The 102,500-nt window shown below is 45.5% G+C and overlaps 4 protein-coding genes across 5 annotated transcripts in view; all 4 read left to right on the top strand.

Moving 5' to 3' along the window:
* The window catches only part of LOC124017371 (protein dopey-2-like), a gene marked incomplete at its 5' end in the record, with an annotated part of 27,339 nt that extends 12,626 nt beyond the window's left edge, over window positions 1-14,713 (top strand). The window contains 11 exon segments of the mRNA XM_046332632.1: window positions 4,648-4,714; window positions 4,962-5,118; window positions 10,934-11,016; window positions 11,106-11,365; window positions 11,490-11,551; window positions 11,805-11,933; window positions 12,253-12,389; window positions 12,842-12,897; window positions 13,014-13,154; window positions 13,260-13,392; window positions 13,503-14,713. Coding sequence (XP_046188588.1) covers window positions 4,648-4,714; window positions 4,962-5,118; window positions 10,934-11,016; window positions 11,106-11,365; window positions 11,490-11,551; window positions 11,805-11,933; window positions 12,253-12,389; window positions 12,842-12,897; window positions 13,014-13,154; window positions 13,260-13,392; window positions 13,503-13,760 — 1,483 coding nt within the window.
* A 7,493-nt stretch (window positions 14,714-22,206) lies between these two features.
* LOC124017369 (MORC family CW-type zinc finger protein 3-like) lies at window positions 22,207-49,826 on the top strand. The gene is made up of 19 exons (XM_046332631.1): window positions 22,207-22,271; window positions 23,487-23,559; window positions 31,287-31,419; window positions 31,801-32,033; window positions 32,223-32,379; window positions 32,706-32,847; window positions 33,385-33,513; window positions 33,881-34,000; window positions 34,128-34,225; window positions 34,437-34,544; window positions 34,638-34,766; window positions 34,980-35,054; window positions 44,884-44,926; window positions 45,162-45,275; window positions 45,397-45,553; window positions 45,643-45,727; window positions 45,900-47,031; window positions 47,281-47,504; window positions 49,031-49,826. The coding sequence occupies exons 1-19, from the start codon at window positions 22,233-22,235 to the stop codon at window positions 49,176-49,178; spliced, it is 3,339 nt and encodes a 1,112-aa protein (XP_046188587.1). The 5' UTR covers window positions 22,207-22,232; the 3' UTR covers window positions 49,179-49,826.
* A 3,055-nt stretch (window positions 49,827-52,881) lies between these two features.
* Window positions 52,882-64,403, top strand: LOC124017368 (chromatin assembly factor 1 subunit B-like). 2 transcript variants are annotated; one of them, XM_046332630.1, is made up of 15 exons: window positions 52,882-53,524; window positions 53,637-53,690; window positions 54,111-54,243; window positions 54,628-54,760; window positions 56,242-56,362; window positions 56,483-56,586; window positions 57,728-57,824; window positions 57,967-58,051; window positions 58,467-58,560; window positions 59,595-59,664; window positions 60,269-60,360; window positions 60,473-60,632; window positions 61,369-61,971; window positions 63,361-63,440; window positions 63,698-64,403. In XM_046332630.1, the coding sequence occupies exons 3-15, from the start codon at window positions 54,118-54,120 to the stop codon at window positions 63,817-63,819; spliced, it is 1,887 nt and encodes a 628-aa protein (XP_046188586.1). In that variant the 5' UTR covers window positions 52,882-53,524; window positions 53,637-53,690; window positions 54,111-54,117; the 3' UTR covers window positions 63,820-64,403. The 2 variants fall into 2 exon arrangements, with proteins under 2 accessions (XP_046188586.1, XP_046188585.1); XM_046332629.1 differs by lacking the exon at window positions 52,882-53,524 and having other exon boundaries at window positions 53,562-53,690.
* An 11,585-nt stretch (window positions 64,404-75,988) lies between these two features.
* Window positions 75,989-83,293, top strand: LOC124017367. The gene is made up of 4 exons (XM_046332628.1): window positions 75,989-77,642; window positions 78,299-78,372; window positions 80,678-80,912; window positions 81,333-83,293. Exons 1-4 carry the CDS (start codon window positions 77,228-77,230, stop codon window positions 83,156-83,158), a joined length of 2,550 nt encoding a protein of 849 aa, XP_046188584.1. The 5' UTR covers window positions 75,989-77,227; the 3' UTR covers window positions 83,159-83,293.
* The last annotated feature ends 19,207 nt before the right edge of the window (window positions 83,294-102,500 follow it).

The raw sequence follows: 102,500 nt of genomic DNA, 5'->3' as shown, positions 1-102,500 counted from the left end.
TATAGCCCACAAAGATCTCCCCCACGGCACGAACCCGAGGGGGGCGCCAACCCGGATAGGAAGATCATGTCAGTGACTCAACCCACTCAAGTGACGCACCCCTCCTAGGGACGGCATGGAAGAGCACCAGTAAGCCAGTTACTCAGCCCCCGTAATAGAGTTAGAGGCAGAGAATCCCAGTGGAGAGAGGGGAACTGTCCTTTCCATTCACCTTCACACTCCTGGCCCAGACTACACAGTCATAGGACCTACTGAAGAGATGAGTCTTCAATAAAGACTTAAAGGTCGAGACCGAGTCTGCGTCTCTCACATGGATGGGGAGACCATTCCATAAAAATGGAGCTCTATAGGAGAAAGCTCTGCCTCCAGCTGTTTGCTTAGAACATCTAGGGACAATAAGGAGGCTTGCATCTTGTGACCGTAGCGTACGTGTAGGCATGTATGGCAGGACCAAATCAGAAAGATAGATTGGCGCAAGCCCATGTAATGCTTTGTAGGTTAGCAGTAAAACCTTGAAATGATCAAATGTCTTGGTTCTAGTCAAGATTCTAGCAGCCGTGTTTTGCACTAACTGAAGTTTATTTCGTGCTTTATCCGGGTAGCCGATAAGTAGAGCATTGCAGTAGTCTAACCTAGAAGTGTCAAAAGCATGGATTAATTTTTCTGCCTCATTTTTGGACAATTATTTGTTGTTGATTTTTGCAATGTTACGTAGATGGAAATAGTCTTGATATGTTTGTCAAAAGAGAGATCAGGGTCTTTGTTTATTGGGACTTAGAACTAGCATCTCTGTTTTGTACGAGTTTAAAAGTAAAACATTTGCCGCCATCCACTTCCTTATGTCTGAAACACAGACTTCCAGGGAGGGCAATGTTGGGGCTTCACCATGTTTGATCGAAATGTACTGCTGTGTATCATCCACATAGCAGTGAAACTTAACATTATGTTTCCGAATGACATCACCAAGAAGTAAAATATATAGTGAAAACAATAGTGGTCCTAAAAACAGAACCTTGAGAAACACTGAAACTTACAGTTGATTTGTCAGAGGAAAAACCATCCACAGAGACAAACTGATATCTTTCTGACAGATAAGATCTAAGCCAGGCCAGAATTTGTCCATGTAGAACAATTTGGGTTTTACAATCTCTCCAAAATAATGTGGTGATCGATGGTATCAAAAGCAGCACTAAGGTCTAGGAGCACGAGGACAGATGGTCTGGTCTGACGCCCTTAGAAGGTAATTTACCACCTTCACGAGTGCGATCTCAGTGCTATGATGGGGTCTAAAACCAGACTGAAGTGTTTGTATACATTATTTGTCTTCTGGAAGGCAGTGAGTTGCTGGGCAACCGCTTTTTCTAAAATGTTTGAGCGGAATGGGAGATTCGATATCGTCCGATTTTAGTTTTTACAAATATTTTCTTGGTCAAGGTTTGGCTTTTTCAAGAGAGGCATTATTACTGCCAGTTTTAGTGAGTTTGGTACACATCTGTTGGATAGGGAACAGTTTATTATGTTCAACATAGGAGGGCCAAGCACAGGAAGCAGCTCTTTCAGTAGTTTAGTTGAAATGGGTTCCAGTATGAAGCTTGAAGGTTTAGAGGCCATGACTATTTTCATCAATGTGTCAAGAGATATAGTATTAAAAAACTTGAGTGTTTCCCTTGATCCTAGGTCCTGGCAGAGTTGTGCAGACTCAGAACAACTGAGCTTTGGAGAAATAGGCATTTTTAAAGAGGAGTCCGTAGTTTGCTTTCTTATGATCATGATCTTTTTGTCAAAGAAGTTCATAAATTTATCAATGCTGAAGTGAAAGCCATCCTCTCTTGGGGAATGCTGCTTTTTAGTTAGCTTTGCGACTGTATCTAAAATACATTTAGGATTGTTCTTATTCTCCTCAATTAAGATGGAAAAATAGGATGATAGTACCCTCACTGCTGCTCTGTCTTTCCAAGCTAAATCGGAAGACTTACAGTTTGGTGTAGAGCCATTTCCGTTACAATTTTCTGGAAGCTTGCTTCAGGGCTCGTGTATTTTCTTTATACCAGAGAGCTAGTTTCTTATGACAAATGTTTTTTGTTTTTAGGGGTGCGACTGCTTCTAGGGTAACGCAAGGTTAAATTAAGTTCCTCCGTTTGTTGTACGCCGACGTCCTTGGGTAGGTGGAGGGAGTCTGGAAGGGCATCTAGGAATCTTTGGGTTGTCCGAGAATTTATAGCAAGGTTTTTGATGATCCTTGGCTGGTGTCTGAGCAGATTATTTGTTGCGATTGCTAACGTAATAAAATGGTGGTCTGATAGTCCAGGATTATGAGGAAAGGCTCCGAAAACCTTTTGGAGTGGGTCTGTGGACTTGTCCATGTGATCCTATCCTATTAAAATCACCAAAAATTGGAATATTATCTTCCATGACTGCAAGGTCCGATAGGAATTCAGGGACCTCGGAAAGGAACGCTGTATACGGCCCAGGAGGCCTGTAAACAGTAGCTATAAACGTGATTGAGTAGGCTGCATAGATTTCATGACTAGAAGCTCAAAAGACTAGAAGCTCAAAAGACGAAAACGTAGTCTTTTATTTTATTTTTTTGTAAATTGAAATTTGGTATCGTAAATGTTAGCAACACATCCGCCTTTGCGGGATGCGCGGGGGATATGGTCACTAGTGTATCCAGGAGGAGAGGCCTCATTTAACACAGTAAATTCATCAGGCTTAAGCCATGTTTCAGTCAGGCCAACCACGTTAAGATTATGATTAGTTAATTGACTAAAACTGCCTTGGAAGTGAGGGATTTAATATTAAGTAGCCCTATTTTGAGATGTGAGGTATCACAATCTCCTTCAATAATGACAGGAATGGAGGAGGTCTTTATTCCAGTGAGATTGCTAAGGCGAACACCGTCATGTTTAGTTTTGCCCAACCTAGATCGAGGCACAGACACGGTCTCAATGGGGATAGTTGAGCTGACTACACTGACTGTGCTAGTGGCAGACTCCACTAAGCTGGCAAGATGGCTAACAGCTTGGTGCCTGGCCTGCACCCTATCTCATTGTGGAACTTACTTGATGCCGACATCTTTCTAGCTGATTTACAGGTTGAAGCTATGTTGCACTTGGTGACCTCTGACTGTTTCATCCTAACATTGTTGGTGCCGACATGAATAACAATATCCCTATACTCTCTACACTCACCAGTTTTAGCCGTAGACAGCACCATCTTTAGATTAGCCTTAACGTCGGTAGCCCTGCCCCCTGGTTAACAGTGTATGATCGCTGGATGATTCTTTTTAAATCTAATACTACGGGTAATGGAGTCGCCAATAACTAGGGTTTTCAATTTGTCAGAGCTAATGGTGGGAGGAGTAGAGACCAGAGAAGGCTCGGCCTCTGACTCCGACTCGTTGCTTAATGGGAGAACCTGTTGAACGTTTCTGTTAGCTGAATGAGCGACACCAGTTGAGCATTCCTACAGCATTTCCCTAAGAAGCCATGACAAAATTGTCCGGCTGCAGGGACTGTGCGAGAGGATTTATACTACTATCTGTACTTATTGGTGGCACAGCCTGCTGCCTGGCCTGCACCCTATCTCCTTTTGGAGTTAGAGCCTTGTGTAACGGCGTTCGTCTGTTGAAGGAGAGTCGGACCAAAATGCAGCGTGGTGGTTACTCATGTTCTTTAATGTAGAATAGCGATACATGAAATAACTTTATAAATATACAAAACAACAAACGGAACGTGAAAACCTATACAGCCTGTCTGGTGAATAACTAACACAGAGACAGGAACAATCATCCACAAAATACACAGTGAAACCCTGGCTACCTAAATATGGTTCCCAATCAGAGACAACGAGAATCACCTGACTCTGATTGAGAACCGCCTCAGGCAGCCAAACCTATGCTACACCCCTACTCAGCCGCAATCCCAATGCCTACAAAAACCCAATACGAAACACAACAAAATAAACCCATTTCACACCCTGGCCTGACCAAATATATAACGAAAACACAAAACACTATGACCAAGGCGTGACACCTTGCCTATGGGGGCAAATGACCCTTACCTAACTATTGCGTCTGAAGCTGGGCTTGCAGCACGGCTATCCTCACCATAAGGCGATTTGTTCTCCTGTATATTATGAGTACAGCGACTGCAATTAGAAGGCATAATGTTAATGTTACTACTTAGCTTCAGCTGGTGGAGGTCCTGTAGAACCATGTCCAGGGTGAAAAAGTTGAATGAAAAAAGTTGAGCGAGGGGAAAAAAGAAAAATATAAAATGTTAATTTAAAAAATACGTAAAGTTGGCAGGTAGCAAAGTTACACTAGCAACAAAACGCACAGCAGCACATAAACAAGTCCACAAGTTGTGACAGGAAATGACGTCAGCACTCGATTCACAAATAACTCCCCTTACAGTCATGCGTGCATACATCTGTGGTCATACTGATTTGTTACTGTAGACATTGTTCCCAGCGTAACACACTGTTGTTTGAAACAATGTAAATGTTATTTACAAACATAAGTAGTACATCCCACATCAATAGACATGCTTTGGTTTGCTACTGTATCAGAATCAACAAGATATTATTGCACTCTAGTCTACTTCTCCATAGCTGTACAGACATCTTTCTCCTCTCCTACTACAGGATCCTCAATGACTTTGTAAACCGACTCTCCAACCTGGACAATAAGAAGGACACTAGAGACATGCAGGTAAGACATGGAGCACAGTAGCACAGCCCTAGCTGTAGCCTAATGTACACCTTCCTCTTCCACACCATCCGCTAGGTCCGATTGAATGAAATGATGCAATATCGAACGTCCGCTCCTGTCTGCCCATGTCCCCCCATGTCCACACCGAAATGTGTGGACAGGACCGGACGTTTCATTAAAACGAAAGATTGAGAGGGTACAGTGTGAGATGCATGATAATGATGGTTACCATGGCGATGTCCTGTAGGAAGTGACCCAGAAGATCCTGGAGGCGGTGGGCGGGGTGGCGGGGTCATCTCTGGAACAGACCAGCTGGCTCAGCCGCAATCTGGAGGTCAAGAACCAGCCACAGGTGTGTCCTGAGACCGAGGAGCCATCCATCGAACTGAACCTGGACCTCTATGGTAACCAAACACACACACACACACACCTGGAGACATCCCTGGCTTCTATCAGGAACAGACTGAAGCCTAATTTCCCCCTTGTGCTTCCGCACCATATGCTAGGTTCCCTCTAAAAATGGAATATCGAACGTCCACTCCTGTCCGTATATGTTTGCACTTTTCCAGGACACTTTTCCAAGGAGCTGCGGGTGGAAGCGGATGTTCAATTGACGTTATTTTGAAGTGGAAGGTGTACATTAGGCTTTAAAATGGGTCAGATGTCACGACTTCCACCGGAGTTGTTCCCTCTCCTTGTTCGGGCGGCGTTCGGCGGTTGACGTCACCGGCTTTCTAGACGCCACCGATCCATGTTTCATTTTTCCTTTTGTTTTGTCTGTTTTACACACCTGGTTCCCATCTCATGATTATGTTCCTTATTTAACCCTCTGGTTTCCCTTTCTGTTTTGTGAGTGTATTCCGGTGTGTTCTTTGAGTCCTGTTTTGTCCTTGTTTGGAATGGGATTTTGTTACGTTTTGGATTGAGTAAATCAGTGATTGTTACTCTTATCTGTGTCCTGCGCCTGACTCCTTCGCTATCTTTTAGATGGACTCTGATAGAATCACGCACCACATACATGGAGTCAACAGGTGCAGCCAGCCCTCCGCTTCAAATGGAGGAGCGTGTTCAGCAGCACGTGACCATGCTGCAGAGTCTGGGTACAGCCATGGATCGCGTGCTGCAAACCATGGACCGATGGGAGAGGGGGGAGTTTTCCCGTGAACCCTGTGTCGTCTCCTCAGGTTCCACCACTACCTACCATGATGTCCACCTCTCCGTCATCAGAATCCGGTGGGATTCAGCTCTCGCTTCCGAGAGCGTATGATGGACAGCTGCTGGGTGTCAGGGGTTCCTACTCCAGCTGGAGCTCTACCTGGCATCTGTCCGGCCAGCTCCTTCGGGACGTGAGAGAGTGAGCGCCCTCATCTCCTGTCTGACCGGTAAAGCCCTGGAATGGGCCAACGCCATCTGGGGCAGGGAAGGTCAGACGTTGGATGATTATGAGGAGTTCGCCCACCGTTTCCGGGCAGTATTCGATCATCCCCCGGAGGGAAGAGTGGCGGGCGAACGCCTATTTCATCTACATCAGAGGATGAGGAGCGCTCAACATTTTGCGCTGGACTTTAGAACTCTGGCGGCCGGCGCGGGATGGAATGAGCGGGCCCTGATCGATCACTACAGGTGTAGCTTACAAGAGGACGTTCGTCGGGAGCTAGCCTGCAGGGACACCACCCTTAACCTTGACCAGCTGGTGGACCTATCCATCCGGCTGGATGACCTGTTGGCCTCCCGCGGACGTCCTGATCGGGGTCCGTCAGTTCCATCCCCCAGCGCTCCTGATCCATTGCCTATGAAGTTGGGAGGCACTGTAATGAGGGGGACCGGAGGGGGGGACCATTCCCTGCACCAACTGTGGCCGCAGAGGGCACACTGCTGGTCGGTGCTGGGGGGGTTCCCCAGGATGTAGAGGCAGCAGGCGGAGTGCTGGGGGATCATCCCAGGTGAGTAGGCACCCGACTCACCCAGAGCTCCCTGTTGCACACGTAGTTGTCGATAGAATTTCCCGAGTTTTCCCCGCGTTCCCAGCATAAGGCGCTAGTAGATTCAGGCGCAGGTGGGAACTTTATCGACCGTTCCTTTGCTATGAGATTAGGGATCCCTATTGTCTGTTGATGTTCCCTTCGCTATACATGCCTTAGACAGTCGTCCTTTGAGGTCGGGGCTAATTAGGGAGGTCACAGCTCCGCTCACAAGATAACGCAGGAGAGTCATAGGGAGAAAATTAGTCTCTTCCTAATCGACTCCCCTGCGTTCCCTGTTGTGTTGGGGATTCCCTGGTTGGCTTCGCATGATCCCACTATTTCGTGGCAAGAGGGCTCTCGAGGGATGGTCCCGTCAGTGCTCAGGTAGGTGTGTAGGGGTTTCCTTAGGTGCCACTACGGTGGAAGGTCCAAACCAGGTCTCCACCATGCACATTCCCCCCGAATATGCCGATTTGGCATTTGCCTTCTGTAAGAAGAAGGTGACTCAATTACCACCCCATCGACAGGGGGATTGTGCGATAGATCTCTTGGTAGAAGCTGCACTTCCCAGGAGTCAAATGTATCTTCTGTCACAGGAGGAGACGGCGGCTATGGAGACATATGTCAACGAATCTCTGGGACAGGAATAATACATTCGGCCTTCCATCTCAACTGTCTCAAGTTAATTTTTTGTGAAGAAGAAGGATGTAGGTTTACGTCCGTGTATTGATTATCGAAGTTTAAATAAGATCACGGTACAATACAGTTACCCACTACCGCTCATAGCCAGTATGACCGAGTCATTACACGGGGCGCACTACTTCACAAAATTGGACCTCAGGAGCGCTTATAACCTGGTGCGTATCCGGCCGAGAGATGAGTGGAAGACAGCATTTAGCACCACTTCTGGGCATTATGAGTACCTCGTCATGCCGTCTTCCAATCCTTTGTAGGTGAGATTTTCAGGGGCCTGCACGGGCAGGGTGTAGTGGTGTATATCGATGACATTCTAATATACTCCGCTACACACGCCGAGCATGTGTCCCTGGTACGCAGGGTGCTTGGTCAACTGTTGGAGCATGACCTGTACGTCAAGGCTGAGAAATGTCTGTTCTTCCAACAGTCCGTCTCCTTCCTAGGGTACCGCTTTTCCACGTCAGGGGTAGAGATGGAGAATGACCGCATTTCAGGTGTGCGTAATTGGCCGACTCCAACCACGGTAAAGGAGGTGCAGCGGTTCTTAGGGTTTGCCAACTATTACCGGAGGTTTATCCGGGTTTTGGTCATGTAGCGGCTTCCATTACCTCCTTGCTGAAGGGGGGACCGGTGCGACTGCAGTGGTCGGCTGAGGCGGACAGGGCTTTTAGTCACCTGAAGGCTCTGTTTACCTCGGCTCCCATGCTGGCTCATCCTGATCCCTCCTTAGCGTTCATAGTTGAGGTGGACGCGTCCGAGGCAGGGATAGGGGCTGTGCTGTCTCAGCCCTCTGGTACGCCATAAAGCTCCGCCCCTGTGCATTATTTTCGAAGAAGCTCAGCCCGGCGGAGCGAAACTATGATGTGGGGGACCGGGAGTTGTTGGCTGTTGTCAAGGCTCTGAAAGCGTGGAGACATTGGCTTGAGGGGCCCAGACACCCTTTTCTCATTTGGACTGACCACCGCAATCTGGAGTACATTCGAGCAGCGAGGAGACTGAACCCTCACCAGGCAAGGTGGGCCATGTTTTTCACCCGCTTTTCTTTCACCCTCTCCTACAGACCAGGTTCCCAGAATGTTAAGGCAGACGCACTGTCCCGGGTGTATGACACAGAGGAGTGGTCCGCAGATCCCGTTTCCCATTATTCCAGCTTCTTGCCTGGTGGCACCAGTGGTGTGGGAGGTGGACGCAGACATCGAACGGGCGTCACGTTCAGAGCCCAATCCTACCCAGTATCCGGTTGGGCGTAAGTATGTTTCGTCCGCCTTTGTTTGATCTGTTGGGCCCACACTTCACCCTCCTCTGGTCATCCTGGCATCGGTCGGACAGTGCACTGTCTTGCTGGGAAGTACTGGTGGCCCACGTTAGCCAAGGACCTGAGGGTTTATGTGTCCTCCTGTTCGGTGTGCGCACAGTGCAAAGCACCTAGACACCTGCCCACCTCCTCGGTGGATTTCCTGACGAATCTTCCACCCTCCCGGGGTAACACCACAATCCTTGTCATTGTGGATCGGTTTTCTAAGTCCTGCCGTCTCCTTCCTTTGCCCGGTCTCCCTACGGCTCTACAGACTGTGGAGGCCCTATTCACCTACCTATTCCGGCTCTACGGGGTGTCTGAGGATATAGTTTCTGATGGAGGTCCCCAATTCACGTCTAAAGTCTGGAGGGCGTTTATGGAGCGCCTGGGGGTCTCGGTCAGCCTTACCTCAGGTTTTCACCCCGAGAGCAACGGGCAGGTGGACAGAGTCAACCAGGAGGTGGGTAGGTTTCTGCGGTCCTATTGCCAGGACTGGCCGGGGGAGTGGGCGATGTTTCTCCTCTGGCTCTCGACCCGAAACCTGCTCCTTCACCTGCCCTGCCGGAAGCTGGGTCCGCGGTTTGTGGGGCCATTCAAAGTCCTGAGGAGACTGAACGAGGTTTGCTATCGGTTACAGCTCCCCCTGATTACCGTATTAACCCCTCGTTCCATGTGTCTCTTCTCAGGCCGGTGGTGGCTGGTCCGCCCCAGCAGTCTGAGGTGCGGGAGGTTCCTCCGCCCCCTCTGGACATCGAGGGGGCCCCGGCGTATACAGTGCGAGCCATCATGGACTCAAGGCGTCTGGCGAGAGGCCTTCAATACCTCGTGGAGGGGTACGGCCCGGAGGAGAGATGCTGGGTACCGGTGGGGGACATCCTGGACCAATCGTTACTCCAGGAATTTCACCGACTCCATCCAGATCGCCCTGCGTCTCGTCCCCCGGGTCGTCCCCGAGGCTGGTGTCGGGGACGTCAATGGGGGGAGGGGGGGGTGCTGTCACGACTTCCACCGAAGTTGTTCCCTCTCCTTGTTCGGGCGGCGTTCGGCGGTTGACGTCACCGGCTTTCTAGCCGCCACCGATCCATATTTCATTATTCATTTTGTTTTGTCTGTTTTACACACCTGGTTCCCATCTCATAATTATGTTCCTTATTTAACCCTTTGGTTTCCCTTTCTGTTTTGTGCGTGATTGTCTTTCGTGTATTCCGGTGTGTTCTTTGAGTCCTGTTTTGTCCTTGTTTGGAATGGGATTTTGTTACGTTTTGGATTGAGTAAAACAGTGATTGTTACTCTTATCTGTGTCCTGCGCCTGACTCCTTCGCTATCTTTTAGATAGACTCTGACATCAGAGCTGCTAACCTCCTTAACCACGTGTCGAACTCATTCCATGGAGGGCCTAGTGTCTGCGGCAGGGCTTCCCAAACTCTATCCTCAGGACCCCAAGGTGTGCACGTTTTGGTTTAAGTCCTAGCACTACCCAGCTGATTCAAATAATCATCAAGCTTTGATGGTTTGAATCAGTAGTCTAGTATTAGGGCAAAAAACAAAGCATGCACCCCTTGGGGTCACGAGGACTGAGTTTGGGAAGCTCTGGTCTGTGGGTTTTCACTCCTCACTTGTATTTAATTGATGAATTAAGGTCAGTAATTAGTAAATAACTCCCCACACCTGGTTATCTAGAACTTAATTGAAAGGAAATACCAAAAACCCGCAGACAGTAAACCCTCCATGGAATGAGTTTGACACCCCTAACCCTCAGGACATGCTCCTCGGTAACCATGGCAACCGAACCCCGGCACCGAATGCACGTTCTACATCATTAGAGAAACGCAAGAGGTCCCACCTCGACCAACAGTCTCCTCTCCTCTGCTCTCTTTAGGTCTACATTAGAGTGGACTGAGAGAGACCACAGACTTATACTGTAACCATGGAAACACAGCACTTCCTCACGACATTATGTCCCCCAGTGTAATGGTCCATTGAGGAAAGAGGACACTATTCTCACCAAAGTGCCTCTCCTCTGGTGTTACCCATGTCAACCGGTCCCCAGTAGTGGAACTAAGTGCCCTGCTGCGTCACTGGGAGCAGTGCACCCAGGATGTGGCCAGAAGGATGAGATGGAAAACCTTCCCGCTACCATGAGGAGGTTAAGCCTTGGGTTGGCCCTCAGGGCGGGCACTGGAGAAGAAAGTCATACATATTCATGATTAACAACTCCCTTCTGTTCCCATCTCCTTCTTTCCTTTCCTCTCTTTTCTCCAGACTCTGAAGCTCAGGCCAGCACTATGGTGTCTTCCTCAGCCCCCTCTGTGTACAGTGTACAAGCCCTTGCGCTATTGGCAGAGGTAGGTGTGTCCGTGTGTGGATCTGTGCACCCATTGCTCTCATGCCTATGTATGTGTTTCTATTTCTGACAGAACCTCCTCCTCTGCAGGTTCTAGCCCCTCTTCTGGACATGGTGTATCGCAGTGATGAGAAGGAGAAAGCCGTCCCTCTCATCTCTCGCCTCATGTACTACGTCTTCCCCTACCTGAAGAACCACAGTGCCTACAACATGCCCAGTTTCGGGGCAGGTGCCCAGCTCCTGAGCAATCTGAGTGGGTACGCCTACACCAAGAGGGCCTGGAAAAAAGAGGCCTTCGAACTCTACATGGATCCTCTGTTCTTCACCATGGATGTCTCCTGTGCCCCCCAGTAAGATTGTGTTTGTGCGTGTGCTTGTGTTTAAGTGTGTGCATGCCATGTAAATATTGACAAATCAATATTATCAAATAAATTGTTCAAATAAAATGACTGTGTTTGACCTCTGTTTCTTTAGCTGGAGGGCCATCATCGACCACCTGCTGACCCATGAGAAGACCATGTTCAAAGACCTCATGAGTAAGTAGAGTAGGTGTGTGTGTGCATTACATTTACATTTAAGTCATTTAGCAGACGCTCTTATCCAGAGCGACTTACAAATTGGTGCATTCACCTTATGACATCACTGTGTGTGTGTGTGTGTGTGTGTGTGTGTGTGTGTGTGTGTGTGTGTGTGTGTGTGTGTGTGTGTGTGTGTGTGTGTGTGTGTGTGTGTGTGTGTGTGTGTGTGTGTGTGTGTGTGTGTGTGTGTGTGTGTGTGTGTGTATTGCAGGCATGCAGAGCAGTTCTCTGAAGCTGTTCCCCAGTGCAGAGCAGAAGCCCATGTTACTGAAGCGTCAGGCCTTTGCCATGTTCAGTGGAGAGTTAGACCAGTACCACCTCTACCTGCCCCTCATCCAAGGTGGGTGTGCTTTCTGTGTATTCTTGTGTGTATTGACAAAGTGTGTAGACCAGTTTCTCATTCCTGGGCTCCCAAATGGGTGCATTTTTTTGTTTGTTTTTGCCTTAGCACTCACACACCTGATTGATGAGGATCTGATTAGTTGAATGAAGTGTGTGAGCGCCAGGATTTAGAAATACTGGTGTAGACCATCACATTTGATGGATAATGAGAGTGTGTGTGACATTAACATTTTATAAGGCCAATATTCATTATTAATATACAGTATAATGTAATGCGGGTATCCTATCCTCTCTCCTCCTCCTCACCTCTCCCTTAGAGCGGCTGACAGAGGCTCTGCGTATTGGTCAAACGCCCTCCGTTTCTGCCCAGATGTTTCTGACGTTCCGTGTTCTTTTGCTGCGGATCTCCCCCCAGCACCTCACCTCCCTCTGGCCAATTATGGTCACAGAACTGGTGAGGAACAACCCCCACCCTGATGACATCACTTCCTGTCACTGTTGATTTCCTGTAGGGCCGGAAGGAACCAGTATCAAGATACTCATTAGTATATCATGGCAAGGAAACAAATCACGAAGCGCATTTAACTCCTTTAGGAAAACAGCCCGAGTGTTTGAAACAAACATCATTATGTTGTCATTCATTCACATTTGCTTATCTTCAAAGCTATATCACACAATATTTTACATACAGCAGGTTTTTAAACAACCAAAGAGTTTTTTCTGCTTCGTGTTTTATTTTTTGCCATGGAAAATATTGTCACAGCCCTAATTTTCTCATTTCAATGCATGTATACACTGTAGTGATGTACATTGTTTTCAGCAGGGAGGTAGCATGTCAAAAGAAAGCCTTTGGTAGTGTTTGTCCAGTCCTGTCTTCTAATGGTGTCTTTGATCTTTGTTTGTCAGATTCACACATTTGTTCGTCTGGAGAAAGCCTTGTCGGAAGAAAAAGAGGTGTCAAAGTGAGTCCATGATCACTCTGTCTACTGTAGACGCATCAATACATCTGTCCATCTATCTATGTAGGAGACAATCCACCCTTTCTTTGTTCTCCCTCCTCTTTTCCTCTCTCTGTCAGGCTGACTAAAGTGATACGTGGGTCCATGGGGATTGGGCCATTGACATTCCCCCAGCCAGAGTTGGACATGTACCTGTCTGCCTGCAAGTTCCTGGACACCGCCCTGGCCTTCCCCCCAGAGAAGATGCCCCTCTTTCAGATGTGAGTGCCTCACCCTGCTTAATATCAGCTTAGCATCTGTATAGGCTGTGCTTAGCATGATTACAATTAAATGTTCTCTGCTCATGTCTGTGCGTGTGTGTCAAGGTATCGCTGGGCCTTTGTTCCAGAGGTGGATATGAGCCGCTACAGTGGCCCAGAGAATGGTCTCCTGGAGGGAGAGCAGGAGTGCAAACCCCATGTTGTCAAAGTACTAGAAGCTCTACACCAACGCTACGGGGTAAGAGAACGCAAACACCACTATAGAGCATGAAAACTCATGTTCTTATAGTCACCATGATAACATGACTCAATCGTGCGATCTGCTCATTCCATTCTGTTGAATTCCAGGCGCTGAGTGACGAGTCGTCTACGGAGCGTCTGGAGTTCCCCCTCCTCACCCATCGCTCTCTCTCCTCCATCACCCAGCTGGTTCCCTTCCTCCATACACTCTGCTGTTCCTTCCAGGGCACATCACCCAGCAGCCCTGCAGACTACCCTGTGGCAGACTACCCTGTGGCAGACTACCCCACAGCCAGCGCCCACCAAGTCCTGAAGCGACTGGAGCATATCACTGAGGGAGAGTTCCTGGACTCCATGGAGAGTTAGATCTCCACCAAGGTTCTAGAGCTTAGAACGCTGAGGAAATGACAACTGGAACTATAGCAATTCAATGTTGTAGAATGGCCACAACTGCTGAAAGCAATGTTTTATTATAGGTGTATGCCAGCTAAATGGCAATCTTTTGGGATGTTCTTTTGAATGATGAATTGTTTACTTTACTTGGTTGAATCTGAACACTCCATGTCTATATGGAATATTCTACATTTGAGATACCGGTACTCTAAAATAATCTAGAATTAACTGACACAAACTGGAGCGGAGTGGTAGTTATTGGGCTCTCTGAGTACAAGTCTGAATGTGCTGACTTAAAGTTAAAGTAATACTGACGCTAGCTACAGTAGCTTTTAGAGGTGATACTGGTTGTAAAATAAGTACCACTAACAAAGGGAGTGACAGCAGTACTGACTACTGATTCCATTCCATCGCTCTACAAAGCTTTCCATAAACCTCCTCCCTCCTATTAGCAAGTTGTGTCTGTCTGACTGCCAGACTGTAATGTATTCCAATGAGACAGGAGTAGGTTAGTATACCTGCTGGTCAGTGACTATGGGAACTTTAAGGCTCTTAGTACAGGATGTTTGGTTTTAAATGTTTCAAAAGCTCTGCATGTCATCAATCATGATGTTGCAGTTTTATTTGTGGGTAAATTATTGAATGTGATTTGTGTACATGGCAAAACCTCTAGATATCTAATATAATAAAATAACATGCGTGTAAATGTGGTATTTTATTCAAGGGAAGTCTTTGACTTATGTCTGTTTTTAAGTGTTTTGGGGGATGTTTGGACTTAACGCTCATCATCGATTTGTTCTTCACATTTGAATGCTTAACTAAATTATGTGAATGTCTGTCCTGAAAATTATAACTTTTTAATATCAGAATTAATATACTATGGTCTGTAAATAAAAACCAATATTAAAGATGATTCAATAAATGGAGCTCAAAATGTATATTGTGAATGTTTGCTTGATAATCTCAGAAACCTAACCCTAAGAGTCAATAACATAAGTTTGCAGGTGTTCTAGCTTTATCTGGGGAGGCAGGGATTTGTGTTCTGGGTAGATGCAAGTAGCCTGGCTGATGAGGCCCAAGTGACTTACTGCGCAGGAACAGCTTTAACAATGCTGGTCTGGAAAGGAGGCCGTTATTGCAATATTTGATCTGAAATTGTGCAATAGGTTTGGTTCTCTCAAATGTTAGTTTTTTTTGCCATCTTGGTTTGAGTAAGTTTACATGCACACTAATAATTATATATTAAAGTGATTATGGAAGTAGGCAGAGTATGGCAATACTCTTATCAGGGCCGGTTCAAGGCATAAGCGACATAAGCGTTCGCTTAGGGCCTCCAACACACCAAAAATATGTTTGTTTTGTAACTGTCAGGGTCTCAATTTACTATTGACTGTAAGAATAGTAGAATACACCTGGTGCAATTTCCAAATTTGGTTGAACTTCAGCAGTTTATTTCTTATGTCAGTCACTCAATTAGCCATGCCAGCTAACTATTTTTCGATTGGTATTTAGATAAGCCAGCTATCTATACTTGCATGTCGACTAGGCTTGCAGCCACGTGCCCAGGAGCCCTGGCCTTTTGTGGCCCCCCCATTGATTTGTTTTGATTAGTTGACTGATGTTGCTGGCAAGGTAACTGCTGTTTAACTTAACAGAAAGAAATTAAACTAGTGTTTATTCACAGTGCTGAGCTAGTATTGCAACTGACATGCAACGTTAGCTAATGTTTCATCCTGTCAGTTCAATCAAGGCTACGGTAGATATAACGTGATTTGACGTTATTTTATCTGTGGCCAAAGACCTTGAGCCTTCTTGGATGGGCACTTCTAATGTAACTCTATGGCAGCACCCAACGGGCTTGAATTTCTGAGCTCTTCCAGTAGATTTTGCAGTGATGTAGTGTCCCCATGAGTGACAGAACACTGAGCCAATCATGGCGGAACTAAAGAACGTTACCAACTCCTACCCTCTGTATTTTCCGCTGGCTGCCCCACCACCACAGAAAGCACTGAGCTAGGCTGAAACTTCAACATTTTGGAGCTGCCTTACTCAAGAAAGAAAAAAAAGAGACCATGTTTGTATGAGGCTTTATTAACTCAATGATTATTAGATTTTTTTTACAGTGTTTTCAAACTGATATTTGACACGTGTTAATGCCAACATAACACAAAACTGAAATTGTTTAATTTTTGCTAAGAAACTTCAGTGTTTTCTATCCAAATCTATGAGTAATATACATGCATATCTTATATTCTTGGCATGAGGAGCAGGAAGTTGTAATTGGGCACGCTATTTATCAAAAAGTGAAAATTCTGCCCCCTTGCCCCAAGAGGTTAACTCTATTATAATATTTTTTTACACTGTTTTCAAACTGATATTTGACACGTATTAATGCCAACATAACACAACACTGAAATTGTTTATTTTTTGCTAAAAAAGTGAGTCACCACTTAGAAGCAGCAAGAACAATGACAGCTACACTTGCTAAGTTTTGCATAAGTCTATTGGATATTGCCTACCTTGAAGGACGATTTGCAGGCAGAGACCTATAAATGGGTAATCAATACTTATTGAAAACGAAAAAGGGCGACGCTCGCTCACCTTAGTAGCCCAACCTATGTGTTGTGCCTTCAATTTCAATTATGATTTTTTTTGTATTTTTGTACTTCGACTCACTTTGGTTGAGCGCCCTTCACTTCTTTCCATTATCAAAATGTATTTACACATGCAGTAGTAAACTACAGTAAATTTCATATTCAAGTTAACTGCTATGGGATTCTCCGTCCGTGTAGGCAGCCTACTCTATTTCATTGAGACCACACATGCAAGGCGTACTTGAACTCTCATGTCCAACTAGGAGAGGTAGGATACTGAAGTTGAAGCAGCGATATGTGTTTTTACTACAATATGTAGGCTAACACATACAAAGCAGAAAGAGGACAGTTTCAAAATAATCTGATGGACAACAAAATATTTTCATCCCAAAGTCCTCTGTCTGACCGCCCGCCCCTGTCCACAGCATTGAAAATGCTGACCGTGCCACAATGATCTCTGTCTGACCGCCCGCCCTGACCGTGTCACAATGATCTCTGTCTGACCACCCGCCCCTGTCTACAGCATTGAAAATGCTGACCGTGCCACAATGATCTCTGTCTGACCGCCCTCCCTGACCGTGCCACAATGATCTCTGTCTGACCGCCCGCCCCTGTCTACAGCATTGAAAATGCTGACCGTGCCACAATGATCTCTGTCTGACCGCCCGCCTTGACCGTGTCACGATGATCTCTGTCTGACCGCCCGCCCCTGTCTACAGCATTGAAAATGCTGACCGTGTCACAATGATCTCTGTTGGGACCAGCAGCTCTCGCAGGGATCCCGCGGGGATGCAGCCTTCTAGTGCAGTCAGTAGGCCAACACAACACTATGCTCATCATGCCTTAGCAGGATCAGACGGTGACAGGGTTCCCAGCTGGATCAGACAGCTAGGGACGACCAGTCTACTGAGCTCAGGTAAATTTAGCAGTTTATTAACAATATCATTGAATGAGACAAAGTTATTGAATTGATGGGTAGACCTACAGTAGCTACAGTACAGCAGTTTAAGATTAAAGCTTCAGTCTGAGATCTGGGAATAATGGTCATTTCCAATATTGAACCATTTATTTTATTATTGGATAATATAATGTATAAGGCAATTCTTTGTCATGCTTTACTGTAGGAAGATCAGATGGTGACAGGGGTCTCAGCAGGGTTAGGCAGCCAGAGAAGTCTGTGATGGAGGTGAGGTGAAGTTTTGATACAGCACTTTATTCTCTCTGGGGAGCAAACACTGGTCAAGCCAGATGCTATTTTAAGACAGTCTGACAAACCTCCAAAGTTGATTTCCAAACTGTATCAAGGGTTGATAGAAACTTCCTGGTGACACAAAACATGTAAAAATGTGAGGAAGACCTGGTAGAAGCTATTGATGATGATGAATAGGTACAGATATGTTTGAATGCCCAGTCATGTTCATATCATCTCAGACATACATTGCTGTAGTTTAAGACCATCCATAGAACCTACTATATTCCAGTGAAACTGAATAACATGCACTCAAAAATAATTCCTCTGCTGGAGGTTTAAAACACAAAAGGGGACATACAGTTGAAGTCAGAAGTTTGCAAACACCTTAGCCAAATACATGTAAACTCAGTTTTTCACAATTCCTGACATTTAATCAGAGTATAAAATCACTGTCTTAGTTCAGTCCGGATCACCACTTTATTTTAAGAATGTGAAATATCAGAATAATAGTAGAGAGAATGATTTATTTCAGATTGTATTTATTTCATCATGTTCCCAGTGGGTCAGAAGTTTACATACACTCAATTAGTATTTGGCAGCATTGCCTTTAAATGGTTTAACTTGGGTCAAACGTTTTGTGTAGCCTTCCACAAGCTTCCCACAATAAGTTGGGTGAATTTTGGCCCATTCCTTCTGACCGAGTTGGTGTAACTGAGTCAGGTTTGTAGGCCTCCTTGCTCGCACACGCTTTTCAGTTCTGCCCACACATTTTCTATAGGATTGAGGTCAGGACTTTGTGGTGCCCACTCCAATACCTTGACATTGTTGTCCTTAAGCAATTTTGCCACAACTATGGAAGTATGCTTGGGGTCATTGTCCATTTGGAAGACCCATTTGCGACCAAGCTTTAACTTCCTGACTGATGTCTTGAGATGTTGATTCAATATATCCATAAATTTCCTCCGTTATGATGCCATCTATTTTGTGAAGTGCACCAGTCCCTCCTGCAGCAGAGCACCCCAACAACATGATGCTGCCACCCCCGTGCTTTACAGTTGGGATGGTGTTCTTCACCTTGAAAGCATCCCCCGTTCTCCTCCAAACATAATGATGGTAATTATGGCCAAACAGTTATATTATTGTTTCATCAGACCAGAGGACATTTCTCCAAAAAAGTACAATCTTTGTCCCCATGTGCAGTTGCAAACCGTAGTCTGACTTTTTTCATGGTGGTTTTGGAGTGTTGGATTCTTCCTTGCTGAGCGGCCTTTCAGGTTATGTCGATATAGGACTCATTTACTGTGGATATAGATACTTTTTACCTGTTTCCTCCAGCATCTTCACAAGGTCCTTTGCTGTTGTTCTGGGATTGATTTGCACTTTTTGCACCAAAGTACGTTCATCTCTAGGAGACAGAACGCGTCTCCTTCCTGAGCGGTATGATGGCTGCGTGGTCCCATGGTGTTTATACTTGCGTACTATTGTTTGTACAGATGAATGTGGTACCTTCGGGCATTTGGAAATTGCTCCCAAGGATGAAGCAGACTTGTGGGGGTCTACAATTTTCTTTCTGAGATCTTAGCTGATTTCATTTGATTTTCCCATGATGACAAGCGAAGAGACACTGAGTTTGAAGGTTGGCCTTGAAATACATCCACAAGTACACCTCCAATTGACTCAAATGATGTCAATTAGCCTATCAGAAGCTTCTAAAGCCATAACTTCATTTTCTGGAATTTTCCAAGCTGTTTAAAGGCACAGTCAACTTAGTGTATGTAAACTTCTGACCCACTGGAATTGTGATACAGTGAATTGTAAGTGAAATAATCTGTTTGTATTGTTGGAAAAATGACTTGTGTCATGCACAAAGTACATGTCCTAACCGACTTGCCAAACTATAGTTTGTTAACAAGAAATTTGTGGAGTGGTTGAAAACCTAGTTTTAATGACTCCAACCTAAGTGTATATAAACTTCCGACTTTAACTGTATTTGGATTTGTTATGGTCTTGTGAAGGCTGGCTGAATTCTGGCAAAGAGTGTGTTCTTTGTTCTCAATCCCTCTCTTTTTCTCTGGGTGTCCACAGATTCTCCCTTCTTCCTGTTTTTATTTGTTTGGAAATGTTGATACTGCAAACTGTTATCTGAAGAAACAGTGGAACCAAGCATTTAGAGCGTCTAAGAAATGCATTGCCATTATTTGGTAAGTTGTTTATACTCCCACAATGTCAAGTTATGCATTACTAGATTTTATTTATTACAATATTAAGGGTATACTGGACAACTTTCATAAGGTCTGGATGCTTTATATGGAATACAGTATGACAAAAGGAGTCTGTATTGAAGACAGGCCCTCGTCAGGGGAGATACCTATTTCGGCAATCCCTAGCTGTGGGAATACAACCATACTCATAGTTTGGATTTGAAAATCCAAATGGGCACCTTCATTTGATGTGAATTGGTGGACTAATTCATATAAATATTTGATAACTAATAAAGTAAGATACGTCTCTAACAAGATCCTTCACAGATGTTATCCTTGTAATGGTCGTATTTCTATATATGTAATTCATGTAGAAAAAGAATGTAGCTTTTGAAAATTGGAAAATTAGACTATAGAGCATTTATTTTGAGATTACTTGCATAGTGAAATATTTTGGACAGATATGAAAATATATATTAGTGATAAGATGAGTAAACCTGTAAGCATTTTCAAATGTCATATTATTTTTTATTTGACATACATGCACAGTGACTGCCAATACATTGTGAATTTGTTCATTTTATTGGGAGAATTTTTAATCCATAACATGAAGTTCATGGGCGCTTGGGATTGGCGCAGCATCACTACAGCCCCTGGTTCGATCCCGGGCTGTATCACAACTGGCCGTGATCGGGAGTCCCATAGAGCGGCACACAATTGGCTCAGCATCGTCTGTGTTAGGGGAGGGTTTGGCCAGGGGGGCTTTACTTGGCTCATTGAACTCTAGTGACTCCTTGTGGCGGGTCGGGCACCTGCAGGCTAACCTCGGTGCTGCTGGCTTCCAGGTTAAGCGGGCGGGTGTTTTCTTCAGGATCGGTGTGTCCCCCATGGGACAGTTGAGCTAACGTAGGCTAATGTGAATAGCATGAGGTTGTAAGTAAGAAGAACCTTTCCCAGGACATAGACATATCTGATTTAGTCAGAAAGCTTAAATTCTTGTTAATCTAACTGCACTGTCCAATGTACAGTAGCTATTACAGTGAAGGAATATCATATGCTATTGTTTGAGGAGAGTGCACAGTTATGAACTTGAAAGTTATTAATAAACCGATTTGGCACATTAGGGCAGTCTTTGAACAAAAATTCATTGGATCAGTCTAAGACTTTGCACATACACTGCTGCCATCTAGTGGTCAAAATCTAATTTGCGCCTGGGCTGGAATAATACTTTAGGGCCTCTCTCTTGCATTTCAAAGATGATGGTATTAAAAAAATATAAAAAAAGATGATTTTTTCTTTGTATTTTCTTTAACCAGATCTAATGTGTTATATTTTCCTACATTCATTTCACATTTCCACAGCCTTCAGTGTTTCCTTTCAAATGGTATCAAGAATATGCATATCGTTGCTTCAATGCCTGAGCTGCCGGCTGTTAGATTTGGGTATGTCATTTTAGGATGAAAATTGAGAAAAAGGGTCCTATGCTTAGCGTGAGCTGGCTGGTCATGTTTCGGAGGACACATGACTCTTCCTTCGCCTCCCGAGCCCGTTGGGGAGTTGCAGCGATGAGACAAGATCGAAATTAGGGAGAAAAAGAGGGTAAAAAATTATTATGGTAAGAAAATAATAATATAATATAATATATGCCATTTAGCAGACGCTTTTATCCAAAGCGACTTACAGTCATGTGTGCATACATTCTACGTATGGGTGGTCCCGGGGATCGAACCCACTACCCTGGCGTTACAAGCGCCATGCTCTACCAACTGAGCTACAAATATAAGTTTCAATATTTTTCTGATTGATTTACAATATTATATAACAAGCATTTCGCCACACCCGCAACAACATCTGCTAAACATGTGTATGTGACCAATACAATTTTATTTGATTTAAAATATATAAATACCAAATGATCAAATAAGTGTCTACATAATTTGTCCAAATGTAACTTGTCTTTAATATACTTTTACTGTATCTCTCTGGTTTTGTTTATTATTTACTTTTCTGTTACTTGTGATATTTGTATATAGTTTTGTACCATGTTCCTGTAATGCAATAAAACATAATAATACAAACAAATATTTGAAATCCAACAGTTGTAATGGAAGGGTGGGGCTTGGGGCTGTGTCGTGTGGGTCTTTGACTGAGAAAGACACAGTGGAGAGCCAACCAGTAATAGCACAGCCTACTTCATTATCGACGCATTGTGCCGACAACATCACAGAACAATTCCAGACTCTGAAGTCAGAAGGACTTTGAGAGATGGGTGTCAACCGTGCTAAGATGCCAGTATCTTTCTTTAAAATATATATAAATTGGTTCGTGATTAAACAGATACATTAAGTTATTCTTATCACACCAACAGCATGTTATGGGCGGGGTCATGTCCCGCTGGGCGGTGCCCTCGCTCTGGACTTGTGCATGTTGACCACGCCCCTTCTGCATTTCGGAGAAGATGGCGTCGCAAGTACAGAGAGGAGTGCCTCTAAGTGCGGTAAGCATATTATGATATTTTACAGTATCTGTAATCTGTTGGAATTTGTATCTAGACGGGAATTGCTGTGCAGTAAACTTAGAAGTATGGTGATAGTCTTGTTGGTTTGATCGCATAATGTAATGTGTGTTTTGGAGCAAGCTAACGTTAGCTAGCTAGCCAACATCCTTTGGGAATGTTGATTGCCGTTAGCGCGTGCGATATTGATAACCCCCAGTCCCCGTGCAAAATGGAACATCTTTTGACCAGCGGAGCTGGAGATTTCTGTCTTGTCGTTTGCTAGATAAATACAGAAGTATTTCTGAACTTGGGGAAAATAGATACTTTGTAGAGGCGTTTCTCCTCATCTAATGTCATGCGGTGTTGTTGTGGTGACGTGCAATATTTTTCAGTGTCACACACGGAGTAGCCCAATGGCGCTCATCCACTATTGTCAAAAACGAGTTGCGTCGAGAGATTCGGAAATCCGGGAGATTGAATTGTGTTCAAATCAAAGCGCCAGATTGCCTAACGGGCGTGTTTTCACGGCGTTGTAAAGCAGATGGCAACCACCACGAAACAGCGTATGCGAACGTGAGTAGATTACGTTGAAAACAACTGTCGGCCATCTTGGACGCTGTCTCCAGTTCATAGCTATAATATATACCCCAGTGATTCCACTCCTCGGTCACAGTATGGTTGCTGTTGATGCATCCAATTATCCTATGCCATTCAAATGGGGAAATTGTGTCTATTTTCATCCTTGCACAGGTCAGAAGTGCGAGATGTATAGCTTAACTTCACCACCATATAGCCAAGAATGACCATATTGACCTGGACATGCATCTTCTCTAATTTAAGACGATCCTTTATGACTATCCTCTCCATGTCCCCTGGGCTGTGCTTGGGGAAGCTTCTGAATCTACAGGCGTGTGTGTTTGACAGGAGGAGGGGGGGGGTGTATTAAGATGGAGAGAGGTTTGTGTGTGAAGAAGATGGAGAGAGGTTTGTGTGAGATGAGTAAAGGCAGTGAGTATTGGGTGTGCTTTTCACACTTTAAACTCACATGATGTGGGGATTGACACATGTAGGTTAGTCAGTCAGGACATCAATGGTTGTTAGTAATTTGAGAATGGAGTAGCCCTAACATAATGCTTCCTGAAGTAGGTGGTAGTATACAACATTTTATCAATTTAATGTCATCAACATAGGCTAACTCTACTCCTCCCTTAACAGCTCTGTCCCAAGTTCCTCCACACAAACTCCACCAGCCACACCTGGCCCTTCAGCGCGATCGCTGAATTAATAGGTGAGTCATCATCAGTCCTACTGTCCAGTCGCCAAGTTACCTGTGTCACCTGTCATATTTGTCCAATCGTTGTGTCCAACTGTGAGTCATTAAATCATTACTATCCAATCACTGATCATCATGGTGTTAAAATGGCTACTCTGTGGCAATGTTCTGCGCTCATTTTGTGACCTATTTTATCCTGCTGAGTGTCTCATTTTTGGATGGGATTCTTTTCCCATAACCACAGTGTTAATGGATGAGTCTTCTTTTTCCACTTGGGGTAGACCTATAAATCAAATTGTATTGGTCACATACACATTTAGCAGATGTTATTGCGGGTGTAGCGAATTGCTTGTGTTTCTAGCTCCAAAAGTTCAGTAACTAACAAGTCATATCTAACAATTTCACAACAATATACACAAATCTAAAATAAAGGAATGAAGAAAATATACAAATATTTGGACGAGCATTGTCGGAGCAGCATAGTAGACAGTAGAATAGAATTCAATAGAATACAGTATATACATATGAGATGAGTAATGCAAAATATGTAAACATTATTAAAGTGGCCAGTGAATCCAAGTCTACGTATATAGGGCAGCAGCCTCTAAGATGCTTGTGGTGGCTATTTAACAGTCCGATGGCCTTGAGGTAGAAGCTGTTTTTCAGTCTCTTTCCCAGCTTTGATGTACCTGTACTGACCTCTCCTTCTGGATAATAGTGGGGTGAACAGGCAGTGGCTCGGGTGGTTGTTGTCCTTGATTATCTTTTTGGCCTTCCTGTGACATCGGGTGCTGTAGGTGCCCTGGAGGGCAGGTTCACCACCCTCTGGAGAGCCCTGCGGTTGTGCGCGGTGCAGTTGCTGTACCAGGCGGTGATACAGCTCGATAGGATGCTCTCAATTGTGCATCTGTCGAAGTTGGTGCTAAGCCACATTTCTTCAGCATCCTGAGCTTGAAGAGGCGCTGTTGCACCTTTTATTACCACACTGTCTGTGTGGGTGGATCATTTCAGTTTGTCTGTGATGTGTACACCGAAGAACTTGAAGCTTTCCACCTTCTCCATTGCGGTCCTGTTGATGTGGATAGGGTGGTGCTCCCTCCTGCTGTTTCCTGAAGTCCACGATCAGCTTCTTTTGTTGACGTTGAGTGAGAGAGTATTTTGATGGCACCACACTCCCAGGGCCCTCACCCTTCTCCGCGTAGGCTGTCTCATCATTGTTGGTAATTAAGGCCTACTACTGTTGTCAACTGTCAACTGTGTTTGTTTTGTAATAATAACAATTACAACAAAACTGAATGAACACTTATTTTAACTTAATATAATACATCAATAAAAATACATTTAGCCTTAAATAAATAATGAAACATGTTCAATTTGGTTTAAATAATGCAAAAACAAAGTGTTGGAGAAGAAAGTAAAAGTGCAATATGTGCCATGTAAGAAAGCTAATGTTTAAGTTCCTTGCTCAGAACATGAGAACATATGAAAGCTGGTGGTTCCTTTAACCATGTCTTCAATATTCCCAGGTAAGAAGTTTTAGGTTGTAAGTTATTATAGGACTATTTCCCTCTATACCGTTTGTAATTCATTAACCTTCGACTATTGGATGTTCTTATAGGCACTTTAGTATTGCCAGTGTAATAGTATAGCTTCCATCCCTCTCTTCGCTCCTCCCTGGGCTCGAACCAGGAACACAACGACAACAGCCACCCTTAAAGCAGTGTTACCCATGCAGAGCAAGGGGAACAACCACTCCAAGTCTCAGAGCGAGTGACGTTTGAAACACTATTAGGGTGCACCCCGCTAGCCATTTCTCTTTGGTTACACCAGCCTCATCTCGGGAGTTGATAGGCTTGAAGTCATAAACAGCACAATGCTTGACGCACAACGAAGAGCTGCTGGCAAAACGCACAAAAGTGCTGTTTGAATGAATGCTTATGAGTCTGCTGCTGCCTACCACCGCTCAATCAGATGCTTGTATGTTCAGTCAGATTATATGCAATGCAGGACATGCTAGATAAACTAGTAATATCATCAACCATGTGTAGTTAACTAGTGTTTATGATTGATTGTTTTTTACACTATAAGTTTAATGCTAGCTAGCAAGTTACCCTGACTTACTGCATTTGCATAACAGGCAGTCTCCTTGTGGAGTGCAACAAGAGGCAGGTGGTTATAGCGTTGGACTAGTTAACTGGAAGGTTGCAAGATTGGATCCCCCGAGCTGACATGGTGAAAATCTGTCGTTCTGCACCTGAACGAGGCAGTTAACTCACCGTTCCTAGGCTGTCATTGAAAATAAGAATGTGTTCTTAACTGACTTGCCTAGTTAAATATACAAATTTCCGATTGTTATGAAAACTTGAAATCTCCCCTAATTAATCTGTCATTCCAATTAATCGTTCGACCTCTAGTCTAGGTTATAAGGTTAACGTGTCATGTTCAGTTACCACATTGTTCCTGTACCCAAAAAAGCAATGGTGGATATCTTAAAGCAAGTGGGGACAGCCGATTGGGATAGGGAGAGATTGAATATGTCTGATAACACTCTGGCCAGCTTGTCTGCGCATGCTCTGAGGACGCGGCTAGAGATGCTGTCTGGTACCGGCTGGGTGCAAGATGTCGGTATCCACGACATGGCTAGTTTTCCCTTTGTAGTCCGATGATTGTCTGTAGACCCTGCTACATACGTCTTGTGTCTGAGCCGTTGAATTGCGACTCCACTTTGTCTCTGTACTGACATTTGACATGTTTGTTTGCATTACAGAGGGAATAACTACACTGTTTGTATTCGGCCATATTCCCAGTCGCCTTGCCATTTTTAAATGCGGTGGTTTGCTCTTTCATTTTTGCGCAAATGCTGCCATCTATCCACAGTTTTGGGTTTGGGTAGGTTTTAATAGTTACTGTGGGCACAACATTTCCTATTCATTTCCTGTTAAACTCAGTCACCGTATCCATGTATTCGTCAATATTATTCTCCCAGGTTACCCAGAAACAGATTTAAAGTGATAGTCCTATAGACGGACCCACAGCAGTCCTGTCCTGTCCCTGGGGATGTCTGTTTTCCAGAGTAGGGTTGCAATGGGAGGGAATATTCTCAGTAACTTTTAAAATGTACCAGTAATTACCTGTGACTTTGGAAACAACACATTTTCATAACATGGAATGTATCTTTTTGATGTATGCTACATGAAACCTATGCTGTATGACTACACACTGAAGAGATCTCTGAACCGACAGTGAGTGGGAATATAACATAATTGATGTTCAGTGAGTATCACTCTCAATTCAAATCACACTACGGAATATGCCGTTTTCTTTCCCCTGCCTTGTCCTCCCCTCCTATACTCACTCTGCCTCTACCTTTCTACTACCGTTCTCCAGACTACTATAAAAAGTTATTGCTCTTGGCTGCTAAGGCACAAAAACTACTCAAGATGGACAGAGAATGCTAAAGCTCTCTGAACCCTACAATGAGTGGGAATATAACCTAATGGAAGCTCAGACTATCATTCTAAATCCGTGTAATCCCCTGTCTTGCCCCTTTCTACCTTTCTCCCTTCTCTACTCTTCAAGTTGGCAGCCATAGATGTTGCATATAAGAGCATTTTAGCCAATCTGAGAAATAATCCCTCTGCTAGGCTGCTCTGTCAGACAAACTACCCGAGAGCGTCAGACAGAGGGAATACCAACACTCCTTAATCCCTCTGCTAGGCTTCTCTGTCACACAAACTACCTGAGAGCGTCAGACAGAGGGAATACCAACACTCCTTAATCCCTCTGCTAGGCTTCTCTGTCACACAAACTACCTGAGAGCGTCAGACAGAGGGAATACCAACACTCCTTAATCCCTCTGCTAGGCTGCTCTGTCAGACAAACTACCCGAGAGCGTCAGACAGAGGGAATACCAACACTCCTTAATCCCTCTGCTAGGCTTCTCTGTCACACAAACTACCCGAGAGCGTCAGACAAAGAGGGAATGCCAACACTCCTTAATCCCTCTGATAGGCTGCTCTGTCAGACAAACTACCTGAGAGCGTCAGACAAAGAGGGAATGCCAACACTCCTTAATCCCTCTGCTAGGCTTCTCTGTCACACAAACTACCTGAGAGCGTCAGACAGAGGGAATACCAACACTCCTTAATCCCTCTGCTAGGCTTCTCTGTCACACAAACTACCTGAGAGCGTCAGACAGAGGGAATACCAACACTCCTTAATCCCTCTGCTAGGCTTCTCTGTCACACAAACTACCTGAGAGCGTCAGACAGAGGGAATACCAACACTCCTTAATCCCTCTGCTAGGCTGCTCTGTCAGACAAACTACCCGAGAGCGTCAGACAGAGGGAATACCAACACTCCTTAATCCCTCTGCTAGGCTTCTCTGTCACACAAACTACCCGAGAGCGTCAGACAAAGAGGGAATGCCAACACTCCTTAATCCCTCTGCTAGGCTTCTCTGTCACACAAACTACCTGAGAGCGTCAGACAAAGAGGGAATACCAACACTCCGTAATCCCTCTGCTAGGCTTCTCTGTCACACAAACTACCTGAGAGCGTCAGACAAAGAGGGAATACCAACACTCCTTAATCCCTCTGATAGGCTGCTCTGTCAGACAAACTACCTGAGAGCCTCAGACAAAGAGGGAATACCAACACTCCTTAATCCCTCTGCTAGGCTGCTCTGTCAGACAAACTACCTGAGAGCGTCAGACAGAGGGAATACCAACACTCCTTAATCCCTCTGCTAGGCTTCTCTGTCACACAAACTACCCGAGAGCGTCAGACAGAGGGAATACCAACACTCCGTAATCCCTCTGCTAGGCTTCTCTGTCACACAAACTACCCGAGAGCGTCAGACAAAGAGGGAATGCCAAACTCCTTAATCCCTCTGCTAGGCTTCTCTGTCACACAAACTACCTGAGAGCGTCAGACAAAGAGGGAATACCAACACTCCGTAATCCCTCTGATAGGCTGCTCTGTCACACAAACTACCTGAGAGCGTCAGACAGAGGGAATACCAACACTCCTTAATCCCTCTGCTAGGCTGCTCTGTCACACAAACTACCTGAGAGCGTCAGACAGAGGGAATACCAACACTCCTTAATCCCTCTGCTAGGCTTCTCTGTCACACAAACTACCCGAGAGCGTCAGACAAAGAGGGAATGCCAACACTCCTTAATCCCTCTGCTAGGCTTCTCTGTCACACAAACTACCTGAGAGCGTCAGACAAAGAGGGAATACCAACACTCCGTAATCCCTCTGATAGGCTTCTCTGTCACACAAACTACCCGAGAGCGTCAGACAAAGAGGGAATGCCAACACTCCGTAATGCCTCTGATACCCTAGACTGTTTGGGAATATAACTTAATGGGTGTTCAAGGTCCCCTTCCCTCCTCGGCTCGCCTTCCTCACTTCTCTTTGCATCTCATTGATTTGCTTTCGAATGACGTCATTGTGATTAGACCTTTTATATTTTCTGAACCATATTACCATAGTTTCTGACAATTAGCCAACAGTAGAGTCTCTGCTGGATAAGGCTCTTTATCCTTCGGGTTAGGCCTGTAGCCTATCCCACAGCAGGCCTGTCCCTGGGGTGGTCTTTTTCCACACGCACTTTCAGCCTCCATGATGATTCATCCCTTTGCCTTATCACTGGGCTCCAGGGTAATGTTTTAACCTGGTGGTACTGGTGCCACAAACTTTTACAGTTGATAGTACCAGCCCATGATTTGGTCGCAGCATCCAAAGAAATTCATCACACAATATAAATAATAGGAGTGATCATCTTGTGAAGGGATTGTAAGGTCAATCACATTGCTTTATTTAGAAGTGTGTAGTAGACTACTGGGATCGTTTTCAATAAACACCGTTACATCTAACATGTTTAAGCAGGAATGCATGATACAAGATATTTTGACATGCAATCTAATCCAGTGATTATCATGCATTTTTTTTACTGTCAAAATGGGGCTACAGAATTTTCCGTTTTTTGGGTTCAATGGAGATGATTTTTCCGTTATCCTTATGCACTAATATTACATATAGATATGGGCGTAATTCAATTGGTGCTCATTCACCACCTTAGGAAGTGGAAACTGTAAACACATTAGCTAGATTGCTAACTCTAAATGTAACACCTACTGCTAGTAGCCATGTTAATCAAACAGTACATTTTAATGTGCTAAAACCACTTTTATAATAGGTCTACTACCTACTCATGTCCAATGAGGCCTAGTGCCATGGCATATGCACATTTCACATGCTCCACATTCAGAATATCTTCATTGTATAACTGTGTGCTTTGAGCTCAACATTGAGAGTTGAGAAATAGAAATAATACCTACAGAAAGATGAGAAAACAAATTGTACCTATACCTGTGTCCATCTCTTTAACATGGACAACAGTAGTTGCTTCAAAGGTTGTTTTTTCTCTGCAGTTACATTTTGAAATGTTCTACAATCAGAATGCATTTCTCAGGGCACACGGGGCGAGGCTTGCTCATTACAGCAGGTGGCCCCAGCGAAACAGGCACAGCAGGAGGGCAGACCATTTCGTTAATGGAGTCATGAGTATAATGCAGTTTACTGTTTAACCAAGTCAATGTTTTATCTGGCCCAAAAATAGGACATGTTGATTGAGGTGACCAGGTAGAATGTGTAACCAATTAAAAATGTAACTCGCACAGATAGTTATAGGGTCAACTAAATGGTTGCCTTCTGGAGCCCTGCTTATCAGGCAGTGAGCCGTTTCTCAGGCAGGTCTCTGTTGCTGCAGTGCAGTCTGCCAGCCTGCAGTTTGTCTGCCAACCCAGTTTAGTATTCAGCCTGTCACCAGATACCGTCTCAGATGTCCATCACAGTTCTGTGCATGTCTCTGATACAGTTTCCTCCTATCACCATCAATCTCTCCATCTTTCTCTGTTGCAGTATCTCACATTCTTGATTTCCTTCAATACCCCTCACTTTTGCTAACCAATCCCACTCTTTCTCTCTCTTTGTACCTGGAGCAACAAAGGCATAGGATATAGCAATGTCTTTCATCAGCCTAGTGTTTCCCATCTGCACACACTGCCAACCCAACCCCGCCAGTATGGCTTTGGAGAGGCCTTCGGATCCAAGCTTACTCCAGACAATAATGGAGAGCGGAGGAGCTAGACAATAGAAGATAGTAGTACAAAGATGGCAGTAGGGATGAACATTTTGAAAAGGAGATGGATGGAGGGAGGGAGTGATTTTGAAGGTAGTTGATGGGAGAGGGAGACCAGACCACATGTTTGTGTTAGTCTAATGTTCCAGTAGTGTTTTGAGGATGTTGCAGCTACAGCAGAGGCTGGGGTTGCATCCTCTGTGACAGCTGTCAAAGCCAGCCTGTTCTAATGGTCCGCGTTGCACAAGCAACAAAGGAGGACATATTATATCTATCACACTTTACATTGCACAGCTTTAATGTTATATTGGGTGTCTAAAACCCTGATGATGTGTGGTAGTTTTCCACAGCATTAGCAACACAGATGGCAATGTGATTTGGCTTGTACTCCTATGCTGGTTTGGCGTGGATGTGTTGGCATTGGGCAAATGGCTTGGGTGGTCTACTATAGTGGCAAACACTATGCAAGAGATTCGTTATTTGTAAAGTAACAGTGGAAAAATCTATATTTGTGGAAAAATGTAATTTCTGATTTATTCTGTTCATATTCCTCTTTGCTTACAAATCCTTTATTTCCATGTCTTTTCTCCAGATAATGCCTATGATCCAGATGTCAATGCCAAGCAGTTCTGGATTGATAAGACCCAGTTCAAAGGCCAAGACTGCCTCATCTTCATGGACAATGGAAATGGGCTGGACTATGAAAAGATGCACAAGATGCTCAGGTATGGACAGTTCTCTGAACCATTACCACTACTTTGGCAGGGTGAATCAGGTTAGATAAAAGTCCTGCAGAGAACACCCCCTTCGGGACCATCACGTGACATCCTGATGACACTGGTGAATGTCCTGAAAACGTCCTGACTCGGTCCTCCGTGACGCCCAGGGAATTTACAGAAGTCCTCCCAGAGAACATTCCCATGGGACCATCATGTAATGTCTTGACAACTGGAAAAACAAATGTTCAGAAAACGTCCTAAGGGACGTCCCCGGAACAAAACAGGGACAAGTAAAAAACAAATGAATGTCTGCTGTGCTATAAGAATGCACGTATCTGATTGATGTACATAGAAAACCACCATGTTTCTCTCTTTCTCCCTCCTCAGCTTCGGTTACAGTGACAAGACAGTCATAAACGGCCAGCACCCGATTGGTCTCTACGGTAACGGTTTCAAGTCGGGGTCCATGCGTCTGGGACGAGACGCCATCGTGTTCTCCAAGTCTCTAGATGGAGACACCATGCATGTAGGCATGCTCTCACAGAGCTACCTGGCACAGATTAAAGCAGAGCAGATCATCGTACCCATTGTCTCCTTCCAACGCGTTGCACACAACCAGTATATCCTTCTATAGAGAGACTATACATACGCACTGCACACACACACACACGTCATAGTGCTTAAACTGTCATCACCTTCAAACAGTTTGGACAGGTGGGACGGTGATCTATAGATGTACTTGTACACGGGGGCATTTTATAGTCTGTCGGTTGTATTGTCCCTGTGTGTGTTGTCCTTGACTTCTGCACTCCGTGTGAATGAGAAGCACAAGGCCAGTCTGCAGGACATCCTGTATTACTCTCTCTTTAAGACTGAGAACGAGCTGCTCACAGAGCTCAAAGCCATCAACTCCACCTGCTCCATGGGCTCTTCAGGAACACGCATCATCATCTGGAGCCTGCGCAGGTCAGACACACACACACACCTGGGTATTCCTCTCTTACACAGTCCGTATAAGGACATTTTCCCCTCCTTCTTTCTCCCTCAACTATTGAGTTTCACTACGTGGAATTTACTTTCAAATGTTACTTCTCCTTTGGAATTGCCACTCTCTCGGCCATCAGATTTCTCCCTTGGTGGAATTGTAGGTTTCACTTTAGTTTTCTCCTTGAACATAATCAAAACCTAAAATTCCACCATTAGAGGTCGGCACAGAGGCCCTTTTTGAAGTATGGAGCATGTAAAACGGTTGAGTAGGAGTCTATACAGTAAGTGTTTATTTTTGTCCACAGGACATTAACAGGACAGACAGAATTTGATTTCACAACATCCAGTTACGACATCAGAATCCCGTTGGATGTGTTGGAGAGCACCAGTGAGCAATACAGGCGGTCGGAGCTGCTCACAAAACCAGAGAGTTACTACTCGCTACGTGTGAGTATTAGTATATTGACATTCCATACAGCATTTCTCACGACAGAGAGTAGCTTTAGCTAGATTCAAATACTTTATCCTTTGACTAGTGCAGTGTTTTCCAAACTCGGTTTTGCCTAGCACTACACAGCTGATTTTAAAATAATCGAAGCTTGATGATCATTTGATTATTTGAATCAGCTGTGTAAAGCTTGGGCAAATACCAACATTTGCAACCCTTGGGGTCCCCAGGACAGAGTTTGCAACCCTTGGGGTCCCCAGGACAGAGTTTGCAACCCTTGGGGTCCCCAGGACAGAGTTTGCAACCCTTGGGGTCCCCAGGACAGAGTTTGCAACCCTTGGGGTCCCCAGGACAGAGTTTGCAACCCTTGGGGTCCCCAGGACAGAGTTTGCAACCCTTGGGGTCCCCAGGACAGAGTTTGTAAACACTGGACATGTGCATTATCATTTGTATGTGTGAAATGTTATTTCCCATTTTTCTAGTGTTGTATTTTGACTGTTTATTGTATTCTCTCAATGTGCTGTTTGTGTGCTCAGGCATACTGCAGTATTCTGTACCTGAAGCCGCGTATGCAGATCGTCATTCGAGGGCAGAAAGTGAAGACTGAGCTCATCTCCAAGAGCCTGGCATACATCGCTAAGGACTATTACAAGCCCAACTTTGTGGTATCCTACCCCACACAGGAGCCTCTGTGGATGGCTTTCCTGTGTGTGTCTGTGTTTGTGTTTTCCTGTGCGTTCGTGTTGTCACATCCTCCAGACACTCATTTTGTTTTCTTTTGGAGGCAAAATAGAAATAGGAAAATATGGGTACTCTACATACAAGAAATACCATCAGCCACTGCCATAGACACAATACTTTTATAAGCTTGCGATAATAATCACTTACCTATGTTTAACTAATATTAGTTCAATACATTCCATAGCTAGATTTTCATGTTCAACACAGTGATACAATATGGTCTTTTTCACAAAGGGAAGAGGATATGTCATCTTCTCTCCTTCCTGTTTGAGACCTTAAGTCCTGTACCAGAACAGACGTATTCCCATCACGTTTGGGTACAACACCAAGAGCAAAGACCAATACGGCATCATGATGTACCACAAGAACCGCCTTATAAAACCTTATGAGCGAGTGGGCGTTCAACTCAAGGTAAAATAGTGTTTTTGTATGTTTGGGCGTGTGGATTGTGCATAAGAAAAATTATTGCCATCCATTGTGGTAATTGTATGCCTCATGTCCTCCATCACTGACTCATAACCACCTCTACCCCCTTCAGGCCAACATCCAAGGTCTCGGGGTCATTGGGGTTATCGAGTGTAACTTTCTGGAGCCCACCCACAACAAGCAAGATTTTGACAATACCGACAAATACAGGTAAGGACTCTTACCGCATAGAGGTGAAGAAGAGAGTGCTCCCTTCAAGAACACTTCCTGAAGAACCCTTTTCCATTTAATGAAACAAAACAAACGGACTGTTTTGCGGCCATCTGCCCACATACTTTAGATGGTGTACTTTTAATGATTTAGCTGGATAAAGTGGCACTACTTGAACTGTCATAGTTTATTTCTTATTTTCTTTGTGCAGGAAAACCATCAACAACTTAGGGGTTAAGCTGGAGGACTACTGGAAAGAGATCCGCTTTAAAAGAGACAAAGAAGATCCTAACAGCACCGTACCAGTGGAAGACACCATGTAAGTAAAACACTCCTCCATCTTCCTTTCTCCTTTCCTCTGTGTCTCCATCCCTCCTCTAACTTGTTCCTCTGCGTACCTCTACCCCCATAGGAAGCGCCCGGACCAGAACTGGGTGCAATGTGACACCTGCCTGCGCTGGAGGAAGCTGCCAGATGGGATTGATTGCAGACTGCTCCCAGAGAAGTGGTTCTGCCACATGAATCCCGACCCCCAATTCAGGTGTGTCCCGAACCCACCTAGATTAAATGAACATGTTTATAAAGTGTTGTAACATGTTGTGTGACCCCAACTCCCCCTGCCTTTGGGCCCCCTCGGTCTTTGTTTGTGAGCATGTCTACTTGCTGACCGGAGTTTATGTATTTGTGTGTGTACCTGTGTGTGTTGACGTTGCCGCGGCAGTATATAGGCATTCATTATCGCCTGCCTTTCCAGGAGCTGCATGGTAGAGGAAGAGCCTGAAGACTCCGATGATGACCAACCTTCATACCAGAAAACCTACAAGCAACAGTGAGAACCCAACCATATACTTAAGCAATAAGGCACGAGGGGGGGGTGGTATATGGCCAATATACCACGACTAAGGCCTGTTCTTATGTATGATGCAATGCGGCGTGCTTGAATGCAGCCCTTAGCTGCTAAGGGTGCCTTGTGCTATTATAAACTGGTTACCATGGTAATTAGAGCAGTTTAAAAATAAATCAAATGTTTTGTCTTACCCGTGGTATACGTTCTGATATACCACGGCTGTCAGCCAATCAGCATTCAGGGCTCGAACCAACCAGTTTATAATAAACAATTAATAATGCATCTAAATATATTTTCAATGCATAACTGTATATCTAGGCTATTTGCAGATAATTGACCTTAAGGCTGAAACATGCATCATTATTTTGTCTATGCATGGAGTGAAAAACCAACATTAGGCCTTCTGCAAAATGCGGTTAGCTTGACAACAGTGCTTTGTGTGAGTTGTTGATGGAAGCAAAATAATGGCACCATATTTCCCATGCTGGTTCGTGGCACAAGTTGCTTGTGTTTTCATTATGCTGCGAGTTTTCCCACCACAGTAATATTTGGTAGTTGCCAGGCCATTTATTCTAGTTCAAAACATTTTAATTCTACCAAATTTTTGCTGGACGCAGGTAATAACAAGTCTAGGTAGGCAGCCGCCTCTCTGTGATAGTGGTGGCTGTTTAACAATCTGATGGCCTTGAGATAGAAGCTGTTTTTCAGTCTCTGTCCCAGCTTTGATGCACCTGTACTGACCTCACCTTCAGGATGGTAGTGGGGTGAACAGGCAGTGGCTCAGGTGGTTATTGTTCTCGATGATCTTTTTGGCCTTTCTGTTACATCGGGTGTTGTAGGTGTCTTGGAGGGCAGATAGTTTGCCCCTGGTTATGCGTTGTGCAGACTGCACCACCCCCTGGAGAGCCCTGCGGTTGTGGACGGTGCAGTTGCTGTTGCTGTACCAGGCGGTGATACAGCCCGACAGGATGCTCTCAATTGTGCACCTGTAAAAGTTAGTGTGTTTTTTTTTTTTTTTTTTGGTGACAAGCCACATTTTTTCAGCCTCTTGAGGTTGAAGAGGAGCTGCTGCGCCTTCTTCACCACAATGTTTGTGTGGGTGGACCATTTCAGTTTGTCTGTGAAATGTACACAGAGGAACTTAAAACGTTCCACCTTCTCCACGATTGTACTGTCTGTGGATATGGGGGTGCTCCCTCTGCTGTTTACTGAAGTCCACGATAATCTTTTGTTTTGCTGACATTGAGTGACAAGTTATTTTCCTGGCACCACACTCCGACCGCCCTTACCTCAATGTAGGCTGTCTCGTCGTTATTGGTAATAAAGCCTACCATTGTAGTGTCTACAAACTTTATGATTGAGTTGGACCCGTGCCTGGCCACGCAGTCATGGGTGAACAGGGAGTATAGGTGGGAGCTGAGAACGCATCCTTGTGAGGCTCCAGTGTTGAGGATCAGCAGAGTGGAGTTGTTGTTTCTTACCTTCACCACCTGGGGACGGCCCGTCAGGAAGTCAAGGACCCAATTGAATAGGGTGGGGTACTATGGTGTTGGATGCTGAGCTAAAGTCTATGAACATAGGTATTCCTCTTGTCCGGATGGGATAGGGCAGTGTGATGGTGATTGCATCGTCTGTGGACCTATTGGGGCAGTAAGCAAATTGGAGTGGATCTCGGGTGACAGTTCGGGTGGAGGTGATATGATCCTTGACTAGTCTCTCAAAGTACTTCATGATGACAGAAGTGAGTGCTACAGGGTGATAGTCATTTAGTTCAGTTACATTAGCTTTCTTGGGAACAGGGATTGAATATGTCCATAAACACACCAGTCACCTGGTCTGCGCATGCTCTGAGGACGCGGCTACGGATGCCGTCTGGGCTGGCAGCCTGCGAGGGTTAACACTGTTAAATGTTTTACTCACGTTGGTCACTGGGAAGGAGAGCCCCCAGTCTTTGGTAGCGGGCTGCGTCGGTGGCACTGTGTTGTTCTCAAAGCGCACTAAATAAGTTGTTTAATTTGTCTGGAAGCGAGACGTCGATGTCCGGGACGGGGCTGGTTTTCTTTTGTAGTCCATGATTGTCTGTAGACCCTGCCACATACGGCTCGTGTTTGAGCCGTTGAATTGCGACTCCACTTTGTCTCTATACAGACGCTTTGCTTGTTTGATTGCCTTGCGGAGGGAATAACTACACTGTTTTTATTCGGCCGTGTTTCCAGTCGCCTTGCCATGATTAAATGCGGTGGTATGTGCTTTCAGTTTTGCGCGAATGCCGCCATCCATCCACGGTTTTAGGTTTCAATGGTCACAGTGGGTAGAACGTCTCCAATACACTTCCTTATAAACTCACTCACCGAGTCAGCGTATACATCAATGTTATTGTCTGAGGCTACCCGGAACATATCCCCGTCCACGACATCCAAGCATTCTTGAAGCGTGGAATCCGATTGGTCAGACCAGCGTTGGATAGACCTAAGCACGGGCGCTTCCTGTTTTAGTTTCTGTCTATAGGAGGGGAGCAACAAGATGGAGTCATGATCAGATTTGCCAAAAGGAGGGCGGGGGAGGGCCTTGTATGCATCGCGGAAGTTAGGGTAGCAATGGTCGAGCATGTTATTCACTCGTGTACTGCAATTGATATGTTGATTTGAATTTAGGTAGCCTTGTTCTCAAATTAGCTTTGTTAAAATCCCAGCTACAATAAATGCATCCTCAGGATATATGGGTTCCAATTTGCATAAAGTCCAGTGAAGTTCCTTGATGGTCGTCTTAGTATCCGCTTGAGGGGAGATATACACGGCTGTAACGATATCCTAGGAGAGTTCTCTTGGGAGATAATACGGTTGGCATTTGCTTGTGAGGATTTTTAGGTCCGGTGAACAAAAGGACTTTCCTGTGTGTTACAATTACACCATGAGACATTATTCATGAAACATACACCTCCGCCCTTCTTATCAGAGAGATGTTAATTCCTGTCGGTGTGATGCACTGAAAATCCCATTGGCTGTGCCGACTCCGACAGCATGTCCCCAGCTAGCCATGTCTCCGTGAAACAGAGTATGTTACAATCCCGGATATCTTTTTGGAAAGAAACTCTTGCCTTGATTTCGTCTACTAGGGACTGGACGTTAGCGAGTAATATACTCTGGGTGGTGTAGCCTCACTAGAAACCTGCTCTGGCACCCTCTCATCCAGCGGCGTTGTTTTGGGTCGGCCTCTGGAATCGGTTCAAATTCCGTGAGAAGTGCAGACAAAGGATCTGCGTATACCGGTGACATTATTTGATAACTGGTTCAATGCCGTTATGTATTTCAAAACTTAGCTGTAACTAGGGGTTGATAACAACTAGCTGACGCACACAGTGCTAATGTAACGTTAGCAGGCTGGTAGGCCTAACAACCATACAAGCTGATTTGTAACAAGAAATTACATTTAAATCAGTAGTCATGAGTTCAAACGATTTGTTTTAATTTCCGACATTAATTTCACATTCTAAGGAATTCTGATTTGGTTTTATGTAATACTTTCCATTTTTCAAGTTGAGGTAACTTTGCGTTGGGACTTGTGTATACTAATACAAATCCATATGTTACATGTAGTTATGTTTCTACGACCTACCCTTTAAACGGTGAATGAGCAGTGGCGAATTCAAATACTCCCATTCAAGCCTATGGAGCTTTTTTTATTAACAATTAAAATGCTTATAGTTCAAAAAGTATATATGGTATCGAAATTCTGAATGTTAGGTAATTCTGCACGTGTGAACATTGGTTTGGAGTTGATAGCTTAAACGGTCAAAGGAGATTTTTTTTTTTAGCATTCAAGCCTATGGGCCTTTTTGGCATTAAAAAGTATTGAGAGCTCATTTAAATGTTGTTGTAGTACAAAAAGTATAAATGCAATCAAAAAAAATTCTCAAGCAATATAAATTGGGGCAGCCTGTAGGTTTTAGAAGTTTGTTTCGTATTCATAACTTAAATCGCTTAAGCTCTAGAGTGGATGGAAGAAATATAATTATAACTAGATGGTAGCTTTACATGAAGTAAAGTTGTGGGGCTTGCCTTCTCTTTTAAAATTATTTTTGTGGTAGTGGAAGAAGTAAAAAAAACATTTATCTACTATTAGAAGCAACGCAGTTACATATAGTCAGTTACATTTAGTAATATAATTGGTCTGGTTACTATGATAGACTACTATATCAACCTGATTTTAATTATGATTGTGGGGCAGTTAGATCACAAAAATGTCTGTCTTGTAAAGAGTGTGCTGAGAGTCAAATCGAATTTATTTGTCACATACACATGTTTAGCAGATGTTAATGCGAGTGTAGCGAAATGCTTGTGCTTCTAGTTCTGACAATGCAGTAATAACCAACGAGTAATCTAGCTAACAATTCCAAAACTACTACCTTATACACACAAGTGTTTAGGGATAAAGAATATGTACATAAAGATATATGAATGAGTGATGGTACAGAACGGCATAGGCAAGATGCAGTAGATGGTATTGAGTACAGTACATACATATGAGATGAGTAATGTAGGGTATGTAAACAAAGTGGCTAGTGATACTTGTATTACATAAAGATAATATAGAGTACAGTATATACATATGAGATGAAAAATGTAGGGTACGTAAACATTATATTAAGTAGCATTGTTTAAAGTGGCTGGTGATATATTTTTCCATCAATTTCCACTATTAAAGTGGCTGGAGTTGAGTCAGTGTGTTGGCAGCAGCCACTCAATGTTAGTGGTGGCTGTTTAACAGTCTGATGGCCTTGAGATAGAAGCTGTTTTTCAGTCTCCCGGTCCCAGCTTTGATGCACCTGTACTGACCTCGCCTTCTGGATGATAGCGGGAAGCAAGTTCAGGGAGTGGGTGTTTAAATAAATGAAACAAACATGTAATTCTAACAACGCACCGACATGAAATCAAAGTCAATAACACCTGAGGAAAGAACCAAGGGGAGTGACAGATATAGGGAAGATAATCAAGGAGGTGAAGGAGTCCATCCAGGTGAGAGTCATGAGGCGCAGGAGCGCGAGACGATTGTGACAGGTGTGCGGGATAATCAGCAGCCTGATGACCTAGAGGCCAGAGAGGGAGTATACGTGACAGTACCCCCTCCGACACGTGGCTCCAGCTGCAGGACGCTGTCAAAGGGGACGAACCGGGGTTCACGAGCGGACCGGCACCCCTGCTGATGTGCAAGAACCTGTCACGCCAGCTGAGGCACGGGAACCTGTCGAGTCAGCTGGGGTGCGGGAACCTGACAGATCGTTTGAGGCAGGGGAGCCCGGCGATCCGCCTGGGGCAGGGGAGCCCGGCGATCCGCCTGGGGCAGGGGAGCCCGGCGATCCGCCTGGGGCAGGGGAGCCCGGCGATCCGCCTGGGGCAGGGGAGCCCGGCGATCCGCCTGGGGCAGGGGAGCCCGGCGATCCGCCTGGGGGCGGCGATCCGCCTGGGGAGGGGCCCGGCGATCCGCCTGGGGCAGGGGAGCCCGGCGATCCGCCTGGGGCAGGGGAGCCCGGCGATCCGCCTGGGGCAGGGGAGCCCGGCGATCCGCCTGGGGCAGGGGAGCCCGGCGATCCGCCTGGGGCAGGGGAGCCCGGCGATCCGCCTGGGGCAGGGGAGCCCGGCGATCCGCCTGGGGCAGGGGAGCCCGGCGATCCGCCTGGGGCAGGGGAGCCCGGGCCCAACGTCATTACTCTGTCCACATACTTTTGGTCATGTAGTGTGTCAACCTTAATACATTGGATTGTGGGGCAATCAGATCACACATTTTATCAGAAATAACTACACTCTCACTACTACACTTTTAGAATACCACAGTATATGGAAAATGTGATAATAGAGTATAGAAGACAAGGAGGGATTGCAGTTTTAAATAAAAATTTTATCACAACGGTTTGGACAACAGCAGGTTTTTCTTGAAGTTCTCTCTGGGCTGAATCGGGATCAGTGGGAAGAGGGACCCACTGACAGGATAAGGGCACCCATTCCCTCATAGCTCCTCTACCCCCAGGGGGATACACAAGTCGAGTCACTAGTTCAATTTCAATCTACTTTGAGTTATAAACAAAGCAAATTGATAGAATTTGCAGGAAATGTTCATGACATGATTTTGTCTGATTTACGTAATCGGACAGGGACACAGAAGATTGTGTGACTTCCTTCAGACCTGTTTGGAAAGAAAAGTCTGTCAAATACTGTATGTTCAAATACTGTACTTTCAGAGTTTTCTCTAGCCTGCCTGGAGTGTCAGATGGCCAGGGTTTGCAATTTTGGGACTATTCTATTGGTCCATTGAGCCAGGCAAGCTCAATCAAGCAAAAATAAAGTGTGTGTGTGGATACATGTAGTGATTCACACCTGTATCCCGAAGCCCTGGGCTAATGCAACCAGTGCTACTTTCTATCTAGAGCCCTGCATGGGCATGACTTTTTAGTGCAAGCCAGGCCTGATTGCCTAACCCGAAATTAGAAATACAGTAACTTCCTTCGTTAGTATCTATAGCTGATGGTCTGTCTGTCCCTAGCTCCCAGCGCTGCCCCATGCACTGTGAGTATCCGTAGTAACTGCCCCGTTTGGGCTGCTCAATGATGACACGAGAGAGCTGTAAGCTGACGTTAGCTAGCTACTTTTTGTCACTTTAAACAGCTGTAACTTTTAATTAAAATGTCAGTTTGTAAAAGTTCAGACAAAGTAGTTGTTGCTGTTACTTTTTGATTGGTAACAGATCAATCTGATCTGTAGACCAAGAAGTCATGCCCTCTAACTTGTTGGAAAAATGTTTAAAATGTCAGCTGTTTATATATCTTTGGCACGGTTAGTAAAACCACTATATTGATTGATCGGTAGAATATATTATTGTTCCGATTTCAGATTTGAAAAGCAGAGAAGTAGCTAATTTGTGGCAATTTGCTTTTTTGCATTTACAGTGAATGGAAGGTTAAGTGGTGTCACACTGGGACCTTTTAGAATGTTGAGGAAATCCCATGAAAATGGATGGAGTACAAAAATAAGGACAAAAATCTTCATTTAAAAAGTATAAAAGAGGATTAGCGTGCAAAATAACAAGTATGTCGAAGATTTAAAGTGGGGAAGAAATGTTTTGCAACTGCTTCAGCAATTACACCTGACTGTTGACTTGACAGATTAATGTGCAAGTTTTCACTTCATTTTGCAACACAGTAGGCAAGGAGTTGATGTTGTACAGTCAGGTCCATTATTGGCACCCTTGATAAAGATGAACAAACAATTATGTATACAATAATTAAAAATACTGTGCTATATTGTTTTATTATTTTATATACATTGCTTAGAGAAAGAGATTTTGTTTAACAAGTAATATTTTGTTCTAAAAAAGAATGTCAAAAGTACACTGCTCAGAAAAATAAAGGGAACACTAAAATAACACATCCTAGATCTGAATGAATGAAATATTCTTATTAAATACTTTTTTCTTTACATAGTTGAATGTGCTGACAAAATCACACAAAAATTAACAATGGAAATCAAATTTATCAACCCATGGAGGTCTGGATTTGGAGTCACACTCAAAATTAAAGTGGAAAACCACACTACAGGCTGATCCAACTTTGATGTAATGTCCTTAAAACAAGTCAAAATGAGGCTCAGTAGTGTGTGTGGCCTCCACCTGCCTGTATGACCTCCCTACAATGCCTGAGCATGCTCCTGATGAGGTGGCGGATGGTCTCCTGAGGGATCTCCTCCCAGAGGAGGAACCCAGGGCCAACCGCACCAGCATATGGTCTCACAAGGGGTCTGAGAATCTCATCTCGGTACCTAATGACAGTCAGGCTACCTCTGGCGAGCACATGGAGGCCCCCCAAATAAATGCCACCCCACACCATGACTGACCCACCGCCAAACCGGTCATGCTGGAGGATGTTGCAGGCAGCAGAACGTTCTCCACGGCGTCTCCAGACTCTGTCACGTCTGTCACATGTGCTCAGTGTGAACCTGCTTTCATCTGTGGTGAGCACAGGGCGCCAGTGGTGAATTTGCCAATCTTGGTGTTCTCTGGCAAATGCCAAACGTCCTGCACGGTGTTGGGCTGTAAGCACAACCCCCACCTGTGGACGTCGAGCCCTCATACCACCCTCATGGAGTCTTTTTCTGACTGTTTGAGCAGACACATGCACATTTGTGGCCTGCTGGAGGTCATTCTGCAGGGCTCTGGCAGTGCTCCTTAAAGGCGGAGGTAGCTGTCCTGCTGCTGGGTTGTTGCCCTCCTACGGCCTCCTCCACGTCTCCAGATGTACTGGCCTGTCTCCTGGTAGCGCCTCCATGCTCTAGACACTACGCTGACAGACACAGCAAACCTTCTTGCCACAGCTCGCATTGATGTTCCATCCTGGATGAGCTGCACTACCTGAGCCACTTGTGTGGGTTGTAGACTCCGTCCCATGCTACCACTAGAGTGAAAGCACCGCCAGCATTAAAAAATGACCAAAACATCAGCCAGGAAGCATAGGAACTGAGAAGTGGTCTGTGGTCCCACCTGCAGAACAACTCCTTTATTGGGGGTGTCTTGCTAATTGCCTATAATGTCCACCTGTTGTCTATTCCATTTGCACAACAGCATGTGAAATGTATTGTCAATCAGTGTTGCTTCCTAAGTGGACAGTTTGATTTCACAGAAGTGTGATTGACTTGGAGTTACATTGTGTTGTTTAAGTGTTCCCTTTATTTTTTTGAGCAGTGTATTTGTACTCATAAAAATTCTTAATTCAGTCTACTTTTGTAAATTCATCTCAGTTTAAGGAACTGTATTGTGGCCTTTCGTGGCTTCCTGTTTCACTGGGGTATAAACATTAGGTGACATGCATGTAAATTCCCTGTCATCCATCACAATGGGAAAAGTAAAAGAACTCACAAACGAAAAGAGACATGGTTGTTGGCCTTCATAAATCTGGCAATGGCAAAAAAATACATACTACCTATTAGGGCAACAATTTAGAAGTTTAAAACCGTTGGAAGAGTGGTAAATCTTGCCTAGTATTGGACGCATGTGTATCTTGTCCCCACGCACAGTGAGGAAGATGGTTCAGGAGGAAAAGAAAAGGGCCAAAGTAGGAGAGTTACAAAACTTTGTCACATTACCGGGTCACCACATCTCCAAATCTACAATTGGACGCCACCTCCATGCCAATGGGCTCTTTGAAATGGTTGCAAAAAAAAGCCTTTATTGAGAGCATCAAACAAATGTACATGCCTAGAGTTTGATAAACAGCATTGCCACTTGGATTGGAACCGGTGCTATGGTCAGATGAGAGCTCTTTGGGCATGCACACCAGTCAGTGGTGGGTTTGGCGACAAAATAAGGATGCATGTGCAGAAAATAACCTCATACATACTGTAAAATATGGTGGTGGATCTTGACTAAAATGTAAATGTTATGGTGCTATTTTGCTTCCACTGGTCCTGGGGCCCTTGTTAAGGTCAACAGCATCATTAACATCATTAACTTGACCAAATACCGGGACATTTTAGCCAAAAACCTGGTTGCCTCCCCTTGGAGGCTGAAACTTGGAGGTCGCAAGTGCAACTTCCAGCAAGACAATATCCCCAAGCACACATCAAAATCGAGAAATTGTTAATTGAAGACAAAATCAGTCTCCTGACTTGAACCCCCATTGAAAACCTTTTGCTCATCTTTATCAAGGGTGCCAATCATTTCGGACCTGATAGGCGATTCCATAGAATGTGTATGATGTCAGCAGGTGAGATTAATGCAATTATGGCTTTTCATTTTCAATCAAATTAAACTGTGCTCTATTTCACAGTGAAAGGAACACCAAAATGCAGCAGGAGTGGAAACGACAACAGGTTAGCTTTTTCTGTGTGTGTCTGTCTGCCTGTCTATGTATGTGTCACACCCTGGTTCATGCCTACACATGATTTGTTCTACCTTTATATTTTGTGTGCCCTGTTGTGTGTGTCCTAATGCCCGGCTCTGGTGTGTGTGTGTGTGTGTGTGTGTGTGTGTGTGTGTGTGTGTGTGTGTGTGTGTGTGTGTGTGTGTGTGTGTGTGTGTGTGTGTGTGTGTGTGTGTGTGTGTCAGTATGAAGATGAGCAGAAGAAGGCAGAGCGGATGCGGATTGCAGCGCTGGCTCGGCAGAACGAAGCTCTGAGGCGCCAACAGGAGGACCTGAAACTGCAGCTTATAAAGACATCGGTGGGTCTAGATATGTCATATAGCAGCACCTAGTACAGAGGCGAGGAGGACTAGCTAGTTGAATAAAAACAGCCAATACAGTCTTCCTACTCATGTCCTTCCTTTCCTCTGTCATTTGTAGAGCTTCAGGACAGCTGTACAGATGTCTCCAGCTTCTGCTCCCCCCACAGTCAGAGTTAATGTGAAGGCACCACTGAGCACTAGGGCTACCACAGCATCACCACTCAGTGCTAGGCCCAGATCATCTCCTCTCAGGATCTCTCCCCTCACTCAATCAGGTACGTCTACTGTGAACTGCGTATGTTATGTTGATGGGGATGTTTTTGATAATGTAGGTGTTGATATAAATGTATCTCTCACTTCATAGGGACCAGCCCTTCCTCCAACCACATGCCCATCATCTCTAGCGTGTGCTCTCTTTCAACCCCTCCAGCCCCTTCAACACCTTCAAGGTATGGCCACTGTCTGAGTGGTAGTCTCTCTTCTCTTGTATGCTCTCTCTCGTTCTGTCTCTCTCCCGTAGTGTTTGTACTACATATCCTTGCCACAAGGGAGAGATAAATCCTGTCAATAATCATTGTTATTTGTTTAATGGTGCATAATAAGCCCCCATATCCTCTGTAGAATGAAGAGAACATTGGCCATGACCTCTGAAAGGGACACCAAAAGACCCAGGGTGAACGGTTTCCACCAAAACACCTCTATGGGATCCACATCAACGGCAGCAGAGACGAATGTGTCATCCCCATCAGTCATCATCCCGATTGACGATGACGATGATGAGATCACGGATGACGATGACATTGTTATCTTGGAGACCAACAGCACCCCTATTCCAAAGAAGGCAACCTTTGACATGGCCAAGGTAAAGTCAGAGAGTAGGGCTGTGGAAACACCTTCTGGCACTGGCAACGTTAGGACCAATGGCATAGGAACAAGCTCCGTGGAGACGGGAACCGCAGCGACCAACCTCTCCCCTCTACCACCTTCCTCAGAGCAGATGAGCATAACCACCCAGACAGACATACGGGGTGAAGTGAAGGATGAAGAGGAGGAGGAGCGAAAGAAAAGGGAGGAAGTGGAAAAGGAGAAGGAGAGATTAGAGAACTGGACAAAAGTGAAGAACAAAGAAGAGGACAACAAGAAGAAGGAGGAAAGAGATAGGAAGAGAACAGAACCAGGCCCATCCTCTGCAGGCCCATCCTCTGCAGGCCCCTCTACACCAGGCCCCTCTACACCAGGCCCCGCTACACCAGGCCCCTCCACACCAGGCCCGTCCTCTGCAGGCCCGTCCTCTGCAGCCCCATCCACACCAGGCCCATCCACACCAGGCCCATCCACACCAGGCCCATCCTCTGCTGGCCCATCCTCTGCAGGCCCATTCTCTGCTGGCCCATCTGTCCCAGACCCATCAGACCTTCCCCGGATTGACTTCCGTAACCTGTCAGAAGCACAGGAGCAGCAAGATCAGCTGCTGGAGCTCATGCAGGCTGCAGCCCACGAGAGGGACCAGTTCAAGGAACAGGTCCACAAGCTGACCTGCCAGCTCCATGACCTGGAGGGCAGCATGCAGGAGCATTCCAGGGCCGCTGTGAAGAGAGAGCAATGCCACCTGGCCTGTCAGACTGGAGCAGGGGATGGAGAACGAGAGCAGGCAGAGGGGAGTAAGGTCAGTGACCAGGTGGCTGTACAGGTAGACACTCTGCTCCAGGACCTCAGCAATGCCAACTGTGAACGTGACATGCTACGCTCCCAGGTGAGTGGCCATTTTATCCCCCCTACCTTTATAAGAATGCTGTTGATATTTTACCATACCGTGAAAAAGGCTAGTTTGATGTAAACCTGATGTACCAGGTGTGTGGAGGATGAAGAGGTGGTGATGGGGCAATGCATCATACTGTGTGTAAGTGAACATGAATCTGTCATGTCTATCTGATGTGATTTCTTATCTTCCTCCGCATAATCATCTGCCCCTTTGTGTCCCTGTCTACTCTCCCACCCCCAGGTGGCGGCTATGAAAGAGGAGAAGGGCAACCTCTTGTCCCAGTGTGAGACGCTGCAGCTGGACGTGGTGGAGCTGAGGAGGGAGAAACAAGAGTGGGAGAGAGAGAAAGAGGAGAGAGAGAAACAGGAGAGAGAAGCAGCTCAGGCTGCAGCTGCCCAGACAGAGAGGGGAGACGTAGCGGCCACTAGTGCTGCTAATGGCTCCACCTCGGAGGCACCCCAGACGTGAGGATAAGATTTTCACTTCTGTTTCCTTCAGTATTCCTGTACGGTCATCAGATCACCAGTGCGTTTAGAAAGTATTCATACCCCTAGACTTATTCCATCATTTGTTGTGTTACAGCCTGAATTTAAAATGGATTTTTTTTTTCTCACCCACAGAATACACTATGACAGTGAAAACATGTTTTTAGACATTTTTTCACAATTATTATCTCCTGTAGTGTTTGTACTCCATATCCTTGCCACAAGGGAGAGAGAAATACAGAAATGTACATGTTATTCACACCCAAGTCAATACATATTAGAATCATCTTTGGCAGTGATTACAGTTGAGTCTTTCTGGGTAGGTTTCTAAGAGCTTTGCACACCTGGATTGTACAATATATGCAAATGATTGTTTTTAAAACATCTTCAAACTCTGTCAAGTTGGTTGCTGATCATTACTAGGACAGCCTTTGTAAGTCTTACCATATATTTTCAAGCCACTTTAAGTTTATTGTCCTGCTGAAAGGTTCATTTGTCTCCCATTGTCTGTTAGAATGCAGGCTGAACCAGATTTTTCTCTAGGATTTTGCCTGTGCTTAGCTCTATTCTATTTGATCCTAAAATACGAATTTAGTTCTTGCCAAGGACAAGCATACCCATAACATGATGCAGCCACCACCATGCCTGGAAATATGAAGTGTGGTACTCAGTGATGTTTGCGTTGGATATGCCCTAATCATAGCATTTTATTTTCAGGACAGAAATGGCCTTATTTGCGAACACGATTCATGTTTTGGAATATTTTTTGTTCTGTACAGGCTTTCATCTCTTCACTCTGTCATTTAGGTTAGTATTGTGGAGTAACAATGTTGTTGATCCATCCTCAATTTTCTCCTATCACAGCCATTAAACTCTGTTTTAATGTCACCATTGGCCTCATGGTGAAATCCCTGAGCATTTTCCTTCCTCTCTGGCAACTGAGTTAGGAAGGAATCCTGTATCTTTGTAGTGATTGTGTTTATTGATACACCATCCAAAGTGTAATAACTTCACCATGCTTAAAGGGATATTCAATGTCTGCTTTTTTTAAACTGTATTTATACCCATCTACCAATAGGTTCCCTTCTTTGCGAGGCATTGGAAAACCTGGTCTTTGTGGTTGAATCTGTGTTTGAAATTCACTGCTCAACTGAGGGATCTTACATATTATCTGTGGTGTACAGAGATAAGGTAGTCATTAAAAAAAATGATTACCTGACTTGTTAAGCACATTTTTACTCCAGAACGTATATAGGACTACCATAACAAAGGGGATTAATACTTATTGACTCAAGACATTTCAACTTTTCATTTTTTATTAATTTGTAAAAACATCATTCCACTTTGACATAATGGGGTATTGTGTTTAGGCCAGTGACAGTCTCAATTTAATCCATTTTAAATTCAGGCTGTAACACAACAAATTGTGGAAAAAGTTAAGGAGTGTGAATAGTTTCTGAAGGCACTGTACATGAACACCCTTTTTCTCTGTGTCTGTTTCTCAGGCTGAGGGAGCTTCGGAGGAGCATTGGTCGTCTCCTGGTCACATTTGTCCCAGCATTGGACCTTGAACAAGTCAACTACGACTGTCCAGTCATCGACGAGATCCTCCATCAGGTTCTTACTGATGTGGAGACGTTGGGGCCTGCGTAAGGGCCTGGGGCGGGATATGGATGGAGGGGTTGTCCTCCATCTAACTCTGTGAGGAGAGGCAGACCTGGAGATGGTCACAGAGACTTCCTGCCTCTCCTTTTACCTCGGCGTTTTTACACTTTTTAAATGTATTTTCTATGGATTTTTTACAAGTGAAAGAGGGAATGAACTGAAAAGTATTTATTTGTATTGCTGTACAAACACTTTTATATTGTTCCATGACCATGGTGGTACTTAATGATGCAACAAACAGTAAGCTATTTTGCACTGAAACTTTGGGGTTACTGAGTTCAACCTCTCCTTCTCACAAACACTTACTACTCCAATGTGGATGGAGGCTCTAGAATCATGTCAGTGTTCCGGGAAGATGTTTTTCTCTTCGATTACAGGTGACCACAGTGAACATTCCTGGAATGATGTCAGGAACAGAGGAGTTTTCACTTGATGAGTTAAGGGACATAGTCTCCACCATGATCTGCTCTGTGGCTTGGTAGAAGGACTCCCGTCTCTCCCAAAACAGACATAACCATCAGTTCTACATCGTTCCTAGATCAAGACAGATTAAGTTCAGTATTCAATGTTGCATTCACTCTTATGTGCTCATGTTCATTTATATGCTAAGAAATAATGAAGACTTTTTCACCCAAATCTTGAGTTAACATATATTTTTATTTTGTGTTGTATGTTTTATAACTAGGAGTACGATATCATAACCTCTCCCCTCACTCTTGTCACACGTTTGTCTTATCAGAGTACTATCAATCCCTCTGTTCTTTTGAGCTGAGACTGATGTTTCTCTTGAAATAACAGGGTTTTTGCACTCCAGAGGATTTAAAACTTATTCCTACCTCTGGGACGCTAACAAAATTGTAAATTATTAATTAAAAGTTAAGGTCCGAATGCGGGAGATTGTAATGCAAGAGATGGGGGATGAGTCCAGAGAGGTGCAGTGCATTTAGACCCCTTGACTTTTTCCACATTTTGTTACGTTACAGCCTTATTCTAAAATGTATTAAATAGTTTTTCCCCCCTTCAACGATCTACACACAATACCCCATAATGACAAAACAAAAACAGTTTGACAATTTTGCTAATTTATAAAAAATAAAACCTGATATGACATTTACATAAGTATTCAGACCCTTTGCTCAGTACTTTGTTGAAGCACCTTTGGCAGTGATTACAGCCTCGAGTCTTAGGTTTTTTACATTAAAAGCTTGGCATACCTGTATTTGGGGTGTTTCTCCTATTCTTCTCTGCAGATCCTCTCAAGCTCTGTCAGGTTGGATGGGCAGCGTTGCTGCACAGCTATTTTCAGGTCTCCAGAGATGTTTGATTGGGTTCAAGTCTGGGCTCTGGCTGGGCCACTCAAGGACGTTCAGAGACTTGTCCCAAAGCCACTCCTATTTTGTTTTGGCTGTGTGCTTAGGATGATTGTCCTGTTTGAAGGTGAACCTTCACCCCAGTCTGAGGTCCTGAGTGCTCTGGAGCAGGTTTTCATCTGTACTTTGCTCTGTTCATCTTTCCCTTGACCCTGTCTAGTCTCCCAGTCTCTGCCGCTGAAAAACATCCCCACATCATCATGTTGCCACCAACATGCTTCACCGTAGGGATGGTGCCAGGTTTCCTCCAGACGTGACGCTTACCATTCAGGCCATGGAGTTCAATCTTGGTTTCATCAGACCGATACAGATAATCTTGTTTCTCATGGACTTTAGGTGCCTTTTGGCAAACTCCAAGCGGGCTGTCATGTGCCTTTTACTGAGGAGTGGCTTCCATCTGGCCACTTTACCATAAAGGCCTGATTGGTGAAGTGCTGCAGAGATGGTTGTCTTTCTGGAAGGTTCTCCCATCTCAACAAAGTAACTCTAGAGCTCTGTCAGTGACCATCGGGTTCTTGGTTTCAACTAGGACCTGAGCCCTAGGATCATGCCCCAGGACTACCTGACATGATGACTCCTTGCTGTCCCCAGTCCACCTGGCCGTGCTTCTGCTCCAGTTTCAACTGTTCTGCCTTATTTATGAACATTTTAACATCTTGGCCATGTTCTGTTATAATCTCCACCCGGCACAGCCAGAAGAGGACTGGCTACCCAACATAGCCTGGTTCCTCTCTAGGTTTCTTCCTAGGTTTTGGCCTTTCTAGGGAGTTTTTCCTAGCCACCATGCTTCTACACCTGCATTGCTTGCTGTTTGGGGTTTTAGGCTGGGTTTCTGTACAGCACTTTGAAATATCAGCTGATGTACGAAGGGCTATATAAATACATTTTATTTGATTTTGATGATTTGGTCACCTCCCTGACCAAAGCCTTTCTCCCCCAATTGCTCAGTTTGGCCGGGCGGCCAGCTTGAGGAAGAGTCGTGGTGGATCCTAACTTCTTCCATTTAAGAATGGAGGAGGCCACTGTGTTCTTGGGGCCCTTCAATGCTGCAGAACTTTTTGGTACCCTTCCCCAGGTTTGTGCCTTGACACACTCCATTCTCGTAGCTCTACGGACAATTCCCTCGACCTCACAGTTTTTTTCTCTGACAGGCACTGTCAACTGTGGAACCTTATAGACAGGTGTGTGCCTTTCCAAATCATGTCCAATCAAATGAATTTACCCCCAGGTGGACTCCCAAGTTATTGAAACATCAAGGATGATCAATGGAAACCAGATGCCCCTGAGCTCAATTTCAAGTCTCATTGCGAAAGAGTCTGAATACCTATGTAAATAAGCTATTTTTAATAAATGAGCAGAAATGTCAACCTGTTTTTACTTTGTTGATATGGGGTATTGTGTGTAGATTGCTGAGGAAAAATATTTATTTAATCCATTTTAGAATAAGGCTGTAATGTAAAGAGAAATGTGGAAAACGTCAAGTGGTCTGAATATTTTCTGAAAGCACTATATTTCAAAGCAGGATCAAATTGTTAGCCAGCTCAAACCACTCCAAACTTTCTAGTTCATGAAGAAAGATTGACTCATTGAGGTCGTGCAACTGACTCAATATCTTCAACGATCCATATTTAACTGAACCTTTTTATTAATTAACTGGAAAATCAGCAGCTATATCTGGAATGTTTATCAAAGTTAACTGGTTAATTTATTGATTTGTGATTCATCCCTCAATTGGGATTAGAGCGTGGGAATGTGCTTTGTTTTCGCGACACGAGGGAATTTTGGTTGTCCTTTTAGCAATGCAACTGTCCCGGATGTATTATTTCTTAAAAATATATTTATTTTTTTCACTGTTCTAACGATGCGTTGACTTTTTTTTCAATGTATAGCCTCTACAAAAGATACATTACCAACATTGCTTCTAAAAGCATGCAATGAAAAAAGACCTTGAAATCCCAATAACATTTATTGACTAACGAATCCTCTGTCACTTTCACATTTCCATACATGATCAGCAATCATTTACTGGGTTGGGAAGGCATCAAAACTGAGACATTATTCATTCGGTGTCATTAGAAGAGCACCTAGCTTCAAAGCGAAAGTATATTTGCTGAATGGTTGGGAAATATAAAAAACTTACATTTTTACCTGAAATGACATTACATCAAACACTTACAATGGCTTGCATGTCATATGTTATTCTGGAATGCAGATTTACAGATTTTAAATTACCCAGACTCAATTGGGTGCCACAGTATGAGTCATAAAACCCGGAAATGGTTCTAATTGTTTTTTTCACCATACATTTTTCCATATGCAATTTTAGACCTTCTGTATAAGGTCTGTGTTAACTTGAATATTTTGTCAAATTCACAATGTGAAAAATGAAAGGCGTCAAAAACGCGCCTATAGCAATGGCATCTTTTTGTAGGCACTAACCACGGTGGTTCGTTGAATGAAGCTTTTGGAAAAATGTATGGAGTTTTTGGATAAACGCTGAAATTAAGGTCTGGTAAGCACAGGCTTAGGATATTTTATACGTTTTGTTCTATGATATAAGCTAATGTCACTTTTTTAAAGCATTTATGTCATTTACATTGCATAAAGGCTTCATATTTCATAAAGGTCGTGTTATCTCATAGAACAAAACATAAGATTTCATGAGCCTGTGTTAATAACCTCGGACCTTATTTTCGGCGTGTATTCCAAAAATCCTATTTCGACATTCATTTTGCCTATAGAAATGGCTGAAAGAACCAAAGCTAAATCATTTCCTGTTTTTAGGACTACAAGCTGGCAAGCTCCTGACACCAAGTCATAAACCTCGCCCATTTCCTTTTAAACCTAACCCTGAATTTAAATTAAGAGCAAAAAACATTTTTTATGTGTGTGTGTCAATTTTGACTTTCTCGCTGTGGAATCTGTGGCTTTATAGAAGCTCGTGGAACCCCCTGGACTACTCTGGTATTACCCGCCCCTTCCCCTTCTCAGCCTATCACTGCTGACTTCCCTACCGGAAGTTATTTCCGAACTCTACGCGGGAAACCAATGTTTTCTCTCTGCTGTCCGCTTGTAGATTTTACTCCGCGCGGGACGCAGCAGAAAAGTTAGTCAGTGGGAAAAAAAACTGGTAGGCAGAGATACATGCATATTTATGGATTTGTTCTGGATGCATATTTGAATAATCCAATATTTGATATAATATAATTGTTCATGTGTCTTCGCAAGTTGTTTTACTTCAACACACAGCAATCGAATGAAACTAGTTTAGCCATGGCTGAACTAAGCAAACCAGTAGCTACCAAGCTAACTCTTTTTTTCTAATGAATGTAACTTTAAGAGCACTTGGAAGTGGTTAATGGCCCAACTTTCTCCACTGCCTTCCCAGTATGTATTGCAAGTGACTATCGGTGTCAACAACAACAGCTGCTGTTTGTTTAGTTGCTGTAGTTAGCTAACTAACTGTTAACGTTACGAGCTGCCTCTAGTCTAGCTGACATCGACTTTTCAGTTAGCTAACGTTAACGTTACTCTCTTTGCCTGTATTTAGTAGCAAGATGAAGGTGATAACATGTGAGATTGCGTGGCACAACAAAGAACCTGTCTACAGTCTGGACTTCCAGCACAACGCAGAGGGCCGCATACACAGGCTGGCCACAGCAGGAGTGGACACCACTGTCAGGGTGAGCAACAGTTAGCTATCTGTTTAAAACAACCCCTCCATTGTTGTTGAGTCATTCATTCTCTGGGGTTGTTTCAAGTGTCCCACCTGGAATTGAGAATAGTCTCTATTGTTCTCTCACTCTCATATGCACACACTGTGAACACTTTGTATGCATTTGCAGATTGTCACACACACACACACACACACACACACACACACACACACACACACACACACACACACACACACACACACACACACACACACACATACAGACAGAGCTTGGTAAAGGAAACTGTAATAATGTATTGTATGGTGATATACTATTAAGAGAGATAATGACCTAATGAGTGTAGTGGGTCTGTGTGATGCTATAACGTGTGAGGTCACTTCCTGTGGTTAGTTGTGGCGTGTGGAGATGGGGCCTGATGGGAAAGCAGTGGTGGACTTCCTGTCCAACCTTGCACGGCACACCAAGGCTGTCAACGTGGTGCGCTTCTGCCCCAACAGTGAGCTGCTCGCTTCTGGAGGAGATGGTGGGTCACGATGTAGCAAACGTGTATATATCAACTATAGCATAATTGACAAATAAAATAGTTTGCTATAATATATAAAGATGTGGTTAGATACAGTATATTGACACCCTTGCATGAATCACTATTCTCAAATAAGTTGAAAAAACATTTGTTTATGTGTATTTGTTTTATTTCCACTGCACAGGACCAAGATCAAAAATATATAAACTGAAATTGAGATTGTTCATAATTATTCAAAATTCCAAATAATTTGGTTAGAGGCAATTATTCTCATTTACTGTGTAATTAATCTAATCTGTGATACTTTGCAGGTGCTTACAGGGTAAACATTGCCATTCAACCAGTTTTAAAAAGAAAAAAAAAACGAAACGATCTTCTCCATTGTAAAGTGCAAGGGTGCCAATAAATTATTTATATACGGTATACACTAGATAACTGATCGAGTGTGCTGTGTTGAAGCCACCATGCCTCCATCTCGGTACTCTCCCACCATTGTAAAAAAAAATATATTTTTTGGAAGCTATAGAAATGCATTTATTAATGTCTGCATTTGTCTTTGCCACATTCATTCTATTACAGACACCTTAATGCATCATTTTAAATTATATTATGTGAGCTAAACATAAAAAATATATAAAACAATTTCCTTAAGTATAATTTTTTTACATTATTAATGTTACTGTCACCACTACACCTAAATAATATTCAAATCCATGTAATTTTGTCCTTGCTACATTTAATTGAAATACTGTAGAATTACAATAGTCCCAATATGGCTAACCGGTGACTTCAAAGCCTCTCAATGGCCAATACATAGCATCAGCAACCCAGGGTTTATATTCATCATTGGTGCCAGTATATTTGACTGCATCTGTATGACAAATGTTTTGCCATAAAGATAATATATATCTATCTATCGGAAATAAAATGGAACAAGGATGATCAGTGTCTCCAATTGTAACCCATTGATGCCAACACTGAAGAAAAATACGCTATTTACATTTCAGTCATTTAGCGGACACTTATCCAGAGCATACATTTTTTTGTACTTTACTATGTTCAAGTCATAGACGGGCAGAATCTCTAACCGAACATTTGGCCCCTAAGCCTTTATCGATTGACCACTTACTAATGTGTTCGATAGTGATTACTCGAGTCTGCAAGTGTTTTGGTCAAAATGAGCATTGAGACGATGCACACTCGACATCCAAATGTCACTTATCAATATTCTAAATCTATTCGCGAGCTGTCTTGGGCAGACAGACGCACACACCGATAGACATTGAGAAACGACATGTATCTGCTCCTGCCCAAAATATGTGCGACTAAATCCATCGCTGGGGATAAGAGCGTCTGCTAAATGACTTAAATGTAAATGTAAATGTGACTTCATCGGCCAATTTAGCTGGATGTAGACTGCTTTGATAACAAATATTCAGTGTGTGTGTTAATGACTGTGTGTTGATGACTCTGTGTAACAGATTCAGCCATCCTGCTGTGGAAGCTGAATGACAATAAGGAGCCTGAGCAGGCCCCGTCGTTCCAGGAGGAGGAGGATAGTCAGCTCAACAAGGAGAGCTGGAGCGTGGTCAAGACCCTGCGGTGATACCCTTTAATCACTCCCCTTATCTACAATACATTGTCCCTTCCCTGTGTATTACTTCATAATCACATTTGTGACTGTTTGTGTGTGCACTGTTTAAATGGTATTGTGTTTTGTAGGGGACATATTGAGGATGTGTATGATATCAGCTGGACCCGTGATGGGAACTTCATGGTCTCTGGTTCTGTGGACAACACTGCCATTATGTGGGATGTAACAAAGGGTAAGATGTGTGTGAGATTACATATAGCTTGTGTGTCTAAATATGTCTTCAGTTACATTTGCGGCCAAATACTGTATATTGGCAACCTTGGACTTTAATTCTCTAGGTCTTCTAAAATAATTCAAATTGAAGAAAAACGTTTGGTCACCTCACCTTATTGGCTTTTCAACATTGCGGATTGAATAGTATTTTGTAATCTTTTTAAACTATTTTAATTTAGAAAATAAAGACATGGCATGGACAAAATTATTGCCACCTTGGAGCTAAATACATTTGTTTCTGTAATGTTGAAAATCCAATAAGGTGTTGGTGGCCAAAAGTTGTTCTTTTTTATTTTAATTTATTTTAGAGAAAAAAAGGTGAATTATTTAATAAATCTGCAAGGGTGCCAATATATTTGGCCACAACTATATACCTGTGTGTGTGTTATTCAGTAAGGGATAATGCCCCAACACGATCATTACTATGGGACAGTTGGAGGTCAAGATCAAATTTTGAGTATTGAAACAATGTTGCACAAGTCAGAGAGACAGACAGCAAGGTTGATATAAATCTCTGCTGTTGAAAACTAAATTTTAGTCTTAAAGAAATGTGAGATAATGTCTAGTTGCTTTTTATAGTGGAGATCAAGTTTATAACTTCCCTGTCTGGGCTGATGATGGTGAATTGTGCACTCAAATGGAGCAGAGTAAATAGGCATTTTAACATCATAGATTTAGCCGGTGGTAACTTGTGTAATAGACACCGTCTGGAATGCGATTTTAACCAATCAACGTTCAAGATTAGATAGAAGCTGTTTTTCAGTCTCTCGGTCCCAGCTTTCATGCACCCATACTGACCTTCTGGATGGTAACAGGGTGAACAGGCTGAGGCTCGGGTGGTTGATGTCCTTGATCTTTTTATACCTAGATACAGCTCTTAGCCGTGGTATATTGGGCATATATGACAAACTCCCGAGGTGCCTTATTGCTATTATAAACTGGTTACCAATGTAATTAGAGCAGTAAAATAAATGTTTGTCATACCAGTGGTATACGGTCTGATATACCGTACTATGGCTGCCAGCCAATCATCATTCGGGGCTCAAACCACCCAGTTTATAATTAGTTATAACACCGGTAATAAGTGTTGTATTTCTCAGGTCAGAAGCTGTGCATCTTTAATGACCATAAGAGCTATGTGCAGGGAGTGACCTGGGACCCGCTGGGCCAGTATGTGGCCACACTCAGCTGTGACAGGTAGGAACACACCCAGCCTCTGGTCCCCCTTTGATCAGTGATCAGTGGGACTAACATAAACAAAGAACCAACATGGACTTGTAGATCTGAACCTTCTGAAACAGTGTTATATGATTGATGATCTGTCTTCCCCCCCCCTCAGGGTGATGCGTGTGTACAGTACTCAGAGCAGGAGGAAAGTCTACAGTGTCAGTAAGATGAGCTCTGGATCAGCTGCGGAGGGAGAGGTCAGTATGAGCTGAGTGGACAAACGTTCTCCCATAGATGGGTTCGCTGACAACGTAAAGAAAACAATGTGCACACTTCAATGGGGTAGAAGTCTGTGTTTTGATTCTGCATAGCCAGAAAGCTGCCAACTATGACAATAAGCTACCATTGGGGAATTGTAAGTAACATTGTTTCAGCTAGTTTTGTCTTTTTCTTGATACCATGTCTGGTTTTGAGATGTTTTGACAGGAGACGAACTATAGCTTAGATGATGTCAACACTAAGCCAACTCTGTCTGTTTTGCCCCATATGTGTCAGTTTTGTTGCTAAACAGCTATCTATACACACACATACTTTACACTCACACTAAACACAATCATACACACACCAAACACTCTTTAATGTGATGGTGTTTGTCTGTTTATTTGTGTGCAGGTGAAACAGTACCGAATGTTCCATGACGACAGCATGAGGTCTTTCTTCAGACGCCTCACCTTCACACCGGATGGCTCCTTCCTGCTCGCCCCAGGTAAACGCACTCACACAGAAACAGCTAGGCCTTGTTCACATTGGTAGTTTGAAGTGATTCAAATACAATTTTTGGCGTATCTGATACGAATCTGTTTCATTTCCTGCAGTCTGAACAGCCAAAAAGCAAATGGATTCAGATGTCTCAAGCCACATTTTAAACCACCTTCGTAGGTGGTTTGAAGTCCGATACAAAACGGATTATTTCCCATGCAACCTGTCTGAATGTTCAAATCTGATTTATTTAGACAGTTATTTGGCGTATCTTGTTGGTTGCTAGCTACTCTGTTGACAGTTTGACAAGAACATGTGCTAGCTAACTGGTTTGTTAATTATTTACAAACAAATGAGTGAATGTGCTAGCAAGGTAAACAGTTACCTAACTAGTTGACTGCTGTAGCTAGACATAAAGGTAAACAGTTACCTAACTAGTTGACTGCTGTAGCTAGACATAAAGGTAAACAGTTACCTAACTAGTTGACTGCTGTAGCTAGACATAAAGGTAAACAGTTACCTAACTAGTTGACTGCTGTAGCTAGACATAAAGGTAAACAGTTACCTAACTAGTTGACTGCTGTAGCTAGACATAAAGGACTAGTTTTGAAAGTTGGATCATTTTATCCTTTAAAGGTGTTCTTACACAATGATTTTGAGTTTACTGAGAAACATCCATGGCAGGCATTGTCACCGTAGCTTGTTACATAACTTCTGAGTGATGGGAAGCACGAGCACCACCGCCGCACATACCTGTCGTTATTATGACAACTAGCATAGCCATGTCAGCAAATGACTGCTGTCTGAACACACACATGGAAAATAAAACTGATTTGAGCGTGGAGGCCTGCATTGTGAACAAGGTTTTATCCTGTACATCCATCTGGTGATTTGAAACAGGAAGTAATTGTGTCCTGTGCTGCTGTCATATCCTGTGATGGTGTAGAGGTCATGGGTGACATCCTGTTTAACCCATCTCTTTTCTCCCCCTCTGTGTCCCTCTCCCCTCTCCTCTCTGTCTGTTTGTGTCTGTCTCTGTAGCAGGGTGTGTGGAGGCGGGGGAGAACATCACCAACACCACCTACGTCTTCTCCAGGAAGAGCCTCAAGAGGTAACTGCTGCCAACGAATAGCCCTTTTGTGGACAATAAAGATGAATTGAACTGAGACTGTCCAGGTCTGGAGTTAGCTGCTGTCTCTGGGTCTGTTGCTCTAGGTCAGTATTTCCCAACTCCAATCCTCCAGTACCCCCAGCAACACACATTTTGTTGGATAGCTTGATGATTAGTTGACAAGTAGAATCAGGCATGCTTGTCCAGGGACTGGAGTTGGGAACAGCTGCTCCACTGTATGTCTTAGAGCTGGATATGGACAAAAATCCGTATTGAGGTAAATTGCCTGAATTGATGAGAGAACGAAAGGTTTATAACACTAATGTGCACCATTTAAAACAATAATTGATTCTTAACCTACTACTACTAGTTTGATGGTTGTACCCATTAATAATCACCCATATTAGCAAACTTTTTAAAAATGTAGAACTTTTCTCTAATATAGGCTATCGTAATGAACGATATCGGCCAAATACCTGCAATAAGTGATCAGTGTGGATCATTTTCAGTTTATCATCCCAGCTCTAATAAGTCTTGCTCTCTTAGTGTGTAGCTGTATCAGAGTAAGGGTGAAACTGGATGCATCTGCCTTTCTGTATTCTAGGCCCATAGCTCACCTGCCCTGCCCTGCTAAAGCCACCCTGGCTGTACGCTGTTGCCCCGTCTACTTTGAGCTGAGGACCAAGAAGGGAGAGGGTAAAGACACAGCTCTTCTACTGATTATTACTCATTTATATATTTCATTTATTCAGCAAACTCTTATTACCCAAGATATAAAAGGATAGCTAACTCTCTCTCTGCTCCCCAGATGGCAGTGCCCAACCCCTGCCCAACACGTTTGGCTTGCCCTACAGACTGGTGTTTGCTGTGGCCTCTGAGGATTCCATCTTCCTTTATGACACTCAGCAGACCCTACCTTTCGGCTACGTCTCCAACATCCACTACCACACACTCAGCGACCTCACCTGGTAGTCCACACAAAACATGCAACATAATACAGAATGACACAATACAGAACATCATCATTAGACAAGGACAGAACTACATACATTTATTTTAAAAGGCACACGTAGCCTACATATCAATGCATACACACAAACTATCTAGGTCAGATAGGGGAGAGGTGTTGTGCCCGCAAGGTGTTGCTTTACCTGTTTTTTAAAACCAGGTTTTCTGTTTATTTGAGCAATATGAGATGGTTCCATGCAATAAGGGCTCTATATAATACTGTACACTTTCTTGAATTTGTTCTGGATTTGGGGACTGTGAAAAGACCCCTGGTGGCATGTTTGGTGGGGTAAGTGTGTGTGTCAGAGCTGTGTGTATAAATTGACTGAAATTAATTTGGGATTTTCAACACATTGATGTTTCTTATAAAAATATGTGATGCAGTCAGTCTCTCTTCAACTCTAAGCCAAGAGAGACTGGCAGCATAACATTTATATCAGCCCTCTGATTACAATTAAGAGCAAAACATTCCGCTCTGTTTTTAATGAGCTTGAGGTAGAAGATGCCTTAACCACAGAACTCGGATCCGATGACCCCACTACTCCCAATCCTAAACTGCACTGAAAAATATCTGATCCTGTGTCAGTGTTTAGGGGTAACCTCTAAGTACTGTTTAATTAGTTGTTGTTGTGTGGCATTCTTCCGTTGTGTGGTGTTTTTATCCAGTTTCTTTAGTGATGTCATATCCTTTTGTAGGTCTCGGGATGGTTCCTTCCTGGCGGTGTCGTCTACAGATGGCTACTGCTCCTTCCTGTCCTTCTCCCCTGGCGAGCTGGGCACGCCCCTCAAGGAGCCCCCTGTCCTGGAGGTCGTCACCCCTGGCAACGGGCTCGAAAAGAAGGGCAAGAAGGTTGCAACGGCCCGCACGGTGTCCCCCGTCCCCAAAACAACAGAGCGCACCGCCCCTATTCACCCCACCCCTAAAGAGGCCCCCAGCACCCCCATCTCCTCCCTCACCTCCCCTGGCCCCCCCGTGACCCCTGGGGGAGAGGAGAAGAAGAACCCTGGTAGGGCCAAGACCAAGCCCCGTAGGATCACCCTCAACACCCTGGAGGGGTGGGGCAAGCCCAGCACCCCCAAAGCACCTGCTGCTAGTGCCCCCAAAACCCCCACCATGGCCAGCACCAGCACACCCTCCACCCCTCAGCAGCCTCGCCTCACCCTCTCTACCCCCAACACCCCCCTCGCCCCCTCTATAACCCAGCCCTGCCTCACGCCAAAAGCCCAAAGCAGCAGTGGTAAACCCCTGGGCCCCAGCACCCCTAAAGCTAGCACCACCCCTAAAGGGCCTGCCCCCAGGTAAGAGCACAAATACAAGATTGTGTGTGTGTTTTTGCCTGTCTCTGTTTACATGCTTGCCTGTGAGTCAGAGTTGGTGCGTGTGTTTCGTGAGAGTGTGTGTCTGCATGTGTGAGTAGCTTTTGCGTGCTGATGTATCTTGATCCTGGTTGAATCACTCATCATGTGAGCCACCACTACATAAAGGGATAGATGAAACCCTTCTCGCTATAATGTCTGCCCCTGGTCCACAAGCTCAGAACTATCCTGCTCTCACTGTTCCTACTGGAACTGACTTTTCTGATAACTACTTTATTGAGGAAAGATGTACTTATTTTGATGTGGTTGTCCCATCGAGCTGTCTTAAGATGAATGCACTAAGTTGTCCTGGATAAGAGCATCTGCTAAATGACTAAAATGTAAATGTAATGCTGCTTGATGCTATAGTCTAGATGCTAAAACGAGGTAGCCGGAATGCTTCGCTATCTCTCGCAAGACTATGGTATGTAAATGTATGCAAACTCTCATTCAAATGGCCTGTGGTGAGTGGAGCCAGACAGCCTGACTGGTGCCTATATACAGCTACTACATAACTGCCACATCACTGGATGGAAAGGAGCAGTTAGACTGGGAGAGGCTGGTGGGAGATGGGAGCACCAGCCAGGCAGCATGTCTAGTGTAGGGAAGGACATTGAGCCATTTCCCCACTAATGTTTCCATTTATTGCAAATGGTTGTGATTTATTTTGTAAACTTAGATTTTCAGATGTTGCAAATGATTTGTCATTTGACAAAATGATGAGTGTGCTTGTGGCATGTTTGGTCATTAGCTACTGTCTGTCAGAACAAACCCTGTCTGGTATTCAGGGTTTGTTGGACCTCCCCACTGTTAATCAAGTACTGATTGTCCTGAGAAGCTGCCGGCAGATAGATGGTCTGTGTGTGTGGGACATTATCAGTCTATATGAACACAGATTGAATGTGCAGAAGTGAAGTTATATTTGTTATGATTTGCAGGTCTACCTTTTCTCTATGAATCAAAAATTAGGTGGAAGTGTTTATGTAGGCCTCCACTGATAGAATAGTAGCTGTATGTTGAGTTCTGCTGTTGTCTTAGGACTAATTCCTCAGCCACCTTTTATTTATTTTACCTTTATTAAACTAGGCAAGTCAGTTAAGAACAAATTCTTATTTTCAATGACTGCCTAGGAACAGTGGGTTAACTGCCTGTTCAGGGGCAAAACGACAGATTTGTACCTTGTCAGCTCGGGGGTTTGAACTTGCAACCTTCCGGTTACTAGTCCAACGCTCTAACCACTAGGCTACCCTGCCTCCCCAACCGTACCTACTCAAGAGTCGGGTAGAATCCCCTTCTAAGTGACTGTTCTCGCTCTTTACCTTTTGATTTCAGACGGATATCTCTGACTCCTGTCATCTCCAGATCTCCAGCTGCCTTCAGCACACCCTCCTCCACAGAGAAAGCCAAACATGGTCAGTATATCCTGCAACAACTTATGACGCGATTGGCCAAGCACTTTACAACCAGACCAGCGATTGGCTATGGACAGTATTATCATTACTGGTCTTTGTAATGGGGTCTGCCTCTGAGAGCCCAAATAATGAAATATCAACAACATTTGAGTATACTAAACTATGGGAAATCTTATTCCTAAGAACTGTTTGTTTTATCCAGTCCAGTGTTCTGCCTATGATTGATGCATCTCTTTTGGTTCAACTTATTTCCCCAGAACGGCCCTCTCCCCCCACTGACCCTGTGTGCCAGCCCCCAGAGTCCAAGCGGACCAAAACCAACACCCTGGCAGGCAAGACAGGGGTGGCTCCAGCCTCAGGGTCAACACCCAAACCCTAAGGACCCCATGTTACTAAGAACACTGAAGCACGAGTACAGAGCAGCACAGAGAGTGGTGTCAACATGCAACTCACATATTATCCTCCTACACACACACACACTTTGAGTTTAGCTTACTGAACTGCATAGACTGGTGTTGTCAGCTAAAACACACAAGTTCACAGAGCGAAGACTGGCATTTTTCTTCTAACGTTATTATGTAACTTCACGTTCTCAATCTGTAGCTCTTTTTGGTGGATAACTAGGTTGTGAAATTTAAATAAAGGATATGAAACAAAAAGTTTAAAATAAGATAAACCACCTTAGTCTAAAAGAAGCCTAGATCACGTATGAAACTCAATGGTCATTGACTTTTAGTCAGAATTATTGTCTAAGTATTATATTAGTACACTATATATACAGTGCCTTTTGGAAAGTATTCAGACCACTTGACTTGTTACACATTTTCTAATGCGACAGCCTTATTCTCAAATGTATTACATAAAACATTTTCCTCAGCAATCTACACACAATACCCCATAATGACAAAGTGAAAACATGTTTTTAGACATTTTTGCAAAGTTATTAAAAACAAACCTTTTCTACATAAGTATTCAGACTCTTTGCTATGAGACTCAAATAAGCTCAGGGGCATCCTGTTTTCATTGATCATCCTTGAGCTGTTTCTACATCTCAATTGCAGTCTGTGGTCAATTCAATTGATTGGACATGATTTGGAAAGGCACACGCATGTCGATAAGGTCCCACAGTTGACAGTGCATGTCAGAAGAAAACCGAGCCATGAGGTCGAAGGAATTGTCCGTAGAGCTGTGAGAATGGATTGTGTCGAGGCACAAATCTGGAGAAGGGTACCAAAACATTCTGCAGCACTGAAGGTCCCTAATTCTTAAATGGAATAAGTTTGAAACCACCAACAATCTTTCTATAGCTGGCTGCCTGGCCAAACTGAGCAATTGAGGGAGAAGGGCCTTTGTCAGGGAGGTGACCCAAGAACCCGATGGTCACTGACTGAGCTCCAGAGTTTCTCTGGAGATGGGAGAACCTTCCAGGACAACCATCTCTGCAGCACTTCACCAATTAGGCCTTTATGGTAGTGGCCAGACGGAAGCCACTCAGTAAAATGCACATGACAGCCCACTGAGTTTGCCAAAAGGCATCTAAAGAACTCTCAGACCATGAGAAACAAGATTCTCTGGTCTGATGAAACCAATAACTCTTTGGCCTGAAAGCTAAGAGTCACGTCTGGAGGAAACCTGGCACCATCCCTACAGTAAAGCATGGTGGTGGTAACGTCATGCTGTGGGGATGTTTTTCAGCAGCAGGGACTGGGAGACCTGTCAGGATTGAGGCATAGGTGAATGGAGCAAAGTACAGAGAGATCATTGATGAAAACCTGCTCCAGAGCACTCAGGACCTCAGACTGGGGTGAAGGTTCACCTTCCAACAACCCTAAGCACACAGCCAAGACAACGTAGGAGAGGCTTCGGGATAAGTCTCAATGTCCTTGAGTGGCCCAGCCAGAGCCCGGACTTGAACCCGATCGAACATCTCTGAAGAGACCTGGAAATAGCCATGCAGCAACGCTCCACATCCAACCTGACAGAGCTTGAGAGGTTCTGCAGAGAAGAATGGGTGAAACTCCAAATACAGGTGTGCTAACTTGTAGCATCACACACACGACGACGAGGCTGTAATCACTGCCAAAGGTGCTTCAACAAAGTACTGAGTAAAGGATCTGAATACTTATGTAAATGTAATATTTCAGTTTTTTTATTTTATAAATTAGCAAACATTTCTGAAACAGTTTTTGCTTTGTTATTATGGGCTATTGTGTGTAGATTGAGGGGGGGGAAACAACTTAAGCAATTTTAGAATATGGCTGTAACGTAACAAAATGTTGAAGTCAAGGGGTCTGAATACTTTCCGAAGGCACTGTACAAAAGTATGTAAAATGCCTTCTGCTATTTCAGCCACACCCATTTGCTGATAGGTGTATAAAATCGAGCACACAGTCATGCAAATTCCACAGACAAACTTTAGCAGTGGAATGGCCTTACTGAAGAGCTCAGTGACTGTCAAAGTGGCACCGTCATAGAATGCCACCTTTCCAATAAGTCAGTTTGTCAAATTTCTGCCCTACTAGAGCTGCCCCGGTAAACTGTAAGTGCTGTTATTGTGAAGTGGAAACGTCTAGGAGCAACAACTGTTCAGCCACGAAGTGGTAGGCTACAAAAGCTAACAGAATGGGAGTGCTGAAGAGCTTAAAAATTGGCTGTCCTCAGTTGCAACACTCACTATCAAGTTCCAAACTGCCTCTGGAAGCAATGGCAGCACAAGAACTGTTTGTTGGGAGCTTCATGAAATGGGTTTCCATGGCCAACCAGCAGCACCCAAGCCAAAGATCACCATGCGCAATGGAGTGGTGTAAAGTTCGCCAACATTGGACTCTGGAGCACTGGAAACGCGGTCTCAGGAGTGATGAATCACGCTTCACCATCTGGCAGTCCGACAGACAAATCTGGGTTTGGTAGATGCCAGTAGAACGCTACCTGCCCGAATGCATAGTGCCATCTGTAAAGTTTGGTGGTGGTGGAATAATGGTCTGGGGCTGTTTTTAATGGATCGGACTAGGCCCCTTAGTTCCAGTGAAGGGAAATGTTACTACAGCATACAATGACATTCTAGACGATGCTGTTGCAACAGTTTAGAGAAGTCCCTTTCATGTTTCAGCATAACAATGCCCCATGCGCACATCAACAGACATACAGAAATGGTTTGTTGAGATTGGTGTCAAATAACTTCTTGTATTTTTTTGGGTGGGGGGCCTACTTTTTACCACCTTTTTCTCCCCAATTTTGTGATATCCAATTGGTAGTTCTAGTCTTGTCCCATTGCTGCAACTCCCGTATGGACTCGGGAGAGGCGAAGGTCGAGAGCCATACGTCCTCCGAAACACTACCCTGCCAAGCCGCACTGCTTCTTGACACACTGCTTCCTTAACCCAGAAGCCAGCAGCACCAATGTGTCAGAAGGAAACACCGTCCAACTGGCTACCATGTCAGCGTGCATGTGCCCGGCCCGCCACAGGAGTCGCTAGAGCGCGATGGGACAAGGACATCCCAGCCAGCCAAACCCTCCCCTAACCCGGACAACGCTTGGCCAATTGTGTGCCGTCTCATTGTGCCTGCACAGAGACCTGACCTCAACCCCATCAAACACTTTTGGATGAATTGGAACGCCGAATGCGAGCCTGGCGTAATCGCCCAACATCAGTGCTCTTGTGGCTGAATGGAAGCAAGTCCCTGCAGCAATGTTCCAACATCTAGTGGAAAGCCTTCCCAGAGAGTGGAGGCTGTTATAGCAGCAAAGTGGGGACCAACTACATATTAATGCCCATGATTTTGGAATGAGATATTTGACAAGCAGGTGTCCAAATAATTTTGGTCATGTAGTGTATGTTTTTATATATGAATGTCTGTATAATGCTGTAGATTTTGGTAACATTTCAATTCAATGGTTGTCTAAAAAAAAAAAAAACATTGCCTGCGTCTTTCTAAAAACATTCCCATGAAAAGCAGTCTACTACTACTACCACCACCTGCGGTTAGGGACTCATCATACTACTACTACCACCACCACCTGCGGTTAGGGACCCATCATACTACTACTACCACCACCACCTGCGGTTAGGGACCCATCATACTACTACTACCACCACCACCTGCGGTTAGGGACCCATCATACTACTACTACCACCACCACCTGCGGTTAGGGACCCATCATCATACTACTACTACCACCACCTGCGGTTAGGGACCCATCATACTACTACCGCCACCACCTGTGGTTAGGGACCCATCATACTACTACTACCACCACCTGTGGTTAGGGACCCATCATACTACTACTACCACCACCTGTGGTTAGGGACCCATCATACTACTACCGCCACCACCTGTGGTTAGGGACCCATCATACTACTACTACTACCGCCACCACCTGTGGTTAGGGACCCATCATACTACTACTACTACCGCCACCACCTGTGGTTAGGGACCCATCATACTACTACTACCGCCACCACCTGTGGTTAGGGACCCATCATACTACTACTACCACCACCTGTGGTTAGGGACCCATCATACTACTACTACCACCACCACCTGTGGTTAGGGACCCATCATACTACTACTACCACCACCTGTGGTTAGGGACCCATCATACTACTACTACTACCACCTGTGGTTAGGGACCCATCATACTATTACTGCTACCACCTGCGGTTAGGGACCCATCATACTACTACCACCACCGCCTGTGGTTAGGGACCCATCATACTACTACTGCTGCTACCACGGTTAGGGACCCATCATACTACTACTGCTGCTACCACGGTTAGGGACCCATCATACTACTACTGCTGCTACCACGGTTAGGGACCCATCATACTACTGCTGCTACCACGGTTAGGGACCCATCATACTACTACTGCTACCACGGTTAAATCAAATCAAATTTATTTATATAGCCCTTCGTACATCAGCTGATATCTCAAAGTGCTGTACAGAAACCCAGCCTAAAACCCCAAACAGCAAACAATGCAGGTGTAAAAGCACGGTGGCTAGGAAAAACTCCCTAGAAAGGCCAAAACCTAGGAAGAAACCTAGAGAGGAACCGGGCTATGTGGGGTGGCCAGTCCTCTTCTGGCTGTGCCGGGTAGAGATTATAACAGAACATGACCAAGATGTTCAAATGTTCATAAATGACCAGCATGGTCAAATAATAATAAGGCAGAACAGTTGAAACTGGAGCAGCAGCACAGTCAGGTGGACTGGGGACCCATCATACTACTACTGCTACCACGGTTAGGGACCCATCATACTACTACTCCCAGGGGTTAAGGACCCATCATACTACTACTGCTGCTACCACGGTTAGGGACCCATCATACTACTACTCCTAGGGACCCATCATTCTACTACTCCCAGGAGTTAGGGACTAACCATACTACTCACAGGGGTTAGGGACCCATCAAACTGCTAAGCCCAGGGGTTAGGGACCCATCATACTACTCCCAGGGGTTAGGGACCCATCATACTACTACTCCCAGGGGTTTGGGGCCCATCATTCTTCTTCCCATCATACTACTTCCATCATTCTTCACCCCATCATACTACTCCCCAAGGTTAGGGACCCATCATTCTTCGCCCCATCATACTACTCCCCAAGGTTAGGGACCCATCATACTACTACTGCTACCACGGTTAGGGACCCATCATACTACCACTTCTTGGGGTTAGGGACCCATTACACTACTACTCCCAGCGGTAAGGGACCCATCATACTACTACTACTACCACCACCTGTGGTTAGGGACCCATCATACTACTACTACTACCACCTGTGGTTAGGGACCCATCATACTATTACTGCTACCACCTGTGGTTAGGGACCCATCATACTACTACTACCACCACCACCACCTGTGGTTAGGGACCCATCATACTACTACCACCACCACCTGTGGTTAGGGACCCATTACACTACTACTCCCAGCGGTAAGGGACCCATCATACTACTACTACTACCACCACCTGTGGTTAGGGACCCATCATACTACTACTACTACCACCTGTGGTTAGGGACCCATCATACTATTACTGCTACCACCTGTGGTTAGGGACCCATCATACTACTACTACCACCACCACCACCTGTGGTTAGGGACCCATCATACTACTACCACCACCACCTGTGGTTAGGGACCCATTACACTACTACTCCCAGCGGTAAGGGACCCATCATACTACTACCACCACCACCTGTGGTTAGGGACCCATCATACTACTACTACTACCACCACCTGTGGTTAGGGACCCATCATACATACTACTACTACTACCACCACCACCACCACCACCTGTGGTTAGGGACCCATCATACATACTACTACTACCACCACCACCACCGGTGGTTAGGGACCCATCATACTACTACTACCACCACCACCACCTGTGGTTAGGGACCCATCATACTACTACCACCACCACCTGTGGTTAGGGACCCATCATACTACTACTACCACCACCACCTGTGGTTAGGGACCCATCATACTACTACTACCACCACCACCTGTGGTTAGGGACCCATCATTCTACTACTACCACCACCACCTGTGGTTAGGGACCCATCATACTACTACTACCACCACCACCTGTGGTTAGGGACCCATCATTCTACTACTACCACCACCACCTGTGGTTAGGGACCCATCATACTACTACCACCACCACCTGTGGTTAGGGACCCATCATACTACTACCACCTGTGGTTAGGGACCCATCATACTACTAATCAAATCAAATCAAATTTATTTATATAGCCCTTCGTACGTCAGCTGATATCTCAAAGTGCTGTACAGAAACCCAGCCTAAAACCCCAAACAGCAAACAATGCAGGTGTAAAAGCACGGTGGCTAGGAAAAACTCCCTAGAAAGGCCAAAACCTAGGAAGAAACCTAGAGAGGAACCGGGCTATGTGGGGTGGCCAGTCCTCTTCTGGCTGTGCCGGGTAGAGATTATAACAGAACATGACCAAGATGTTCAAATGTTCATAAATGACCAGCATGGTCAAATAATAATAAGGCAGAACAGTTGAAACTGGAGCAGCAGCACAGTCAGGTGGACTGGGGACAGCAAGGAGCCATCATGTCAGGTAGTCCTAGGGCTCAGGTCCTCCGAGAGAGAGAAAGAAAGAGAGAATTAGAGAGAGCATATGTGGGGTGGCCAGTCCTCTTCCGGCTGTGCCGGGTGGAGATTATAACAGAACGTGGCCAAGATGTTCAAATGTTCATAAATGACCAGCATGGTTGAATAATAGTAAGGCAGAACAGTTGAAACTGGAGCAGGAGCATGGCCAGGTGGACTGGGGACAGCAAGGAGTCCTCATGTCAGGTAGTCCTGGGACATGGTCCTAGGGCCCAGGCCAGTTGAAACTGGAGCAGCAGCATGGCCAGGTGGACTGGGGACAGCAAGGAGTCATCATGTCAGGTAGTCCTGGGGCATGGTTCTAGGGCTCAGGTCCTCCGAGAGAGAGAAAGAAAGAGAGAAGGAGAGAATTAGAGAACGCACACTTAGATTTACACAGGACACCGAATAGGACAGGAGAAGTACTCCAGATAAACAAACTGACCCTAGCCCCCCGACACATAAACTACTGCAGCATAAATACTGGAGGCTGAGACAGGAGGGGTCAGGAGACACTGTGGCCCCATCCGAGGACACCCCCGGACAGGGCCAAACAGGAAGGATATTACTACCACCACCACCTGTGGTTAGGGACCCATTACACTACTACTCCCAGCGGTAAGGGACCCATCATACTACTACTACCACCACCACCTGCGGTTAGGGACCCATCATACTACTACTACCACCACCACCTGCGGTTAGGGACCCATCATACTACTACTACCACCACCACCTGCGGTTAGGGACCCATCATACTACTACTACCACCACCACCTGCGGTTAGGGACCCATCATACTACTACCACCACCACCACCTGCGGTTAGGGACCCATCATACTACTACCACCACCACCTGCGGTTAGGGACCCATCATACTACTACCACCACCACCACCACCTGCGGTTAGGGACCCATCATACTACTACTACCACCACCACCTGCGGTTAGGGACCCATCATACTACTACCACCACCACCACCTGCGGTTAGGGACCCATCATACTACTACTACCACCACCACCTGCGGTTAGGGACCCATCATACTACTACTACCACCACCACCTGCGGTTAGGGACCCATCATACTACTACTACCACCACCACCTGCGGTTAGGGACCCATCATACTACTACTACCACCACCACCACCTGTGGTTAGGGACCCATCATACTACTACTACCACCACCACCTGCGGTTAGGGACCCATCATACTACTACCACCACCACCACCTGCGGTTAGGGACCCATCATACTACTACTACCACCACCACCTGCGGTTAGGGACCCATCATACTACTACTACCACCACCACCTGCGGTTAGGGACCCATCATACTACTACTACCACCACCACCTGCGGTTAGGGACCCATCATACTACTACTACTACCACCACCACCACCTGTGGTTAGGGACCCATCATACTACTACTACCACCACCACCTGTTGGGGTTAGGGACCCATTACACTACTACTCCCAGCGGTAAGGGACACATCATACTACTGCCAGCGTTAAACAACTATGGACTTTCATTGGATGCTGTTTTTAAATTCAAGCACACAAGCTAGGCATGAACATGAGTCTTTACATGGAGAATGAAGGTCTCAACTGCTTTGAGACAAAGTAACCATCCTTTGGAGACGAGACTGTCCAGATATACAGATTGAGTGGAAAGGCTCTAGCATGACACCATAATTGAGTTACTGTAATTTATACATGTTGTTCTACAAATTAAAAGAAGTGGAGTTTGATTGGACACACCCTAAGAAAACCGGCTACCAATATCAATCGGCGGTCCTTAAAATGGAACCAACAAGGGGAAAACAAAGAGGGGTTGACCCAGAAAAACTTGGAGGTGATACTTAAGGCAGAGGGAAAGCCTGCCACCTAGAAAAGCCTGCCACCTAGAAAAACCTGCCTCCTAGAAAAGCCTGCCAGCTAGAAAAACCTGCCTCCTAGAAAAGCCTGCCACCTAAAAAAACATGCCACCCAGAAAAACATGCCTCCTAGAAAAACTATTCACAAACCTTCATGAACAAGCACAAGACAGGGAATTTTTACGAGGATTAAATGTCAGGAATTGTGAAAAACTGAGTTTAAATGGTGTACAGTGGGGCAAAAAAGTATTTAGTCAGTCACCAATTGTGCAAGTTCTCCCACTTAAAATGATGAGAGAGGCCTGTCATTTTCATCATAGGTACACTTCAACTATGACAGACAAAATGAGAAAAAGAATCCAGAAAATCACATTGTAGGATTTTTAATGAATTTATTTGTAAATTATGGTGGAAAATAAGTATTTGGTCACCTACAAACAAGCAAGATTTCTGGCTCTCACAGACCTGTAACTTCTTCTTTAAGAGGCTCCTCTGTCCTCCACTCGTTACCTGTATTAATGGCACCTGTTTGAACTTGTATAAAAGACACCTGTCCACAACCTCAAACAGTCACACTCCAAACTCCACTATGGCTAAGACCAAAGAGCTGTTAAAGGACACCAGAAACAAAATTGTAGACCTGCACCTGGCTGGGAAGACTGAATCTGCAATAGGTAAGCAGCTTGGTTTGAAGAAATCAACTGTGGGAGCAATTATTAGGAAATGGAAGACATACAAGACCACTGATAATCTCCCTCGATCTGGGGCTCCACGCAAGATCTCACCCCGTTGGGTCAAAATGATCACAAGAACGGTGAGCAAAAATCCCAGAACCACACGGGGGGACCTAGGGAATGACCTGCAGAGAGCTGGGACCAAAGTAACAAAGCCTACCATCAGTAACACACTACGCCGCCAGGGACTCAAATCCTGCAGTGCCAGACGTGTCCCCCTGCTTAAGCCAGTACATGTCCAGGCCCGTCTGAAGTTTGCTAGAGAGCATTTGGATGATCCAGAAGAAGATTGGGAGAATGTCATATGGTCAGATGAAACCAAAATATAACTTTTTGGTAAAAACTCAACTCGTCATGTTTGGAGGACAAAGAATGCTGAGTTGCATCCAAAGAAGACCATACCTACTGTGAAGCATGGGGGTGGAAACATCATGCTTTGGGGCTGTTTTTCTGCGAAGGGACCAGGACGACTGATCCGTGTAAAGGAAAGAATGACTGGGGCCATGTATCGTGAGATTTTGAGTGAAAACCTCCTTCCATCAGCAAGGGCATTGAAGATGAAACGTGGCTGGGTCTTTCAGCATGACAATGATCCCAAACACACCGCCCGGGCAACGAAGGAGTGGCTTCGTAAGAAGCATTTCAAGGTCCTGAAGTGGCCTAGCCAGTCTCCAGATCTCAACCCCATAGAAAATCTTTGGAGGGAGTTGAAAGTCTGCGTTGCCCAGCAACAGCCCCAAAACATCACTGCTCTAGAGATCTGCATGGAGGAATGGGCCAAAATACCAGCAACAGTGTGTGAAAACCTTGTGAAGACTTACAGAAAACGTTTGACATCTGACATATACTGTACTCGATACCATCTACTGTATGCTGCTCTGTACCATCACTCATTCATATATCCTTATGTACATATTCCTTATCCCCTTACACTGTGTATAAGACAGTAGTTTTGGAATTGTTAGTTAGATTACTTGTTGGTTATCACTGCATTGTCGGAACTAGAAGCACAAGCATTTCGCTACACTCACATTAACATCTGCTAACCATGTGTATGTGACAAATAACATTTGATTTGATTGATTTGATTTGATTGCCAACAAAGGGTATATAATAAAGTATTGAGAGAAACTTTTGTTATTGACTAAATACTTATTTTCGACCATCATTGCAAATAAATTCATAAAAAATCCTACAATGTGATTTTCTGGATTTTTTTTCTAATTTTGTCTGTCATAGTTGAAGTGTACCTATGATGAAAATGACAGGCCTCTCATCTTTTTAGGTGGGAGAACTTGCACAATTGGTGGCTGACTAAATCATTTTTTGCCACACTTTATGTAAACTTCTGACTTCAACTGCATATGTGAGGGGACAACTTACAAATCTGAATAGCAACAATAAGGCAGAAAGGTGCGAAGGCACTGCCCCTTGCAGCATCATAACACTAGACCAGTGTCCTGTGGGAAATTAAGAGCCTTAATTACCACTAGAACAGATCCCAACGTCTTTCCAACCACAGTTGAATGTACACAAGTACATTTAGGGCATAATCTGACAGAGCAGTGATGTATACTTCGTCTCCATCACTTTATTGCATGCTGCATGTCATGCCTTGGATGTTGATAATGATGTTATGGTTATGCTATGGGACTCCCAGTCACGGCCAGATGTGATACAGGCTGGATTCGAACCAGGGACTGTAGTGACACAGACTATGCATTGCCTTAGACTCCTGCGCCACACGGGAGTCCATAGTGCATTAAAATGATTATTTTCATAGCTAGGTATTGCAACTGATTATGGGTCTGAGTTTTCATATTACAATAGTTTAACAAACCCAGTTACACAAAGGAAAAATCACACACGCAGCACTTTTGTTGCCCAAATGCTTTTCAATCTCACAAAAGTGTTCCTAACAGGCTTGCCAAGAATGTCCAGAATGGGCAGTTTTTGTCAACTGCTTTATCCACGGCAGGGTGGATAACAGTACAACAGTATCTATGGGCTTAAAAAGCCTAAATGAACAACGTTCGATCCCCGGGACCACCCATACGTAGAATGTATGCACACATGACTGTAAGTCGCTTTGGATAAAAGTGTCTGCTAAATGGCATATATTATTATTATTATTATTATGTTGATTATGTTTATACAGTCAGGTGCAGGGTTGAGGGCTTGGGTGGTTCACTCTGGCCTTACATCAAACAGTCAGTATGGATAATGACTTACCTAAACTACATACAACTGGAAGCATGTTACTCATTTGATTGTAAAGCCCATCATCCTTATAAGAAAGGGACTGATCTACATTCAATAATATAAAATTAAACCAATTACTGCCACTCCTGCCATTCCAGTTTGGGGGCACATATCCAGCCTACAACACGTTATGCATTCACATGAATAAACTTAGATGACAACATTGTGGGTGCATTTCTTAACATGTTTATATTTATAGCATGTTGCAGAAGAATGCCTGGTCGTTTTGTCCTCTGATCGCATTTCTCGGTCTGAATGCAAAAGAAGATTCATCTAATAATTTGCCTATGAATATGAATTCCCTACAGAGGCATTGGTTGATATAAGAGAAGTAGCGGAATTGATTATTGTATCAATTCTATTTCTCAGTAATCAATTTGACGGTGGGCAGTAAGTGAGGCAATACTGACGTCAACAACCTATCTTGATGCATGAAAAACACCCCCTGACTGACAGTTCTAATGGCCAATCGCATTGTCTATGGTCGGGGCTCTTTAAAGTGTCTACTAATAGGCATTGACTGAAGGAGGGGAAGATCCTGTGAGGGTGAGAAGGATGTTAGGTTGTCATGTGGTAACCAACAGAAGGTTATGAGTAAAAAAAAAAGAAGGATTATTTGATCATCTGACTTGTTTTGCGTAAAGGGAAGAGATATGGAATGAGTCGGATAGCACATACGGTTGTCTTGTGTTGATTTTAGAGACATTATTTTGACATTTTTAATATTTGTGGTGATCGGCGAAACACCTCGATTCACGAATTGGTCGTCCAACTCGCGATGCTGGACAGATCGCTGCATCATCATGTTGCTTCCGAGTTAGCGAAACAAATCACAAGTTACACCAGGGGAATAGTGAGTCGTCGTCATTTATCTACCCGACAATTGCAACTGTGAACAGAAAAGGATGGATACATCTGTTGATTTGGCTTGTTGGCACTTCGATGATACATTGTCGCGCCCAGTGATGTGAAATAAGAAGATAAATAGCTGGTTACATTGTATCACTTGTTTATGCTTGGGGTTGATGCGATATTTCTCATTTGTTATTGGGTGGGCGCTATTGTAATTAGCCAACCTCTTCATTATGCGTATTTGGGATAATGAAGAATCAAAATGCATTTTCTTTCAAATAAACTTTGCCACTGAAATATAGTCTATCCAGACCTACATTATAAAAATCTGGAATATAGTATTTACTTTTTTATTGGCTCCATCATCATCAAATAATAAATTGGATTTATCAAGGAAGTGCACGTTTAGTCTCTGTTGGCTTACCCCGGTTTGTGTAGGATATCCTTTGACTCTGGATGAGACAGCTCTGTTCGGGTTATGATCATGACCCGGGAATGTATGGATGATCGCCAAAGAAATGCTGACTTCATGGAAATATGCTGGTGACATTTCTCCTATTCAAACCAATCAGCTACATAGTTATTGTGCTGCAGACTGTTATTGGATACTTTTTGATTATAGTGGCTAAGCCTGCCACATTGTCTCAGTAAATGTTTTTAACCACGATGGAATGCAACATAAATAGATTCTCCAAATCGGTTGCCAATATGTTCATTTGAAAGTTTCATAGGTCTATTTCATCCTATGTTTTCCTGGCCCGTCTTTAATCTTTTGTTACTGTCCAACTGCTGTCACCGCATCCACGTGGAGTTGACAACACCTGACACTTGACAACTTTTGAGTCGAGGAAACTTGCAACCGTGACGTACAGACGGCTCCCTCTGCCGTAATCCCCAGAACGGTGCAAGGGGACATAGCTTTTGTTTTTGCTTTCGGATGGCGGAGAGGAAGAGGGATAGACACAATAAGGAAAAAGTAGCTTTACAGCAGATACAAAAAAGAAGTCCGGCTAAAATGGCCGGCCAATGCAACTATAAAACACAATACGAGAATGATGACACATTTTCTCCATCCAAATTACCCGACCGAGTGCGGAGGCTCGCGGGGGAGCCCGACGCCGCCCGTGCTCAGACGGGGCGTAAATCCTTGGGTTGCTCGCCAAACTTCGAATTGATTGACGGACTGCTGTACCGTAAGAAGTTGGAGAGAGGCTTCATCCATTACCGGGAGGTGCTTGACGAGGACCGACGGTTCGGGGCAATCGCCACTTTCCACCGGCGACGGCCAGGCACGCGCCACCACTCCCTGGAGGACACGTACAGATCTGTGGCCGAGAACTACTGGTGGGAGGGTGAGTGTGGACTCGTGGGATGGTTCGTTATTATCGATCTTCCGTGGCATTGATACACAGGACAATGATAAAAACCACTTGGGATGTTCCCCAAACTGGCCTATAGACCAAAATATGTCAGTATAATGTTATTGTGAGACTTGGTATAGGCTGTAACGTAAACACATCTAACGCTCTCTCTCTATTGTGGCTGACTTCCCCTATGTTGCTTCTCTGTAATCTAGTGTAAACAATGCATTTCTCTATTCTCATCACAAGTGCAGAGGCTTTAGACAGCGGTGTTATTATAATGGCCATTTGTCATTTACATTTTGAGTCATTTAGCAGATGCTCTTATCCAGGGCGATTTTCAGGCGCAATTAGGAGTAAGTTCCTTGCTCAAGGCCATGTCAACAGATTTTCCCCAACTATTCTGCTTGGAGATTCAAATCAGTGACCTTTTGGTTACTGGCCCAACACTCTTAACCCCAAGGCTACTTTTAGTCAGAAAGATCATGTTGAACTACATTGAAGAATGACTGGTCTTGTTTTGTTGTTCAAAAACATTAGGACACTTTTGGTGGTCAAACACTGCTTGTGTAATATGGTTTGTTTTGTGAATAAAATATTGTATATGATGATCATTGAAATAACATACATTATTGATTCATCCTCAGGGATGTATTTTCAGATCCGAGACTTTGTCCTGGGATGTCCAGAGTGCCTTGAGCAGAGGAACAAGAGACTTGAGGTAAGAGATGGAATAGTAGAACATCACGTGATCATCACCAGAGTATGTGAGCGGAGTTGGAGCGGAGCCTGCTCAATTTGACTGGAGCGTGGAGCGAGATTCCCAAAGGCTGGAGTGTCGCTGTTACAAATTCGCTCCAGTAGCGCTCACTTCATGAGCTCAGGGCATGCCTGGCCCAGCATGCATTTGTAATCTACTTGTGTGCTGCTTTAGCTACTGTCGTGGAGTTGGCTAAATATTATCATACAGAAACTGATAAAACGCACAGGTGCCAAATCAAGGTAACAAAGATGAGAACCAAGAGCAATTTTTATATTTAATTCTAAGTAAGTCACAGCCTATATGAGCAATTTACAGACTATAATGATTTAATACAATGTTGTTTAAATGCTGAGCGCTTTATGTAGCTACCAGCCTAGTGTCTCACTCATAAATGCTTCACAAGGTATTTCATTGTAGGCTATAGCATTGAAATAATATAGCCTAAGTAATTCATTTACATTCCTTCTTAGGCTCCCTGTCTGGCTCCTGACCTATTTAGAGTGTTTATATGCTGTTTAATATAACATATAGCCTATTTGAAATGATGAGTGCTTCTTACATTCACCTTGTCATGTTTATTAAAATAATTTTCATTGAAATCATGTGGTTTGGTTTCAATACCAAATGGAAGGTCCAGGTAGTCACAGAAATAGATGGGTGTTGGTTACATTGTGATTTCAATGAATGGAGTGAAAGGATGTGGAGTGAGGAGCGGTTGGAAAGGATGTGGAGTGAGGAGCGGTTGGAAAGGATGTGGAGTGAGGAGCGGTTGGAAAGGATGTGGAGTGAGGAGCGGTTGGAAAGGATGTGGAGTGAGGAGCGGTTGGAAAGGATGTGGAGTGAGGAGCGGTTGGAAAGGATGTGGAGTGAGGAGCGGTTGGAAAGGATGTGGAGTGAGGAGCGGTTGGAAAGGATGTGGAGTGAGGAGCGGTTGGAAAGGATGTGGAGTGAGGAGCGGTTGGAAAGGATGTGGAGTGAGGAGCGGTTGGAAAGGATGTGGAGTGAGGAGCGGTTGGAAAGGATGTGGAGTGAGGAGCGGTTGGAAAGGATGTGGAGTGAGGAGCGGTTGGAAAGGATGTGGAGTGAGGAGCGGTTGGAAAGGATGTGGAGTGAGGAGCGGTTGGAAAGGATGTGGAGTGAGGAGCGGTTGGAAAGGATGTGGAGTGCTGGAGTGAGGAGTGGTTGGAAAGGATGTGGAGTGAGGAGCGGTTGGAAAGGATGTGGAGTGAGGAGCGGTTGGAAAGGATGTGGAGTGCTGGAGTGAGGAGCGGTTGGAAAGGATGTGGAGTGAGGAGTGGTTGGAAAGGATGTGGAGTGAGGAGCGGTTGGAAAGGATGTGGAGTGAGGAGCGGTTGGAAAGGATGTGGAGTGAGGAGCGGTTGGAAAGGATGTGGAGTGCTGGAGTGAGGAGCGGTTGGAAAGGATGTGGAGTGAGGAGTGGTTGGAAAGGATGTGGAGTGAGGAGCGGTTGGAAAGGATGTGGAGTGAGGAGCGGTTGGAAAGGATGTGGAGTGAGGAGCGGTTGGAAAGGATGTGGAGTGAGGAGCGGTTGGAAAGGATGTGGAGTGAGGAGCGGTTGGAAAGGATGTGGAGTGAGGAGTGGTTGGAAAGGATGTGGAGTGAGGAGCGGTTGGAAAGGATGTGGAGTGAGGAGCGGTTGGAAAGGATGTGGAGTGCTGGAGTGAGGAGCGGTTGGAAAGGATGTGGAGTGCTGGAGTGAGGAGCGGTTGGAAAGGATGTGGAGTGCTGGAGTGAGGAGCGGTTGGAAAGAATGTGGAGTGCTGGAGTGAGGAGCGGTTGGAAAGGATGTGGAGTGCTGGAGTGAGGAGCGGTTGGAAAGGATGTGGAGTGAGGAGCGGTTGGAAAGGATGTGGAGTGCTGGAGTGAGGAGCGGTTGGAAAGGATGTGGAGTGCTGGAGTGAGGAGCGGTTGGAAAGGATGTGGAGTGCTGGAGTGAGGAGCGGTTGGAAAGGATGTGGAGTGCTGGAGTGAGGAGCGGTTGGAAAGGATGTGGAGTGCTGGAGTGCTGGAGTGAGGAGCGGTTGGAAAGGATGTGGAGTGCTGGAGCGAGGAGCGGAATTTCCGACTGCTCAACTCTACTCACATTCTCTGGACAGCACTGATACTGAATCGTGATGTTCTCTCACTCACATGTTCAATAATTTCATACTTCTGTCTCTCACGTTCTCTTTTCTTCAATCGCGTTCTCACAATTATTGGTGTCTCTTTTCCTCCTCTTGTTCATGCTAACTCTCTCCAACAGAAGGGTGTGGGCGAGAGCCGTCTCTCTCAGACAATGATGTCACACAGCCGTGACGTGTTGAATAAGCTGAGGAGCCAGCGGGAGGCTGGACTGTTCTGTGACATCACTCTGAGGACAGACGGACGCTCTTACTCTGCCCACAAGGCAGTGCTGGTGGCAGTGAGCGAGTACTTCCAGGAAGTATTCACTGAGATGGACTCCGCCCCTAGCGCCAGGTCTGACATCGATCTCACAGGTATGAAACGGTCACACACACACACGCCTCTCTGAACTGGGTTGTTTCTTTATCCATCTGTTTCTTTATCTTCTATCTGCTCTGCTCTCTCATTTTGAGAATGCTCATGTTGTTTTGGCATGGACATGACGACTACTCTGAAATGAACTCCACACCACTTTCTACCTCACTTTCTTTTCCACTTTTCCACTCCATCATGTTGGGCCTCTCCCTCCACAGTTTCGTTATCTCTCTGATCTTCTCAGTATCTGTTTTTGGGGCTAGGGCTGATGTTTGTGCCTATATTTATTCTCTCTTAATCTTTCTCGCTCTCTCTCTTTCTTTCCCGCTCTCTTTCTCACTCTCTCAGATAAAAATTCAATCTCTCAACTTTTTAGCTTTCACTTCCTGTCTAATCACCTCCCTCTCCCTGCCCTGTAGGTTTCAGTGAGTCTAGCCTGGTGTCTCTGCTGGACTTCTCCTACTCCTCTACTCTGTGTGTGTCTGAGGAGGACCTATCAGAGGTCAGCACTATGGCCCGTCATCTGGGCATGTGGCCTGCCGTGGAGGCCTGCATGGCCCTCCAGAAGGAGCAGGCAGACCACACCTCCCGCTACCCCAACACGGAGCACTCTGCCCTGGGCTTCCCATCGCAGTGCCCTGGGTCTCCCATGGAGCTCCGCCACCACCAGAATGACAGGAAGAAGGGATTGGCTGGAGAGGGCAGGGAGAGGGTTTCTGGGGGAAGAGTGGTGAGGGGTTTGGGTGATGGCTTCAGACTGATTCTGGATCAGTCCGATGAGTCGGGGGAGGGGAGCCCCACCAGACGGTCGCCCCGTCGCCCCCTCAGACCCAGCGCCCACCCTCCAGGGCGGAACGGACTCCCCCTCAGCCCCATGCACAGGATGAAGCTCATGGACTTCAAATCCCCCTCCTGTAAAATAACCTCTTCCCCCCGAAAAAATGTCCCCTCCAACCCCCGCTCCCAAAATGTCCCCTCTTCCTCCTTGCCCCACACATGTACCCGTCTCCTCCGCTCCACTCCCGGGGCCGCCAAGGAGGTCCAGAGTATGCTGCCCAGGACAGAGAGCCCTCCTCAGGGCCGAAAGCCACCCCCAGTCCCCTGTCCTGCCTCCACCTCCTCCAGACAGAGGACTTGCTCTGAGGCCAACATAGTGAGGGTGGAGGAGGAAGATGAGAAAGATAATTTCAGAGCGCTGGAGAAGTACCGGCTGATGAGCGTGCTCGGGTTACAGAGGACGTCCCTCCTCCCCAGACCGGAGGATCTGATTGGCTGGAGGCAGAAGAAACGGCTCCGGAAGCTGAAAGTCAATAACTATTCGCTGACTAAGCGGAGGAAACCCCGCCCCCAGGGGTTGGGGGGGCTGGTGTTTGGGGGGCTGCCCCTGTCCCTCCCTCTCTGCACCCCTGCCAATGCCCACTTCTTGAACAGGATCATAAAGAAGGAGCCTGTGTATCCAATCAGCATGGAGGACAGGAGACTGAAGAGATCCAGACAGCCCCGTCCTTTTCCACCCAGTGACAGGAGCATGCGCAGTAAAGTGGCATTACCGGACCTGCTGCAGCCCGTGTCCAGGCCGGCCTACGGCGGCAGGGATCTCAGGCATTCTGTCAGGGGTGAAGAAGTCAGCCATCCCCCTCCGCACCTCCCGGCCCGCTCTGGGAATGCCAGAGTTCCAAATACCAAGAGGAACATCTCTGCTCTCGGGATCAAACCGGAACATGCTGACTACGCCATCTCAGCCCTGCAACTCCCCTCACATGGCCAACGCCCAAACACACACATCCCCCCTTCCAGGGCCCACCCCAGGAACAAGGTTACCATGGAGACTGTCAGGGTGCTCCGCTACAACAGCGGGCGTCTGTTGGCCAAAGCCAAAGCCAAGCCGGAGCGGAGTGGCATGAAAGAGGCTGGGAGAGCCCAGCATAAGCCCAGAGAGAAGAGCAGGAGGACAGGGTGCAACCAGGGAGCAAGGGGGGTAATGGAGAGAGGGCCTGGAGCTCTGAGCAGAAGGAAAAACAGCAGCATCCTCAGCCCTGACAATGTCCCTCCTCCCCTCCATAGCCATCCTCTGTACAGGGTCATCAAGGAGGAACCAGCAGACCCTCTACCCGTGGTGGGGCCTTTCCCCGAGTCGCCCTCCCCAGAGCTGGGTAAGAGGCAGATCAAGCCCCCTGTCAAGCTTCTAGATCCAGGCTTCCTCTTCAGCTTCTGCCGGCCGCCGGAGGGCCCATGGTGGGGGTGAAGAGGGAGGAGGAGAGTGTGGATATCTGCCTAACACGATCTGTCTCGAGGGGGGAGAGGTTAGGTCCCGGACAGGGCCCGGACAGGGTCCTGAGGGCCAGAGGAGGTCCCCCCACTTTGCCCATGGTGAAGAAGGAGCGAGAGGAGAAGAGTGTGAACCAAAGTCAAACCAAGAGGCAGGGGCCACCAAGGGCTGTCAACATTCACCAACACAAGGCCCCCCACCTGGTTAGAGCCAAAGGGTCAAAGGGTGCACACACAGCACGGGACATACCAAAGGTACACAGTATAACTGTTCTTGCACATTCTCTCCTATTATTTGGGACGAGTTTCAAGTGGGCTGCTGCTGTTCTCAGTCCTCATCTTATTTCTGTCAACTTCACTAACAAGAAAACACAAGGTACTGTAGAAGAAAGAAATATCATAGGTCTACTGAAGGACTCACCTGGCCAATTCTCTGAAATCAGTTCAGATCAAGGGAAGGAGGCAAGGAAATGAAGCCAGTTTGAAACTATTGATATGCAGCCATGCTTACCTCCACAGTTCTCTTGAGGATTTTAGGAGAGGAGTGGTAGAGGGGAGGTCAGGGGTGGGTGGAGTTAACCGTTATCTTGCCATAACACCATTTATCAGACTGAGGATTCAGTCAGGGGTCAAATGGCTGAACCAATCCTAGTCTGAGGGAAAAGGGGGTCTAATCATCAGTCACACTGTTGGTTTTCTTTGGTAACTAACGGGAGCATTGCTTTCACACGGTTAAAAATGTTGACACTACTTTAATGCTCTCTTAGATTACGTTGAGAAATGTCGGATCTGGGCTAAGGATACATGCTTCCTACTTTTGGAGACTAAATTGAGTTGGATATCATTCCATATCGATTGCTCCGCCGACACATACATATCATCAAGCTACAATATGTAATGACCATGTAACTGGGTGCTTGTACAGCAAAAAAAAGAGCACAAAGACATCTAAAGAAGTCCATGTGTGTTCTGTTGTAAAATGTGTTTTAATGTTAATTTTTTTTAGTTATGTTATCTAACAGAATGGACTCTTCCCCCTCTCTCTCCACAGAAGCAAGCTAAGCCCCTCCACCTGCCGAGCCGAGGCCCCGCCCTGGTGGACTCGATCTACCGTGCGCGGCTCAAGCAACTGCGGAGTCCTCGCAGTCAGGCCCCCAAGGCCAAGTCATCCCACGTCTGCCTGCAGTGCCGGGCCTCCTACAAGGACTGTACCAGCCTCCTCATGCACCGCATCAGGCACATCGAGGGCAAGCACTGGCCCTGCCCTGTATGTACTGCAACTGGAAACCAAACTACTACTTTCTTTCTCCTACCCCTCCCTACCCCCTCACCTCTTTCCTACCCCCCCACCCCTTTCCTACCCCCCACCCATGCTACTACCCCCACCCCTCCCCTAAACTCCTGCCCCTAGCCTCCTCATTCCTCACCTCTTTCCTATCTGCTGGTATTGAACCACCCCCCCTCCCCTCGCTGCCTGGCCTGTAACTATGAACTGATATGGTATTGAACACCCTCCCCCTCCTCCCCGCCTGGCCTGTAACTATGAACTGGTCTGGTATTGAACACCCCCTGCCTGGCCATGAACTATGAACTAATATGGTATTGAACCCCCCCCCCTCCCCGCCTGGCCTGTAACTATGAACTGGTCTGGTATTGAACTATGAACTGATATGGTATTGAACCCCTCCCCGCCTGGCCTGTAACTATGAACTGGACTGGTATTGAACACCCCCTCCCCCCCCTGCCTGGCCATGAACTATGAACTGATATGGTATTGAACACCCCCCTCTCTGTGTTTTGTAGCTGTGCAGTAAGACGTTCTTCAGGATGAGGAATGTGAAGAGCCACATCCGGACCCATGACCAAAGGCTGTATAAGTGTCGCAGCTGTATTGCTGCATCCTGAGAGCTGACTGGGGAGGGAGAGAGGTGAGTGTCCCACTTAAGGGCAAGACAAACCATAACAAACGTCGGCCGTGCTCAGTACGCAGTGCTCAGTGCTCAGTGCTCAGTGTTCAGTGCTCAGTGCGTAGTGCTCAGTGCGTAGTGCTCAGTGCGTAGTGCTCAGTGCTCAGTGCTCAGTGCTCAGTGCTCAGTGCTCAGTGCTCACCTGTTGGTGTCGATTCAACATGTAGAATAGTCGGGAAATGAACACAAAATGGCAGCTGATGTTCTGTAGTCGGAGGTGACATGACGGCCACCCGCTGCTTTTAACTGTTCCACTGGGTGGTTGTTTTGTCCTTTAAGTAAGTGTACAGTATGTCAGCACTGCTCCTATCAGTGAAGTTAGCCTTTTATGATTGAATTCCTGTCCTTTGTGCGTTGTCGGACTAACTCTCCAGTTCCCTAACTGTCCTGTTTCTGTTTTTAGGGTTGAGGCTGTCTATTGACTGACGTGATGAAGAGAGTAGAGCACATTGTTGAACTGCAAGCTTGTACATGCAATGCGTCCATCACATCCAAGCACAAGGCTCCCAGGAAAGATGTAATTACTATGACGTTGATTATTGTTATTTAAATAACCAAACTTAAATTCTTGTTTGCGTTTTCAGTAGCTACAGGGGTTTCAACTTGAACTTTACACTCAGGGGGTGGGGCAACTGTGGAGTCACTGTATTTAAATGGTTGACAACGTCACAGTTTATGTAAATGAGAAATGTGTAGAATGGAAATGACAGAAATATATTATGACAATGATAATTATTACCACTATTGTTATTTCTATCATTATTTTTCTATGTATAGACTGAATCTTTGAGTGCACTTATACACGATATCACCAAAAGTATGTGGACACCCCTTCAAATTGGTGGATTTGGTTATTTCAGCCACACCCGTTGCTAACAGGTATATAAAATCGAGCACCCAGCCATGCAATCTCCATAGACAAATCAAATGTTATTGGTCACATACACATGGTTAGCAGATGTTATTGCAGGTGCAGTGAAATGCTTGTGCTTCTAGATCCGACAATGCAACAATATCAACAAGTAATCTAACAATAAAAAAACTAAATATTGCATAGATTCGTAAGGACTAGAAGCGAGGTGACCCACTCTGTCGGTGCCATCTTGCTAAACGTGGCACTGTCATAGGATGTCATCTTTCCAACAAGTCAGTTTCTGCCCTGCTAGAGCTGCCCCAGTCAACTGTAAGTGCAGTTATTGTGAAGTGGAAACGTCTAGGAGCAACAATGGCTCATCCGTGAAGTAGTCTGCCACACAAGCTTACAGAATGTGACCGCTGAAGCACGTCAACACAAGAACTGTTCGTCAGGAGCTTCAAGAAATGGGTCTCCATGGCCGAGCAGCCGCACACAAGCCTAAGATCACCATATGCAATGCCAAGTGTCGTCTGGAGTGGTGTAAGGTTTGCCGACATTTGACTCTGGAGCAGTGGAAATATGTTCTCTATAGATTTTATTTTTATTTCACTAGGCAAGTCAGTTAAGAAAATATTCTTATTTACAATAACGGCCTAGGAACAGTGAGTTAACTGCCTTGTTCAGGGGCAGAACGACAAATCTTTACCTTGTCAGTTTGGGGATTCAGTCTAGCGACCTTTAGTTTACTGGCCCAACGCTCTAACCACTAGGCTACCTGCTGCCCCAGATGGTGAATCACGCTTCACAATTTGGCAGTCCAACGGACCAATCTGGGTTTGGGGGATGCCAGGAGAACGCTTCCTGCCCGAATGCATAGTGCCAACTGTAAAGTTTGGTGGTGGAGGAATAATGGTCTGGTGCTGTTTGTCATGGTTCGGACTAGGCCCCTTGGTTCCAGTGAAGGGAAATGTTACTACAGCATACAATGACATTCTAGACGATTCTGTGCTTCCAACTTTGTGGCAACAGTTTGGGGAAGGCCCTTTCCTGTTTCAGCATGCCAATGCCCCCTTGTACAAAGCGAGGTCCATACAGAAATGGTTTGTTGAGATCGGTGTGGAAAACTGGCCTGCACAGAGACCTGACCTCAACCCCATCGAACACCTTTGGGATGATTTAGAACACTGACTGCGAGCCTGGTCTAATCGCCCAACATCAGTGCCCGATCTCACTAATGCACTTGTGGCTGAATGGAAGCAAGTTCCTGCAGCAATGTTCCAACATCTATTCGAAAGCGTTCCCAGAAGAGTGAAGGCTGTTATAGCAGCAAAGGGAGGACAAACTCCATATTAATGCCCACGGTTTTGGAATGAGATGTTCGACGAGCAGGTGTCCACATACCTTTGGTCATGTAGTGTACCATAGCTTTGTTGTAAACCTAAGATTCAGTACATTGATGTAACGGAGGGGTAGCCGGAGAGTAGACGAGGCCCAGATTTGAAAACTTGAAAGTTCACAGGGGTGGAGATGGAGTGTCTGTTAAAAACGAGGAGGTATGTTGGGTTTCTTCTACTGTCTTTGGTGTTTAGAGATGAGTTGACTGGTGTTTTGTCTATGTATCGGTTCTCTATTCTCACCTTCAGTTTGGGAAAGGGGGTTGGGAGGGGGGAATAGGCCCAATCACTAAAGGACCCCTACACCCTATGCACTTGGTGAGATTGGAGAGGATTTGATTGATAGAAGCAATATGGAGAAACTTCCCTGTAGCAGATAAAAGGACAAGGTATTACCATATTGCTTACACCTGTCAAATCCACTCAGTTCTCCACAAGTGCATAGGGTCTAGGGATCTATTTGGGATTGGGCCCATGAGTTGGCTAGTTGGGGGTAAGGGTCTGTTTCCTCCCGTTGTCTTTTCCAATGATGCCTATCTATCTATGAAAGGGAAAACTGTCAGGTCTAAATGTGAATCTCTAAAATGTGTAATCAACATTACTGTCTCAATACTGATTTTTTTTAAACAAGGCTGTTTGGCCTTTTTTATATATAAGAACCTCCTTCATACTCAATGCAATGCGTGCACATACTATGGAGACATTGAATAGGTTCAGAATTTGATTTTAAAAGTCAGATAATTCAGACGCTCTCCGTTTGGTTATCTATAAAAAGAATTATGTGAAATAAATTGTTGCCTTTAAAATGTTTGCCTTTCTTGTTTGAAATTCTAATCGTTTTCACATATTTGATTATCTCTTTGTATTATCTTGGAACTATACAGTTTAATTCTTGAGCAATGCATGTTTGATAAATGCATCAGCTTGGACATATATATTCAAAACCTTAGGCATTCACTACGATAAACATAGTATTATGAGTGTTCTACTTATTTTAGGCACATCATCATGGTCTTACTGACCATACAGTATTTCCTCTGCTAATCTAAAGAGTTAGGAGGAGCGAAGAATGGCTGGAATTCACCAGCTACTTGTCGCTAATCCATTTAGTGCCCACACAGCATATAGACAGCATCGGCTTCTCAATAAAACATAATGTCACAGACGTATTCATAGATACTGTATGTAACCATGACTCATGTAACACCAAGGACATTACCAAACAGTACTTAATATACCACATGATGGCAGCCAATACTAGGTAGTGAGAATTGGCCGGTGGTGATGTGGGTACATCCTCAAAATGACTAAGGGCTCAATTCAGTCTGTATTGTTGAAGCATTACAGGTTGCTCAATAGAAATGTAAAGGTTATTTCCGATTGAGCCGACATGTGCCGCGTTTACCGTGAACGCAGTCTTTGCTAACTCATGTTAGCGGAGTCTGCATTCACGGTTAACACTCGCTAACCCGCGTTCGAGGAGACTGCAGTCATAGTGAACTCTGCACATGTTGGTCCAATCGGCGATTGTCTTTAAATTTCAATCACGCTGTAATGATGACCTTCCGCAATACGGATTGCAAAGAGCCGTAAATCAGTGGTGACTTTTTCAGCGGGGTCCCCATTTTTTCCCCCGAGAATTTCTCCCGAACCTACCCCACCACACCCCAAATCTAATGACACAACCTTAAAATCAGTAGATGTATATTTCTAAATCAACAAATAACCTTCAATTTATTGCATTTTAATTTCTTATCAAAATGAAAAGAAACCAATAAATAAAGTTTCTCAATCAAATTACATTTTTCCAAATGATCTTTCTCAAAAAATTTCCGCGACCCCACTGCAGTTCACCCAACCCCGACTGCATCTTCTACAATCTTCTAAATGGCCCCTGTAGGTCTGAATGGTTTGGATAGTTGTATGTGTCAGTTATATGGTCGTAGCTAATAGACAACATACTTACACCAACCCAAGATCTAAAAGGGCCCCTTGTCGAAGGGCCATCAAGAAGTGTCTACAGCTAAGAAGTTACTTCAGACTGGCTATCAGACAGTATCAGTAACATCGTCAGCCATCACTAATTGGATATGAGTGAGTAGTTTATGTGTGTTATGTAAACAGCATTGGATGTTTATGAACATATTCACCACCATCATCGTGTTGCAGCCATACCAGGGAAGGGACAGCATAGCGTGCAAAACTGTTTAAAAAATGGTTAGTTCATTTCCTCTTGATGACAGCCCATCACACTTTACTATTGTCCAAGGCACTATACTCTTAAGGATACAAAATATGCTCCTTCCATGACATAGACTGACCAGGTGAAAGCTATGATCCCTTATTGATGTCACCTGTTAAATCAATTTCAATCAGTGTAGATGAAAGGGAGGAGACAGGTTAAATAAGGATTTTTAAGCATTGATACAATTGAGACTTGGATTGTGTATCTGTGCCATTCAGAGGGTGAATGGGCAAGACAAAATATTTAAGTGACTTTGAACGGAGTATGGTAGGTGACAGGCACACTGGTTTGTGCCAAGAACTGCAACGCTGCTGGTTTTCATGCTCAACAGTTTCCTGTGTGTATCAAGAATTGTCTACCACCCAAAGGACATCCAGCCAACTTGACAAATCTGTGAAAAGCATTTGTGTTTGCATTTATTATGGAACCCCTTTAGTCCCATTAGCTCCTCCTGGGCCCAACAAAAATGAAGGCAGTAACATACATTATAATTAAAAAATTAACATTAAAATACAATTTACAACAGATTTCACAATACATTGTGTGTTTCCTCCATCCACTACTCTACTGCTGTACACTATCCAGGTGTACATGTGTGTTTATTGTGTATGTTATTTGTTTGTATGTGTGTGTTTGTACCTCTGTGTGTGACTCTTCACAGGCCTCGCTGTTCCATAATATGTATTTTTATAGTTTTAAAAGTCATACTGCTTGTATGACTTACTTGATGTGGAATAGAGTTCCATGTAGCCATGGCTCCAGTTGTGCAAAGTACTTAAGTAAAAAATACTTGAAAGTACAACTTAAGTAGTTTTTTAGGGTATCTGTACTTTACTATTTATATATTTGTTTTACTTTTACTTCACTATATTCCTAAAAAGAATAATGTACTTTTTACTTCATACATTTTCCCTGATACCCAAAAGTAATTACATTACATTCTGAATGCTTAGCAGGACAGGAAAATGGTCCAATTCACACACTTATCAAGAGAACATCTCTAGTCATCCCTACTGCCTCTGATCTGGCAGACTCTTTCCTTTTACTCAAGCATGACAATTGGGTACTTTTTACACCACTGCATGACTCTATGTTGTACTGTGTACCTCCCATAATCTGTTCTGAACTTGGGAACTGTGAATAGACCTCTGGTGGCATGTCTTGTGGGATATGCATGGTTGTCTGAGCTGTGTGCTATTAGTTTAAACAGACAGTTCAGTGCATTCAACATGTCAATACTTCTCGTAAGTACAAGTAGTGATGAAGTCAATCTCTCCTCTACTTTGAGCCATGAGAGATTGACATGTCCTGCATATTACTAATGTTAACTCTACGTGTACATTTAAGGGCCAGCCATGCTTCCTTATTCTGGGCCAGTTGTAATACACGACTGGGCAGCTCTTTGTTAAGTGTAGCAGTGTTTTCACTCACTGCAGTAGCTGATGTGTATAGTGTGGAGTCATCCGCATACATAGACACATGGACACATTGGAGTCAACATGGGCCATCATTCTTATGGAACACAGGAGGTTGGTGGCACCTTAATTGGGGTGAACGGACTCGTTCTACTGACTGGAGCAGAATAAATGGAATGGTAACAAATACATCCAACACATGGTTTCCAGGTGGTTGATGCCATTCCATTTGCTCCATTCCAGCCATTATTATGAGCTGTCCTCCCTTCAGCAGCCTCCTGTGTTGTGGAACACTTTCGACACCATATAGAGTCAATTCCCTGACGAATTGAGACTGTTGTGAGGACAAAAGGGGAGTGAAACTAAACATTAGGAAGGTGTTCCTAATGTTTGATATATTTAGTGTATAGGGAATAAGGTACCATTTGGAACATAGTCATATGTGTTCCATCTCCTTAGAACTAGCGATCGCCGATTTCACCAGTTTCACCAGAGATTCAAGTCACTCAATAGCCATGCCCCTGGGTTAAAATAAGCAGTGACTTTTGTTAAAACTAGTATAAAACTTTGGGAAGACGAACCAGCTGGAACTGTCGGAAGACGGTGAGGATGACGGTGGTCCCGAACAAAACGGGCTCCCAGAGGTGAAGGAGATCATTCAGATCTCAGGGGACCAGAGTGTGAGAAGATCATGAATGGTAATGGGGGATGGAAAGGCGTACTCCACCATTGCATGGTATATTTAACAGTTTGAAAGATAATTATATTTTTAGCTTCTCAGGTAACTTTCCACAACTGTGATGACTCTATGGCAGTACTGTACCGTGTAAAGCTTCTATTATATGTGTTGACTGTGTCATAACAAATGGCTACCAGTACATAACATCTTGTGTTAACAGAGATCCATATGAATATGCATATTGTTATGAAATGGGGGGGAATGTTTGTGTTAGGACATAGACAAATACATTAGCATGATACACTTCCACACTCCATCCCCAGGTAGTGTGGGAGGATTTTTCAGTCATCTGGTGAATCTCAGTAACTATACTGTTCTCTTTGAAGTAGAAAGAAAAATTGATATAAGTTTAAATATTAGACGTGTTAACAGAATGAAGGCTGAGCCCATGTGAGTGTGCAAAGCTGGATCAACATTGAATTGACCAATGGACATGTAAAAAACAGAATGTAAGCAGTATCTGTGTGGATTAGGCAAAGTAAACCATCAAGACATGTCTGGTCTGGGCCATGTCTGATCTTGTGAAAGCTACTGGAGATGCACATGGGTTAATCATACATAGACAACATCGGTCTGAACTTGTGAAGACCTTTGGACAGGAACATTAGCTAGTCAGTGATAGGCACACGTAGGAATATGCATGTCACTCCATCAACAGAATCTTTCCTCCCATGTCAGAGCCAATAATTAAGTAAGACAATATTTGTAAAGCAGAGTGATGATATTATGTAAGTGTAAGACTGTATAAAAACCAAAGAATGAAGATTCAGTTCTTCCATGGAATTGCTCGGCTTTGTTACTCTCTGTAATAAAGTCTATTTGAATTCACAAGCTCCGGTATCTGAGAAGTATTTAAGTCAATATTTTCCACAACAGTGGCAGCATCAACCAGGTCACGAGCATAGCTCAGGGAAATCGATCCCAATCAAAGGTGTTATTATGTGCTCCACTAAGGCAGTTACTTATCTTATAACTTGTCTTTGTGGTCAAAATGATGTGGGTAAAACAAAACGCAAATTAAAAGTACGAATCTCAGAGCATCGTCGCACCATTAGGTGTAAAAACTCGACTTACCCATTTGCGGCCCACTTTTTGGAAGCGAACCCCACGTTTTTGTCTCTGTATTATATTGGCATCGAACATGTCACCCTCCCTAGGAGAGGGGGTGACCTTGAAAATGTATTGTTTAAATAAGAGACTGCCTGGTACTTTAATTTTATAGACCCTTGATCCCTTCGGTCTCAACGTAGACTTAGATCTGAAGCCATTCTTGTGATTATTGTGACTTTTGCCATTGTCTTTGTTTGTAAGCTTGTGTAGTCTAAAATGAATCTATGATTGTATGCTATTGTGACGAATAACTATGAGTGGTGGATGGAATCAGGCGCAGAGAGCAGGGTTCTGTCATTTATCAAATTTATTACACCGGTGCAACCGAAAATGATCACGCCAACACACAGGGCGTATATAGGTTGCCAGTCCAAAACAACAGGACAAAAAAGACCAGAGAATAAAGATAAGAAAACAAATCACACCATCAAACACAGAGTAACAAAAAACAAGCCCGCACACAATACACAGTGGGCCTAGTGCCCTTAAATACCCTACAAACAAACCCTAATACAAAACAGGTGTACCCAATTAACCACTAACCAACACATTTACATTACATTTACATTTAAGTCATTTAGCAGACGCTCTTATCCAGAGCGACTTACAAATTGGTGCATTCACCTTATGACATCCAGTGGAACAGTCACTTTACAATAGTGCATCTAAATCTTAAAAGAGGGGGGGGGAGTGAGAAGGATTACTTATCCTATCCTAGGTATTCCTTAAAGAGGTGGGATTTCAGGTGTCTCCGGAAGGTGGTGATTGACTCCGCTGTCCTGGCATCGTGAGGGAGTTTGTTCCACCATTGGGGGGCCAGAGCAGCGAACAGTTTTGACTGGGCTGAGCGGGAACTGTACTTCCTCAGTGGTAGGGAGGCGAGCAGGCTAGAGGTGGATGAACGCAGTGCCCTTGTTTGGGTGTAGGGCCTGATCAGAGCCTGGAGGTACTGAGGTGCCGTTCCCCTCACAGCTCCGTAGGCAAGCACTATGGTCTTGTAGCGGATGCGAGCTTCAACTGGAAGCCAGTGGAGAGAGAGGAGGAGCGGGGTGACGTGAGAGAACTTGGGAAGGTTGAACACCAGACGTGCTGCGGCGTTCTGGATGAGTTGTAGGGGTTTAATGGCACAGGCAGGGAGCCCAGCCAACAGCGAGTTGCAGTAATCCAGACGGGAGATGACAAGTGCCTGGATTAGGACCTGCGCCGCTTCCTGTGTGAGGCAGGGTCGTACTCTGCGGATGTTGTAGAGCATGAACCTACAAGAACGGGCCACCGCCTTGATGTTAGTTGAGAACGACAGGGTGTTGTCCAGGATCACGCCAAGGTTCTTAGCGCTCTGGGAGGAGGACACAATGGAGTTGTCAACCGTGATGGCGAGATCATGGAACGGGCAGTCCTTCCCCGGGAGGAAGAGCAGCTCCGTCTTGCAGAGGTTCAGCTTGAGGTGGTGATCCGTCATCCACACTGATATGTCTGCCAGACATGCAGAGATGCGATTCGCCACCTGGTCATCAGAAGGGGGAAAGGAGAAGATTAATTGTGTGTCGTCTGCATAGCATTGATAGGAGAGGCCATGTGAGGTTATGACAGAGCCAAGTGACTTGGTGTATAGCGAGAATAGGAGAGGGCCTAGAACAGAGCCCTGGGGGACACCAGTGGTGAGAGCGCGTGGTGAGGAGACAGATTCTCGCCACGCCACCTGGTAGGAGCGACCTGTCAGGTAGGACGCAATCCAAGCGTGGGCCGCGCCGGAGATGCCCAACTCGGAGAGGGTGGAGAGGAGGATCTGATGGTTCACAGTATCGAAGGCAGCCGATAGGTCTATAAGGATGAGAGCAGAGGAGAGAGAGTTAGCTTTAGCGGTGCGGAGCGCCTCCGTGATACAGAGCAGAGCAGTCTCAGTTGAATGACTAGTCTTGAAACCTGACTGATTTGGATCAAGAAGGACATTCTGAGAGAGATAGCGGGAGAGCTGGCCAAGGACGGCACATTCAAGAGTTTTGAAGAGAAAAGAAAGAAGGGATACTGGTCTGTAGTTGTTGACATCGGAGGGATCGAGTGTAGGTTTTTTCAGAAGGGGTGCAACTCTCGCTCTCTTGAAGACGGAAGGGACGTAGCCAGCGGTCAGGGATGAGTTGATGAGCGAGGTGAGGTAAGGGAGAAGGTCTCCGGAAATGGTCTGGAGAAGAGAGGAGGGGATAGGGTCAAGCGGGCAGGTTGTTGGGCGGCCGGCCGTCACAAGACGCGAGATTTCATCTGGAGAGAGAGGGGAGAAAGAGGTCAGAGCACAGGGTAGGGCAGTGTGAGCAGAACCAGCGGTGTCGTTTGACTTAGCAAACGAGGATCGGATGTCGTCGACCTTCCCACAAATGGAAAAAGAATCGATGGCAGGTAATAGGCCGGTGACGACGACCGCCGAGCCCCGCCCGAACAGGAAGAGGCACCCTCTTCAGCGAGGTTCGTGACAGTACCCCCACCCTGACGCGCGGCTCCCGCAGCGCGCCGACCCCGGCCTCGAGGACGACCCGGAGGACGAGGCGCGGGGCGATCCAGGTGGAGGCAGTGGAAATCCCTCAAGAGGGAAGGATCTAAAATGTCCCTCCCCGGTACCCAGCACCTCTCCTCCGGACCATACCCCTCCCAGTCCACGAGGTACTGCAGACCCCTCACCCGGCGTCTCGAGTCCAGAATAGCTAGTACTGTGTACGCCGGGGACCCCTCGATGTCCAGGGGGGGTGGAGGGACCTCCGGTACCTCATTGTCTTGTAGGGGACCAGCTACCACCGGCCTGAAGAGAGACACATGAAACGAGGGGTTAATGCGATAATAAGAGGGAAGTTGCAATCTATAACAAACCTCGTTTATCCTCCTCAGGACTTTAAATAGCCCCACATACTGCGGCCCCAGCTTCCGGCAGGGCAGGCGGAGGGGCAGGTTTCGGGTCGAGAGCCAGACCCTGTCCCCTGGTGCGAACACTGGGGCCTCACTGCGGTGGCGGTCAGCGTCTCTCTTCTGCCGTTCACTGGCCTGCCTGAGAGAATCCTGGACTGCCCGCCAGGTCTCTCTAGAGCGCTGTACCCACTCCTCCACTGCCGAAGAGAGTTCTGGGCCAATTCTGCCCACGGAACGTACCTCGCCCATTCTCCTGGCCGGTCCTGGCAATACGACCTCAGAAACCTACCCACTTCCTGGTTTACTCTCTCCACCTGCCCATTACTTTCGGGGTGATAACCAGAGGTAAGGCTGACCGAGATCCGCAGACGCTCCATAAACGCCTTCCAAACCCGGGACGTGAACTGGGGACCCCGATCGGAGACTATATCCTCTGGAACCCCATAGTGCCGGAAGACGTGGGTAAATAGAGCCTCTGCAGTCTGTAGGGCCATATGAAAACCAGGCAATGGGAGGAGACGGCAGGACTTAGAGAACCGATCCACAACGACCAGAACGGTAGTGTTCCCCTGAGATGGGGGAAGATCAGTAAGGAAATCTACCGAGAGATGGGACCATGGCCGTTGTGGAACAGGGAGGGGCTGTAACTTCCCTCTAGGAAGGTGCCTAGGAGCCTTACTCTGGGCGCATACCGAACAGGAGGAGACATAGAGCCTCACATCCCTAGCTAAAGTGGGCCACCAGTATTTCCCCCTAAGACCCCGCACTGTCCTATCAATCCCCGGATGACCCGCAGACGGTAGTGTGTGAGCCCACCGAATCAATTTATCACGGACACCAAGCGGTACGTAACTCCGACCAGTTGGACACTGTATAGGCACAGGTTCAACCCTCAACGCCCGCTCGATGTCCGCGTCCACCTCCCATACCACTGGGGCCAACAGCCGAGAGGCTGGAAGGATGGGAGTGGGTTCGATGGACCGGTCCTCGGTGTCATAGAGACGGGACAGCGAGTCTGCTTTAGTGTTGAGGGAACCTGGTCTGTAAGAGATCGTAAATCTAAAACGTGTAAAGAACATGGCCCACCTAGCCTGACGTGGATTCAGTCTCCTCGCTTCTCGAATATACTCCAGATTACGGTGGTCAGTCCAGATGAGAAAAGGGTGTTTAGCCCCCTCAAGCCAGTGTCTCCACACCTTCAGGTCCTTTACCATAGCTAGTAACTCCCGATCCCCCACATCATAGTTCCGCTCCGCCGGACCCAGCTTCTTAGAAAAGAAAGCGCAGGGACGGAGCTTCGGTGGCGTGCCCGAGCGCTGAGACAGCACGGCTCCAACTCCAGCCTCGGATGCATCCACCTCCACTATGAATGCTAACGAAGGGTCCGGATGCGCCAACACGGGAGCTCCCGGTGAACAGTACCTTCAACTGGTTGAAGGCTCCATCAGCCTCTGCTGACCACCGCAGACGCACTGGTCCCCCCTTCAGCAGTGAGGTAATGGGCGCCGCTACTTGACCAAAACCCTGGATAAACCTCCGATAGTAATTGGCAAACCCTAAAAACCGCTGCACCTCCTTTACCGTGGTCGGAGTCGGCCAATTACGCACAGCGTTAACACGGTCACACTCCATCATCATCCCCGAGCTGGAAATGCGATAACCCAGGAAGGAAACGGCTGATTTGGAGAACACACATTTCTCAGCCTTGACGTATAGGTCATGCTCCAGCAGTCGCCCAAGAACCCTGCGCACCAAGGAAACATGCGCGGCGCGTGTGGTAGAATAAATCAAGATGTCATCAATATAGACTACCACACCCTGCCCGTGCAAGTCCCTAAGAATCTCATCTATAAAGGATTGGAAGACGGCTGGAGCATTCTTCAACCCATACGGCATGACGAGGTACTCATAGTGGCCTGATGTGGTACTAAATGCTGTTTTCCACTCGTCTCCTCCCCGAATACGCACCAGATTATACACGCTCCTGAGGTCCAGTTTTGTGAAGAAACGCGCTCCGTGGAATGATTCCACCGCCGTAGCGATGAGAGGTAGCGGATAACTAAAACCCACTGTGATCGAATTGAGACCTCGATAATCAATGCACGGACGCAGACCTCCCTCCTTTTTCCTCACAAAAAAGAAACTCGAGGAGACGGGTGACATGGAGGGCCGAATGTACCCCTGTCTCAGAGCTTCCGTGACATATGTCTCCATAGCCAACGTCTCCTCCTGTGACAGTGGGTACACATGACTCCGGGGAAGTGCAGCGTTCTCCTGGAGGTTTATCACGCAATCCCACCGTCGATGAGGTGGTAATTTGGTCGCTTTCTTCTTACTAAAAGCGATAGCCAAATCAGCATTTTCGGGGGAATGCGCACAGTGGAAATCTGGTCTGGACTCTCCACCGTCGTGGCACCGATGGAAACTCCTATACACCTCTCTGAACACTCGTCTGACCACCCCTTAAGAGCGCCCTGTTTCCAGAAAATAACGGGATTGTGAATAGCCAGCCAGGGAACCCCCAACACCACCGGGAACCCAGGTGAATCAATAAGGTAGAAACTGATCCTCTCCCTATGATTCCCCTGCGTTACCATGTCCAGCGGAATCGTGGCCTCCCTGACCAGCCCTGACCCTAACGGTCGGCTATCTAAGGAGTGCACGGGGATAGGTGGGTCTATCTGCACTAACGGAATGCCCAATTTACGGGCGAGTCCACAATCCATAAAACTCCCAACTGCGCCTGAATCGACTAGTGCCTTATGCTGAAGAGAGGGGAAAAACGCAGGGAAAAAAATTAACAAAAACATGTGACCAACAGGGAGCTCTGAGTGAGTTTGGTGCTTACTCACCTGGGGTGGACGAGGAGTGTTCCGCCGACCATCTCGACTCCCAGAGGGACTCCTCCAACACCGGTCCGAAGTGTGTCCTCTCCGTCCACAACAGGAGCAGGAGGAGCCCCCTCTGGTCCCCCTAGATGCAGCTCCTCCCAACTCCATCTGAGTGGGAGTGGGAGAGCTGGAAGGTGGAATTAACAGGACCCCTTCTGAACACCCGCGGGCAGCTAGCAGGTTGTCCAATCGAATAGACATGTCTATAAGTTCATCCAGGGAGAGAGTTGTGTCTCTGCAAGCTAGCTCCCAGCGGACATCCTCCCGGAGACTAGACCGGTAATGGTCCATCAGGGCCCTGACATTCCACCCAGCACCAGCAGCTAGGGTCCTAAACTCCAACGCAAAGTCATGATCGAACACAGCTCGGTAACGGCAGGTGAACTCCAGGTAGTTGTCCCGAGCCGAGTCTGGACTGTTCCAGTCCAGGGCCTTGCCCGTTAAACAGGAGACGAGGAGGCCCACACTCTCCTCACCCGAGGGAGCCGGATGCACGGTAGCCAGGTAGAGCTCTAGCTGGAGCAAAAATCCCTGGCACCCAGTGCGCTGGACCCAGAGGACGACGTAGGTGGAGTAGGTGTTGAAGGTGGTGTCGGCAGTGGGAGAGCTGAGATAGACGTCGGTAGACCACTCCTCTCCCATCGTTCCATCCTCTCCATCATCTGATCCATCGCCGTACCAATCCGTTACGAAATGAGTGGTGGATGGAATCAGGCGCAGAGAGCAGGGTTCTGTCGTTTATCAAATTTATTACACCGGTGCAACCGAAAATGATCACGCCAACACACAGGGCGTATATAGGTTGCCAGTCCAAAACAACAGGACAAAAAAGACCAGAGAATAAAGATAAGAAAACAAATCACACCATCAAACACAGAGTAACAAAAAACAAGCCCGCACAAAATACCCAGCGGGCCTAGTGCCCTTAAATACCCTACAAACAAACCCTAATACAAAACAGGTGTACCCAATTAACCACTAACCAACACAAACGGAAAAAGAATCGATGGCAGCTAATAGGCCGGTGATGACGACCGCTGAGCCCCGCCCGAACAGGAAGAGGCACCCTCTTCAGCGAGGAGGCACCCTCTTCAGCTATCCATGCGTTTTTTGTATGCTGTCCTTTGTATGCCATTTTAATATTTGAGAATTAACCAATGATATAAGGCCACTCTTGGCCATGATTACAGACACCTGTGTGTCTTTTGACACTATATAAAGAGTCACCCTGCAGTGTTTGTGATTATACCCTGATGAAGACAGCTTACCCGTAGAAACTTTGGATATTACATTTTTGCATCTGAGCTCCTAGAGTGTGTGGCTCTCCTTTATTTTCAAGTTTTCTACTCCACTAGCCAGTCCGCCAGGAAGCCTTGATAAGCAAATCAGGTGCCGCCAACTAGGTTGATCGTCAGTCTGGCTCCCCGCTGGCAGAGCCGTGAGGCTGCTACTGTAGTTTGTGTGAGGGCCATTAGGCCTTTCGTTTGGTTTTGAGTCTTTAGTTTGGGCATGCCTCTTTGTAGTTTTATTTTTGGTATATATTTATTTCTTCGACTGTATCAACCTGCACTTGTTTTGTGTTTTGTTTTCATACATACTGTACACATGCTTACATCACCTTTATAGGAACCATAAAGACACTGAAGTAGAATAAGCGTAGGTATGGCTTTTTAAAGTTTAGGGCTCTCCATGGCACTAAACACGGGGTTAGGGTTCGGCCTATAGGGTCAACACTGTCCACGACAGGTGGCACAGAACACAGGGTTAGGGTTCGGCCTATAGAGTCGACACTGTCCACGACAGGTGGCACAGAACACTGGGTTAGGGTTCGGCCTATAGGGTCAACACTGTCCACGACAGGTGGCACAGAACACTGGGTTAGGGTTCGGCCTATAGGGTCGACACTGTCCACGACAGGTGGCACAGAACACAGGGTTAGGGTTCGGCCTATAGAGTCGACACTGTCCACGACAGGTGGCACAGAACACAGGGTTAGGGTTCGGCCTATAGAGTCGACACTGTCCACGACAGGTGGCACAGAACACAGGGTTAGGGTTCGGCCTATAGAGTCGACACTGTCCACGACAGGTGGCACAGAACACAGGGTTACTGAGGACACTGTCCACGACAGGTGGTACAGAACACAGGGTTAGGGTTCGGCCTATAGAGTCGACACTGTCCACGACAGGTGGCACAGAACACTGGGTTAGGGTTCGGCCTATAGAGTCGACACTGTCCACGACAGGTGGTACAGAACACTGGGTTAGGGTTCGGCCTATAGAGTCGACACTGTCCACGACAGGTGGTACAGAACACTGGGTTAGGGTTCGGCCTATAGGGTCGACACTGTCCACGACAGGTGGCACAGAACACTGGGTTAGGGTTCGGCCTATAGAGTCGACACTGACCACGACAGGTGGCACAGAACACAGGGTTAGGGTTCAGCCTATAGAGTTCACACTGACCACGACAGGTGGCACAGAACACTGGGTTAGGGTTCGGCCTATAGAGTCGACACTGACCACGACAGGTGGCACAAAACACTGGGTTAGGGTTCGGCCTATAGAGTTCACACTGACCACGACAGGTGGCACAGAACAATAGGTTAGGGTTCGGCCTATAGGGTCAACACTGTGCACGACAGGTGGCACAGAACAATAGGTTAGGGTTCGGCCTATGGGGTCGACACTGTCCACAACAGGTGGCACAGAACACTGGGTTAGGGTTCGGCCTATAGAGTCGACACTGTCCACGACAGGTGGCGCTGAGTACAGTACTTTATGAACCCAATGTAGGACATTATTTATTCCCATCTTCTATTAGGTTACTTCCTAAATGCTGTGCAACACCCATCAAAATACAACAGCCAAGTCCCAGTCACCGCTTGATGTACAGTATACAGTATCTTTAACATTATCAGTATCAACTGCTGGATTGGTATACTTGGTATGGCATTGATCGTCATCATCATCCTCATCAATGGGGATCTGCTGCTTCTGCTGAGGATGACGATAATGATGGTAATTATCATCATAGTGATGTTATGTAGATACCATAGATACACTCATGTTGGTTTGAAATGCCAGGATATACAGTTCTGGTTCACTAAAAGGTACGCTGTCTTGTTAATATACTGTAAATACATACATCACTCTTTAGATAACCTAGAGAACACCCAAGAACAGCTGACTATTTAATACATGTCTAGCGGGTCCCCCACATTCTCAGAGAGAGGGAGAGGGAGAGGGAGAGGGAGAGGGAGAGGGAGAGGGACAGGGACAGGGAGAGGGAGAGGGAGAGGGAGAGGGACAGGGACAGGGACAGGGAGAGGGAGAGGGAGAGGGAGAGGGAGAGGGAGAGGGAGAGGGAGAGGGAGAGGGACAGGGAGAGGGGAGGGGAGAGGGAGAGGGAGAGGGAGAGGAGAGAGGGAGAGGAGAGGGAGAGGGAGAGGGAGAGGAGAGGGAGAGGGAGAGGGAGAGAGAGAGGGAGAGGGAGAGGGAGAGGGACAGGGACAGGGACAGGGACAGGGACAGGGAGAGGGAGAGGGAGAGGGAGAGGGACAGAGAGGGAGGGAGAGGGAGAGGGAGAGGGAGAGGGAGAGGGACAGAGAGAGAGGAGAGGGAGAGGGAGAGGGAGAGAGAGAGAGGGAGAGGGAGAGGGAGAGGGACAGGGACAGGGACAGGGAGGGAGAGGGAGAGGGAGAGGGACAGGGACAGGGACAGGGAGAGGGACAGGGAGAGGAAGAGGGAGAGGGAGAGAGAGAGAGGAGGGAGAGAGAGAGGGAGAGGGAGAGGGAGAGGGAGAGGGAGA

This window comes from Oncorhynchus gorbuscha, unplaced genomic scaffold, assembly GCF_021184085.1.
Source record: "Oncorhynchus gorbuscha isolate QuinsamMale2020 ecotype Even-year unplaced genomic scaffold, OgorEven_v1.0 Un_scaffold_203:::fragment_2:::debris, whole genome shotgun sequence".
NCBI classification, from domain to species: Eukaryota; Metazoa; Chordata; class Actinopteri; order Salmoniformes; family Salmonidae; genus Oncorhynchus; species Oncorhynchus gorbuscha.
The sequence above is the reverse complement of the archived record's forward strand: the minus strand, read 5'-3'. Positions and strand labels throughout refer to the sequence as shown.

Coding starts and splice junctions, on each gene's coding strand:
- LOC124017369 (XM_046332631.1), top strand. CDS start 22,233: ATGGCGTCGCAAGTACAGAGAGGAGTGCCTCTAAGTGCG. Junction 32,034..32,222: donor ACGCGTTGCACACAACCAGT/ATATCCTTCTAT, acceptor TGACTTCTGCAC/TCCGTGTGAATGAGAAGCAC. Junction 45,728..45,899: donor GCCCCTTCAACACCTTCAAG/GTATGGCCACTG, acceptor TATCCTCTGTAG/AATGAAGAGAACATTGGCCA.
- LOC124017368 (XM_046332630.1), top strand. CDS start 54,118: ATGAAGGTGATAACATGTGAGATTGCGTGGCACAACAAAGAACCTGTC. Junction 54,761..56,241: donor GCTCGCTTCTGGAGGAGATG/GTGGGTCACGAT, acceptor TCTGTGTAACAG/ATTCAGCCATCCTGCTGTGG. Junction 61,972..63,360: donor CCTAAAGGGCCTGCCCCCAG/GTAAGAGCACAA, acceptor TTTTGATTTCAG/ACGGATATCTCTGACTCCTG.
- LOC124017367 (XM_046332628.1), top strand. CDS start 77,228: ATGGCGGAGAGGAAGAGGGATAGACACAATAAGGAAAAAGTAGCTTTA. Junction 78,373..80,677: donor AGAGGAACAAGAGACTTGAG/GTAAGAGATGGA, acceptor TCTCTCCAACAG/AAGGGTGTGGGCGAGAGCCG. Junction 80,913..81,332: donor GTCTGACATCGATCTCACAG/GTATGAAACGGT, acceptor CCTGCCCTGTAG/GTTTCAGTGAGTCTAGCCTG.